General features: G+C 47.2%; 1 protein-coding gene across 1 annotated transcript; it reads left to right on the top strand.

Moving 5' to 3' along the window:
* The first annotated feature begins 66,843 nt into the window (after positions 1 to 66,843).
* LOC115081054 (extracellular calcium-sensing receptor-like) lies at positions 66,844 to 143,366 on the top strand. Its single transcript, XM_029585568.1, has 5 exons — positions 66,844 to 67,101; positions 67,445 to 68,284; positions 98,691 to 98,918; positions 108,461 to 108,584; positions 142,444 to 143,366. Exons 1-5 carry the CDS (start codon positions 66,844 to 66,846, stop codon positions 143,364 to 143,366), a joined length of 2,373 nt encoding a protein of 790 aa, XP_029441428.1.
* The last annotated feature ends 813 nt before the right edge of the window (positions 143,367 to 144,179 follow it).

Here is a 144,179-nt window from a genome sequence, read left to right as displayed (position 1 = left end):
AATGAGGAGGTGCGGCCTCGCGCCTAAAGATGGTGGCGGCCATCTTGGATTTCCTCCGAGGAGGAAATGCTGCAGGACACCACGTGGGAGGCACAGGGATGGCTCCCCACCCAGCAGCCGGAGCGGGGGCCCGTGCCGAAGCGACGGGCATCGGTTCAGGGGTCTCCCCCAGAGTTCCTGTGGCAGGTCGCCATCGCGTGCAAGTTAGGAGGCCGCGCTCGTGGCCTTCCACGAGCACGGAACACAACAGATGGAGTTGTGCAAACCTTACCATTTCTTTTTATACTTACTTTGACAGGGCCACCTCGACTGGTGGCCCCAGAGGGAAAGTGTTCATGTTAGAACATGGGATGCTTTTTTGTGAAATTTGTGGCAACTTGGTTTTTTTTTTTTTTTTTTACAGCTGAGCCCTTTAAGGCAATAGCAGCCCCGTGTTTTGGGGGCCACTATCGCATGTTAAAGGAACATTACATGTTTTTGGACTTTTACCACAAGACAAAACAATGAGGTGAGACAGCCATGACATTTTTGGGGGGAGGGGCACAATATTATGGGTATGCTCACCCCACCCCCCACAGTATTGGGGCCCCTCTCATGATAAAAAATTGCATCTTAGTGAATCTAAGTCAAAGTTTGTACTCGAGGCAATGGGGGGTGTAGTCACCAGGTCTCAAGGAGCAGCAGCAGCGGAATTTGAACCTGGTTTTCCTGTTTATCTTCACTTACTGTCCTTAACAGATATGGTCTTTCCTCATGACTGCCATGGCTATTTTTTGTTTGTTTGTTTGTTTGTTTTACCTTTGTGAGATACGCACCTTCATGTGTTTCTACACAAACCCAATTTCTTTGTTGGGGCCTCTTGATAACTGTACCTAACCCTGGCCTGCATCTCATACCACTTGTTCTCCATATCCAAGTCTCAACTGCATCTAGCCATCCTCACCCCTCAGCACCTCACAGAGAATCTTTGAAAGAGTTTGCATACATCAGGTTGAAAATTCTCCTTATGGGGCAATTCAGGCGTGGAAAAGATGTGAGAGATGAGCAGTGATACGCAAATAGAAAAAGGTTAATGGCTGACATGAGTGGGTGAATGGAGTATGGGGAATTGACAAATATATTTCAAGCTGTCAATTAGTCATACCATTAGTGCAATAATAATAATATTAATAAATAGGATATGTTTTATTGAGTGTAAAAAAGAATACAACTGATTCTTGCCTATAAGACATTCACTCCCTTACACTTACACGTGCCTTTGGCCAGCATGTGTGAGAGAATAGCTGATGAAATTGCATGCAGGAAGATTTGATGGACTAATTTTCAAAGCAGACTTCTGCACTTAAATCCACTCTGAACATTGGCATCTCTTATGTGCATATTTGCCAGTAAATGTATGCAAGGTACTACAAAATTAGCCCCATAATATCTAATACAGATTGAAAATCTGCCAAATTCTTTATGTGCAAAATCTCATGCATCTGAATTCCCTTTTATATATTCAATTCTTGTCTTTGAAAATTGCCTTTCATGTTATTTTCTGCCAAGAGAAGAAAAATTCACCTAGGCTGAGAGCTCCACCAGTTATATTCTTTATATACATATACATCAGGGCACACTCCTTTTTATTATCTCTGGGGTTAGCTATGGTCCGTTGCCTGTCATCCAATTAAAAACCTTGCTTAGACAACATGACAGCAAGGAGACTGGTCGTGTGTGATTCAAGATGGCTTGTTTGCGTGCATCACGATGCCATCAGTTTATTGCTGATGCAGCCATCCATCTCAGTTTTGTGGGTTCGCCTAACTACCTCATATGGCATGCAGTCTGTGGATCCGCATATATGCACATAAGTGCTTGCCTCAAGATCGAATGCCGTAGGAAGACGAGAAGATGTCTAGATGAAGGCATTACTACTTGCAAGCTTCAAACTTGTGCAATCTTGGCTACCTCTCTCTTTGCACTCATCCATCCAACATGCACGATTAATTCATCTATGCCCTTACAGTCCAGTGAATTTGTATATTTACCAATATTATGTTCTTGTCTAAGGAACAAATTAATATATATATAGAGGCTTTGTCCATCACGTTCAGCCTGCTTTCAAACATCCTGGACACCTATGGCCTGATTCATCAAGGTCTTTTCCCCACAGATACAAAATGGGAGACTTTGGTGAATCTGGCTCTGCTGTTCATGTATTCTTGTGGACATTCATAGTACTGATTGCTAAGACTATGCCCGGTTATTTGTATCTATATGGAAGATGCCAGCACTGTATCCAACGTTAGAATATTCCATAGTTGTATAATCCACACAGCAAGAAATATTTCTCTAGCTCTTAAAGCTAATGTGAGAAGGGGTTGAGGGGTGTTTGTAATACTGTGTGCAATTCTGGTCACCGCATCTCAAAAAAAGATATGGATGCACTGGAGAAAGTGCAGAGAAGGGCGACCAAATTGATAAAGGGGATGGAAAGGCTGAAGAGGATAGGGCTGTTCAGCTTGAAGAAGAGGCGACTGAGGGGGGTTATAATAGAGGTCTACAAAATCATGAAAGGACTTGAGCAAGTTAATATAAATCGGTTATTTACTCTCTCAGATAATAGAAGGACCAGGGGGCACTCCATGAAGTTTGCATGTAGATCATTTAAAACAAATCAAAGAAAATTGTTTCACTCAGCATATAGTTAAGCTCTGGACTTCATTGCCAGAGGATATGGTTTCAGCAGTTAATGTAGCTGGGTTTAAAAAAGATTTGGATAAGTTCCTAGAAGAAAAATCCATAAACTGCTATTACGGTAATCAATAAGCAATAGTAGCTTGTGATATATCTAATGTTTGGGTACTTGCCAAGTAGTTGGCCACTGTTGGACACAGGATGCTGGGCTTGATGGACCCTTGGTCTGACCCAGTATGGTAATTTCTTTGTTGCGCTCGGGGGTGGAACCCTTGTCCTGGAACAGTGCAGGGACTGCCCCAGGGGGTGGAGTACAGAGGGAGACAGAGGCAGAGTCGAGCTTCACCACTGGAAGCCTGAGGTCCCCCCAGGAGGAGCCCATAGGGACCCAGGCCGCTTGGACTTAGGTGGGCCTCGCAGGGTCTCCAAGAGAAATGGAAGTCCAATGTGCCCACAGGAACTAGGGGAATGCTGTAGGGTTTGGGACTGAAGACAGGAGGCAGCAGAGAGAACCAGAACAGGGATAGTGAAGACAATGCGAGGAACAGAGTCAGGAACCCTTAACCAGGGTGGAACCAGACTGCTGGCGCTAACCTTTAAAAAGGAGATAGAGCAGCTTTTAAACTAGAACAAAGGGGAAAGCCGACAGTCGCTCAGCAGCGCATGGTTCGGAGAGATGTATCTTTAAAGGATACTAATGATGCATTAGAATTAGGGCATCCCGACAGTGAGGTTCCAATAATTAGAAAAGCAGTCCAAGTGCCTGTAACTAAAACCTCACCTGAGCTAAAAAATTCAAACTTATCCCTATCAATTAAAAAGCAGAATAAAAATACAAACAAAAAACAAACTTTGAAATGTTTGTATGCTAATGCCAGAAGTCTAAGAAGTAAGATGGGAGAATTAGAATGTATAGCAGTACATGATGACATAGACTTAATTGGCATCTCAGAGAAATGGTGGAAAGAGGATAACCAATGGGACAGTGCTATACCGGGGTACAAATTATATCGCAGTGACAGAGAGGAGCACCCGGGAGGAGGTGTGGCACTTTATGTCCGGGATGGCATAGAGTCCAACAGGATAAACATCCTGCATGAGACTAAATACAAAATTGAATCTTTATGGGTAGAAATCCCTTGTGTGTCAGGGAAGACTATAGTGATAGGGGTATACTACCGCCCACCTGGTCAAGATGGTGAGACGGACAGTGAAATGGTAAGAGAAATTAGGGAAGCTAACCAAATTGGTAGTGCAGTAATAATGGGAGACTTCAATTACCCCAATATTGACTGGGTAAATGTATCATCGGGTCACGCTAGAGAGATAACGTTCCTGGATGGAATAAATGATAGCTTTATGGAGCAATTGGTTCAGGAACCGACGAGAGAGGGAGCAATTTTAGATCTAATTCTCAGTGGAGCACAGGACTTGGTGAGAGAGGTAACGGTGGTGGGGCCGCTTGGCAATAGTGATCATAATATGATCAAATTTGATTTAATGACTGGAAGAGGAACAGTGTGCAAATCCACAGCTCTCGTGCTAAACTTTCAAAAGGGAAACTTTGATAAAATGAGAAAAATTGTTAGAAAAAAACTGAAAGGAGCAGCTACAAAAGTAAAAAATGTCCAAGAGGCATGGTCATTGTTAAAAAATACCATCCTAGAAGCACAGTCCAGATGTATTCCACACATTAAGAAAGGTGGAAAAAAGGCAAAACGATTACTGGCATGGTTAAAAGGGGAGGTGAAAGAAGCTATTCTAGCCAAAAGATCTTCATTCAAAAATTGGAAGAAGGATCCAACAGAAGAAAATAGGATAAAGCATAAACATTGGCAAGTTAAATGTAAAACATTGATAAGACAGGCTAAGAGAGAATTTGAAAAGAAGTTGGCAGTAGAGGCAAAAACTCACAGTAAAAACTTTTTAAAATATATCCGAAGCAGAAAGCCTGTGAGGAAGTCAGTTGGACCGTTAGATGATCGAGGGGTTAAAGGGGCACATAGAGAAGATAAGGCCATCGCGGAAAGATTAAATGATTTCTTTGCTTCGGTGTTTACTGAAGAGGATGTTGGGGAGGTACCCGTAATGGAGAAGGTTTTCATGGGTAAAGATTCAGATGGACTGAATCAAATCACGGTGAACCTAGAAGATGTGGTAGGCCTGATTGACAAACTGAAGAGTAGTAAATCACCTGGACCGGATGGTATACACCCCAGAGTACTGAAGGAACTAAAAAATGAAATTTCAGACCTATTAGTACAAATTTGTAACTTATCACTAAAATCATCCATTGTACCTGAAGACTGGAGGATAGCAAATGTAACCCCAATATTTAAAAAGGGCTCCAGGGGTGATCCGGGAAACTACAGACCGGTTAGCCTCACTTCAGTGCCAGGAAAAATAGTGGAAAGTGTTCTAAACATCAAAATCATAGAACATATAGAAAGACATGGTTTAATGGAACAAAGTCAGCATGGCTTTACCCAAGGCAAGTCTTGCCTCACAAATCTGCTTCACTTTTTTATTTATTTTATTTATTTATTTATTTATGGATTTATATACCGGGAGTTCCTGTATACAATACATATCACTCCGGTTCACAGTTAAACGGTAATAACTACTGCCGTGTGGCAGTTTACATGGAACAAATTTTTTCATTGGAAAAAATTTTCATTGGAAAAATTTTTTTGAAGGAGTTAATAAACATGTGGATAAAGGTGAACCGGTAGATATAGTATACTTGGATTTTCAGAAGGCGTTTGACAAAGTTCCTCATGAGAGGCTTCTAGGAAAAGTAAAAAGTCATGGGATAGGTGGCGATGTCCTTTCGTGGATTGCAAACTGGCTAAAAGACAGGAAACAGAGAGTAGGATTAAATGGACAATTTTCTCAGTGGAAGGGAGTGGACAGTGGAGTGCCTCAGGGATCTGTATTGGGACCCTTTCTTTTCAATATATAGGGACCAGGAATCACCGGCCCCCAGTGGGTGGAGCACTGGAGGAGACAGAGGCTAGGATGAGCTTCACCACTAGAAGCCCGAGGTCCCCCGGGAGGAGCCCGTAGGGACCCGGGCCGCTTGGACTTAGGTGGACCTCGCAGGGTCTCCTGGAGAGATGATAGACAGGTGTGCCCACAGACAGGAGAGGCGCGCGATCAGGTTTGAGACTAGAGGTCAGATGGAGCAAGGAGGACCAGAACAGCATAGGCGATGACAAGCTAGGGACAGAGCCAGAATCAGGAAACGTAGTCAATCAGGCAGAGGTCAGAATCCAGGAGTCAGTCCAAAGAGTGGTCAACGAAGCAGAGGTCAGGTTCTGGAAGTCAGACGAGGTCACAGGCAGGCCGAAGTCAGAAGGCAGAGTAATCAAGGAGCAAGCTGAGGTCAGAAGGCAGGCAGCAGGCAGGAGGGTCAAGGAGAAAGCCGAGGTCAGAAGGCAGGCAAGAGGGTCAAGGAGCAAGCCGAGGGCAGTACCAGTAAGACAGTCCGGAGGTACTACCTGGGGAGATGACAGACAAACACAGGAACAAGAGGACATTGGAACGGAAGGATGCAGGAACAAGGCTGGAACAAGGCTGGACAGAAGGATCCTGGAACGAGACTGGAAAAAGACTGGAACAAGGCTCAAATGCAGTGACAATCTAGCACAGTACAAACCCGATTGCCAAGGCAAGAAAGTGCAGGCAGGGACTTCCTTATATCTGGCAATCAATCAAGGCATGCTGCGGAGCTAAGACACGCCCCTGGCCCTAATAGAGGCTGGGCGGTCCACGCGTAGGGGCATGGCCAATGCCATAGAAGGCGCCAAACTCCGACGTGAGGCCTGGTGCGCATTGGAAGGCCCGGCGACTGCCGTCGTGGAACACCGAGGCCTGGAAGAGCTCGCAGCGGCCACTAGGGAGGCTGACCCGGGACTCGCCGTGGAACCAGAGAGGTGAGCAGACCCATGCGTGGGTCGGACGTGGATGGGGTGCGCAACAGTACCCCCCCTTCTAGGCCTCCCCCTACGCAGCCGTGGCTTGTCAGGGTGATTCCCATGAAAGGTTTTCAGGAGTTCCTTATCAAGGATGTTGTGGGAAGGTTCCCACAAATTCTCCTCGGCCCCATAAACCTCCCAGATTAGGAGGTACTCCCATCTCCCTCGATGCCGACTGACGTCGAGGTCCTCGCTTACCTGAAGGGATGAATCAGGTTCCGTAGAGACCCATGGAGGAGAGGGAACTCTACATGAGGGCCAGGAGAGGACCAACGGCTTTAATAAGGACACATGAAATGTGTTATGGATACCCATGGCACGAGATAGCTGGAGATGATATGACACAGCTCCTATACTTCGGATTACAGGAAATGGACCAATGTATTTAGGAGCCAAGCGATGAGAGGGAAGTCTCAGTTGTATGTGTCGAGCGCTTAGCCACACCTTCTGGCCCGGACGGAAGAGTGGAGCAGGATGTCTATGGGCATCCGAAGTCCGCTTGGAGCGTTTAGCAGCCTGAGAAAGGTGCTCTTTTACTTGGTTCAACACTTGTTGCGTCCGTCGGTCTTCGATGGCTTCGCCCCGCCTATCTCTCTCTACTTGCAGTTCCTCCCGCTCATCTTGGACTAATGGCCACCATGGCATCTGTTTGCTGACCTCTCCAGTGTACCTGGACCGGCTTTGGTGCTGCCTCCTGCCATGCTCCTCCAAGGTACCTCTAGGGCACGCGTGTGCATGCCGCCATCATCTTTATTTCCAGGTTGGCGCGAACCTCAGTGGCGTCCCCCTGTTCTGACGTCACAGCTCCAGGGTATATCTGCCTACTTCATTTGCTAGCTCGTCGAGTTAGCAACAGGAACTCCTCCTAGGGGGCCACTCTGCTTCTTTCAGGTGATATCAGGAAACCGGTACTCGCTCCTCGAGGGCCCATGTTCCTTGTGTCGCTGCCTGCAACTTCTACCTTCTACTTGGAAGAACTAACTACAGTCATCATTTGTGAGTTCAAGAAATATCTCTCTCTACAATACCGCTTCGCCGGAATCAGGTACTCGCGCCTCGAGGGCCTGCTCTCTGCTCCGGTGCCTGACCTCTCGTCTAGTGGAATCTTGGCTACTGCAAGTGAGTACAACACTACCGAGTTTCTCTGCTCTAAGGGATCAGGTACTCACTCCTCGAGGGCATGCTCTCCCTGTCATGGAGCTCTCCTATTCTACTTGGGACTCTGAATGCTAATTCTATTTTGTGTTCATATCTCTCAGTCTCTTTCCACTACAGCACTGCTTACAGAGGAACCGTTCCAGCGTTCTGTGAGAGACGCACCCATTCGGGCTCTACAACTACTACTCACTACTGCCACCTCTGGTGGTTCCAAATACTGTTTAATAAAAGATTCAAATCTGTGTTTGTCTGTCCAGAGTTTAGCCTGACACAGTGGTCCCTCATGGGACTGCCCCCCATGGGCGTGGTCAGCTGCCACAGTGTCCAAGGATCCACCCAAACACCAATAACCATAACAGATTGCTAACTCCATGGATCCGGCTCAGCTCAAGTCATTCCAGGCCTGGCCTTGCGCATTGCTGAACAACAAGACGCATTGGAGAAATTAACTACTGTGTTTCATCAGCTGCACGCACAGAAGAATCAAGGTTCTATATCCAGCAATGAAGGTCAGTTTACCCGAAGTAACTATAAAGACTATTGTGCCTCTTGCTGCTCCAGTACATTTTTCTGGAGAGATTCACAGAACAAGATGCTTCTTAAACCAGTGTTGTATGCATTTTGCATTGCAACCTACTCATTTCCCCACAGCCTACGTCAAGACTACTTATATTCTATCCTACCTGGATGGAAGGGCTTTGACTTGGGCTTCTGCGCTGTGGGAATGCAAAGACCCTATTCTTCAGGATATTGACGGATTTATGGACTTATTTAAATCCGTTTTTGATGATCCTGCCCAGTATTCTGTTGTTGGTTTTACATTGGTGGACTTGAAGCAAGGCAACTGACCTCTGGCTGATATAGAATTCAAGGCTCTTGTGACTGAACTACATTGGGACCCTAGATGCCTGAAAACTCTCTTCTTCAAAGGTTTGGATTCCCGCTTGAAGGACGAGCTGGCTGCTCGTGAAACACCTGACTCGCTGGATGAGCTCGTGGCCTTGGCTACTAGAATTGATCACCGGCTTCGTGATAAGGTGCTAGAGCTCAAGCCTTGAAAAGAACCTGTTCAGAAGGAAGTTCATGCTAAGCCTGCACTCAGGATGGTCCCATTGACTCCCGTTGCCAGTAAGGAAGAACCAATGCAACTTGGTCGCGGACACCTGACATCCAAAGAGAGAAGACTTCGGAAGAGGAACGGATTGTGCATGTACTGTGGATAAGCTGGTCATGCAGTCCAAACATGCCCGATATGTCCGGGAAATGAACGGGTTTAAGTCCTGCGGGAGGACTCTTCTTAGGCCTCACTATGCCCTCCCCTCCACTCTCTCTCCCTGTCTCTCTGATCTGTGGACCGTTGGAGTTTCAGACTCTTGCCCTGGTGGACTCAGGGGCAGGAGGTCATTTTATTCTTCAACGTTTAGTGGAACACTTGAGGATTCCCCTCACCACTATGAAGACTCTATTACTCTTATCATCTATACATGAGGAGCCTTTACCAGGTGCTGTTACCCGTTGTACCGAACTGGTATCTCTCCACACCGGTGCTCTCCATACCGAACATATTTCCTTCTTTGTGTTGGAGAAGGCCACACACCCTATCGTTCTGGGGTTACCCTGGTTGCAGCTGCATATGCTGCAATTCAATTAGGCCATGTTGGAACTCTCCCGTTGGGGCCCAGAATGTCATGGCAAATGCCTAAAGGAGGTTACTCCTATTCTCTGTATGCCTACTACCCCAGTGATGCCAGGACTGCCGCCTCAGTATGCATCATTTCATGATGTGTTCTCCAAAGAAGCTACTGACATCCTTCTGCCACATAGATCTTATGACTGTGCCATAAGACTGAAACCTAATACTGAACCTCCTAAAGGACGTGTCTACCCCCTGTCAGTGGTAGAAAATAAAGCCATGTCAGAGTATATTGAAGAGAATTTGCAAAAGGGGTTCATTAGACCATCTAAGTCTCCTGTGGGTGCAGGCTTCTCCTTCGTGGGGAAGAAGGATGGTACCTTGCGTCCTTGTATCGATTATAGAAATCTGAACGAGATCACGATTAAAGACCGATACCCCCTACCTCTGGTCTAGGAGCTGTTTGATCGACTGCAAGGGGCCAAGATATTCTCAAAACTTGACCTGAAGGGAGCCTATAACTTGGTTCACATTCGCAATGGCGATGAGTGGAAAACAGCTTTCAACACTCAAGATGGCCATTTCGAATATTTGGTGATGCCTTTCGGCCTGTGCAATGCACCCGCCATGTTTCAGAACATGATGAACGACTCTTGCGGGACCTTCTGTACAAATGTGTCGTTGTCTACCTAGATGACATCTTGATCTTTTCACAAGATATGCCTACTCATCTAGCAGATGTCAAACAAGTATTACTGAGACTTCAAGAACACCGTCTCTATGCCAAATTGTCGAAATGTAGTTTCACAAGGAATCTGTGCCTTTTCTTGGCTACATCATATCGAACAAGGTTTCCAGATGGATCCCCAAGAATTAGAGAGTATCAAGAATTGGTCTCAACCTACCAGTCTGAAGGCCCTGAGATGATTTTTGGGGTTCATAAATTACTATATAAGCTTTATCAAGAACTGCTCTTCTTTAACAGTGCCCTTAACTGTGATGACACGGAAAGGGGCCAATGCTTCAAAGTGGCCTGTAGAGGCCATTTCCGCGTTCGAGAAATTAAAGACTGCCTTTTCCACCAAGTCATGTCTGTGTCACCCGGACCCCAACAAACCCTTCATCGTGGAGGTTGACACTTCAGATGTTGGAGTAGGGGCTGTGTTGAGCCAAACTGGAGATCTAAAGCCTTACATCCCTGCTCCTTTTTCTCGTGGCGATTTTCTCCTGCAGAGAAGAATTATGGGATCGGAGATAAAGAGCTCCTGGCTATTAAGATGGCATTCGAGGAATGGCAGCCTTGGCTCGAAGGTGCCCAACATCAAATTACCGTATTCTCGGACCATAAGAATCTAGAGTATCTCCATCATGCGCAATGTCTTAACCACAGACAAGCCAGATGGTCCTTGTTTTTTAATCGCTTTCACTTTGTGCTCAAATACAGTCCTGGAGACAAGAATACCAGAGCAGATGCTCCTGAAGAACCACAGCATATCATCGACCCGAAGAAAGACATCTTGGCGGCTACCCACTCTGTGCCTGCCGGTAAAACTATTGTACCAAAGAACCTCAGAAGGAAACTACTTAACTGGGCTCATGATTCCAAGCTGGCTGGCCATCCTGGTCAACGCCGTACCCCGCTGAAATTACAGAAGTATTATTGGTGGCCTACTATCAAGGAGGACATGTACTCCTATGAAGTGTCATTCTCCAACTGTGCCAAACATAAGCCTACTTCTGGTCAGCCTTGGGGATTGCTGCAACCGCTGCCAGTTCCAGAGGAGCCATGGACTCACATAGCTACAGACATTGTAGTTTATCTGCCACCTTCTGGAGGAATGAATACTATCTGGGTGACGGTTGACAGTTTCAGTAAGATGGTTCATTTTGAGGCGCTGCCTGGCTTACCCTCAGTCTTGGAGCTTGCTAAGCTCTTCATAGTCCACATCTTTCGCCTACATGGCCTACCAAAGCACATTGTCTCGGATAGAGGATCACAATTCACGGCAAAATTCTGGAAGGCTTTGTGCAAGCTATTTGACATCTCTCTGGATTATACATCTGCCTATCATCCCCAATCAAATGGCCAAACTGAGAGGATGAATAGGACTCTAAAACAGTTAATTCGTGCCTATGTGAGTTGCCGTCAGAATAACTGGGCCGAACTGTTGTCATGGGCAGAAATCGCCATTAACTCACATCCAGCGTCATCCACTGGATCAACACATTTGAAGTGGTTTATGGACGACTACCTTCACCACCACTTCCACTGACTCTCTCAGTGTCGTCCCCAGCAGCTCAATCTACTGCTGATGATATCCATCAATTATGGATTCAGACTAAAGACATGCTAACTAAAGCGGGTGAACGAGCAAAGAAATCATACGACGCTCATCATTCTAAAGCGCCTGTATTTTTACCTGGTGACAAGGTCTGGCTGTCAACTAAGCACTTGAGATTAAAGTTACCTTCTACTCGATTTGCTCCACGCTACATTGGACCCTTTTCAATTCTCCGACATCTTGGCAAAATTACGTACAGTCTGAAGCTACCGCCTGGATTGAAAATCCACAATGTATTCCACGTTTCACTTTTGAAACCTTTCATTCTCAGTAAGTTCTCACACAAGTCTCCAGAACCAACTTCTATTACCACAGAAGAAGACCTTGAATATAAGGTTGAAGCTATTCTGGATGTAAGAAGACGTGGCAAAACTTGGGAATACCTTCTATCTTGAGAAGGTTACGGCCCCGAAGAAAATTCTTGGGAGCCGATGGCAAATATCCTGGACAAAGAGATGCTCCTCCAATTTCATCGGATACATCCACACAAACCTAAACCTGGTAAAAAGACGGGAGGCCGTCCTTTGAAGGGGGGTACTGTTGCGTCCGTCGGCTTCGACGGCTTCACCCCGCCTACTTCTCTCTACTTGCGGCTCCTCCTGCTCACCTTGGCATCTGTTTGCCGACCTCTCCGGTGTCCCCAGACCGGCTTTGGTGCTGCCTCCCGCCATGCTTCTCCAAAGTACCTCTAGGGTGCATGCGCGCATGCCGCCCTCACCTTTATTTCCAGGTTGGCGCAAACCTCAGGGGCGTCCCCCTGTTCTGACATCACTACTCCAGGGTATATCTGCCTACTAGAGATGAGCTTTGTTTTTTTCTACCGGGTCATTTTTTGAGTCGGACACTTCGGGGTAAAGTTCGTTTTTCCTCGGTTAGTTTTTTGGAAAAACGAACAAAAACTAAACGGGGAAAAACGAAACTGGCCCTAAAAACAATGCGGGAAAACGAAGCTCAAAAAAACCACCCCAAGCATTAAAATTCTCTTTAGTACATAAAATATTTATGTATGTATTTATTTATTTATTTAAATTCTTTTAATATACCGATGCTCAAGACAAAGTCTTATCGTACCGGTTTACAGCATAACCAGGGGAAAACCAATAACCATAAAAAAGAAAGTTACATTGAACAGGGATTACAATACAGGACAATTGAAAGAGGAAGAATTAGTTTAACAAAGCTCTCCTAAGAGTAAAACGATATAGTACACCATTGATTAGCATGGATAATTAACTGAGTGGTTCAAGCATAACATTTCCCCCACCATCCCAATCCCTCCCCAAGACTTACTAACATCCCTGATGGTCCAGCGGGGTCCCGCGAGGGATTTCTCCCTCTGTAACATTGGGCTGTCTGGCCTGCCTCGATCAAAATGGCGCCGATAGCCTTTGACCTACTATGTCACAGGGGCTACCGGTGCCATTGGTCAGCCCCTGTCACATGGCCATCGGTGCCATCTTGTGCTCCTACCATGTGACAGGAGCTGACCAATGGCACCGGTAGCCTCTCTGACATAGTAAGGGCAAAGTCTATCGGCGCCATTTTGATTACTGGCAGCCGACAGTCCGAGTGCAGGAGGTCGCTCCCAGACCCCCGCTGGACCACCAGGGACTTTTGGAAAATCTTGGGGGACCCTCCTGACCCCCACAAGACATGCCAAAAGTCCAGCGGGGGTTCGGGAGCAACCTCCTGCACTCGGACCGTCGGTTGCCAGTAATCAAAATGGCGCCGATAGTCTTTGCCCTTACTATGTCACAGGGACTACCGGTGCCATTGGTCAACTCCTGTCACATGGTAGGAGCACAAGATGGCACCGGCCGTCCATTGCTCCTATCAAACCCGAAAAACTAATTTTCCTCGTAGTTCGGGGAAAATCAGTTTCGGGGTTCAGGGCCCCCGACCCACGACGAATTAGGCAATTTCATTGAAATTGCCTAATTCGTGATAAACGAACCACATCTCTACTGCCTACTTCATTTGCTAGCTCGTTGAGTTAGCAACAGGAACTATGGATGGGATTCGCTCTCTGTTCCTAAGCTACTCTGCCACTCCAGCCTTACTGGAACTCTTACTACCCTTCGGGGTCACTAATGGGGTACCCGCTCCTCGGGGGCCTCTCTGCTTCTTTCAAATGCTATCAGGAAACTGGTACTCTCTCCTCGAGGGCCCATGTTCCCTGTGTCGCTGCCTGCAACTTCTACCTTCTACTTGGAAGAACTAACTACAGTCATCATCTGTGAGTACAAGAAACATCTCTCTCTACAATACCGCTTCGCCGGAATAAGGTACTCGCTCCTCGAGGGCTTGCCCTCTGCTCTGGTGCCTGCCCTCTCGTCTAGTGGAATCTTGGCTACTGCTAGTGAGTACAACGCTACCGAGTCTCTCTGCTCTAAGGAATCAGGTACTCGCTCCTCGAGGGCCTACTCTCCCTGTCTTGGAGCTCTCCTATTCTACTTGGGACTCTGAATGCTAATTCTGTTATGTGCTCATATCTCTCAGTTTCTTTCCACTACAGCACTGCTTACAGAGGAACCGTTCCAGCGTTCTGTGAGAGACGCACCCATTCGGGCTCTACAACTACTACTCACTACTGCCACCTCTGGTGGTTCCAAATACTGTTTAATAAAAGATTCAAATCTCTGTTTGTCTGTCTAGAGTTTAACCTGACACTGTGGTCTCTCACAGGACTGCCCCACGTGGGCGTGGTCATCTGCCACAGTGTCCAAGGATCCACCCAAACACCAATAATCTCCTTGGGGAGTCCATGGAAATGAAAAATATGTTTCAAAAACAACTTGGCTAATTCTGGGGCCGACGGAAGGCCTGGCAAGGGAATAAAGTAACCCATCTTCGAAAAACGGTCGATGATGACCCAAATTACAGTATTGTTCTGGGATGGAGGCAGGTCTGTAATAAAGTCCGTGGAGATACTGGACCATGGCTCGGTAGGTGCTGGAAGTGGTTGGAGTAAGCCCCAAGGTTTCCTGGTAGGTGGTTTCTATTGGGCGCTGACGGGACACGAGTCCACATAATTTTGGGGCAAATGAGTGTTATGTAAAACATTGCTGATAAATCAGGCCTATATATGCATCAATCTGCGAAACAGAAATTTTAGGACACTTTTGGGCTTCTCTATTCTGATGCATTTTGGTGCCTGGAGTGCTAATTTCAGATGAAAGGCTTGGGGGACTACAGATCCTACCATGCACTGGGAATTTAAGATCATGGAAAACAAGAATGGTCATAATGTCTTCCCACTACTTGAGATATGAAATCTATTTTTTAAATCTTTTTATTGGTAGCTCAAGGAAAGTTACATTCAGCTATAGTATGTATTTCCTGACTCCTGGGGGCTTACAATATATCATGCCAAGGAAGTTCAATACCCATAGCCCTTTTCTTGGTGAGAAGATGACCATGAGATATATCTCTAAATCAAAAGCATCAGATGAAATAGTGTTTTAAAATTTTCTGGTATATGTTTTATGTTATTTTTAACTACTGGCTTAAGTTGTCGTGTATTTGTTTTATATTTACTTTAAATTATATAATTTTAAATGTTTGAATATAGATTTGTTTTATCATTTTAGCTTTGTACATCACTTTGATTACTTACAAACAGGTCGATACTGTAAGACCGCGGGAGAGCGGATGAACGCCCGCTCTCCCGGCGCGCGCACCAGCCCTTCGCCGGTGCGGGCGATTCAGTATTTAAATGAGGTGACGCGGGAAAAACGGGGAAAAGGAGGCTCTAGGAACACTAGCGCATCCCTAGCGCCTCCTTTTTGTCAGGAGCAGCGGCTGTCAGCGGGTTTGACAGCCGACGCTCAATTTTGCCGGCGTCGGTTCTTGAGCCCGCTGACAGCCACGGGCTCGGAAACCGGACGCCGGCAAAATTGAGCATCCGGTTTTCGGCCCGACAGCCGCGGGCCGAATTCAAATTTTATTTATTTATTTTTTTTACTTTTTTTTACTTTTGGGGACCTCCGACTTAATATCGCTATGATATTAAGTCGGAGGGTGCACAGAAAAGCAGTTTTTACTGCTTTTCTGTGCACTTTCCTGGCGCCGGAAGAAATTAGCGCCGACCTTTGGGTCGGCGCTAATTTCTTAGAGTAAAATGTGCGGCTTGGCTGCACATTTTACTTACTGGATCCCGCGCGCATACCTAATAGGGCCCTCAACATGCATTTGCATGTTGAGGGCGCTATTAGGTGCCGCGGGTGGGCCGCGTGTTTTCCTCCCCTTACTGAATAAGGGGTAAGGGAAAACACGCGTCCAGAGCAGGCTGACAGTGCGCTCCGACGGAGCACACTTTACTGTATCGACCTGAAAGAAAGGCAATTTATCAAATGCATATTTATACATAAACATTAAACATGTGGAGGTTGATATTCAAAAGCCAGAATTTAGCCGGATAAAAAGAGGGAGTTCCAACAGCGGGCAGGAGGCTGAAAATGGACCTTTAAATATTTCAAGTGGCACATCAGAATACAGTAACATAAATTAATGGTTTGAATATAGGCAGAGACAGTTAAATGTTTTAACAACTTTAGCTAAGCCTAAGAATCAGAGGTGATTAAGTGCTGCTGCAGGCAGTCCTGGGAGATTAATTAAATACAAGCCCAGTCAGGGTTGTAATTTATATAATAAGAATAAGTTTCTTTGAGCTTGGCTTCCGTCCAGCTTGCCAGCTGATCTGCTGGGAGTTCATTAAGATGCTTCTTGAGTCGCTAGGCATTTTGGTTGCTTAGCTGTTAATTAGAAGCAGAGTTCTGAAGCAAATCTAATTAAAAACTTCTTGTTACTTCAAGTAACCAGTGGCAGCATTAATGTTTATGGAATGTGGCCTTTTCTTCAGGCTGTTATCTGCACCATGGAATGCAAAAGTCCTGTTTTATGATAATGCAGCACAGACACAGAATGTGATGGCAGATAAAGACCCTCCAGGCCTATCTGCTTCTTTCTCACGTCCCCAAAGCGTTGCAATGCAGCACACCCTATGTGGTCTCTGGATTTACCCTTCACTTCCCTACAATAAAGCTCCTCTATGCTTGTCCCAGGCTTTCTTCAATTCTGATACCGTTTTCCCCGTCACCTCCTTTCAGTGGCTGTTTCCTGCATCTTCCACCTTTTCTGTGAAGAAATAATTTCCTTAAATAACTTCTGAACCTATCCATCCCCTGCCGAGTCGTACTATGACCCCCCTTGTTCTTTTCTACTGAACAATGATTACCTCTTCTGCAGGTTTTTGAGGTATTTGAATATTTCTATCATATTCCATCTCTATGGGATACTTATTCAGATCCTGACATCTTATCTCATACATTTTACAGTACAGATTCAGGAACCATTTTGGTAGGGCATGGTAAGAACCATAACGGAATAATGGCTACATTAGGGGTAACCTGCATGGAGTAACCATAGTTTAAACTCTTTAGTTTAATTACATTTGGTTTAGTTTAATCAAATTTGATATACTGCTTTTCCATTAAGTCAAAGCAGTTAGCAGCTGCATGATCTTTCCAAGAAAGCTGGGGTACCTGAACTGAGCATGGGGAGGGGGGTGATGGTGGGATATTTTAGGCACCAGACTCACTAGTTTAGTAGCTGGATTATTACAAAGCTTGGTGACTAGACATGGCTGCGGGGCCTATATGTTGGATTAAGTAAGGGAGTATAAAAACCAGTGTAAGATAATACCTGAAATGGCCTATTAGTAGAGGTCAGCACTGTAATGGAATTTAAACATGCTTGGGGCATAGTATAGAGGGCACTGGTAGGTACACAGTTGAGAGGTTGGATAAAAGACATGGTAGAGCTGGTGTTGGTATAAATATGGAAATGTATGTGCTAATTGTTGGACTCCAGGAGTGGATCCTTTGGCCGACCGCCTGGGAGAGGCGGACAGGAGGCAGACAACCATAGCTGAAGGCGGAACTTCACCTGGAAGCCCGAGACTCCTCCAGAGAAGCTGTTGGAGACCGGGCCGCTAGGACTTAGGTGGCTTCGCCCTGGAAGCCCAAGGTCCCCCCGGGAGGAGCCCGTAGGGATCCGGACCGCTGGGACTTAGGTGAGCAACTATCCTCAGAGAAGACCAGGAGCGGACCGGAGTCAGGACAGGCAGCAGGAGACGGATTCGATGAGACGGACCAGGATCAGTGCAGGCAGGCAGGAACTAGTGGGCAGGATCACAGGCAGGCAGGTAGGCAGGCAGGAACGCAGGAGCTGGCAACAGGAACAAGCAGGCAACTAACAGCTCGGAGAGCGACCACGTTGCAAGGCCCAGAGGAGACTCAGATGCCGAGTTAAATCCCCCTCGGCGTCTGACGTCATCCAGAGGGCGGTGCCGGGTTTTCGCGCCGAAGGCCCTTTAAAAGGGCCTCCCCTGCGCGCGCGTGAGCCCTAGGGGCGGGGCCCAGCTTCTCCAGCGGCGTCTCCCTCGTGGGAGCGCCGCGGACTAGGCCGCAGCCGTAGCAGCACCGTTGCGGACCATGCCGCGTCCCGGACCCGGAGTCAGGTAAGGGTTCGGTCGCACTCCTCGCGACCGAAATCGCAACACTAATCTATCCAAATTGATAAAGAAATAGAGAAGAAGAGAATGGGCCTCCATATACTCTCAAAGAGTTTAGCTGCTTTACTTTCAGGCCGATTCAGTAAAGTCCGCGGGAGAGCGGGCGAATGCCCGCTCTCCCAGCACGCGCACAGGCCACTCGCCTGTGCGCGCGATTCTGTATTTAAATGAAGCCTGGTGGTAGAAACAGGCAAAAGGAGGCGCTAGGGACACTAGCGCGTCCCTAGTGCCTCCTTTTGGCCCGGAGCGGCGGCTGTCAGCGGGTTTGACAGCTGACGCTCAATATTGCCGGCATCGGTTCTTGAGCCCGCTGACAGCCACGGGCTCGGAAACCGGACGCTGGCAAAATTGAGCGTCCGGTTTTCGACCCGACAGCCGCGGGCCGACTTCAAATTTTTTTTTATTTTTTTTTTTTTACTTTTTTTTACCCTTCGGGACCTCTGACTTAATATCGCCAGAAAAGCAGTTTTATTGCTTTTCTGTGCACTTTCCCGCTGCCCGAAATTAGCGCCTACCTTTGGGTCGGCGCTAATTTCTGAAAGCAAAATGTGCAGCTTGGCAGAACATTTTGTTTTCTGAATCGCGTGGGAATACCTAATAGGGCCATCAACATGCATTTGCATGTTGAGAGCGCTAGTAGGTTCGGCGGATTGGACGCGCGTTTTCGGCCCCTTACTGAATAAGGGGTAAGGGAAAACGCACGTCCAATGGCGGGTTCTTGAGCCCGCTGACAGCCACGGGCTCGGAAACCGGACGCTGGCAAAATTGAGCGTCCGGTTTTCGACCCGACAGCCGCGGGCCGACTTCAAATTTTTTTTTTTACTTTTTTTTACCCTTCGGGACCTCTGACTTAATATCGCCAGAAAAGCAGTTTTATTGCTTTTCTGTGCACTTTCCCGCTGCCCGAAATTAGCGCCTACCTTTGGGTAGGCGCTAATTTCTGAAAGCAAAATGTGCAGCTTGGCAGAACATTTTGTTTTCTGAATCGCGTGGGAATACCTAATAGGGCCATCAACATGCATTTGCATGTTGAGAGCGCTAGTAGGTTCGGCGGATTGGACGCGCGTTTTCGGCCCCTTACTGAATAAGGGGTAAGGGAAAACGCACGTCCAATGGCGGGTTAACTGTATCGGCCCGTTTGGGAGACAGGTGCCTAAATTGGCACCCTTGAAAATTGATGAGGCCGGAATATTTAAAATTACAGGCTTATTTTCACTAGATAATTTGGTAATTTTCTTTAAAAAAAAAAATAGTACTCAGTCGGGACCAGCATCAGCCTTCACCAGCATTCCAACTGTTTGAGGAAAGGAAGTCATTTCAAAAGGTTGCAAGTCAACGATTTGGTGTGACCTGGCAAAAATATCCACTGACTAGGTACCAAAAGTTTAGATCCTAAAAAGTGGGTGGGGCCAGGGGCAGAGTCAGTTTGGTGGATGTAAATTAATACTACATTGGAGCCCCAGCAGTGATAAGTCTGCTTAGCAATAATGTCTCAGTAAAAGGTTTATTTTACTTATGGACCTGACTTATGCATTGCAGGCATCTACAAGTATAACTTTGCAAACACTTAGGGGCGGATTATAAAACAATATGCGCGCCGGTACTTTTGTTCGCGCCACCGGTGCGAACAAAAGTACACCAGATTTTATAAGATACGCGCTTAGCCGTGCGTATCTTATAAAATCTGGGGTCAGCGCGCGCAAGGGGGTGCACATTTGTGCAACCTGCGCACGCCGAGCCCAGCGCGGCCTGCCTGTTCCCTCCGAGGCCGCTCCGATTTCGGAGCGGCCTCGGAGGGAACTTTTCTTCTCCCTCCCCCCCACCTTCCCCTCCCTTCCCCTACCTAACCCACCCCCCCCCCCGGCCCTATCTAAACCCCCCCTTAACTTTGCACGCGTCGCCGGCAGCCCCGCTCCGTCCTCCAGTCCCGGGGGCGTGGTCCGGAGGCCTCGACCACGCCCCCGGGCCGGCACCACGCCCCCGGGCCCGCCCCCGAAACGCCACGGCATGCCCCCGAAACTCCGCGTCGTTTCGGGAACGCCCCCGGACACACCCCCTCCCTCCCCGTTTCGAAAGCCCCGGGACTTACGCGCGCCGGCGGCCTATGCAAAATAGGCGCGCCGGCGCGCAGGGGTTTTAAAATCCGCCCCTTATTGTGTGGGACAAGGCTTAACCTATTACATAATCTTGTCCAAGTTCAATTACACAGTTAATCTTCCTATTTTCTCCTATTTGTCATAAATGTATTACCTAGTAACTTCATTGTATGTCCCCTGGTCTTTGTACTTTTTGAAAGAGTAAACAAATGATTCGTGTTTACCCATTCCACTCCATTCATTATTTTAAAAGACCTCTATCATATCCCCCCTCAGCCATCTCTTCTCCAAGCCGAAGAGTCCTAACCTCTTTAGCCTTTCTTCATAGGGGAATTGTTCCATCCCCTTTATCATCTTGGTTGCCCTTCTCTGTACATTTTCTAATTCCGTTATATTTTTCTTGAGATCTGGTGACCAGAACTGCACACAATACTCAAGGTGCGGTCACACCATGGAGCGATACAGAGGCATTATGTATTCTCTGTTTTATTTTCCATTCCTTTCCTAATAATCCCGAGCATTCTATTTGCTTTCTTGGCTGCTGCTGCACACTGAACAGAAGATATCAACGAATTATCAATGATGATGCCTAGATCCTTTACCTAGGTAATGACTCCTAATTTGGAACCTTGCATTCTGTAGCTTTAATTTGGGTTGCTCTTCCCTACATGCATCACTTTGCACACAAAATTGCACACAAAATTGATGCTTATTATGTTATGGTGGAGAAACGGTGGACCCTTGGGCCGGCCTGGCAAAGGAAGATTCCTTAGGGCAGGCCGGGAGGCGGAGTCTATAGCGGACTGAGAATGGCTTCACCCGGGACCCGGGATCCCCCCAGGAGGAGCCTGTAGGGATCCGGGCCCTTGGGGCTTATGAGTGGGAGGCAGAGTCTATTGTGGTCTGAGCGTGGCTTCACCCAGGACCCAGGATCCCCCCAGGAGGAGCCCATAGGGATACGGGCCCTTGGGACTTACGAGCGGGAGGCAGACAGCTAGCAAGAGGCGTCAGAAGCAGGTCCGGGGTCGAGGCAGGCAGCTAGCAAGAGGTGTCACAAGCAGGACCGGGGTCGAGGCAGGCGGCTAGCAAGAGGCGTCGGAAGCAGGACCGAGGTCGAGGCAGGCAGCTAGCAAGAGGCATCGGAGGCAGGCCGAGGTCAGGAACCAGGGGTACAACAGCAGAAGGATTGTTGAGCAGGAACTGGAACAGGCACGGAGGACCAGGAACCAGGAACCAGCAGCAAGCAGGAACAGGCCGGCAACTAGAACCCAGGGAACCTCGTTGCAAGGTACTCTCTCCAGGTCTGGACGCTGGTTATATGCAGGGCTGGCGTCTGATGTCAGCCGGAGGGCGGACTAGCATTTCTGGGTGCGGGAACTTCAAAAGCGCTGCCCTCGCGCACGAGGCAGAGACGAGGGGCAGAGCTTCAGGAGGCCTGGATGGCGTTCTCCACGTGGGGATGCCGCGGCCATGCGGCCGACCAGACCGGGACCTCAGCGCTTCTCCCCACGGTCCTGAGCGGAGGTAAGTGGCCCCGACCCCGAACATGGGGAAGGCAGTCGGGTCCGCAACAGTCGGGGCCGCAACAGTACCCCCTCCTTTACGCCCCCTCTTCAAGGGACCAGGTTTCCCAGGATGCTCAAGATGGAACTGTCGGAGGAGGGATTTATCCAAGATGTTGCGAGCAGGTTCCCAAGTGCTATCTTCATCTCCGCAGCCCTCCCAGGCTAAGAGGTACTCCCACTGGCGGTTGAAGAAGCGTACATCCACCACTTCCCTCACTTGGTAGGTGGGGTCCTCGGCCATATGTGTGGGCGTGGATTCAGGTGCCTTGCGGTGGAAGCGGGAGAGGACCACCGGCTTTAGAAGGGAGACGTGGAAGACATTGTGGATTCATAAGGTGGATGGTAATTGCAGTCTGTAAGAGACCATTCCAACTATTTCGGCCACCCGAAAGGGTCCACAGAACTTGGGCACAAATCTCTTGTAAGGCAGTCTTAGATGGATGTTCTTGGTGCTGAGCCAAACACACGTTCACCAGGAAGGAATACCGGCGCGGGGCGACGGTGCCGGTCAGTATATCCCTTAGCTGTCCTGGCGGTGAGCGCAAGTTTGCTCTGGATGTTCTGCCATAGACCCTGTAGTTGTTGTGCAGATAGCTGCGCTGCTGGAGACGAACTAGGTGTAGCAAGGGGCAGTGGAGGCTTGAGCTGCTTCCCGTACACAATCTGTGGCATGGTGGCATGGATTTGGTTGTTATATGCAAACTCGGCCCAGGGGAGGAGTTGCGTCCAATTGTCTTGCCTCTCATTAATGAATGCGCGCAGGAATGTTTTTAAGGAGCGATTCATCCTCTCCGACTGACTGTTGCTTTGGGGGTGGAAGGCTGTAGAGAAGCTAAGTTGGACCTTGAAACACTTACTTAAGGCCTTCCAGTATCGGGCCGTAAACTGCGGACCGCGGTCGGACACTATGTCCTGAGGGAGTCCGTGAATGCGGAAGATGTGTACGTGATAGAGAACTTTGGGCACAAGAAGTGATGGTCTTATCCGACCTGATGGGAAACTTCGTTGATTGATTGAGACAGGTTTTGTGGGAGGAACTTCCGTTGTCAGCAGTTGAAAAGCCATCCATCTGAGAGCTATGTTTCAAAGAACGGCGTGTCCAAGGTGTGACCGCATCTATATTACTTGATGGAGACAGCTAATGGAGTTTTATCGTTTGCCCTGGGAGTGTCACGAAATAAGAATGGTTATTGTTTCCCCTGAAGCAGGACCTTAAAAGTGGGGGTCCGAAACGCGATCGTGTTGGGCTATGCAGATGAGTATCACTGCTGAAATATTTTGAATTGGGATTAAGAAAGTGACATTTAACTTGACTGTATTTTGAAATGTTATCTTGGAACTCTCATTAGGGTAATGGAAAGAAAGTAAGAAAACTAAAAAACTAAAAAATTACAAAAAAACAAAAAATATAAAAAAACATAGTAAACCGGACCCAAACCACATAAAGAGTCTGGTAGAATACCGAGACCCTATGAGTAGTGGTCCTACAAAATTATTTGGTCATTGGATGAGATATTAGCTGGTATAAATTAATTAAATAAAGAAACCAGGTTTGTTGACATTTGATGTATTGGGTGCGAATAACAATGCCAGCTCGGAAGTAGACGGTAGTTTAGGTAGTGGCACGAAATGGGCCATCTTGGAGAAGCGATCTACTGTGACCCATATCACCGTCTTTCCTTGGGACGTGGGTAGATCGACCACGAAGTCCGTGGCTATGTGAGTCCACGGTTTGGTGGGGACCGGAAGCGGTTGCAGTAAGCCCCACGGGAGGCCAACCTTGGGTTTCTGTTTAGCGCAGGTGGAGCAGGAACCTACGTAGGCTCGGACGTCTCGTCAGAGGTTGGGCCACCAGTAGAACCTGTTTATCAGCTCCAGTGTCCGCTCACGCCCTGCATGCCCACCAGTTAGAGAGTTGTGGGCCCAGTGTAGTACCTTTAATCGTGAGCGCTTGGGAACTACAGTTCTCCCTTGGGACAGGATCGCAAGAGCCGATAGGCGAACCTTCACCGGATCAAGGATGTATCGTGGGGGTTCCTCATCCTCCTCGGACATCGAAGTCCGGGATAATGCGTCGGCTCGGACATTCTTCGAGGTTGGGCGATACTGGAGAGTGAAGTTGAACCGACTGAAGAACAGCGACCATCTGGCTTGTCGGGGGTTCAATCGCTGTGCTTGAGATAGGAATTCTAGATTCTTGTGGTCTGTATAGACCGTTACCGGGTGGGCTGCTCCCTCTAGCCATTGTCTCCACTCTTCGAGCACTAATTTGATGGCTAGGAGCTCCTTGTCTCCTATTGAGTAGTTCGCTTCAGCGGGTGAGAATTTTTTCGAATAGTATGAACAGGGTAGTAACCGCCCTGAAGGCGAACGCTAACTGAGAGCGGCCCCCATCGCAAGGTTTGAGGCGTCCACCTCCACCACGAAGGAGCGTGACGGGTCCGGGTGATACAAGCAGGTATCAGTCAAGAAAGTTCGTTTAAGATCCTCAAAGGCTTGCACAGCCGCATCAGGCCATATCCTAGCGTCCACTCCTTTGCAGGTCAGGGCCGTGAGGGGAGCCACCCTGCGCGAGTAGTGGGGAATAAACTGTCTATAGAAGTTGGCAAACCCCAGGAATCGCTGTAAAGCCTTCAACCCCGATGGGCGAGGCCACTTGGTGATAGCTGACACCTTCTCTGGGTCCATCCGGAACCCGGTAGAGGACACAATATAACCTAGGAAGGGCAGTGACTCACACTCGAACATGCATTTCTCTAGTTTAGCGTACAGGTGGTTATCCCTCAAGGCCTGTAAGACTTGCTTGACGTGTCGTCGGTGGGATTCCAGGTCCTTAGAGTAAATTAGCACATTGTCAAGATACACTATGACATGGGAATAGAGCATCTCCCTCAAGACCTCATTCATGAGGTTCTGTAAGACTGCCGGGGCATTGCAGAGCCCAAAGGGCATTACCAGGTATTCGTAGTGCCCATCTCTGGTGTTGAAGGTAGTCTTCCACTCGTCGCCAGGGCGTATGCGAACAAGATTGTAAGCTCCTCTGAGATCAAGTTTTGTAAACAGCTTAGCCCCCTGTAGCCTGTCCAGGAGCTCGGGATCAATGGGAGCGGGTAGCGGTCTCTTTTAGTGATGGCGTTCAGCCCCCGATAATCAATGCAGGGTCGGAGCGAGCCATCCTTTTTCCCCACGAAAAAGAAACCAGCCCCAGCAGGTGAGCGAGAGGGACAAATGAAGCCCTTGGCTAGATTTTCGGTGACATATTCTGACATAGCGGTAGTCTCTGGTAAGGATAATGGATACACATGGCCACGAGGCGGTGTGGTACCGGGCAGTAGGTCTATTGCACAATCGAAAGGCCGGTGTTGCGGAAGAATCTCCGCCATCTCCTTGGAAAACACTTCAGCGAAAGCTTGGTACGGTGCAGGTAGGAGAGTCGAGGCGCCAAGCAAGGCCAGTCGCATAGGTCGCGGAATCTGGAAGCAATGAGAGAAGCAAAAGGGACTCCATTGAGTTAATTGAAGGGTGTCCCAATGGATCACGGGAGAGTGGCGACGTAGCCAGGGTAGTCCCAGCACCAGGGGGTGTACGGCCTTTTCCAGCACCAAGAAGGATATTTCCTTGGAATGGAGTACCCCCTTTTGGAGGGTCAAGGGGGTCGTGGACCTGGAAATGGTCCCGGGGAGCAAGGTGCCCCGGATGGACGTGACGCGTAGCGGAGGGCGTCTTGGAATGGTGGGGAGGCGTAGCTGCTGAACCAAATCCGCTACTATAAAGTTCCCTTCAGCCCCAGAGTCAATGAAGGCCAAGGTCTGGAAACTCCCTCCAGGATACTTAATGGTGACTGGAGCAGAACATTGAGGAGCTGAGCCAGCGTAGCCTAGGAGTAGCTCCCAGGAACCTCCTAGGCTTGGTCGTTTCCCGGACGCTCCTGGCAGTGTGCTAGGAAGTGCCCTTTCCCGCCACAGTAAAGGCATAACCCCTGCGTGCGGCGTCTTCTCCTCTCTTCGGCAGTTAGAGGTGCACGACCTACTTTCATAGGCTCGTCCGGGGGAGAGGTAGAGGGTGGCGTCTTGGATGTCGTAACTCTGGCAGGTGCCGAAGGTGACGTCAGAGGTCTGCACGGCGGGCGCCCCTCCCTTTCCCGTTGCTGTAGTCTCCGGTCAACCCGACCAGCCACGTCTATGAGGTCATTGAGATCATCAGGGAGGTCTCGGCCTGCCAGTTCATCTTTGATACGGCCTGCCAATCCTTGTAAATATATATCTCTCAGACAATCATCATGCCAGCCTACCTCCATGGCAAGGGTGCAAAATTCAATGGTATAGTCTGCCACGGGCCGGGATCCTTACTTTAACTGCAACAGTTCAGACGCCGCTGTGGTCTGGCGGGCCGGGTCATCAAAAGCTTGTCAGAAGTTGAGGACGAATTCCTGGAGATTGTGTAATGGAGGATCCTGTCGCTCCCACATGGGAGAGGCCCAGTCAAGCGCCCTCCCATCGAGTAGAGAGAAGATATAGGCAACTTTTACAGAGTCAGACGGGAACTGAGCGGGCAACAAAGAGAACCGGACGTAGCACTGGTTCAAGAAACCCCGGCACGCCTTGGTATCCCCTGCATAGCGGGTAGGAGCCGGGAGTTGGGTAACCGGTGTTGCACTCAGGGTGGGAGCCGGGGATGGTGCTGGAGGCATCTCCGGGGCTGTCGCTTACAAACGGGAGACCAGCCGCTCCACGGTAGCGGCGAGGGCATCGATGCAGTGTTGCTGCTGTTGCAGGCGCTGTGCCATCCCGGGAATGGCCTGCAGGCTAGGCACCTCCGCCGGGTCCATGGCCTTGCAAACTGTTATGGTGGAGAAACGGTGGACCCTTGGGCCGGCCTGGCAAAGGAAGATTCCTTAGGGCAGGCCAGGAGGTGGAGTCTATAGCGGACTGAGAATGGCTTCACCCGGGACCCGGGATCCCCCCAGGAGGAGCCCATAGGGATCTGGGCCCTTGGGACTTATGAGTGGGAGGCAGAGTCTATTGTGGTCTGAGCGTGGCTTCACCCAGGACCCGGGATCCCCCCAGGAGGAGCCTGTAGGGATCTGGGCCCTTGGGACTTACGAGCGGGAGGCAGACAGCTAGCAAGAGGCATCAGAAGCAGGACCGGGGTCGAGGCAGGCAGCTAGCAAGAGGCGTCAGAAGCAGGTCCGGGGTCAAGGCAGGCAGCTAGCAAGAGGCGTCAGAAGCAGGACCGGGGTCGAGGCAGGCGGCTAGCAAGAGGCGTCGGAAGCAGGACCGGGGTCGAGGCAGGCAGCTAGCAAAAGGCGTCAGAAGCAGGCCGAGGTCAGGAACCAGGGGAACAACAGCAGAAGGATCGTTGAGCAGGAACTGGAACAGGCACGGAGGACCAGGAACCAGGAACCAGCAGCAAGCAGGAACAGGACGGCAACTAGAACCCAGGGAACCTCGTTGCAAGGCACTCTCTCCGGGTCTGGATGCTGGTTATATGCAGGGCTGGCTTCTGACATCAGCCGGAGGGCGGACTAGCATTTCTGGGTGCGGGAACTTCAAAAGCGCTGCCCTCGCGCGTGCTCGAAGCAGAGATGAGGGGCGGAGCTTCAGGAGGCCTGGATGGCGTTCTTCACGTGGGGACGCCACGGCCATGCGGCTGACCGGACCGGGACCTCAGCGCTTCTCCCCGCGGTCCGGAGCGGAGGTAAGTGGCCCCGACCCCGAACGTGGGGAAGGCGGTCGGGGCTGCAACAGTCAGGGCCGCAACATATTAGTTAATGAGATTCAGAACTATGCAAAAAGTCCCTTACCTATATGCATGCAAAATGCTTTGCCAATACATTAACACAAAAAATTACATCTCTAGATGATGTAGTTATGTTTTTGCAATACTGTCCACATGAACCCATGCTCTTTAGTGCCAATAGGCCATTCAGTTTCTGGGCATGTTACTTAGACTTCATTTTCATTTTGTATTTTTTTCCTACTGAGTGCTCCTTGGTGTTCATCTCTGGCCTGAGGAGAATAATGTAACACTTAGGGAGAAAGATTAGGAAGAGTAACCCCACACCAGAGGACAGAATGGCAAAGTTCTCCACTGCAACCATGTACTTTCCTTCTGTGCTAAGTTTTGCAGAAATGAAAGACAGCCAGACACTCACAAAGACCAGCATGCTGAAGGTGATAAACGTGGCTTCATTGAAGCTGTCAGGTAACGTCCTAGCCAGGAAGGCCACAATGATGCTAATGATGGCCAGGAAGCCCATATATCCCAGCATACTGTAGAAGAGTATGGTCAAACCATCATTGCACTCAACCATTATCTTCCCACTTTCTGATCTGGTGTTGTACTCAAGAAAGGAAGGGTGACTAGAAATCCAATATGTGCAGATAATCAGCTGGATGAGGGAGCAGAAAGCAACGATAAAGTTGGGTATCTTGGTCCCAACCCATTTTCGGATGTGATTACTGGTATTGACGGCCTTAAAGGCAATGACCACTGTAATGGTTTTTGCCAATATACAAGAGACACTGACAGTGAAGATGAGTCCAAAAGCAGGCTGGCGGACCATGCAGGTAAGATTCACAGGAAGGCCAACAAACAGCAAGGAGCAGAGGAAGCAGAGCACAAGGCTGAAGAGAAGTAGATAGCTGAGTCCCCTGTTATTGGCTTTCACAGTGGGAGTGTTCTGGAACCGGCAGAGGATGGAGAGGATGACCAAGGAAAATACAATGGCAACAGCAGCCAAGGATGCTCCCAGAGGTTGCTTGTAGGACAGGAATTCAGTGACTTTTGTGTTGCATCCGTCGGTCTCAGACGGCTTCGACCTTTGTGCCTCACCTTTTTCTCTGCTCTCCCCGCTAGCCTTGGGAAGATGGCCACCGCCGCATCTGCATGCCGCTCTCTCCAGCGTCCCTGGAACGGCTATGGCAAAACCTCATACCATGTTTCTCCTAAGGGCCTCTTAAGGTGCATGCGCGTGCGCCACCCACTTCTTTATCCACGTCATGGCGGGAACCTCGGGGGCGGCCCCCTTGAGTGACATCACGCCATCTGGGTATTTAGCCTGCCCTTGTTTGCTAGCTCATCGAGTTAGCAAGGATCGTGAATGGATGGAAAGCCTCCGGTCTGAGCTACTCTGCTGCTTCCTTGCTGCCGCTGGAAGCTCTCTCTGCCCTTCAGGGTATTTCACTAACCTTGGGTACCCGCTCCTCAGGGGCCCTTTGCTCTTTTTCAGGTACCTATCTGGGATCAGGTACTTGCTTTTCGAGGGCCTGCTCTCCCTGTTACAGTGCCTGTATTCAACTACTTCTGCCTGCTGGAATCTTCACCCATACAGCCACCAACTTAGTGAGTAATCTAACTTCTTAGACTGTCTCATCTACAGCCCTGCTGCACTGGGAACCTACACCTGGATTTCCCTTTACCATCTCAGAGAGACGGGTTCCCTGTGCTGAGGGTCCCTGGACTGCTACCTCTGGATCACCTTACTACTGCCACCTCTGGTGGTATATATCAGCTGTACAATAAAAGACATAACTCTGTGTTTGTGCGTCTCGAGTATTGCCTAGTACTGTGGCTCCTCACGGGGCTCCTCCCCGTGGGCGTGGTCATCCCCACAGAACCCAAGAATCCACTCAAACACCTCAAAACCATAACATTTTGGAAGACATTTGTCTCAACTTTCATTGGGCCACTGATCTTCTAGGCACTTCCAGCACTTGGTTATATCTAAAACAGAGAAGAAACAGCAGTCACAAACCCAAGCTAAGTGGACAGTATTGCCATCTGTGCTATAACCTTATAAAGCTCCAAAAGTCTTATATGAACGATAAGATTCATCCCTGGAAGATCTACAAATAAAAAGGAGAAACCCTTAAGGCTAAGACTTCAGTGCCATAAGACTGGAAATATTGCCTCATGATTCTGGGATTCTTTCACTATTCAAATCCAAGCAAGGCCAGCGCATCCCAATAGGCGAACTAGCTGAGAGGCGTAGAGACTCGGCGGGCCATGAGCGGTGCCTCTGTTTGTGTGTCTGTGTGTGTATGTGTGAGCGAGAGGGATTGTGTGTGTACAAGAGAGCAATGGTGTTAGAGAGAGGGAGGGAGGGAGGAAGTCTGTAAGAGGGGGCTAGTCTGAGTGAATGAGGTCAGGGCCTGGACCAGGGGTGGGGAGGAGGGTGCAAGACAAAAGGTTTGCCTAGGGTGCCTAATAGAGATGTGCTTCGTTTTTAGGAATCGGGTCGGGCTTCGGTCGACCGATTCGTTTAAATGTTTAGTTTTTCGCGTGTGGTTTGGTTTTTTTTACGAACGGAGTTAGTGCGCACTAACGGGGTTAGTGCGCCCAAGGTTCCCATTAGTGCGCACTAACTAATGCTAGTGCGCACTACCAAAAATTGCAACTTTTAAGTAAAACGTATCAATTTTTAAGGAGTTCGTTAGCTAAATGTACGGTTCTGGGCTCCCACTGGTTCGCACCACCTAGAAAACAGCCAATGGGAATGTAGAATCAGTATTTTAACTCATCTGTAGTTAGTGCGCACTACCGCTGGATAGCGCGCACTACCGCTGGTTAGTGCGCACAAACGCGGATTAGTGCGCGCTCTCTTGAGCATGCTCTGTGAGGTCCCCAGAGGCCATTTTGCTGCACGCACTAATAATTATTTTCTTACTACGTGCTGTCTGAGTCAGACAGAGCAGCAGCAGTGCCAGTGAGAAGCTGATGAGTGTTTGAGCTGTGCACAGAGTTACAATATCATCAACAACTTTACCAGTGTAAGTGTATAATATAATAAATATATAAGATTTTGTTTTAGTTTTTATACAGTATTACTTTACTATTAGTTACTTAGTTGGTTAAGTTAAATAGTTAATGCACTTTTTTTTCGGTGAAGTAGCATAAAATAATATAAAAATAATATTAAATGAAGTTACTTACATTAGGGGAAATTAAAAGTTTAACACACAAAAGTACTTCATTTAATTTTATGCTAATTTAGTGAAAAAAAAGTTTAACAGAGATTGTCAGTGTCACACAGACAGCTCCCTCCCTGCATGAGAGGCTGGCTGGCTTCACAGACAGGGGGAGGGGAGCTCAGCTGCCTGACCCTCACTCCTCCCCTCCCCCCATGTCCCTGCCACTGAACTGAATAGCGTACTGTCACTGTGAGGGTGAGGGCTGAGACAGCTCCCTCCCTGCCTGCCTTACGTAGTGAGAGGCTGGCTGGCTTCACAGACAGGGGGGGGGGGGAGCTCAGCTGCCTGACCCTCACTCCTCCCCTCCCCCTATGTCCCTGCCACTGAACTGAATAGCGTACTGTCACTGTGAGGGTGAGGGCTGAGACAGCTCCCTCCCTGCCTGCATTACGTAGTGAGAGGCTGGCTGGCTTCACAGACAGGGGGGGGGGGGAGCTCAGCTGCCTGACCCTCACTCCTCCCCTCCCCCCATGTCCCTGCCACTGAACTGAATAGCGTACTGTCTGTCACTGTGAGGGTGAGGGCTGAGACAGCTCCCTCCCTGCCTGCATTACGTAGTGAGAGGCTGGCTGGCTTCACAGACAGGGGGGGGGAGCTCAGCTGCCTGACCCTCACTCCTCCCCTCCCCCCATGACCCTGCCACTGAACTGAATAGCGTACTGTCTGTCACTGTGAGGGTGAGGGCTGAGACAGCTCCCTCCCTGCCTGCATTACGTAGTGAGAGGCTGGCTGGCTTCACAGACAGGGGGGGGTGGAGCTCAGCTGCCTGACCCTCACTCCTCCCCTCCCCCCATGTCCCTACCACTGAACTGAATAGCGTACTGTCTGTCACTGTGAGGGTGAGGGCTGAGACAGCTCCCTCCCTGCCTGCATTACGTAGTGAGAGGCTGGCTGGCTTCACAGACAGGGGGGGGGGAGCTCAGCTGCCTGACCCTCACTCCTCCCCTCCCCCCATGTCCCTGCCACTGAACTGAATAGCGTACTGTCTGTCACTGTGAGGGTGAGGGCTGACACAGCTCCCTCCCTGCCTGCATTACGTAGTGAGAGGCTGGCTGGCTTCACAGACAGGGGGGGGGGGGGAGCTCAGCTGCCTGACCCTCACTCCTCCCCTCCCCCCATGTCCCTGCCACTGAACTGAATAGCGTACTGTCTGTCACTGTGAGGGTGAGGGCTGAGACAGCTCCCTCCCTGCCTGCATTACGTAGTGAGAGGCTGGCTGGCTTCACAGACAGGGGGGGGGGGGGAGCTCAGCTGCCTGACCCTCACTCCTCCCCTCCCCCCATGTCCCTGCCACTGAACTGAATAGCGTACTGTCTGTCACTGTGAGGGTGAGGGCTGAGACAGCTCCCTCCCTGCCTGCATTACGTAGTGAGAGGCTGGCTGGCTTCACAGACAGGGGGGGGGGGGGGAGCTCAGCTGCCTGACCCTCACTCCTCCCCTCCCCCCATGTCCCTGCCACTGAACTGAATAGCGTACTGTCTGTCACTGTGAGGGTGAGGGCTGAGACAGCTCCCTCCCTGCCTGCATTACGTAGTGAGAGGCTGGCTGGCTTCACAGACAGGGGGGGGGGGAGCTCAGCTGCCTGACCCTCACTCCTCCCCTCCCCCCATGTCCCTGCCACTGAACTGAATAGCGTACTGTCTGTCACTGTGAGGGTGAGGGCTGAGACAGCTCCCTCCCTGCCTGCATTACGTAGTGAGAGGCTGGCTGGCTTCACAGACAGGGGGGGGGGGAGCTCAGCTGCCTGACCCTCACTCCTCCCCTCCCCCCATGTCCCTGCCACTGAACTGAATAGCGTACTGTCTGTCACTGTGAGGGTGAGGGCTGAGACAGCTCCCTCCCTGCCTGCATTACGTAGTGAGAGGCTGGCTGGCTTCACAGACAGGGGGGGGAACTCAGCTGCCTGACCCTCACTCCTCCCCTCCCCCCATGTCCCTGCCACTGAACTGAATAGCGTACTGTCTGTCACTGTGAGGGTGAGGGCTGAGACAGCTCCCTCCCTGCCTGCATTATGTAGTGAGAGGCTGGCTGTCTTCACAGACAGGGGGGGGGGGGGAGCTCAGCTGCCTGACCCTCACTCCTCCCCTCCCCCCATGTCCCTGCCACTGAACTGAATAGTGTACTGTCACTGTGAGGGTGAGGGCTGAGGGCTGGCTTCACAGACAGGGGGGAGCTGCCTAGCCCCTCCCTGCATTAGTGTGTGAGCTTCTGAACAAACAGCTGTCCTATAGCACATACTTTTTTTCATCTTCTTTTTTATTTTCTCATGGTAGGATGGAACGTGAAAGGGAGTCAGATGACAGGGGGAGGGAGTCAGACTCCTCCCCACCGTCCTCCTCCAAGGTGGCAGCAAGGTCCAGGAAGCCCCGCTTTACCCAGGCCGACGTGGACCTCCTGGCCCGGCTCATGCTCCTGGATGAGAGGAACCTGTACACCCCCCCAGGCAGCAGGCCTAACCTGCAAAGGGAGACTGCTGCCTGGGCCTCTCTCCAGGAGGAGTTTTGCCGGCGGGCCTCCTACCCTCGTGAGGTGGAAGACCTCAAAAAGAAAGGTGAGAAATAATAATGTTGATCATATTATTCAATTATAAATTATGTATATTATTTTGTCATTGAAAATTAAATAGAGTATGATAGTAATACTAGCTACAGTAGCTACTAGTAGCATACAGTGAGTTATATAATTATAATGTAATAATTAACTACTATAAGTAATAAAAGTTATAATGTTAAGTAAATATATTTTAAAAAAACAGAAATACTAGTAGCTAGCTACTAGCTAGCTAGCTACTAGTGTACCACCCTTACCCTATACTATACTAGTATTAATACTTAATAACTAGACTACAAAGGAAATAAAATTATCTGTGGTATATTATTGATATTTATATTTATCTTTTTGAAATGGTGGTATTTGGGATTTTTTTGAAAGCCACATTGAAATATAAATAAAATAGTATTTATGTATAACTAACTTTTGTATGTTGCATAAAAAATAATCTAGTAGGTCAAGGCAAAACATGGGCATGTTGTAAAAATTAATCAATGTTATTCTTTTTCCTGTATATTCCTCTAATTTTCAGGTCGCCATCTGCGATTGCACGAGGGTAGGTGGCTCGAGATGTCCGCCAAACCTTGCCCCGTTCCGTGCCTGGTAAGTTGTTTTCAGAATACTACACAAGAACAACACACATTACACAACTATTCAATTAATTGTAATGGAATTTGTGTTTAAAAATGTTTCTTTACTATAACAGTGAATGAATCATTGTGTCTGATCTCATTCTTGTTTTTAAAATTCTAACTGTTGTTCTCTGAATTTTGATTTGTCTTGTACAGAACCACACCCAGGCAGGGACGAGGCGGGGCTTCCTGGGCCTAGTGGGAGGCAGAGCTGTCACCAGAGGAGGACGGAGGCAGCAACAACAAGTAGTGGTCTAGGTAGGAAATAATATATCTTGGCACGGCCAGTACAGTAGTATATATTATCTGAGGCTGAAAAACAAAATCTTTTTTTTTTATATCAGTCAGTTATAGTGGCTGGGGATTGGGAATGGGGGGATGTGTGTATTTATTTATTTGTATATATTAAATGACACTGAGTGGCTATGATAGTAAACTAAAGAATTGAAGGTGAAAAAAAAGAAGAGGTTTGTAGTGTATCTCCTACCATCATATTCTGTGTAACCTGAGATTGACTATTATTTCTCCTTCCAATCCTTCAAATTATGTATTCTCTCTAATCTATGTTGATAGATTTGATATCCCTCCACTCTCCCCCTCACTCCTTCTCCCCTGCAATGGACTCCTCATTTTTCTATAATCCTCAAGGTCAATAAACTAAATAAGGGGTAGATTATTTTATAAACTTGCTCACACGCATCCAGTAGTATTTGCTTTTTTATTTGTCATATCTGACTATGTAATGTATGTATAATGTATAGTTCTGTGTCTCATGTTGAATTATTTTTTTTTTTTAATTTCTTTACAGGCCAAGAAAAAGCTGCCAGGACACAGCGGCCCACCACTGCCACCAGCACCACCACCAGCACCACCACCAGCGCCAGCACCACCACCAGCGCCAGTGCCAGCACCAGCACCAGCACTGCCGTACTTCCTCCAGGATCTCCTCCAACCTGTAAGTGCTGCTGTGCACAATATTCAAAGTTGGAGGAGATCCTGCAGGAAGTACGGCAGTTCAAGGCGAAATATGATGCCGACTACATGATGTTGCAGCAGAGGGTCGGAGAGGTACAGGCCAGTGTGTGCAATGTGGAGAGGAGGTTGTTAGCCCTGGAGGAGGCCCCTCAGGAGCAGAGGGAAATGGCTTCTCCTCCTCATGAGATGCCTCATGAGGAGGAGGTGCCAGTTCCCTCTGCTTCAGAGCAGGTTTCTCCAGTGGCGGCACCCTCCTCTCCACATGAGCCTGACCCTGCTGCAACATCATGAAGTCAAGGCATCATATTTCGCCTTGACCTGGGCTGCTGGCCTGGTTTTTTTTTTGTTTTTTTTTGTTTTTTTTTAAATGTGTCTACTGTGGTGGTGGAATATAAATATGTGAAATATAAATATGTGAAATATAAATATGTTAAAATAAATTTGTTTACATTGTAAATGTTTGCTTGTTCTTTTTTATATATTATTTTATTAGTCATTTAACTAATAATAATTATTCCAAAATAATATAGTATGGTACTACTAAATTACAAAGAGCAGACATGTACGGATGTATGTCTATTATAATCCAACACATTTCATTGTTTTAGTAGTAGTAACTAAGTTAGTCATACACTTCCATACAACATTCAGTCTGGCTGAATTAGCACAAGTTGTATACTTGTGAGCAGTAGCACCAACGTCAAGGCTTCAACCGTGGCTACTGACCATTCACACATCTTTCAACCTGGCCAATACAATATTGTGCACTGTGTGCAGTGTGTGCAGCACTCAAGCTACTGCAATGACTCACACGTCAATGCCAAAAATTGCTCCATGACCAAGACAGCCATTTGAAGCAAAAAATGTAATGCTTGTGATACTAAAGTAGGAGTAAGGACTAGGAGAAAGCAGACTCATGAACAAAAAATCCTTCAGAAATGTACAACTTCTGGGTGCTCAGTTTTCTCTTTTTATTACACTCAAGGGTGTCTGTATATATTTGGTTAATCAATATATTGTTACAGTAGTGGATATAACAGTAACAGTTTATATCCAACTAGTAGCTAGTAGTAGTAGCTACTAGTTGGATATAAACTGGATATCCAAGTAGTAGCTAGTACTTGGATATCCAGTAGCTAGTAGTAGCTAGCTAGTAGCTAGCTAGTAGCTAGCTACTACTAGTACAGCCACTAGCTACTTAGTTAGAGTATCAACCTCTCTGTGCACTGTAAGTGCAATTTAATATTGTATTGGCCTGAAATTCTTTCATACTTCATTCACACAATCATGCTGTCGGAGATGGACGCTGAGGCAGAAGAACCCAGCGAGGACTTGCCTGCCTCAGAGGTGGACACTGGGGGAAAGGAGCCTGGGAGTGAGAAGCCTGTGTTGGAGACGCAGCAGGACAGAGTGTTCATGTCTTGTGACTCCCAGACTGGCTTCTCCTGTGGGCCACAAGAGGCAGCAGCGGCAATGTTGTGGCCGCTGCTGCCTCTTGTGGCCGGGCGCCCCAGCAAGCGATGCGGGGAGCACAGCTGCATAGAGCCAAGCCTCTCTTCCACCCCTTGACCTTGGATCTCGGCCCTCGACAAGAGGCTCACTCCTCCCAGTCACAGGGAAAGTTCGGATACCCAAGCTGTGGAAAGTTTGTTTTGATAAAAACCAATTGCTCGACTAAGTCTGGAGACAAACGTGCACGATGTGGACTCACTATGTTCCCTGTCATTGAAAATACTCTTTCACTTTGCACACTTGTTGGCGGGCAGGAAAGAAAGTGCTGTGCTAGTATTGCAAGATCAGGCCACATTGAAGCTTTCTGTGCCCAATATCTCAAGGGATCTGAGTCCATGCTCTGAATTGGCTCAGACAGAAAACTCTTAACATGCAGTTCTGAAACATTCTCCTGCAGGTAGGACTCAGTAGTAGTAACTCTTCTGCCAACAGCTGATGCGATTGCTTGTGACATGGCAGGCCGTTCATTAAATGTGGAATGACTCATATTTTGATGTGTTATGGAAGGGGTAGGGGAGCAGCTGATCATACTAGTACTTGAGCAGGATGGAGTTGGAGACTGAGAGGATGATACTAATTCTTTTTCATCGTTAGCAGTGGAACAGACCCTGTTAGACATTATGTTTTCAACCATTTTAATCAACTTTTTTCTCCAATGTGTAAGAGCATTGTTCTTGAGAGCAATACTGCCTTTCACACGTGGGTCACACATCGTGGCTAACATATAGCAATCCCTTTGCATGAGAGGTTTCAATCTTTTTTCAACTTGCTCTTTTAAGCATTTAACAAGCATTAACACTTCCTTAGAGAAATCTGGATGATGCAGAAATTCCTCTAATACCTCCTCCAGATAGTTTATTACAGGGATGACACCACCCAAAGTGGCATTAGCTGAACTCAATGCATCAGTATATACTTTGAAAGGCTTGAGGACATGCACCATGTGTGCAATGTTTGTCCAGTCCTGACATCCAAGAGGATTTTCCAATCCAATTTCAGTTGCCATTGCCAAATCATGAAGAGGTGTCTGCTGTTCAGACAACCTCTCCAACATAAGATAGGTGGAATTCCACCTGGTAGGCACATCCTGAAGAAGGTTGTGCAAAGGTGCGCCAACTGCTATTTGCCTCTTTCTGAGTTGCTTCCCACTTTTTACACTACGATTGAAATGCCCAGCTATTTTGCGACACTTTTCAATCAACCGCTTCAGGAGTTGACTACTACAACTAGTAGTACCACCTTCCTTGCCACTAAGCCCCAAAGCATCCCTCACTATCAGATGCAGGGTATGTGCAAAGCATCGGATGCCGTTGAATCTACCATCAGCCAGAGCCTTAATAATATTGGAACCATTGTCAGTAATGAAAAATCCATTTAAGCATTCCATATCACTGCTTCTAAGGAGCCCATTCCATTTTTCCATCTTCCCCTGAATTGCGTGTAAGATATTTTCTGAAGTATGTCTCTTGTCTAGCACTTGAGCATGCAGTAAAGCCCAATGGTATCCTGGCGAAACCTTTTTGGAGCTGCTGGTGCTACTGCTGCCACTGCCAATGCTGCTTACAGGTATTAATGCCTCATCCAGCTGCCACCAATGTGCTGTTAGAGACAAATATGCATGCATTGCATTCATACTAGTCCAAACATCAGTGGTGAGATGGATGCTCCTCCCCTTTGCCCTTGCCATCACAATCTGCATTTCAGCACGACATTTTCTGTATAGGGAAGGAAGCACCTGACGGCTAAATGTACTTCTTGAAGGAAGTTTGTAGTAAGGGGCGAAATAATGGAGCATCCGCTTAAATCCCTCATTTTCTACAATCTGCAGTGGCTGATCATCCAAAGCAATCATTAGAGCAATATGTCGTGTACCCACTTTAGACATTGCCTGCTTCCTGCTCTGTGACATTGCAGAAGAACACCACCCCATCTGCTCCATGGTAGCTTGCCGCTGCTGCTGGGGATGAGGAAGAGGAGACTGCTGCTTCTGCAGATGCACACAATCTGTATCTTCTTTAGTACTACTACTTTCCTTCTGTGGCTGCTTCCCTGTTGCTTTACTTGAAGCCTGGGCAAGCACGGTGGGACCAGCTTCTTCTGCAAGCAACAGTGCTCTATGTTCTCTTTCAAGGTGATATTTCATGTTGCTGTTAGTAAGATGTCCAATAATTCTTCCACGGCTCACCATCTTTTTACAATGGATACATTGTCCAAATCTCTGGTCAGCCACAACATGATAATGATTCCAAATCTTTGATGTCCTTGTACTGTTCCTTACTCTAGGCTGGATACTTTTCATTTTCATACTAGTAGTAGTAGAAATAGTAGTAGTAGTAGTAGTAGTAGTAGTAGTCACACGTGGATGTTCAAATGGTGTAGGGGACAGGGTACCAGCAATACTGCTGGCACTGGCAGTAGTTCTTTGTTTTGCAATCTGACTAACATTGTCATTGCTTCTGTTCTCCTCCTCCTCCTTCTCCTCAGAATGTTTACTAGCCAAAAACTCCTGATCATCATCCTCCTCCTCCTCCTCAATATCTGATTCATCATCATCATCCAATACTTTCTGTAGCACCTGTTATGTTATGAGTAAAGTCAATAGTGGACCCTTGGGCCGGCTGAGGTGGACAGCGTCCACAGGAGTTAATAAGCCGGGAGGCGGCACTCAGCTGGAGCGGACTGATGGCGTCTTCACCCTGGAAACCCAAGACCCCCCCAGGAGGAGCCCGTAGGGGTCCGAGTCGCTGGGACTTAGGAGAATCGTGAATGAGTCCAAGGTCTGTGGCTGGCTGAAGACAAAGGAGAATCGTGAAGAAGACCAAGGTTCGAGGCTGGCAGAAGACAAAGGAGAATCGTGAAGAAGACCAAGGTTCGTGGCTGGCTGAAGACAAAGGAGAATCGTGAAGAAGACCAAGGTTCGTGGCTGGCTGAAGACAAAGGAGAATCGTGAAGAAGACCAAGGTTCGTGGCTGGCTGAAGACAAGGAGAATCAGGAACCGGAGCTGGAGTCAGGATATGTAGACAGCAAGTAGAGCCCAGAGCTGGAGCCAAGGCACAGCAGGACCAAACAGAACCTGACCTGGAACCAAGGCACGGCTGGGACAAGCTGGAACCGGAGCTGGAAGCAAGGCACGGCTGGAACAAGCAGGAACCAGGGCTGGAAGCAAGGCACGGCTGGAACAAGCTGGAACCAAGGCTGAAAGCAACGCTGGGAAGCAACTAAGCACACAGTAGAGTGACCTCGTTGCAAAGGCAAAGCAAGGAAGTCAGACGCTGGTTTAAATAGCCGGCCAGCGTCTGACGTCAGGAACGGGGCGGTTCAGCACTTCCGGGTGCTGGACCTTTAAGAGCCCCCTGCTCGCGCGCGCGCGTTGCCTGGCAGTGGGAGGAGTCTGAGTCGTCCCTCGGCAGCGTCTCCACGTGGAGAGAGACGCTGCCATGCGGCCCTGCAGGCCCCAGGAGCAACGGAACGCGGCGAGACCGGGAGAGGCAGCAGAAAGGTAAGGACCCGGTCGCTAGCCAAGCGACCGGGACCGCAACAGTACCCCCCCTTTTACGCCCCCTCTTCAGAGGACTAGGCCTGTCAGGATGGTCCAGATGATATTGCTGTAGGAGAGTCTTGTCCAAGATGTTGCGGGCAGGCTCCCACGTATTGTCTTCGTCTCCACAACCTTCCCAGGCCAGCAAATACTCCCAACGTCTGTTGGCGAAACGAGCATCCAGGACCTCTCGTACCTGAAACGTAGGATCCCCATCCGTGGTGGTAGAAGCGTCGTCCAGAGGCCTGGGGTGGAATCTGGAAAGAATTACTGGTTTTAAGAGAGAGACGTGAAAGACATCATGAATGCGTAAAGTGGTTGGGAGTCGTAGACGGTAAGAGACCAACCCTACTCTTTCTGCTACGCGGAAGGGACCACAGAACTTGGGAGAGAGTTTCTTGGAAGGTTGCCTCAAATGAATGTTCTTTGTACTAAGCCACACTCGATCGCCTGGGAGGAAGGTGAATGCAGGTTTTCGGTGTCGATCATAGTAGCGTTTAGCAGTGCGTGCGACCTTCTGAAGACGGTGTTGAGTTGAGGACCACAATTTACTCAATTGGTCCGCGGACAATTGAGCAGCGGGTGAGGAGGTTGGTACAGGTAGAGGTAACGGTGGTTTGAGCTGTTTACCGTACACAATTTGAAAAGGGGATTTCCCCGTCGCCGTATGTATCTGATTATTATAGGCGAATTCAGCCCAAGGCAAAAGCTCCACCCAATTATCTTGTTTGTGGTTAATGAACGCTCGTAGGAACAACTTTAAAGAACGATTCATGCGTTCAGTTTGCCCATTACTTTGCGGGTGAAAAGCGGAAGAGAAACTCAACTGGATCTTAAATTTTTTGCATAAGGCTTTCCAATACCTGGCTGTGAATTGAGGACCTCTGTCTGAAACAATGTCCTGAGGCAGACCATGAATACGGAATACATGGTGTGTGAACAGAGAAGCCAGTTCAGTGGCGGAAGGTAATTTGGGTAAAGGCACAAAGTGAGCCATTTTAGAGAAGCGGTCCACCGTGACCCATACCACAGTCTTGCCTTGCGAAGGCGGGAGTTCCACCATAAAGTCAGTGGCAATATGTGTCCAGGGTTCCGTGGGTATAGGTAACGGTTGTAGTAACCCTCTCGGGGGGCCATTAAGCGGTTTCTGCAGAGCGCAAGTGGGGCAAGAACTCACGTAAAGGGAAACATCACGTCGAAGACCTGGCCACCAATAGAAACGATTTATAAGATCCAAAGTTCTTAGTCTACCAGCGTGCCCCCCGGTCAAGGAGTCGTGGCCCCAAGACAGGACTTCCCTCCGAAGCCTTTTAGGAACCGTAGTCTTACTTGAGGAACAAATGGAAGTAGTAGTTAGTTGAACACAGGCAGGATCCAGGATGGTTCGTGGAGAGTCGTCCTCTTCCTCCGGCTGACAGGTACGAGATAGAGCATCGGCTCGAACGTTCTTCTCCGCTGGTCGAAACTTGAGGATGAAATTGAAACGACTGAAGAAGAGTGACCATCTTGCTTGCCGCGAGTTTAGTCGTTGAGCTCGGGCCAAGTACAATAAATTTTTGTGGTCAGTGTACACTGTCACCGGATGATTAGCCCCCTCCAGCCATTGCCTCCACTCCTCGAAGGCTAACTTAATGGCTAGGAGTTCCTTGTCTCCGATGCCATAGTTACATTCAGCAGGCGAAAACTTTTTAGAGAAGTAAGAACATGGCATCAATTTGCCCGAAGTATCGTGTTGACTGAGCACCGCTCCAACAGCCAGATTCGAGGCATCGACCTCCAAGATGAAGGGTCGTTGTGGATCTGGGTGTCGTAGGCAGGAAGCGGCTAGGAATGCTTGTTTTAAGTCTTCAAAGGCAGCCGAGGCGGTAGTGGACCAATCGTGAGCGTTAACCCCTTTGCGAGTAAGCGCCGTGAGAGGAGCTACCTTCTGGGAGTAATGTGGTATAAAATGCCTGTAAAAATTGGCGAATCCAAGGAATCGCTGTAGCGCCTTCAGGCCAGACGGGCGAGGCCAATTGACAATGGCCGCCACCTTCTCTGGGTCCATCTGGAAACCGGACGAGGAAACAATATATCCCAAGAACGGAAGCGACTCGCGCTCAAACTGACATTTTTCAAATTTAGCGTATAGATGATTGTCCCTTAGAGCCTGTAAGACTTGTTTGACGTGTTGGCGATGGGAAGAAAGATCTTGGGAATAGATCAGGACGTCATCAAGGTACACTATGACGAAGGAATGAAGCATCTCCCGGAGTACCTCATTCATCAGATTCTGGAAGACAGCAGGGGCATTACATAAGCCGAAAGGCATTACTAAGTATTCGTAATGTCCATCTCGCGTGTTGAACGCTGTCTTCCACTCGTCACCGGGACGAATACGAACCAAATTGTATGCTCCACGTAAATCCAATTTTGTAAAGATCTTGGCCCCCTGAAGTCTATCGAGCAGTTCTGGGATCAGAGGCAAGGGATAGCGATCTTTCTTAGTGATGGAGTTCAGACCTCGATAGTCTATGCACGGCCGGAGGGAGCCATCTTTTTTGGACACAAAAAAGAATCCTGCTCCTGCAGGGGAGTGCGAAGGACGAATGAACCCTTTGGCAAGATTCTCCGTAATGTAGTCTGACATTGCATGGGTTTCTGGCAGAGAAAGAGGGTATACCCTACCCCGCGGAGGAGTGGAACCAGGTAGTAAATCAATGGCACAGTCGAAGGGCCGATGGCATGGAAGCAGTTCAGCCTTTTGTTTGGAGAACACGTCAGCGTAATTCTGGTACGGCAAAGGAAGGTCCAGGGCAGAGTGAGAGAGTAATATCTCCGGTCTAGGAACGGGATCCAGGCAATTCTGGAAACAGGAAGGACTCCATTGCGCAATTTGGAGAGAGTCCCAATGGATCACCGGAGCATGTTGTTGCAACCAAGGGAGTCCCAGGACCACAGGGTGCACCGATTTATCAAGTAGCAAAAAGGAGATTGTCTCAGTGTGAAGCACTCCCGTCCGTAAAGTGAGAGGCATCGTAGTTTCAGAAATGGATCCAGGTAGAGGGGTTCCCTGGATAGAGGTAACCCGTAATGGAGGTATCCGGCGCTTAGTAGGTAGTCCTAATTGGTGTACCAGTTCTCTCCAGATAAAGTTCTCTCCGGCTCCGGAATCAATGAAAGCTAGAGTCTGAAAGGAGCCACCTGGATACTCCAACGTTATAGGAACTGTACATTGAGGAGTAGCATTAACATAGCCTAGGGGAACCTCCTCATCTCTCCCTAGACTTGAGCTTTTCCCGGTCTCGCAGGACACTGACCCAGGAAATGACCCTTAGTGCCGCAGTATAAGCACAGGCCTTGAGTGCGGCGACGTGTCTTCTCCTCCTCGGTTAGGGGCGCCCGACCAAGCTGCATAGGTTCCTCAGAGGGGCTGTGGGAGGCTGATGATGTCTTGTGAGATAAAGTCAGAGACCTGGAGAAGGAGGGTGCCAAAGAGACAGGCCGACGAGGAACTCGACCCTCCTTAGCTCGTTGCTGCAATCGCCGGTCAATCCTCCCGGCCAAGTCTATCACCCCGTTCAGAGTGAAGGGCAGGTCGCGAGCCATCAGCTCGTCCTTGATACGGCCTGCAAGGCCTTCCAAGAAAATACCCCGCAAACAGTCATCCTGCCAGCCGAGTTCCATCGCCAGAGTACGAAATTCAATAGCGTACTCCGCCAGAGAACGGGATCCTTGTCGTAGCTGTAGAATTTCAGTGGTAGCGGTGGTAGCACGAGCTGGCTCGTCAAAAGTCTGTTTGAAGTGAGTCACGAAATCCTGTAAATTGTGCAGCATGGCGTCCTGTTTCTCCCACATGGGAGAGGCCCATAGCATAGCTCTCCCATCGAGCAGAGTCAAAATATATGCTACCTTGACGGCATCAGACGGGAACTGCCCTGGTAGCAAAGTGAAGCGGATGAAACACTGATTCAAAAACGCCCTGCACGATCTGGCATCCCCGGAGTATCGAGTAGGCGCTGGAAGCTGAGTCTGCGCGGGAGCTAGAACCGCCGGTGGAGGCGGGGGTTGTGCCACCGGAGGAGGATTGGCGTCCAAGCGACTGGCTAGGCGATCCACCGTAGCAGCCAAGACTTCCAGACATTGCTGTTGCTGCTGGATTCTTTGGGCCATGCCAGGGATGGCCTGCATAGGAGCGGAGTCCGCCGAGTCCATGGCCTTTGCAAACTGTTATGTTATGAGTAAAGTCAATAGTGGACCCTTGGGCCGGCTGAGGTGGACAGCGTCCACAGGAGTTAATAAGCCGGGAGGCGGCACTCAGCTGGAGCGGACTGATGGCGTCTTCACCCTGGAAACCCAAGACCCCCCCAGGAGGAGCCCGTAGGGGTCCGAGTCGCTGGGACTTAGGAGAATCGTGAATGAGTCCAAGGTCTGTGGCTGGCTGAAGACAAAGGAGAATCGTGAAGAAGACCAAGGTTCGAGGCTGGCAGAAGACAAAGGAGAATCGTGAAGAAGACCAAGGTTCAGTGGCTGGCTGAAGACAAAGGAGAATCGTGAAGAAGACCAAGGTTCGTGGCTGGCTGAAGACAAAGGAGAATCGTGAAGAAGACCAAGGTTCGTGGCTGGCTGAAGACAAGGAGAATCAGGAACCGGAGCTGGAGTCAGGATATGTAGACAGCAAGTAGAGCCCAGAGCTGGAGCCAAGGCACAGCAGGACCAAACAGAACCTGACCTGGAACCAAGGCACGGCTGGGACAAGCTGGAACCGGAGCTGGAAGCAAGGCACGGCTGGAACAAGCAGGAACCAGGGCTGGAAGCAAGGCACGGCTGGAACAAGCTGGAACCGGAGCTGGAAGCAAGGCACGGCTGGAACAAGCAGGAACCAGGGCTGGAAGCAAGGCACGGCTGGAACAAGCAGGAACCAAGGCTGAAAGCAACGCTGGGAAGCAACTAAGCACACAGTAGAGTGACCTCGTTGCAAAGGCAAAGCAAGGAAGTCAGACGCTGGTTTAAATAGCCGGCCAGCGTCTGACGTCAGGAACGGGGCGGTTCAGCACTTCCGGGTGCTGGACCTTTAAGAGCCCCCTGCTCGCGCGCGCGCGTTGCCTGGCAGTGGGAGGAGTCTGAGTCGTCCCTCGGCAGCGTCTCCACGTGGAGAGAGACGCTGCCATGCGGCCCTGCAGGCCCCAGGAGCAACGGAACGCGGCGAGACCGGGAGAGGCAGCAGAAAGGTAAGGACCCGGTCGCTAGCCTAGCGACCGGGACCGCAACAGCACCAGTCTTTCATCTAATCTTTTCACCTTTGCCTCAAATTTTGCTCGTTCCTTCCCTTGCAACAAGTTTCTTTGCACTTCTACATCCTCTTTCTTCTCAAAAAATTGCAGTTTTTTCCTAGGGACTGGCAGACAGCTCTTTCCAGTAGCACTATCACTAGCAACACGTTTTTTTCCAGAGGGTACTGGTAGGGGCATTATGATTCTGTGGTCAAAGAAATATATAATAAATATAGTACATTAAACAAGTTAATAAATTAGTTTGGTATTCATTTTTAAAACTTTATTGAGCTAATAGCATTAGCTAGCTAGCTATTGCTAAGGCTACCCCCAGACCACAGGACAAAGAAGGATATAGTGATTATTTATTAGTCAGTGAGTGACACTGACAATTGATAATTTGATATAGTATACTTACTAATATATTATATTGCAATTTATACCATGCATTGGCCAGAGCATCAAACTGCAGCAGACTGAGACTGAAACTAGGCTGCAATACTTCAGTTCACTCATTACATTAGCCTCCTGGCAGGACTGGCTAGGCTTTTCTGCATTGAGGTTAGAGAAGTCCTATTCCTATTTTTTCATATCCTTTTCAGGCCTATTCTGTTCTTTGAACTAAAATAACTTCTCCCTCCCACTTCAAGTCTTACCCACAAATCTCACACACAGGAGCAGAAGCCTCAAGCCAAGCACAAGATACATAATATAGGATATTGGACAGACTATTGGCCAATTATAGGTTTAGTAGTAGAATTGATTTGATAGTAGTGACTCACTGGCTTTAATAGCTAGCCATAGCCAGTGACACTAGGCTAATAGCCAAGCTAGCTATTAGCCTAGTGTCACTGGCTATGGCTAGCTAGCTATAAACACTATTAGTGATAAATCTGGTAGATTACACATACATCTATATAATATTGATAAATATAATATTATATAATTTTATATATTTATAAATCTATTAAAACTCTACTGCTGCAATGTTCAGAAAGCAATCAACGCACCTACCTTAGTACCTTCACCTTGTCCTTTATAAGCAAGCCCTGCTGCTGGACTGGAGTGCTGGTGCCTGCCTATGCCTAGGCTAGGAATGCTGCGAACGAAGAGCTCACTCAAGAAACAGAAAAAAAGAGTAGAGCTCAGCTCAGCTCACTGGTTGTGGCTATTGGCTATTTTGGCTAGTGGTACTTGGCTGCTAGCAGTAGCTATATGCTACTGTGGCTAGTGGCAATGGCTACTGGCTGGCTGCTAGTATCATAGGCTGATACTAGTATCAGCTAGCTAAGCCAGCTAGCAGCTAGTACCCCTTAATAACAATAAAGGCTGTATAATATTAACTATCAAATCAACAGCTGCAGCTAGCTATAAACTGATTGACTGATGTTTTCTCCTCAAACCCACAAAACAAAAGCAACACATAAGCAGAGCACCCCTTATTATATAGCTATTATAGCTACCTATTGACTAAAAGTAGGAGGGAAAATAAACCTATTAATTTAAGTGGCCAATTCAAAAATGATGCAAATGAATATTATGCATAATATATCAAACAAATTCTAGTCACATGATTGATGACATAATCACAATATCCACAGACACACTACTACAGTAGGATTAGAACTTCAAGCTAATAGCTCTATCCCCCATTTCCATTCCCCATCCCCTATATAAAACAATCTGTAAAAAACAGCACCTTGGCTGTTGGTAACCTTGGTAATGAATAAAAAACAAGAAGACACCACCCAATAGGAATACATATTCAACCTTCAATTTAAAAAAAAGTGTCAATTTAGTATCAATTTACGTTAGTGCGCACTAACATATATCACTGCGCACTGCCATGTACCTAGCGCGCACTAATAATCCGTTAGTGCGCAGTACGGTGAGGCGCCATGTACTGCGCACTACGTCCAGCGACTGCACGCTAACGGATAGTCCATGCGCACTAACATCCGTTAGTGCGCAGTAATAAAAAACCGACTTTAACCCGAAAATTCGTGGAATTTTGATTCTTTTTCCCAACTTCCCCAACAATGACAAATTAGACAATGTCGTTGGCATTGACTAAATCGTGAAAAACTAATGCACATCTCTAATGTCTATCAGCCACCCTCTGTACCTGTGCTGACTGCTCTTCCTTCTCCTCCTCATCATCAGTTTCATCTCTCCCCTGCTGCACTGAAGTGGAGGCTAAGACAGGACTAAATGATCCTACTAAAATTTTGTCATCTATTACTTCTTCCGTTTCTGATAAGAATCCCACACAAGATGATTCTTCATCTGAATCAGAAGCAAACAGTGCCTGCACTACATTGTCAATGCTAAGTTGAGACTGCTGTCCCACTGCTGCTTTGGGGTGTCAACTTTTTGGCTTGCATGACTCAGCCTCCCCTTCCCTCACCTCCAAAACTACAGGGTCAGAAACAGGTGGTGGTGATGCATCATGTTTAGATTTCATTTTTTTTTCCAGATGGAACTGCCTGCCCCTCCAAAGAATTTAGATTGCAACAGGTCCCTTTTTACCTTTAATGGGGGACAGGCACTAGTGCCTTTTGAAGTGCCTCTGCCAGTGCCTCTGCCAGTCCCAATCACTCGACCACATCAAGCTTTCCCTGACATTATGGATTTAATGTCACTGCGTAGGGCCTACTGGCTGCCCACTGGCACAGTGCCTTGATGTGCACTAATGTAATGTGTGTGTACACACAGAGCTTGTAAATACAAAAGAGGCACATTGGGGATTTCGCTGCACAGACTGTCCCAGTAATATACTTGAGTCTGCTAAACTGCCGGCCCACTGGTACAGTGCCTTGATATGCACTAATGTAATGTGTGTGCACACACAGAGCTTGTAAATACAAAAGAGGCACACTGGGGATTTCACTGCATAGACTGTCCCAATAATATACTTGAGTCTGCTAAACTACCCAGTACCCACCACTGGCACTAATGCCCAGTGCACAGAGAGACGGAGTGAGTTCAACTAAACAAATGCAGTTAAAAAATCTGGAATTGTTGGCACAGCAGGAAAATCGATGAAATATATTTTTCAATGCAAATTCTAGCAAACTAGCTAAAAATTGAATATATCTCTCTCACCCACAACACCCAAATGGTGCTTGGAACCTAGCCCAGAGGGTGAATTAAACAAAATGCCACTGCTAGCAGCTTCTCTCCCTGGCACAGAGAGACCGTCTCAGATCAACTAAAAAAAGTGCTTAAAAAAAAACCAGGGCTAGCTAGCACTGCAGGAAAATAAAGAACAAATATATTTTTCTCTTTAAGTAACTAGCCTAGCTAGCAATTGAATACAGATTTGAGAACTCAGACTAGCTCTGAGTGCAGCCACGTTCCACGGAGACAGACCACCTCCCGGCCTCCCCAGATCACCCCTGCAAAGAAGGTGCCTGGCACGCTGCGTGCTTAAGTATATTTAGTGCTGGGTGATCAGGAAAAGCGTCACCGAACACTGAGTGACAGCGCGATTGGCTGCATTGCAAAACTTCTTATCGCTGATACGTTGCATTCTGGTCTCCTTGCCAACCTGTCCGACCCACTCTGACAGGGCTGTGAGGTCACTGATGATGCACGGGAAAGGACTGGGTTTTGCCTATGGATACACCCAAATGGTGGTCTCAGACTGCAAATGGCAGCTAAGAAAAGCATGCGCGCCGCGGTCTGTCAAATGTATTGAACGGATAATATATTCGTGGGGAGTCGCGATACGTTTCGTGACTCCACAAATACAAAGAATAAGGACATATACGTTGTGGATTGCCAATACGTCAAAAACGCATGCACACCCCTAGTGTCTGCACTTTGATTATCGAGAGCATCTCTGAAGGACATTTCCATAAACTTTTATCCAGACAGGCTTTGCTGGGGAGAGCAACATGAAACTGACTTTTCAAGTTTGGATTAGCCAGGAACTTCCAGGTGATCTGGACTGGCCAGTGCTGGGAAACAGGATGCAGGGCTTGATGGACCCTGGTTCTGACCCAACATGGCATTTCTTATCTCCTAATTCCTTAACCTGAGAAGAAGGTGCAGGTCTCCTTTGCACCCCACTCATGCTGATTCCAGACTATGGACACTGGCAGGTCTCCTTTTATCACTGCACACTCATGAAGCAGTAATGTCCCTTCTATCTACTTTTCAAAGTTTTGTTCCTTTGTTTATCAATCACATCTTCTCCCACTAGGGCCTGCAATAATCATAAAGCAAGTAACAATTATCCCATCATGGAAATTGTTCATTGTGATGGGGAATAAATGAAAGTTATAAGAGGGTAGTCAGCAGCAGCTGCATCAGACCCTGAGTGTGAGAGCTCCGGCTTTGCTCTAAAGGACATCAAATGGCAGTGAGTAAGATTTTAAAATATTTCTTTAAGATAACGTATGAGAATCTGTCACTAAGCTGAAAGATAGCACAGAACAGAAAACTGCAGCATGGGATTTAAGTATCGGGATTGCAAACAAAAGGAGCCAGCGAAAAACCTGGGGCAAAAGAAAACCACTGCAGGCAGAAGCACACCAAGTTTTCTATAAATTTCATTTTGTAGATTTGTTTTCCTTACAGACCCTGCAGTCTAGAGTAGAGCAAATGAAACTGACATTTTCCTGGCTGTTTTTTTGCCTGGCACTAAAATTTGCTCCATAGGGGGAGCATCTCTCCCCTCACTGTTCCTATATCTCTGATGATTATCCCTGCTCTTCCGCTCCCTACTCCTATATCTCTGGTTATTGCCCCTGCTTTTCCCCTCCTGCCACTCTCTCTCTTCCCTCCCTCTCTCAGCCAGGAAAATGTCAGTTTCATTTGCTCTGCACTAGACTGCAGGGTCTGTAAGGAAAACAAATCTGCTTTTCCCCCTCCTGCCCCTGTATTGCCTCATTTTGCCCCTGATTTTATCCTTCCTGGCCCTTTATCACTGAGTTTGACCCCTGCTTTTATCCTTCCCCCCTCCCCTCAATAGTTCCTGTATCTCTGCTTATTACCCCTGCTTTTCCCCCTCCTGCCCCTGTATCTCTGGTTATTGCCCCTGCTATTTCTCTCCCTGCCTTTCTCTCTCTCACCACAGCAATTCCTGTATCTCTGGTTATTGCCCCTGCTTTTATCCTTCCTGCCCCTCTCTCCCCTCAGTGGTTCCTGTATCTCTGGTTATTGCCCCTGCTTTTCCTCTCCCTGCCTCTCTCTCTCCCCTCAGTAGTTCCTGTATCTCTGGTTATTGCCCCTGCTTTTCCTCTCCCTGCCCCTCTCTCTCCCCCCTCAGTAGTTCCTGTATCTCTGGTTATTGCCCCTGCTTTTCCTCTCCCTGCCTCTCTCTCCCCTCAGTAGTTCCTGTATTTCTGGTTATTGCCCCTGCTTTTACTCCCCCTGCCCCTCTCTCTCTCCCCTCATTAGTTCCTGTATCTCTGGTTATTGCCCCTGCTTTTCTTCTCCCTGCCTCTCTCTCTCCCCTCAGTAGTTCCTGTATCTCTGGATATTGCCCCTGCTTTTCCTCTCCCTGCCTCTCTCTCTCCCCTCAGTAGTTCCTGTATCTCTGGTTATTGCCCCTGCTTTTCCTCTCCCTGCCCCTCTCTCTCCCCCCTCAGTAGTTCCTGTATCTCTGGTTATTGCCCTTGCTTTCCCTCTCCCTGCCCCTCTCTCTCCCCTCAGTAGTTCCTGTATCTCTGGTTATTGCCCCTGCTTTTCCTCTCCCTGCCTCTCTCTCCCCTCAGTAGTTCCTGTATCTCTGGTTATTGCCCCTGCTTTTCCTCTCCCTGCCCCTCTCTCTCCCCTCAGTAGTTCCTGTATCTCTGGTTATTGCCCCTGCTTTTCCTCTCCCTGCCTCTCTCTCCCCTCAGTAGTTCCTGTATCTCTGGTTATTGCCCCTGCTTTTCCTCTCCCTGCCCCTCTCTCTCCCCTCAGTAGTTCCTGTATCTCTGGTTATTGCCCCTGCTTTTCCTCTCCCTGCCTCTCTCTCCCCTCAGTAGTTCCTGTATCTCTGGTTATTGCCCCTGCTTTTCCTCTCCCTGCCCCTCTCTCTCCCCTCAGTAGTTCCTGTATCTCTGGTTATTGCCCCTGTCTTTCCCTCACCCTGCCTCTCTCTCCCCTCAGTAGTTCCTGTATCTCTGGTTATTGCCCCTGCTTTCCCTCTCCCTGCCCCTCTCTCTCTCCCCTCAGTAGTTCCTGTATCTCTGGTTATTGCCCCTGCTTTTCCTCTCCCTGCCCCTCTCTCTCCCCTCAGTAGTTCCTGTATCTCTGGTTATTGCCCCTGCTTTCCCATCTCCCTGCCCCTCTCTCTCCCCTCAGTAGTTCCTGTATCTCTGGTTATTGCCCCTGCTTTTCCTCTCCCTGCCCCTCTCTCTCCCCCCTCAGTAGTTCCTGTATCTCTGGTTATTGCCCCTGCTTTCCCTCTCCCTGCCCCTCTCTCTCTCCCCTCAGTAGTTCCTGTATCTCTGGTTATTGCCCCTGCTTTTCCTCTCCCTGCCCCTCTCTCTCCCCTCAGTAGTTCCTGTATCTCTGGTTATTGCCCCTGTCTTTTCTCTCCCTGCCCCTCTCTCCCCTCAGTAGTTCCTGTATCTCTGGTTATTGCCCCTGCTTTCCCTCTCCCTGCCCCTCTCTCTCCCCTCAGTAGTTCCTGTATCTCTGGTTATTGCCCCTTCTTTCCCTCTCCCTGCCCCTCTCTCTCTCCCCTCAGTAGTTCCTGTATCTCTGGTTATTGCCCCTGCTTTTCCTCTCCCTGCCCCTCTCTCTCCCCTCAGTAGTTCCTGTATCTCTGGTTATTGCCCCTGCTTTTCCTCTCCCTGCCTCTCTCTCCCCCCTCAGTAGTTCCTGTATCTCTGGTTATTGCCCCTGTCTTTCCTTTCCCTGCCCCTCTCTCCTTTGTTACCGGGCACTTCCCTTTGAAACCTCCTCTCTTGGTAAGGGGCAGATGTAAAACTCTCCACCTTTGGACAAAGTCCTTGCATTCTGTTCACCCATGGACTTTACCCCGGCTCTCAAAGAGGAAGGATGTGTGAGGGCTTTCATGCTGGACCTTGCCCTGGGTCACTGCTCCTGGGGACGTTTGCACTGGCTTTTTGTGATTTATTTTCTAATCCTGCCTGAGACAAACCCCAGGATCTCCTCCTGTAAATGCCAGCAGATGGAACAAGTTTACTTTCAGCTGGGCTGAGGGAGGGCAGTTTCCTGAGGGCCAGTTTACCTCGAAAAATCTCTAATTACCCATATAAATTGCTTTGAACCCTGACCTTCCCATGTTTATAGTTTTGGATGGATGGTTTTTGAAAAGCAGCTGTGGGAATGGAGTTTGTTCATTTATTAGATGTTGCATGCAGCTTTTAAGAAATTTCACTCCTGATTTTTAATTGGAGAAAAGCTTTATAAATCAGGCCCTTCAGTAAAAGAATTCTTCACAGTAACATGACAAACCCTAATCCTAATCCTAGCCCTGTCCCAAACCCTGACTCTATCCCTTTCACTGTTCCATATCTTAATCCTAATCCTGACTTTAACCTTCACTCTAACCCTGAATCTAATCCTAAACCTTACGCTTATTCTGACCCTTATCTTAATCCTAACCTGGATCCTAACAGTAACTCTAACCCTAAACTTCTCCCTAGCCCTATCCTAAAATCTAACTTTAACCCTAACCCGGATTATGATCCTAACCTATCCCTAGTCTAATGCTAACTTTAACCTCTATCCATAGCCCTTTACATTCACATGTGATAATCTGGTTTATTTTTCACTCCACCCAAGGTAAAAGCTGAAGGAAAGACAGGTTGAGACCAGCACAGCTCGATGCAGGAACTTATGCTGATGTTACTAACTTATTTCCTGATACTGTCAGTCCCTATTAATAAATCTGCTAAAGTCAACTGTGGATTGAGCAGTGTGAATGTGACAGGATACATAAAGCAGGGGGACATCATTATAGGGGGGATCATCCCTGTTCACAGTGCTAAAACCTACCCCCCGATTCCTTACATTGAGGCCCCCAATATCCAACATTGCGACACGTAAGTGACAGATTATTTCCCCTGTGCTTTTTATGTCTCATTTCCATGCTGTTCCATATAATTTCATTATAGCATCATTGCAAAGTTACCTCTCTATATTTCTACTCCCTTGTTCATAAGAATATAAGACACGCCATGCAGAGGCAGACCAATGGTCCATCAAGCCCAGCATCCTGCCTTCCCAGAAGAGTAAAGTGGAGACCCCCAAGTCTATCTGGTTAATATTTTTTTTAAGGATCTGTCCTCTAGAAATTTGGTAAGAAATTCCCAGCCTAATTGTTCATCCAAAGAAAAAAGAAATGCCTATTAAAATGTAATTTAAATCTACTACTTGCTGATTTTGAGGAATGTCCCTCTAGAACATAAGAACAGCTGTGCTAGTTCAGACCAAAGGTGCATCGAGCCCAGAATGGCTGTTCCCTAACTGCTGTAACCACATCCTCTGGCAATGAATTCCAGAGCTTAACTATGCGCTGAGTGAAAAATAATTTTCTTTGATTTGTTTTAAATGAGCTGCTTCCTTACTTCATGGAGTGCCCCCTGGTCCTTCTGTTATCTGAGAGAGTAAATAACTGATTTACATTAACTTGTTCAAGTCCTTTCGTGATTTTATAGACTTCTATCATTTCCTCCCTCAGTTGTTTCTTCTCCAAACTCAACAGCCCTAACTTCTTTAGCCTTTCCTCACAGGGCAGCCTTTCCCGGCCTCTTATCATTTTGGTCGCACTTCTCTGCACTTTCTCCAGTGCAGCCATATCCTTTTTGAGATGTGGTGACCAGAATTGCACACAGTATTCAAGGTGTGGTCTCACCAGGAGCGATACAGAGGCATTATGACATCCTCCATTTTATTTTCCATTCCCTTCTAAATAATTCCTAACATTCTGTTTGCTTTTTGATCGCTATATCACACTGGGCTGACTATTTCAATGAATTATCCACTATGACGCCTAGATCTCTTTCCTGGGTGATAAGATAGAATCTAACATTGTGCAACTACAGCAAGGGTTATTTTTCCCTAGAGACATTCTTTGCACTTGTCCAATGTTAAATTTCATCAGTGATTTGAAGCTCAATCTTCTAGTCTCACAAGGTCCTCCGGCAATTATCACATAACATAGACATGGTTTAATGGAAGACAGACAGCATGGATTTTCCCAAAATAAGTCTTGCCTTACAAATCTGCTACATTTTGTTGAAGGAATTAATAAACATGTGGTTAAGGTGAGCCAGTAGATATAGTGTATTTGGATTTTCAGAAGGCATTTGACAAAGTCTCCCTTGAGAGGCTTCCAAGGAGGCAATGTACTTTTATGGATTGCAAACTGTTAGAGACAGAAAACCAAGAGTAGGATAAAATAGTCAGTGGATCTGTACTGAGAATGGTGCATTTTATTATATTTATAAATGATCTGGAAAGGGGAATGATGAGTGAGATGATCAAATTTGCAGATGACACAAAATTATTCAGAGTAATAAAATCTCAAGCAGATAGTATAATACGTTGCTGGAGGACCTTGAGAGACTGGAAGATTGGGCATCCAAATGACAGATCAAATTTAATGTGGGCAAATTTAAGGTGATGCATGCTGTAGTCACACGATGTTGTATTTCAAGTTAGGTGTTACCACCCAGGAAAGAGATCTAGGCATCCTAGCAGACAATACAAAAATTGTTGGCTCACTGTTTTGTGAAAGTCAAAAAAGCAAACAGAATGTTAGAAATTATTAGGTAATGTTGAATAAAACTGAGAATGTCATAATGCCTGTGTATCACTCCATTTTGAGATTGCAGCTTTTGTGTTTTGTTCAGTTCTGGTCATCACATTTCCAAAAAGCTATAGATGCACTGGAAAAAGAACAAAGAAAGGTGACCATAATGGTAAAGGGGATGGAGCAGCTCCCCTTTGAGTGACGTCTAATGAGCTTAGGGCTGTTCAGCTTGAAGAGGAGAAGGCTGAGGGGGATATGATGGAGGTCTACAAAATCATGAGTGGACTAGAATGAGTAAATGTGAATCAGTTATTTACTTTTTCTGATAATAGAAGGACTAGGGGGCATTCCATAAAGTTAGCAAGTTGTACATTTAAAATAAATCAGAGTAAATTATTTTCCTCAATTAAGCTCTGGAATTCACTACCTGGGAATGTGGTTAAGGCAGTTAACTTAGTAGGGTTTAAAAAAGGCTTGGACAAGTTTATGGAGGAGATGGAGAAGTCCATAATCTGATTTTAGGGAAAGGCCATTACTTATTACTGCCATTTGTATCATGGGATCTATTTAATGTTTGGGTACTTGCCAGGTACTTGCATCCTGGATTGGTCACTGCTGGAAACAGGATGCTGGGATTGACGGACTCTCATTCTGACTCAGTATGGCAACTTATTAACCATTATTAATGTGGAGTTGCAGAAATCCACTGCTTGTCTCGGGGACAAGCAGAATGGAATCTATCTACCTCGTAGGATCCAGCCAATGAATTGGCCACTTAATGATAATATATTTTTTTTATTTTTATAGTGTTTGATTTACATTTATTTAATTTGCAATGTATTCTGTTTTCATTTACCTTTATTTTATTGCCATATTTTTTATGCATTATGGTAAAACACTTTCATTTACATAGTAATAAATAGTGATTAACAAGTTTATTTAATTATTTATTTGTATGTTTTTATATACTGAAGTTTAGCACTGGCCTTTACTCCGGTTTACAGGTATGATAAACGTTTACATGAAAAATCAAACAGTTTACATTAATAACTGGGAGGCGGCCAGGTCTTCACTCCAAGATACAAGTAAAAACAGTGGTTTACATGAACAGTCAAATGAATTACAATAACTGTGGGAGGGGAATAACAGGAGTTTATATGAAGTCAATAAATTGCTACCTTAACAGTTAATAAATTAAAGTAATATTGGGCTTAGTGGACCTTAGCTCTGAGTCAGTATGGCAAGTCTTATGTTCTTATGTAAATTAAATACAAATCTAACAAATCTAACAACTTGTAGTTTAGTCACAATAATACACAATGACTATTATTCTTTTTAACCACTGTAGTGCCTTCATCTGTCTGCAATAAAAAATAATTTGACTCACATGATAGATGAGTTGTTAATGCCTAAAAATAACTCCTAAACTGTCAGTCTCAGAGAGGATTCAGAAATCCAGGAATAACAAATTTAAAACTCTATTCCTTGCACCATTGACTCATCCACACTTTAAGAGTTTGTAGCTCGGCCTGCCTCTGGGGTCCTTGTGGGTAATTTGAACATCTCTGAATATTTCCTTGGAGGTTCTGGATTTTAATACCATACCTTAAAGTATTAATTTAGCTTTCAGATCTTCTTATCTGCACCTTCCTATGTCTTTGATATCCACACATTATATGATAGCTGGCTCCTACCTATTACTCCTTAAAATCCTTTCTTGATGACACATGAGTTCTCCTACCTTAACACCAAGCAGGTAAGTTACCAATTGATCTTCATGTCTACACGCCACCCATCTATCTACTTTCCTAATGATCAATTCTGCAATAATAATAGCAGTCCCAATCCTTCCTATGTGTGCAATCACCCATAAAGGCACATCCTCAATGTCAGAGAATATCTCATCACAAAGAGAGCAGATCCTAGCTAAAGGATAAATTCCTGCCACAACAAGGTGATGATATTCTTTCTAGTGACCATGCTCTGTCTGAGAATCAAAGGCGCTGCCATCCAGCTGCTGGATTGCTATCTGCCTCATTTTCCCTTAAATTTGTTACACAAATTTAAATTCCTTAGATGTTTTTGATTCATTTTTGTTTGCTTTGCCAATGACCCATTAATGATACTCGGGTTCTTAAATTTCAGTCAGGATTAATTTCTCATTCTGTGTGAGGACACCATTTGCATAGAATTGCCTTCCAGTTAAGATGCTTGAGGTAAAAACATTTCATGAAATCCTGGGATAAGCCCAAAGTATCCCTCACTGTAAATAAACAAGGGGAAACCAGAGATCAACTGGGGCATTGCATCAAGAAGTAAGACTGGATGGACCTTATGATACTTATCATTCATCATACTTTTTTCTACGTACAACATGGAGAATGTTTTCAAAGACATTGGCTTCTTTTACATGGTTAAACATGGAGGTATCCCACATAAATCACCAATAACCTCCAGAGAATATGCACTTAGTGTTGGGAGTGTTTAGTGGACTCTTAGGCCGGCCTGGCGGAGACTGGGAAAGGTGGACCACTGTCTCCATGGAGAGAGGTGCAGGCCGGGAGGCGGACACTGGGCCAGGTGAAGGAGTAGGCCTTCATCCTGGAAACCCGTACTCCCCAGGAGGAGCCTGTGGGAGTCGGGCTGCTGGGACTTAGGAGAACAAGGAGGAGGTCTTCACCCTGGAAGCCGAGACTCCCCCGGGAGGAGCCCATAGGAGCCCGGCCGCTGGGACTTAGGCGAGTGGGAATGCAGAGATGATGATCCGAGATCAAGGCAGACACCAGGCTGGAATGGAAGCAGGATACGGAGGCAGGAACCTGGCTGGACCTGAAGCAAGGCACAGAAGCAGGAACCAGGCCGGAACTGAAGCAGGATACTGAGGCTGGAACCTGGCTGGAACTGAAGCAGGACACTGAGGCTGGAACCTGGCTGGAACTGAAGCAAGGCACAGAAGCAGGAACCTGGCTGGAACTGAAGCAAGGCACAGAAGCAGGATACTAACAGACGTTAGTGAACTCCGAGGCACACAGCAACTAGGAACCCCAAGGTAACCTCATTGCAAGGTGTCTAACCAAGGCAGGCGCCGACCTTACATACCCGCCGGCGTCTGACGTCACTGAGGCGGGCGGAGCATCGAATGGCGGGAAAGGGCCTACAAGTTCGGGCTCTCTGCACACGCGCGTGCCTAGGAGGAGGGTGGCTGGCTCCGGCGTCCCGGCGGTGTCGCCCGGTGGACCCCTGCAGCGAACCCGAGTCCAAAACCTGGACGAACGAGGTAAGGTCCCGTCGCAATTGCCACGACCGGAGCTGCAACAGTACCTCCCCTCTTACGCCCCCTCTTAGCAGGCCCAGGTTTACCTGGATGTTGATGTTGAAATTGCCGCAGAAGCTCTTTATCCAAGATGTTACGGGCTGGTTCCCATGTGTTGTCCTTGGGACCGCAGCCCTCCCAGGCAAGTAGATACTCCCAGTGTCGGTGATGGAACCGGACGTCTAGAACCTCCTGAACTTGTTAGGTTGGCTCATCAGGTACAGCAGGATCTGTGGAATCAGGAACTCGACGGTGATACCTGGAGAGACTAAGGGGCTTCAACAAGGAGACATGGAACACATTATGTATGTGCATGGAAGAAGGTAGGCGTAAACGATAAGATACTGATCCCACACGCTCAGCAATACAGAAGAGCCCACAGTATTTTGGGGCGAACCTTCGGGACGGGATTCGAAGCTGGAGCTTCCTTGTGCTGAGCCAAACTCGGTCTCCAGGAAGAAAGATAGGCACTGGCTGCCGATGCCGATCTGCCCATCTCTTGGTGGTCTTGGCCGCTTGGCAAGTTTTCTCTGAATGGAAGTCCACAGAGATTGTAGTTGCCGGGTGGAAAGTTGCACCGCGGGTAGCGCGCTCAGAAGAGGCAGGGGTAGTGGCGGTCGCAACTGTTTCCCATAGACTGTAAGAAAGGGTGAGCTTCTTGTGGCAGAATGTGTATGGTTGTTATGTGAGAATTCTGCCCATGGCAGTAGCTTGGTCCAATTATCTTGTCACTGATTGACGAAGGAGCGAAGGATCATTTTAAGGTCCAGTTGGTGCGTTCTGTCTGTCCATTGCTCTGAGGGTGGAATGCAGTCGATAAGCTGAGTTGCACATTGAATCTTTTACATAGGGCTCTCCAATACCGGGCGGTGAACTGAGGGCCTCGATCGGACACTATGTCTTGGGGTAGACCGTGAATCTTGAAGATGTGTGAATAATTGAGCCAGTTCCGGGGCCGATGGTAACTTAGGAAAAGGGACGAAGTGAGCCATCTTGGAGAACCGGTCCACGGTTACCCAGATGATAGTGTTCCCTTCGGAAGCTGGGAGGTCCACCACGAAATCAGTGGAGATGTGGGTCCAAGGTTCTACCGGAATGGGTAATGGTTGCAGCAGGCCCCACGGCTTCCCCGTGCGTGGCTTCTGCAAGGCACAGGTGGGGCAGGAATCCACAAAGGCACGGATATCTTGTTTCATCGTCGGCCACCAGTAAAACCGATTTGCCAGATCGAAGTTGAAACGGTTGAAGAACAGGGACTAGCGAGCCTGCCTTGGGTTCAAGCGCTGGGCATGACACAAGAACTCTAAGTTTTTGTGGTCGGTGTATACCATGATGGGGTAGTTGGCTCCCTCCAACCACTGCCTCCATTCTTCGAAGGCGAGCTAAATGGCCAACAACTCCTTGTCCCCAATGCTGTAGTTATTTTCGGCAACTGAGAATCTCCTGGAAAAGTACGAGCAGGGGAGGAGTTGTCCGGAGTCAGAGCACTGGCTAAGCACAGCCCCTAACGCGACATTAGAGGCGTCCACCTCCATCACGAATGATCGGAGGGGGTCTGGGTGACGAAGGCAGGTGTCCTGCAGAAAGGCCTCCTTGAGGGTTTCAAAGGCTTGGCAGGCGGGAATGGGCCAGTCCACTGGTTTGGCTCCCTTCCGAGTAAGGGTGGTGAGTGGGGCCACAATACGTGAATAGTTAGGGATGAAATGTCTATAATAGTTGGCAAAGCCGAGGAAGCGTTGCAACGCCTTTAGCCCTCTCGGCCGAGGCCAGTCTCTGATGGCGACCACCTTTTCAGGGTCCATCTGAAAACCGGAGGCGGAAACTATATAGCCCAGGAACGGCAGGGAAGTTCTTTCAAAGCAACACTTCTCCAATTTTGCATATAGAACTTGCTGGTGATGCGAAGCCAGATCGTGGGAGTAAATTAACACGTCATCTAGGTAGACGATGACTGAGGTATTCAGAAGGTCTCGAAGTATCTTGTTCATTAGATGTTGGAACACCGCCGGGGCGTTGCATAGTCCAAAGGGCATAACGAGGTACTCATAGTGCCCATCCTGGGTGTTAAAGGCGGTCTTCCATTTGTCCCCAGGACAGATCCGCACTAAGGGGCGGATTTTCAGAGCCCTGCTCGCCGGTGCGCCTATGTTCAATAGGCCTACCGGCGCACGCAGACCCCGGGACTTGCGTAAGTCCCGGGGTTTTCCGAGGGGGGCGTGTCGAGGGGGCGGGCCCGATCCGCGCGGCGTTTTCGGGGTGGGACATAGCGTTTTGGGGGCGGGCCCGGGGGCGTGGTTATGGCCCGAGGCGGTCCGGGGGCGTGGCCGCGCCCTCCGGACCCGCCCCCAGGTCGCGTCCTGGCACGCTAGCGGCCTGCTGGCGCGCGGGGATTTACGTCTCCCTCCGGGAGGCGTAAATCCCCCGACAAAGGTAAGGGGGGGTTTAGACAGGGCCGGGCGGGTGGGTTAGGTAGGGGAAGGGAGGGGAAGGTGAGGGGAGGGCAAAAGAAAGTTCCCTCCGAGGCCGCTCCGATTTCGGAGCGGCCTCGGAGGGAACGGAGGTAGGCTGCGCGGCTTGGCACGCGCCGGCTATACGGAATCGATAGCCTTGCGCGCGCCGATCCCGGATTTTAGCGGATACGTGCAGCTACGCGCGTATCTACTAAAATCCCGCGTACTTTTGTTTGCGCCTGGAGCGCCAACAAAAGTACACGAACGCGCCGTTTTTGTAAATCTACCCCAAAGTTATAGGCACCTCGTAAATCTAGTTTTGTGAACACTTTTTTAAAAATATTTATTGAATATTTATAAATACATCAAGTAGAATTACACTTTGATATAGTATACAGAAATGAATGACTAACTTCATCAATTACTTACTACACAATTTTTGAATACACATACAGAAATTCCATGAAATATTCCTTCATTCATTTCTGTCTATCAAGCCCTCATATGTGATCCTTTACACTTCTCTAAGCAATCTTATACGTTGTATAATCAAACAGAAAATAGACTATAGGATATCATTTACTATTGGGATATCTAAACTCATTTATAAGCACTTTATGTTGTCGCTGGGGATGAACTCATCAATGGCTTCCCTTTCTCAACTAAGAAGTTTGTTAGCTGATTTGGTTGAAGAAATATATATGTCTTTCCTTCAGATTTTATTAGACATTTACGCGGATATTTTAAAATAAAGAACATACTTAATTGTACTGCCTGTGACCTTAATAAAAGAAATTGTTTTCTACGTTTCTGAGTCTGACGAGAAAGATCCGGAAATATTTGGACTTTACAGCCTAGAAAAACTTTTGTCCTATTCTGGAAATACTTTCTAAAAATCCATTCCTTGTCAGACTCTAACATAAAAGTTACAAGAAGTGTAGCAGGGCTCACTAGTTCAGATTCTGATTTTTCCAGAATCTCAGAAATATCTACATTTACTTCCTCATGAGCCAGCTTTAATTCTTGCATAGGCATATTTCCTCCCAGTGCAGTTTCGGGGGTTTTCTTCAAAGGAGGAAGAAAATATATTTTAGATAAAATTGGTAGTGTGGCTTCTGGTATACCCAATACCTCCATTAAATATCTCCTCCAAAGCTGCATTGGGATATAAATTGTTGATTTTGGAAAGTTTATACAACGGATGTTCTTACATTTAGAAACATTTTCCAAATTTTCAATTTTATACAGTATATGTTTATTTTCCTTTATCACCATACACTGTATATCATTGACTTTCCTAATTTCATTCTTAACTGAATTAATTTCACCATTAAGCAGTAAATTATTTTTCTCTGTTTTAACTACCCGTTTTTCTACCTCTTTTATTTTTCTAAATAAAGTTGACATTTGTAACCCAATATTTTTATTTAGTGCATTAATAGCTTCCCATATTAATTCCATAGTAAAGTCCTGAGGTCTTACCAGTTCTTGAAATTGTATCAGGGATAGCCCAATTGGTTCACCCCCAGATACTTCATTAGTTGCTCCGTCTGAGTTTTTCACCACCTCCACGTTGGTAACCTGTTCATTCAGATCCTCCAGTTGAGTAACTTGCCTCACAGGGGGCTCAATCCAATTTTCCACTTCGGGTAATCCAGTTGAACCCCTCTCAACTTGGAGTCTGTCGGCTGGATTTGGTGGTATGGTTCTCCCTTCCGAGGAGAGGGTTGATAACAAAAGCTCAGGAATGGTGGAAGGCTCTTCTTCTCCCCTCCTACCATTCAGCGAGCTCTCTACCTCCATTCTTATCCTACGTAGGATGTGTGAATCCATAGGTCCCAGTATAGGTTTGGCCACTGCAGCGTCTGAGGCTTGGCGCTCCTTGGCCTTCCTCTTCCGGGAAGAATGAGGCATAAGTAAGATTTTAAACCAAGTGGATTATCACAACCTCGTCGTCTAGTTTAAAAAAGGATCTCATATAGGTGGAGAACAGAGAGACAGTTATTTTTCAATCAGACTTAAAACTAAGAGGAAAACATTATACCAGCTCAGTCCCTGCGAAGACCCGGCGAAACCTGGCTAAGCCCAGCTTAGTTGCGCACACCCCTTGAGCGCGCGCGGCTTAAGCAGCGCGCCGCTACTACCCCTGTTTAATATTTAATTACCGGGTCCGCCTCTGTCCCCACCTCTCAGAGCGGCGTCTGTTCTCAGCTGAATGCAGGAAGATGATTTTCAGGGTAAGGTGTTTCTCCTCTCCCGGGTAGGCACAAAATTCAAAGAAATGTAGCTGGCTCCCGCTTCTCTCCACCTCGGGAGAGCTTCCAACAACCAGTTAAATTTATACCCGGACTTCCGGGTCCACCTCTGTCCCCACCTCTCAGAGCGGCGTCTGTTCTCAGCTGAATGCAGGAAGATGATTTTCAGGGTAAGGCGTTTCTCCTCTCCCGGGTAGGCACAAAATTCAAAAAAATGTAGCTGGCTCCCGCTTCTCTCCACCTCGGGAGAGCTTCCAACAACCAGTTAAATTTATACCCGGACTTCCGGGTCCGCCTCTGTCCCCGCCTCTCAGAGCGGCGTCTGTTCTCAGCTGAATACAGGAAGATGATTTTCAGGGTAAGGTGTTTCTCCTCTCCCGGGTAGGCACAAAATTCAAAGAAATGTAGCTGGCTCCCGCTTCTCTCCACCTCGCATTTGTGAACACTTTTGCTCCCTGCAACCTATCCAGGAGCTCGGGAATTAATGGGTCCCGCTTCGTGATTGCATTGAGACCTCGATAATCAATGCTGGCCTCAATGAGCCGTCCTTTTTGCTGACGAAAAAGAAACCCGCCCCAGCGGGTGATTTGGACTGACGGATAAAGCCCTTTGCCAGAATTTCAGAGATGTACTCTGACATGGACCGGGTCTCAGGTAAGGACAAGGGGTACACTCTACCCCGAGGAGGTGTTGTCCCAGGTAGTAGCTCAATGGCACAATCGAAAGGGCGACGCTGGGGTAGAATCTCCGCCTTAGATTTGGAGAACACATCGGTAAAGTCTTCGTAGGGTGCGGGAAGACCGATGGCAGAGTGCAGAAGAGGAAGTCCTGGGGCCTTTGGAACCTTCAGACAGTGGGAAAAGCAGTACGGGCTCCACTTGGTAATCTGCAAGGTATCCCATTGAATGGTGGGAGAGTGTTTCTGTAGCCACGGCAAGCCTAGCACCATGGGGTGGACGGCCTTCTCCAATACCAGGAAGGCTATCTCCTCCGAATGGATCGCCCTGGTGCGTACGGTTATGGGTGTCGTGGAGGCTGTGATGCGGCCTGGAAGAAGTGTTCCCTGGATGGAAGTAATCCACAGAGGCATCTCCCGAGACTGCAAGGGGATTTGTAACTGGTGTACTACATCCTTCAGGATGAAGTTACCCCTGCTCTGGAGTCCAGGAAGGCGAGAGTTTCCAGGGACCCACCCGGATACTCCAGGGTAATGGGTACAGTACATTGAGGAGCAGCTGCACAACCTAGGAGGAGCTCCTCACGACCTCCTAGGTTCTGGCGTTTTCTGAACGTTCTTGGCAGTGCGCCAGGAAATGGCTTTTCTGGCCGCAATAGAGGCAGAGGCCCAAGGCACGGCGATGTTGTCTCTCCTCAACGGAGAGAGGGAGAACGCCCCACTTGCATGGGTTCACTGGTCGTGACCTCCGGACAAATTGTCTTGGAAGAGGATAATGGTTTGGAGAACGCAGGAGCCAACGAGGGTGTCCATCTGACAGGTCGTTGCTCTCTGGCCCTCTGCTGGATGTGATGGTCAATTCGCCCCGCCATTTCTATAAGACTGTTGAGGTCCTCTGGGAGGTCGCGAGCGGCTATCTCATCCTTGATACGTCCGGCCAGGCCCTCCAGGAAGATTGCTCGGAGGCTGTCGTCCTGCCATCCCACCTGTTGGGCAAGCGTGCGAAAATCCATGGCATAGTCTGCCAAGGAGCGTCCTCCCTGGCGCAACTGTAACAGTTCAGACGTGGCGGTGACTAGCCGAGCCGGCTCGTCGAAGGCTTGTTTGAAGTTGGAAATGAATCGTGACAGGTCCTCAAGTGAGGGATCATTATGTTCCCAGAGCGGCGAGGCCCATACTAGCGCCTTCCCATCCAGCAAGGATAGAATATAAGCAACCTTGACCGCATCCGTAGGAAACTGCTGGGGAAGCAGGGAGATCCGTATGAAGCATTGATTCAAGAACCCTCGAAAGGTCTTAGCCTCCCCAGCATAGCGTGAAGGTGCGGGTAACTGGGTAGCAGAACTAGTGTTCACCATAGAGGCAGGTGGTGCAGCAGGCAGGGGGGTCCATAGGCATCGTGTCCAAGCAAGCAGCCAGTTGCTCCACTGTAGCTGCAAGCACATCAAGGCAATGCTGTTGTTGCTGAATTCGTTGGGCCATTCCAGGAATGTCCTGAAGGCCCGGCATGTCCGCCGAGTCCATGGCCTTGCAATCTGTTGAGAGTGTTTAGTGGACTCTTGAGCTGGCCTGGCGGAGACTGGGAAAGGTGGACCACTGTCTCCGTGGAGAGAGGTGCAGGCCAGGAGGCGGACACTGAGCCAGGTGAAGGAGTAGGCCTTCACCCTGGAAACCCGTACTCCCGAAGAGGAGCCTGTGGGAGTCGGGCTGCTGGGAATTAGGAAAACAAGGAAGAGGTCTTCACCCTGGAAGCCGAGACTCCCCCGGGAGGAGCCCGTAGGAGCCTGGCCGCTGGGACTGAGGCAAGTGGGAATGCAGAGATGATGATCCGGGATCAAGGCAGACACCAGGCTGGAACGGAAGCAGGATACGGAGCCAGGAACCTGGCTGGACCTGAAGCAAGGCACAGAAGCAGGAACCAGGCCGGAACTGAAGCAGGATACTGAGGCTGGAACCTGGCTGGAACTGAAGCAAGGCACAGAAACAGGAACCAGGCTGGAACTGAAGCAGGACACTGAGGCTGGAACCTGGCTGGAACTGAAGCAAGGCACAGAAGCAGGAACCAGGCTGGAACTGAAGCAAGGCAAAGAAGCAGGATACTAACAGACGTTAGCGAACTCTGAGGCACACAGCAACTAGGAACCCCAAGGTAACCTCGTTGCAAGGCGTCTAACCAAGGCAGGCGCCGGCCTTACATACCCACCAGCGTCTGACGTCCCTGAGGCGGGCGGAGCATCGAGTGGCGGGAAAGGGCCTACAAGTTCGGGCTCTCTGCGCACACACGCGCCTAGGAGGAGGGCAGCTGGCTCCGGCATCCCGGCGGCGTCGCCCCACGGAAACGACGCCGAAGAACAGGCCTGGGACCCGGCGGACCCCTGCAGGGAACCCGAGTCCAAAACCCGGACAAGCGAGGTAAGGTCCCGGTCGCGAGTGCTGCGACCGGGGCAGCAACACTTAGTTGCATAATGTATGTACATTTATAGAAAAGAGACACTCAGGGTGTGTTTTAGTGGCATGTTCCAAAGCTATATGCATGCACTGAATTTTCTAATCATTTAAATGAACGTGCATAGTTTTATACACAGAATAAGCTGATATTTAAATTCAGTGCATGTGAATATCTTGTGTTTGTAAATCAGCTGGGTTTGTACATTGCCATTGGAATGACATATTGAAAATGTAACCTATGAAGATCATTTTCAAAAGGATTTACGCACATAAAAAACTGTTGCAAACTGCTACTTTTATGCTCGTAACTCCTTTGAAAATTCACTCCATAGCATTGAATTTTCAAAAGGTTTCACTCTCTAAATTGCTTTTATATTTGCTACTTTTACCCATTTAACTCCTTTAAAAAATTCACTCCTTGCTGTACATTTGCTTACCTTACATGGATATTTTCTGATATTTTACATGGATATTTTCTGATATTTTTTAGACTACAGTTAGCTTTTTACCATCATGTGAATGCCATGGCCTTTGCCTTGAATGAAATTAACAAAAGCAGCTACCTACTGCCCAACATCACCTTGGGGCTCTGGATATACGACTCCTGCAATGCCCAGTCCAGGTCCCTGCAAGGTACAATGTGGCAACTCACCGGAAACAAAGACCCCATTCCGAATTATGCCTGCAGGGGGACCTCTCCATTAGCAGCAGTGATTGGAGATAGCCAATCTCAGATGTCCATACCCATAGCTCAGCTACTGGGAGTCTATAAACAGACACAGGTAAGGATCAGTTATAACAAATTATGGAATATCCTGCTGCTCTGGCAAGTTGTAATGAGAATTTCAATGCATTGCTTGCTACCGTTAAAAAGCCAGACTAAAAATGTGGTTGTATGGGAAGTCATTATAGTTGCTATTACTTATTGTTAAGAATGAGAATGGATGGATGTACTTGAAGAGATTGATCACCTGTGTTCTTAAGGATATGGTTAAGGCAAGAAAATATTTAGTGCGTCCTGAGATACCCTGTAAGAAAAGGAAAAAATAATTTATGTTATCAATCTTATAAATGCTGATCAAGCGGAACAAAAACTAATTAATGCTGTTGGTGAAATTCTTCTAGATCAGCTATGCCTCAACTGTAGCTACTCTTAGTGATAAAAGTCAATTTCCCTCTTTCCTCCGCACTGTTCCAAGTGATGATTTGCAGTCTCTGGGCATCGCCCGGTTGATAAACTTCTTTGGTTGGACATGGGTTGGAATCCTCGCTGAGAATAATGATTATGGACTGATTGGGAGTCAGATGCTAAAAGAAGAGATGGTCAAGGCTGGGGTCTGTGTTGCCTTCTACAAAATCATCCCCCTGTTTTACTCTCAAGAGAAGATTCAGCGCATTGTGGAGGTGGTGAAGAAGATGACAGCCAGGGTCATTGTGGTCTTTTCCTCTGCCGAGAATCTCTATCCGGTGATGCTGAAAATTTCAAAGAGTGACATATCTGGGAAAGTCTGGATTGCTTCAGATGGTTGGGGTCCTTTTCCAATATTTAATGAAAAGGATTTCTTTAAATTTCTGAAAGGAACAATTGGAATCACTATTCCTACAGGCAACATTCCAATGTTCAAAGAATATCTCTATAATCTTCATCCTCTCAGAACTACAGAAGACATCTTTGTTGGGCAATTTTGGGAAGAAGCCTTTGGCTGCAGGTGGGCTGACCCCAACATGGACCAGGCCACTCTTCAAGAACTAAGCAGAGAAGGGAAACTCTGCACAGGGAAGGAAGACTTGAGGACTATTGATGATCATTTCTTTGATAAGACAATCCTAAGGTCCACTTATAACAACTATAATGCTGTGTACATGGTGGCCCATGCCCTCCATGCCATGTATTCCTGTGAACCTGGAAAAGGACCTTTCTTCAATGGGACGTGTGGGGACATCAAACACTTTGAGCCTTGGCAGGTATGGGCCAATTTTTTCAGTATGTGCACAAGTGCCAGGCCTCTTCAAAGGGGTGGGCTGGGGGTGGGGTCTGGGTGGGGAAGGGCGGGTCAGGGGCCAGGCCAGCAGAGCGCCATTCTACGCTGTCCCAGAGAAGCACGCGCCGGCAGCCGGCCTGCGTGTACTGAATGCTTCTGTACCAGAGGAGCAGTAAGTAATGAAACAAAAAAAGTAAGTAGCTAGGAAGGGATTAGGGGTCGGGGAGGAGAGAGGAAGAGGGAGGAAGGTTAGGTAGGGAGGTAGGGAAGTTCCCTCCCAATCTGATTCTTAATTAATCAAAAATTCTTCCCCCATTTCGTGCTGCCTGCGTATGCACGTGCGGATTTTAAGATCTGCCACGCATGTGCGTGCAAATATCGTATTTTATAACACGTGTGTGCTGATGCGCACGTGTTATAAAATAGTCCCTCCCATGTGCAAGCTCCAGAAACTGCACGCACATGGATGCACGACCGTTACTTATACTTATATACTGCCACGTCAAATTGGTGCTCTGTGCAATTTGCTGCATATATAAAATTCTATAAGAAATATATTTAAACTCCCCTATTCCCCCCGACTGCTGCAGCCTCTGGAAAAATGCATGAATTCGTGCTGTGGGGAGCAGGATTACCTTGGGGGCCCAAGAAATTTATAAATGAGGTCCACACAACTTCGTATTCCACAGAAAAAAAAACTTATTGCAAAAGGACAAAATCTTGAATATGTAAGCAATGCAGAGTTCGCAGTTCATGAGATAGTCCAAAAGCACAAAACAGTTACTCAGTTTCTCACGACACTTGAGTACAGTACAAATGAAGAGTATTCCCTCTCAGGTCCTCATTAAGGCTTTATCCATCCGTTAGGCCCCACTGAAGAACAGGAAACGTCTCCTCCTTCACCACACAACTCACTGAGATGGATGATGAGGGATGATGTATTAGGTGTTCCACTCCATCCGATTGGTGTTAACTCTTTAGCTCATACCAGGGACAGACACTTGTATTCTAATATCTCCACACATTATCTCTGATCTCTTTAGAAACAGATTCAGATTCTAAAACTTCAGAAATCCTCTTAATAACTCCCCCTATGGTACAATATTATACAGCACTTCTAAAACCTATCATCTCTGGTGAAAGAACTCACCTTTCACTCACAATCTCCTTCACACCTCCCATGAACCTCCCATAATAGGAAGGTTCCTAATGATGAAACATAGCACCATATCTTGTGATACATAGGCAGCGCATACATTAGAATATATATATATATATATATATAGTCAGACATAACATTAGTCACAATTGTTTGAAACAGAGTAGGTACAGTAAGTCAATCAGGTGTATATCAAGCATCAAATAAATATGGTGCCTCCATAAATAGGTGGGCAATAAGCAGTAAATATCAACACAAGAATAGTTAAGAGCTAAGTGCACAGGGCAGGTGTTCTGTCCATTCCTGGGAACTCTCTGGATTTGGCCAGGAGACTCCAGGCCCCAGAATTGAAAGTTACCTGGTCCATGCAGGAAGAGAAGAGGAGGAGTGTGGGACTCAGGACATATGGTTGAAAAAGGAATAACATCATCCCTCAAGCAGAAGAAGGAGAAAGCTGATCAGCCAGGTCCCTAAGCAGGAGGTGGAAAGTGTAAAAGAACAATCGACCCCTGCACAGAGGAAGAAGAAACAGCACCAGCCTGGGCTCGATGTGGGGGAAGGAAATTCAAAGAGGATTGTTGGCACCTGTTGGGGGGGAAAAGCAGAAGAAGCAGGAGGAGATCTGTGAGCCTGGAGGAGGAAGCTTTTTCTCTGGTGGGTTCAGGATGAGTTGAGAGAGATGACTGAGCATGTGTGTGAATGAGAGAGAGGGAATGTTTGTGTATGGAAAAGAGAGTGAAATGAGTGAGTGAGCATGTGTGACAAGCTGTGAGTGTGTGAAAATGAGGAGTGAGTGTGTGTGAGAATGATCACTTGTGTGTGTGAAAGAGGGAATGAGAGAGAATATATGTGCGTGTTAGTGTGTGTATCTATGAAAGAAAATGTGTGCACAAACTACTGCAGCACCCGCATGCACCCCCCCCCCCCCTTTCTAATTCACAGTGATCTCAGGATTAATAGAAATCAGAAGCCCCAGGTATGGTTCTGCCATGTGTGTAATGTGGAAGGGAGAGGTCACTCAGTTATTAAATAATGGGAAAGCTAATCAGAAAAGCCAATCCTTGCAGTTTTTTCTTTATCCTAGGAAGTCTTCTCTGGCTCTCATGCCCTTTGTGATAGTTTAGCATAGTTTAGGGACCAGGCAATAGAAGTCCCTGTTATTAGGTTTGGTTAGCGTGGCCTGATTTCTATAAAGTGAGCACATTGGCAGCTTGTGTGCTGTGCCTGTACATTTTTTTTAAATAAAAAATATACATGTAGAATTCCCAAGCACACTTCCAAAATGCTTTGTGGAATAGCTCTTTACTATGCAGCTAAAAAGATAAATGTGGTGAAAAATTTGTGCGTGCTTTCGGGTAAATAAAAATCCACTTATGCAGACTCAGCAAATCCATCACAAGTTCTGTGCAGAGATCTGACCAGCTCTTTGAAAATGCCCCCAATTATGTTTTCCAAAACATTTCCATCTTTTTATTGAAATAATGCACTGATTTTTAGGAACATTCTAGGCTTCTCTCTTTCTTTGCATATTTGGATAAATTTTATTGCATAAATATAAAGTTTATCCAAATAAACTATACACCAGCTTTAGAGGTACAAGATCCTTTTCCAGTCAATCTGACAAAAGGCATCACAACCTGCATTGAACACAGTTTGTCCAGGACATATGAGATGACTGAGACTCTATGCAAAGATGTCTCCAAAGAAGCCATAGGAGACGCGTGAGGCGGCGGACCTAGATAGGATGTCAGACAGTGCTGGGGAGGAGCCGGCAGTCGTGGTACATGTGGGCACCAATGACATGGGAAAATGTGGGAGGGAGGTTCTGGAAGCCAAATTTAGGCTCTTAGGTAGAAAGCTTAAATCCAGAACCTCCAGGGTAGCATTCTCTGAAATGCTCCCTGTTCCACGCGCAGGTCCCCAGAGGCAGGCAGAGCTCCGGAGTCTCAATGCGTGGATGAGACGATGGTGCAAGGAAGAGGGATTCAGTTTTGTTAGGAACTGGAGAACCTTTTTGGGAAGGGGGAGTCTCTTCCGAAGGGATGGGCTCCACCTTAACCAGGGTGGAACCAGCTTGCTGGCGCTAACCTTTTAAAAGGAGATAGAGCAGCTTTTAAACTAGAACAAAGGGGAAAGCCGACAGTCGCTCAGTAGCGCATAGTTCGGAGAGAGGTATCTTCAAAGGATACTAAAGATACATTAGAATTAGGGCATCCCGAGAGTGAGGTTCCAGTAATAAGAAAAGTAGCCCAAGTGCCTGTAACTGAAAACTCACCTGAGCTAAAAAATTCTAACTTATCCCTATCATAAGAACATAAGAACATAAGAAAATGCCATACTGGGTCAGACCAAGGGTCCATCAAGCCCAGCATCCTGTTTCCAACAGTGGCCAATCCAGGCCATAAGAACCTGGCAAGTACCCAAAAACTAAGTCTATTCCATGTATCCATTGCTAATGGCAGTGGCTATTCTCTAAGTGAACTTAATAGCAGGTAATGGACTTCTCCTCCAATAACTTATCCAATCCTTTTTTAAACACAGCTATACTAACTGCACGAACCACATTCTCTGGCAACAAATTCCAGAGTTTAATTGTGTGTTGAGTAAAAAAGAACTTTCTCCGATTAGTTTTAAATGTGCCCCATGCTAACTTCATGGAGTGTCCCCTAGTCCTTCTACTATCCGAAAGAGTAAATAACCGATTCACATCTACCCGTTCTAGACCTCTCATGATTTTAAACACCTCTATCATATCCCCCCTCAGTCGTCTCTTCTCCAAGCTGAAAAGTCCTAACCTCTTTAGTCTTTCCTCATAGGGGAGTTGTTCCATTCCCCTTATTATTTTGGTAGCCCTTCTCTGTACCTTCTCCATCGCAATTATATCTTTTTTGAGATGCGGCGACCAGAATTGTACACAGTATTCAAGGTGCGGTCTCACCATGGAGCGATACAGAGGCATTATGACATTTTCCGTTTTATTCATCATTCCTTTTCTAATAATTCCCAACATTCTGTTTGCTTTTTTGACTGCCGCAGCACACTGAACCGACGATTTCAATGTGTTATCCATTATGACACCTAGATCTCTTTCTTGGGTTGTAGCACCTAATATGGAACCCAAAATCGTGTAATTATAGCATGGGTTATTTTTCCCTATATGCATCACCTTGCACTTATCCACATTAAATTTCATCTGCCATTTGGATGCCCAATTTTCCAGTCTCACAAGGTCTTCCTGCAATTTATCACAATCTGCTTGTGATTTAACTCTCTGCACAATTTTGTGTCATCTGCAAATTTGATTATCTCACTCGTCGTATTTCTTTCCAGATCATTTATAAATATATTGAACAGTAAGGGTCCCAATAGAGATCCCTGAGGCACTCCACTGTCCACTCCCTTCCACTGAGAAAATTGCCCATTTAATCCTACTCTCTGTTTCCTGTCTTTTAGCCAGTTTGCAATCCACGAAAGGACATCACCACCTATCCCATGACTTTTTACTTTTCCTAGAAGCCTCTCATGAGGAACTTTGTCAAACGCCTTCTGAAAATCCAAGTATACTATATCTACTGGTTCACCTTTATCCACATGTTTATTAACTCCTTCAAAAAAGTGAAGCAGATTTGTGAGGCAAGACTTGCCCTCGGTAAAGCCATGCTGACTTTGTTCCATTAAACCATGTCTTTCTATATGTTCTGTGATTTTGATGTTTAGAACACTTTCCACTATTTTTCCTGGCACTGAAGTCAGGCTAACCGGTCTGTAGTTTCCTGGATCGCCCCTGGAGCCCTTTTTAAATATTGGGGTTACATTTGCTATCCTCCAGTCTTCAGGTACAATGGATGATTTTAATGATAAGTTACAAATTTTTACTAATAGGTCTGAAATTTCATTTTTTAGTTCCTTCAGAACTCTGGGGTGTATACCATCCGGTCCAGGTGATTTACTACTCTTCAGTTTGTCAATCAGGCCTACCACATCTTCTAGGTTCACCGTGATTTGATTCAGTCCATCTGAATCATTACCCATGAAAACCTTCTCCATTACGGGTACCTCCCCAACATCCTCTTCAGTAAACACCGATTAACATCAATTAAAAAGCAGAATGAAAATACAAACAAAAAACAAACTTTGAAATGTTTGTATGCTAATGCCAGAAGTCTTGCCAGGATTGCCAAGGAGGTAAAGAGAGGTGACAAAACATTTTTCAGATACATCAGTGAAAAGAGAAAAGTTCAAAGTAGTATAGTGAAATTGAAAAGTGGAAAGGATCAATGTGTGGAGAGAGACAAAGAAATGGCAGAAATATTAAACGAATACTTATTTATTTATTTATTTATTTATTTTATTTAAAAACTTTTTTATACCGGCATTCGTAGGACACATCATGTCGGTTTACAAATAACTGAGAAAGGAAAGGAAGTTACAATGAACAGGGGAGGGGTTAACTGGGTGATATACAAAGAAGAGGAGAAGAGAGTCAAACAGGCAGCGTTACAAAAAGAACCAATATACAAGGTTAATTGGCATGTGCACTTGAGATCTTTAGTATATGAAACTTATTTACAGTAGGACAGGGGCCGGTGCACCTAAGAATGATTAAGGGGGGGGGGGGGGGTAGGGAGGGAGAGGGGGTGGGGGGAGGTGGGGGTGGTGGGAACCGGGTACAAACGGTGATAGTTTTCAGGGCGAGGTTGATGGAGGTGTGGGGGAGAGGAGAGTCAAACAGGCAGCGTTACAAAAAGAACCAATATACAGGTTAATTGGCATGTGCACTTGAGATATTTGGTATATGAAACTTATTCACAGTAGGACAGGGGCAGGTGCACGTAAGAATGATTGAGGGGGGGGGTAGGGAGGGAGGGGAGGTGGGGGGAGGTGGGGATGGTGGGAACCGGGTACAAACGGTGATAGTTTTAAGGGAGAAGTTGATGGTGGTGTGGGGGAATAGGCAAAAGGATAAAGGAGAGGTGGAGTGAGGTAGGAGAAAGGGGAATGGGAGAGAGGTAGTGGGTTAGGTTGGGATTGAGGTGGTTCAGGAGGACATTGATTAGGATTGGGTGGAGTTGGGGTATGCTTGTTTAAAGAGCCATGTCTTGATTCCTTTTTTGAAATGGCTCAGGGACGGTTCTAAGCGGAGTTTGACAGGTAGGGAGTTCCAGAGGGTAGGGCCCGCAATGGAGAAGGCTCTATCCCTGGTAGCGGTAAGGTGCCCAACTTTAAGTGAGGGGGTTTGGAGAGTGCCAGCAAGGGAGTTTCTGGTGGGGCGATTGGCTTGACGGAATTGTGGCATGTCTTCAAGCCAGGGTGAATTGTTGTTGTATAATATGTTATGGAGGATGGTAAGTGTTTTATATTGGGAGCGGAAGATGATGGGGAGCCAATGGAGATCTTGGAGTATGGGAGTGATGTGGTCAGTTTTTCTGGTGTTTGTTAAGATTCTTGCCATGGCATTTTGTAGGATTTGAAGGGGTTTAGTGGTAGAGGAAGGGAGGCCTAAGAGAAGGGAGTTGCAGTAGTCGAGTTTGGTGAGTATGGTGGTTTGCATAACCGTGCGGAAGTCACAGGCGTGGAGAAGGGGCTTCAATTTTTTGAGGATTTGTAATTTGTAGAAGCCCCCTTTTAGAAGTGATTTAATGTGGGTTTTGAAACTGAGTTGATTGTCTAGGGTGACTCCTAAATCTCTGACACTGGGCGGTAGTGTATGAGCCTGTGAGGCGTTGAGAGTCATTTGGTGGGATGAGTTGAGTGATTGGTTTGTGAGGATGAGGATTTCAGTTTTCGAGGTGTTAAGTGCTAGGTGGAGATTGGAGAGGAGAGAATTGATGGATGTCAGGCATGTTTCCCAGTATTGAAGGGTTTCATTGATGGATTTTTGAATTGGAATAAGTATTTGTACGTCATCTGCGTACAAGAAGAATTTTAGTCCTAGTTTAGAGAGGAGGTGGCAGAGAGGGAGTAAGTATATATTGAAGAGGGTGGAGGATAGAGAAGAGCCTTGTGGTACCCCTTGTGTGAGGGGAATGTGTGCGGATTCAAATGTATCAAGCTTGACTAGGTATTTACGGTGGTCAAGGTATGAGGAGAACCAGGATAGGGCTGTGTTTGAGATGCCTATCTCCGCTAAACGTGATATTAGGATTTGATGATTCACGGTATCAAAGGCGGCTGAGATATCAAGAAGGGCAAGTATATATGATTGGCCGTGGTCCATGCCTTTAAGGATGGTGTCCGTTATTGCAAGTAGGAGTTATTGCAAGTAGGAGTTATTGCAAGTAGGAGTTTTTCGGTGCTACGGTCTTTACGAAAACCGTATTGAGTGGGGTGTAGAATATTGTTATCTTCTAGGAAATCGGTGAGTTGGGAGTTTACCACTTTTTCCATGATTTTGGATATGAAGGGCAGATTGGAAATGGGTCTGTAATTTGCAGGGTCATTGTGATCCAGGGTGGGTTTCTTTAGTAGTGGTTTCACGATGGCGAGTTTAAGTGGGTCGGGGACTTTCCCGGAGGTGATGGAGCAGTTTATGATTTCTGCTATTGGTTTTGCAATGGCAGAGGGAATGGGGAGGAGAATTTTTGATGGTATGGTGTCTGAGATGTGGGTGGATGGTCGCATCTTTTTTAATATGGATTCAACTTCCTTCACAGAGGTAGTGTCGAGGGAGTCGAGGTTAGAGTTGTTGTCGATCGGTAGTGGGTCTGTGGGTGTGGGGTTGGGGGGTAGACGTGTAAGAATTTTGGAGATTTTACTTTGAAAGTAGTCGGCTAGTTCCTCGCATTTCTCTATGCTGTTTATTTCTTGGGGGGAGGGAATGGGGGTTTTGTGAGTTCTGCAGCGAGGCTAAATAGGGCGTTTGGATTGAATTTAAAGCTGTGGATTTTAGATGCGTAGAAGTCGCGTTTGGCGTGGATGGTTGCTTGTCGGTATGTATGCAATGTGTGTTTGTAGTCCATTTTGTGTGTGGGTGTTGGTTGTTTGCGCCAGGTACGTTCCTTGGTTCTAAGGTCTTGCTTTAGTTTTCTTAGTTCAGCGGTGTACCATGGCTTTCTCTCGGTGCGTGTGGGGGTTATTGTTTTGTGGATGGTGGGGCAGAGATCATTGGCTATGTTGGATAAGGACTTATTCCAGGATATAAGGGCAGTGTCTGGGTTAGATAAGTCAAGATTTTCACTTACTTTGCTAAGGGCTAAGGAGAGTTCCTCCGAGGAACATTGTTTACGGAAAGAAATTGTTTTTTTATGTGAGCTTGTGGTCGGTGTATCGGTATTGATGGTGAGGTGGGCGTTGATGAGAAAATGGTGTTCACTAAGGAGGACCCTGGAGAAGGACAGTCCCTAGTTAACAAGAAACTGGAGGGGAGTGGAGTAGATGTAACTCCATTTACAGTAGAAAATGTATGGGAAGAGCTGGAGAAACAGAAAGTGGACAAAGAGGCAGCATGGATTCACCAGGGGAAGATCCTGTCAGACAAATCTGATTGACTTTTTTGACTGGGTAACCAAGGAATTGGATCAAGGAAGAGCACTCGATGTCATCTAGTTGGATTTCAGCAAAGCTTTTGATACGGTCCCGCACAAGAGACTGGTGAATAAAATGAGAAGCTTAGGAGTGAGTGCCGAGGTGGTGGCCTGGATTGCAAACTGGTTGACGGACAGAAGACAATGCGTGATGGTAAATGGAAATTACTCTGATGAGAGAGCGGTTTTAAGCAGTGTACCACAAGGATCGGTGTTGGGACCGGTCCTGTTCAATATCTTTGTGAGCGACATTGCAGATGGGATAGAAGGTAAGGTTTGTCTTTTTGCGGATGACACTAATATCTGCAACAGACTGGACATGCTGGAAGGAGTGGAAAGAATGAGACGGGATTTAAGGAAGCTGGAAGAGTGGTCGAAGATATGGCAGCAGAGATTCAATGCCAAGAAGTGCAGAGTCATGCATATGGGGAGTGGAAATCCGAATGAACTGTATTTGAGGGGGGGAGAAGGGCTGATGTGCACGGAGCAGGAGAGAGACCTTGGGGTGACAGTGTCTAATGATCTGAAGTCGGCGAAACAATGTGACAAGGCGATAGCTAAAGCCAGAAGAATGCTGGGCTGCATAGAGACAGGAATATCGAGTAAGAAAAGGGAAGTGATTATCCCCTTGTACAGGTCCTTGGTGAGGCCTCACCTGGAATACTGTGTTCAGTTCTGGAGACCGTAACTCCAAAGAGACAGAGACAAGATGTAGGTGGTCCAGAGAAGGGCGACCAAAAAGGTGGAAGGTATTCATCGAATGACTTATAAGGAGAGATTGAAGAATCTAAATATGTACACCCTGGAGGAAAGGAGGAACAGAGGTGATATGATACAGACTTTCAGATACTTGAAAGGTTTTAATGATCCAAAGACAACGACAAACCTTTTCCGTCGGAAACAAATCAGCAGAACCAGGGGTCACGATTTGAAGCTCCAGGGAGGAAGACTAAGAACCAATGCCAGGAAGTATTTCTTCACGGAGAGGGTGGTGGATGCCTGGAATGCCCTTCCGGAGGAAGTGGTGAAGACCAGAAGTGAGAAAGACTTCAAAGGGGCGTGGGATAAACACTGTGGATCCATAATTCTGGTCGCCTTATCTCAAAAAAGATATAATTGCGATGGAGAAGGTACAGAGAAGGGCTAACAAAATGATAAGGGGAATGGAACAACTTCCCTACGAGGAAAGACTAAAGAGGTTAAGACTTTTCAGCTTGGAGAAGAGACGACTGAGGGGGGATATGATAGAGGTGTTTACAATCATGAGAGGTCTAGAATGGGTAGATGTGAATCGGTTATTTACTCTTTCAGATAGTAGAAAGACAAGGGGCCCTCCATGAAGTTAGCATGGGGCACATTTAAAACTAAGCGGAGAAAGTTCTTTTTTACTCAACACACAATTAAACTCTGGAATTTGTTACCAGAGGATGTGGTCAGTGCAGTTAGTATAGCTGTGTTTAAAAAAGGATTGGATAAGTTCTTGGAGGAGAAGTCCATTACCTGCTATTAAGTTCACTTAGAGAATAGCCACTGTGATTAGCAATGGTAACATGGAATAGACTTAGTTTTTGGGTACTTGCCAGGTTCCTATGGCCTGGATTGGCCACTGTTGGAAACAGGATGCTGGGCTTGATGGACCCTTGGTCTGACCCAGTATGGCATTTTCTTATGTTCTTATTTTCTTATAAAGTCTACAGGACGTAAATGAATGTGGGAAAAAAATAAAGATTTGCATTCACAAAAAAGCAGGGAGTAGCTTGCTTTTTATGGCAGTTACTACCCCAAACCAAATAAGCCTGATACTTCACTTTCAATGGATATCCAGCATAGCTCTCTGCTTCAACGGCAGGGGAGAATGTCTGATACTTCAAGCATATCCAGCATAGCTCTCTGCTTCAACGGCAGGGGAGAATGTCTGACACTTCACGCATATCCAGCATAGCTCTCTGCTTCAACGGCAGAGGGAATGAAGAAAAGTGGATCTATATACAGACAACCAACAAGGATTGAATTACACACTCTGGGTAAACAAATAAGCATGGGTGTAGCTTGCTTATTGCGGCGGTTACTACCCCTAACTAATTAAGCTAGATATTTCACTTAGATGCAGCTCCAACACTGCTCTCTACATTAATGCTGGGGGTGGAAGGGAAATAGAACCTAAAGGTTACTAAGAGCAAAGAGAAACAGATAAGTATGAAAAAAAAAGTGCGAAACTTGCTGGGCAGACTGGATGGGCCGTTTGGTCTTCTTCTGCCGTCATTTCTATGTTTCTAAGAAGTAAGATGGGAGAATTAGAATGTATAGCAGTGAATGATGTGCAAACAGTGAAAAACCCTTCAATTGACACTCAATTTATAATCGAGATGGGGATCAGTCCTCTCTAGTAATATTATTTGAAATCCCCGCCACTCTAATAAACTCCCATTGGCATGGACACAGTATGGCAATGTGAAGATGGGTCACATTGCTATAGACCATCGGATGTGAAGAACTTTGGGCTACAACATTTACAAAAAACAGGATTTATAAGCTAAGTGATTCTAACAATCTAACATTCATTGTAGAAAATGTGGAAAAAGATATACGTTTGATGAAACGGTTTTAAATACATGGAGCACTTTATATTTCAAGCACAAAAAAAACATATGAAAAAACAAGGACTGACCAATGATTAAAAATAAGGCAGAGTGATAAATGGTACGTGTTGCCGCACAATGATGCCTATTATGAAGGTCATGTAAGGTGTGTGTCGCCAATGGGAGTTTATTAGAGTGGCGGGGATTTCAAATAATATTACTAGCAGTGAATGATGACATAGACTTAATTGGCATCTCAGAGACATGGTGGAAAGAGGATAACCAATGGGACAGTGCTATTCCAGGGTACAAATTATATCGCAATGACAGAGAGGAGCACCTGGGAGGAGGTGTGGTGCTTTATGTCCGGGATGGCATAGAGTCCAACAGGATAAACATCCTGCATGAGACTAAATAGAAAATTGAATCTTTATGGGTAGAAATCCCTTGTGTGTTAGAGAAGACTATAGTGATAGGAGTATATTACCATCCACCTGGTCAAGATGGTGAGACTGACAGTGAAATGCTAAGAGAAATTAGGGAAGCTAACCAAATTGGTAGTGTGGTAATAATGGGAGACTTCAATTACCCCAATATTGACTGGGTAAATGTATCATCGGGACAAGCTAGAGAGATAACATTTCTGAATGGAATAAATGATAGCTTTATGGAGCAATTGGTTCAGGAACCGACGAGAGAGGGAACAATTTTAGATCTAATTCTCAGTGGAGCACAGGACTTGGTGAGCGGCCCCAACAGTGGTGGGGCCGCTTGGCAATAGTGATCATAATATGATCAAATTTGGAAGAGGAACAGTGTGCAAATCCACGGCTCTCGTGCTAAACTTTCAAAAGGGAAACTTTGATAAAATGAGAAAAATTGTTAGAAAAAAACTGAAAGGAGCAGCTACAAAAGTAAAAAATGTCCAAGAGGCTTGGTCATTGTTAAAAAATACCATTCTAGAAGCACAGTCCAGCTGTATTCCACACATTAAGAAAGGTGGAAAGAAGGCAAAACGATTACCGGCATGGTTAAAAGGGGAGGTGAAAGAAGCTATTTTAGCCAAAAGATCTTCATTCAAAAATTGGAAGAAGGATCCAACAGAAGAAAATAGGATAAAGCATAAAGGTTGGCAAGTTAAATGTAAGACATTGATAAGACAGGCTAAGAGAGAATTTGAAAAGAATTTGGCCGCAGAGGCAAAAACTCACTGCAAAAACTTTTTAAAATATATTTATTTATTGTTTATTTTATATACTGACATTCATTCTGAGATATCACACTGGTTTACATTCAGCCAAAAGGCTTACAATCTAAGGCCTGGATCTATCAAAATGCGATAAGTACCGCATGTGATAGCAAAAGGGGTGTGTTTATGCTAATATAGTATTTATCACAATTTGTGATAATTACCTGTGTGAAGAGCTAAGTTAGTGCACATTGCAATACCATTTCAGATTATGCAATAAGTGCCAAACCTGACATATTTCCTGCAGTCAACCACTGGGGGACCACTTTTTCAATATGTGAGAGAGAGAGAGAGAGAGAGAGAGAGAGAGAGAGAGAGAGAGAGAGAGAGAGAGAGAGAGAGAAAGCCTTGCTATAGTGTCTCTTCCCTAGACAGCTATTTGTATCCCTATGAGAGGCTCACCTAGTAACTCGAGGTGGGGATTAGGTATGAGTGTAGGGGGTTGGGGGCCACGTTCACATTCAACGTGAGACGTACGAACAGAACAGTGGTCTCTTGTGAAGATTTGATGGCCTTCGGAGTGAGGAAACTCACTCCAAGATGAGATTTGGACAATGTTCTCTCAAACTAGCTTGATGGACACTCTACCTGGGCAACAACAAGCTAGTTTGAGAGAACATTGCCCAAATCTCATCTTGGAGTGAGTTTTCTCACTCCGAAGGCCATCAAATCTTCACAAGAGACCACTGTTCTGTTCGTACGTCTCATGTTGAATGTGAAAGTGGCCCCAACCCCCTGCACTCATACCTAATCCCCACCTCGAGTTACTAGGTGAGCCTCTCATAGGGATACAAATAGCTGTCTAGGGAAGAGACACTATAGCAAGGCTTGCTCTCTTTCTCCCCCCCCCCCCCCAGGGGAGCCTTCAAATCATCTAAAATAAGCCTTATGGGACACATCACAAATGGTGATAAAACCTTACCGCATGGTCACAGCCTAACACATTTCAAAGAGGTGTAGTTAACATCTGCATTATGGCTGTGTGATAGCTCTTTGCAGAGAGGCTAACCCAGCCCACTCTCCTCCCATTTTTGGAATTTGCATCGCACCATATGATATGGTGCGATCGCATGTGGTAAACACGTTTTCACATGCGTTAAAGGCCTATCGCATGTGAAAATGCCTTACCGCATTTTGAAAAATGACCCCCTAAGTTTTTTTGTACCTGAGGCAATGGAGAGTAAAGTGACTTGCCCAAGGTCACAAGGAGCAACAGCAGGACTTGAACGTTGGTCTCTTGGTTTATAGCCCACTGCTCTAACCACTAGGCTATTCCTCCTCCCTATCTGCAGCAGAAAGCCTATGAGGGAGTCAGTTGAACAGTTAGATGATCGAGGGTTTAAAGGAGCACTTAGAGAAGATAAGGCCATCGCGGAAAGATTAAATGGTTTCTTTGCTTCGGTGTTTACTGAAGAGGATGTTGGGGAGGTACCCGTACTGGAGATGGTTTTCATGGGTAATTATTCAGATGGACTGAATCAAATCACAGGGAACCTAGAAGATGTGGCAGACCTGATTGACAAACTGAAGAGTAGTAAATCACCTGGACCGGATGGTATACACCCCAGAGTTCTGAAGGAACTAAAAAATGACATTTCAGACCTATTAGTAAAAATTTGTAACCTATCATTAAAATCATCCATTGTACCTGAAGACTGGAGGATAGCATATGTAACCCCAATATTTAAAAAGAGCTCCAGGGGCAATCCTGGAAACTACAGACTGGTTAGCCTGACTTCAGTGCCAGGAAAAATAATGGAAAGTGTTCTAAACATCAAAATCACAGAACATATAGAAAGACATTGTTTAATGGAACAAAGTCAGCATGGCTTTACCCAAGGCAAGTCTTGCCTCACAAATCTGCTTCACTTTTTTGAAGGAGTTAATAAACATGTGGATAAAGGTGAACCGGTAGATGTAGTATACTTGGATTTTCAGAAGGTGTTTGACAAAGTTCCTCATGAGAGGCTTCTAGGAAAAGTAAAAGGTCATGGGATAGGTGGCGATGTCCTTTCATGGATTGCAAACTGGCTAAAAGACAGGAAACAGAAAGTAGGACAGTTTTCTCAGTGGAAGGGAGTGGGCAGTGGAGTGCCTCAGGGATCTGTATTGGGACCCTTACTTTTCAATATGATCTGGAAAGAAATACGACGAGTGAGATAATCAAATTTGTAGATGACACAAAATTGTTCAGAGTAGTTAAATCACAAGCAGATTGTTGCGATCCTGCCAGCGAGGAGCGTGGGCAGGCTCTTACCTTCACAGCCAGTCGGGCTGCTGACGCTGCTGCTTCTCTTTCCCTGAATCAGCTGGGGCCATCCCCGCAGCTGTTGCCATGCGGCCGACTCCTCTGCTGCTGTTTCAGCCTTTCCCCGACGTGCTGTGCGATCCCTGGACTTTCAGCCAGCAGGGCGGCCGTCCCTGCCGGTGCCTGCTTCAGCCTGGGTCCTTGCCTGGCAGGGAAGCCGTCCCTGCCAGTGCCTGCAGCCTGCTTCAGCTCTCTGTTCTCCCTGCCGGTGCCTGCAGCCAGCCTTACCTCTCTCTACTTCTTCCTGCTTCAGTCCTTGCAGCTGGGAGCTGCTCCACTGACCTGCCTTCACCCAGCTCCAGCCCAGGGCTGCTCCACTGCTTCCCTGGGCCTTCCACGTGGCTGAGGACGCCACCAGCTTACAGCTCTCTTCTCTCCAACCTCCTAGGGCGCGGGCGCGCGCCTCTCTGCTCCTCTTCAAGGGCCAGCCAGGTGTGGCCCCCTGCTGACCCCTCCCTGGGCGTTGTCCACCTCAGCTCTACTAAAGGGCTCAGCGTTCAGTCTGTCTTTGCCTTCGCAAGGAGTTGGTCACTCCTGAGATCCTTCGCTCCAGGAAGTTGTCCATGTTCCAGCACTTCTGCAAGGTCCTGTGTTCTTTGTTGGAGCTCCTCGTCCAGTCCTGATGTCTACCCGCTGTTCCAGTCCTGATGTCTGCTTGCTGTACCAGCTCTGATGTTTGCCTGTTCATGTTCCTGCCTATGTCTGTCTTCCAATCCGCTATCCATGTTCCAGCCCAGATGATGCAAGCCTTGTACCTTGTTCCTGAATTCGCCTGAAAGCTAAGTACCTTGTTCTGGAACCTCCTGAAAGCTAGCACCTTGTTCCTGTGTTGCATAATGTCCTGGTACCTCGCGGCAAGCCATGTCGTGGTTCGTGACCAGCCCCACGGGTGGGCTGAGTAGGGCGCTTCGTGATGCAAGCCATGTACCTCATTTCTGAGTCTCTGAGAAGTATTTACCTTGTTCCTGAATCTCCTGAAAGCTAGCACTTCATTCTTGTATCTTCAAAATGTCCTGGTGCCTCGCAGCAAGCCATATCGTGGTCTGTGACCAGCCCCACAGGGGGGCTGAGTAGGGCGCTTCGTGTTGCTAGCCATGCACCTCGTTTCTGAGTCCTTGAGAAAGCCTTACCTTGTTCCTGAACCTTCTGAAAGCCTGGTATCCTGCGGCAACCCCTGTCATGGTCCATGACCAGTCCCACGGGCGGGCTGTGTAGGGCGCTTCTTGTTGCCAGTATTGTACCTCACCCTTGAGTCTCCTGTATGCATCATACCTCGTTTCTGACTCCACGTCTCTTCCTTCAGTACCTCGTCCCTGAGTCTACGTCAGCACTTCCACTACCTCGTCCCTGAGTCCACGTCTCTGCCTGAGTCTACCTCGTTTGAGTCCTGTCTGCATCCATGTTCCAGTCTTCGCTACCCTGGCCTCCATCCGGCCTGCTGCTTCGTGCCGTACCCTGCGGCAGGTCCGAAAGGGCTGGGAATGGTCAGAGGACTGTTCACAAGACCAACATTGTGTTGTTGGGTCTTCCGAAGCGTGCAGGCCCGGAGGAGGGCCTGTCTTCCAGTCTTCACTCCAGCTTGCTTCCGTCCAGCCCATGCTCGGGCATGCCACGCCTCCCGCGGCAACTCTCCAGACCTCTCTGGCGTCGAGCCGCGGCCCAAGGGCACACACATCTCCCAGGAGTGGGATCGCTCTCCTAGCGCTCCACAACTCAGATTGTGATAAATTGCAGGAAGACCTTGTGAGACTGGAAAATTGGGCATCCAAATGGCAGATGAAATTTAATGTGGATAAGTGCAAGGTGATGCATATAGGGAAAAATAACCCATGCTATAATTACACAATGTTGGGTTCCATATTAGGTGCTACAACCCAAGAAAGAGATCTAGGCGTCATAGTAGATAACACATTGAAATTGTAGGTTCAGTGTGCTGCGGCAGTCAAAAAAGCAAACAGAATGTTGGGAATTATTAGAAAGGGAATGGTGAATAAAACGTAAAATGTCATAATGCCTCTGTATCGCTCCATGGTGAGACTGCACCTTGAATACTGTGTACAATTCTGGTCGCCGCATCTCAAAAAAGATATAATTGCGATGGAGAAGGTACAGAGAAGGGCTACCAAAATGATAAGGGGAAAGGAACAGCTCCCCTATGAGGAAAGACTAAAGAGGTTAGGACTTTTCAGCTTGGAGAAGAGACGGCTGAGGGGGGATATGATAGAGATGTTTAAAATCATGAGAGGTCTAGAACGGGTAGATGTAAATCGGTTATTTACTCTTTCGGATAATAGAAAGACTAGGGGGCACTTCATGAAGTTAGCATGGGACACATTTAAAACTAATCGGAGAAAGTTCTTTTTTACTCAATGCACAATTACTCTGGAATTTGTTGCCAGAGGATGTGGTTAGTGCAGTTAGTATAGCTGTGTTTAAAAAAGGATTGGATAAGTTCTTGGAAGAGAAGTCCATTACCTGCTATTAAGTTCAATTAGAGAATAGCCATTGCCAATAGCAATGGTAACATGGAATAGACTTAGTTTTTGGGTACTTGCCAGGTTCTTATTGCTTGGATTGGCCACTGTTGGAAACAGGATGCTGGGCTTGATGGACCCTTGGTTTGACCCAGTATGGCATGTTCTTATGTTCTAATTCTACTCTAGATCTGTTTACATATTTCTACTGAAAATTGTTGCATTTGCTGCTCTCGGTCAGGTCTGCAAGTGGCTTATTCACCCCAATGGTGCCACCTTCTGCTCCTGTTTCCCAGTGCAACCTTGGAATGCCATTATCTCCATTGTTGCCTTATCCCCCGGGTCACCCCTGCTGTCTCCATGTGGCCCTGGGGCACCGCCGTCTCAGCCCAGCTTCTTGCTGCCCGAGCTGCCACTGGTTCTCAAAGGAGGTGGGTGACAAAATAAAGGCTAAAAGAACAGCGTTCAAGAAATACAAAAGATCCCAAAGAGAGGAGCACAAAGAAGAATATCTGGTAGAACTGAGGGAGACGAAGAAATTAATCTTCTGCTTGAGAAGAAATTCTCTCTTCTGCTTGAGCAAAAAGTCAAGCAGAAGAGAGGATTGCCAAGGAAGTAAAGAGAGGTGACAAAACATATTTCAGATATATCAGCGAAAAGAGAAAAGTTCAAAGTAGTATAGTGAAATTGAAAGGTGGAAAGGATCAATGTGTGGAGAGAGACGAAGAAATGGCAGAAATATTAAACGAATACTTCTGTTCTGTGTTCACTAAGAGGACCCTGGAGAAGGACCGTCCCTTGATAACAAGATACTGGAGGGGAGTGGAGTAGATGTAACTCCATTTACGGTAGAAAATGTATGGGAAGAGCTGGGGAAACTGAAAGTAGACAAAGCCACGGGGCCTGATGAGGTTCATCCCAGGATACTGAGGGAGCTCAGAGATGTGCTGGCGGGTCCGCTGTGTGACCTGTTCAATAGATCCCTAGAAACAGGAATGGTGCCGAGTGGTGGGAGAAGAGCTGTGGTGGTCCCGCTTCACAAGAGTGGGAACAGAGAGGAGGCTCATAACTACAGACCGGTTAGCCTCACTTCGGTGGTGGTAAAAGTAATGGAGTCACTGTTGAAAGAGAGAATAGTGAACTATCTACAGTCTGGAGAATTGCTGGACCAGAGGCAGCATGGATTCACCAGGGGAAGATCCTGTCAGACAAATCTGATTGACTTTTTTGACTGGGTAACCAAGGAATTGGATCAAGGAAGAGCACTCGATGTCATCTACTTGGATTTCAGCAAAGCTTTTGATACGGTCCCGCACAGGAGACTGGTGAATAAAATGAGAAGCTTAGGAGTGAGTGCCGAGGTGGTGGCCTGGATTGCAAACTGGTTGACGGACAGAAGACAATGTGTGATGGTAAATGGAGCTCTCTCTGAAGAGAGGGAGGTTTTAAGTGGTGTACCACAAGGATCGGTGTTGGGACCGGTCCTGTTCAATATATTTGTAAGCGACATTGCAGAAGGGATAGAAGGTAAGGTTTGTCTTTTTGCGGATGACACTAAGATCTGCAACAGAGTGGACACCCCGATAGGAGTGGAGAGAATGAGACGGGATTTAAGGAAGCTGGAAGAGTGGTCGAAGATATGGCAGCAGAGATTCAATGCCAAGAAGTGCAGAGTCATGCATATGGGGAGTGGAAATCCGAATGAACTGTATTCAAGGGGGGGGAGAAGGGCTGATGTGCACGGAGCAGGAGAGAGACCTTGGGGTGATAGTGTCTAATGATCTGAAGTCGGCGAAACAATGTGACAAGGCGATAGCTAAAGCCAGAAGAATGCTGGGCTGCATAGAGAGAGGAATATCGAGTAAGAAAAGGGATGTGATTATCCCCTTGTACAGGTCCTTGGTGAGGCCTCACCTGGAATACTGTGTTCAGTTCTGGAGACCGTATCTCCGAAGAGACAGAGACAAGATGGAGGCGGTCCAGAGAAGGGCGACCAAAAAGGTGGAAGGTCTTCATCGAATGACTTATGAGGAGAGATTGAAGAATCTAAATATGTACACCCTGGAGGAAAGGAGGAGCAGAGGTGATATGATACAGACTTTCAGATACTTGAAAGGTTTTAATGATCCAAAGACAACGACAAACCTTTTCCGTCGGAAACAAATCAGCAGAACCAGGGGTCACGATTTGAAGCTCCAGGGAGGAAGACTCAGAACCAATGTCAGAAAGTATTTCTTCACGGAGAGGTGGTGGTTGCGTGGAATGCCCTTCCGGAGGAAGTGGTGAAGACCAGAAGTGTGAAAGACTTCAAAGGGGCGTGGGATAAACACTATGGATCCATAAAGTCTAGAGGTCGTAAATGAATGTAGGGAAAAAAAAAAAAAGATTTGCATTCACAAAAAAGCAGGGAGTAGCTTGCTTTTTATGGCAGTTACTTCCCCAAATCAAATAAGCCTGATACTTCACTTTCAATGCATATCCAGCATAGCTCTCTGCTTCAACGGCAGGGGAGAAAGTCTGATACTTCAAGCATATCCAGCATAGCTCTCTTCTTCAACGGCAGGGGAGAAAGTCTGATACTTCAAGCATATCCAGCATAGCTCTCTGCTTCAACGGCAGGGGAGAAAGACTGATACTTCAAGCATATCCAGCATAGCTCTCTGCTTCAACGGCAGGGGAGATAGACTTCAAGCATATCCAGCATAGCTCTCTGCTTCAACGGCAGGGGAGAAAGACTTCAAGCATATCCAGCATAGCTCTCTGCTTCAATGACAGGGGAGAAAGACTTCAAGCATATCCAGCATAGTTCTCTGCTTCAACGGCAGGGGAGAAAGACTGAAACTTCACTTTCAATGCATATCCAGCATAACTCTCTGCTTCATCGACAGGGGGAATAAAGAAAAGTGGATCTATATACAGACAACCAACAAGGATTGAATTACATAGTTTGGGTAAACAAATAAGCATGGGTGTAGCTTGCTTATTGCTGCGGTTACTACCCCTAACTAATTAAGCTAGATATTTCATTTAGATGCAGCTCCAACACTGCTCTCTACATTAATGGTGGGGGTGGAAGGGTAATAGAACCAAAAGGTTACTAAGAGCCAAGAGAAACAGATAAGTATGAAAAAAAAAAGTGTGAAACTTGCTGGGCAGACTGGATGGGCCGTTTGGTCTTCTTCTGCTGTCATTTCTATGTTTCTATGTTTCTATGCTCTAATGCATTCGAGCATGGATTGAGCTCCCTTGATGATGCTGACTCCATTTCCTGCCAGGGTTCTGTTAGGCATGTGCATGCTCGGCCATCTTGAACATTTAAACGGCTTGTGGTGGGAAACGTTATGTGGAACCTCCCTAATGACATCTTTACCTCCTCATCTAGCCAGCCCTTTAAAAGGTCTCTTCAATCTGCTGTTCCTCACCCTGAGAAGGAGTTGCTTCATCCTGGAGTACCTGTCCCACCTCCTCGCTCCAGGAGTCTTCAGAGTTTTCAGAGTTCAAGTTCTTATATCCTTCAGGTTTTCGTGTTCCTTGTTCTTTGTGGGAGCTCCATGTTCTTTGTTCCAAGTTCCTGGTCTATTGATGGTCCCTGTATCTTCTGCTTCTCCTTGATGTCAAGTCCCTGATGTTCCAGTCCTTGATGCCGAGTCCTGCCTTCCAGGTCTTCTCTCATGTCCACTTTTTCAGGCATGCCAGTGTCATGGTATGCAACCTTACCATGAGTTGTGTAGAGTGCCTAATGGCACCAAGGCCTGTCTTCTTCACTGATCAAATCAATGGAAGTCCCTTGTTTTTAAATGCCATGGCCCTGTCCCTGCTTCTGAACTTATGAGACCTGAGTTCATGAATTCCATTCCTGGTCATTGAAGCCCCCTTGCCCAGCTTCCATCCATGCCCAAGTAAGTCTAGAGTTTACTTCACTTCAGGCATGGTCCATGACCAGCCCAAAGGTTGTGTAGGGTGCACAGAGGTGCATATTTCTTCCAGAGTCTTCATCATGTTTCCTGTGCCAAGTAATCATGTTTTGTGCCCGACTTGCGGAGGTCCGCAGGCCGGTCCCCCACCTACCTTGGGGCATGCAGCGGCAGCATGGCTGAGGCCTGGTCGGGCCTGCGGCCTCCGGCGCGGCGTTCCCTCGGCAGGGGAGACGCCGCCGACGTCACTGCTGGTCCTGCCCCCTAGGCGCACGCACGCGCAAGACCCGAACATTTAAAGGGCCCAGTGTGGGAGAAGACAGCTCCACCTCCTAGGATGATGTCATACGCTGCAAGTATATAACCCTGCTTGGCTCCCTTCTCCTTGCCTTGCAACAAGGTTCACTCTCTTGTGAGAGATACTAGTTGCTGTTTCATCCACTGGCTTCCGACCCCGGCTTCTGACTTCTGGCTTCAGACCACTTGCATCCGATTACTGGCATCTGACTTCTGGCTTCCGACCACTGGCTCAGACCCCGGATTTCGGCTACTGGCTTTCGTCTCCAACTTCCTTCCAGGAGGCCTCTCCTAAGTCCAAGTGGCCCGGGTCCTCACGAGCTCCTCTCGGGGGGACCGCGGGCTTCCAGTGGTGAAGTTCTGTTGGTCTCCTAGCTTCACTCCACTCGTCTGGATCCTCAGGAACTCCTCTTCTGTCACCGAGCCACAGGAGACCACACGTAAGTCCAAGCGCCTCGGGTCCTCACAGGCTCCTCCCAGGTGGGACCTCAGGCTTCCAGTGGTGAAGATCCCTCCAGTCTCCTGTCCAGTGCTGCCTCCCAGCTTCGACATGCACCATGGGCCTTCCCACAGTGAGTCTTCATCTGTCCTTGCCAGCTCAAGGGTCCATGAATCCAACAGTTTGCAAGGCCATGAACCCGGCGGACATGGCGGGCTTAAACTCCATTCCCGGAATTGCCCAGCGATTGCAACAGCAGCAAATCTGCATTGATTCCTTGATGGAGACCGTACAGAGACTGGCCAATCGGTTAGATGGAGTTCCTGCCATCGTACCTCTGGTACCACCTGCACCAAGCCTCTGATTCTCCGTACAGGTCTCCTGCACGTAGAAGAAATTTCATTCTTTATCTTGGAGAAGTCTATGCATCCTGTCATCTTGGGCTTGCCCTGGTTACAGAAACATTCCCCAGTCATACAATGGGATACCCTTCAGCTCGCAGCTTGGGGCTCGTCTTGTTTTGACTCCTGCCTGACGAATGTTCATTGTCCTAGTGTGACTCTCTTGACCACGCCCATGGCTCTCTCACCACAGTACCAAGATTTTGAACATGTCTTCTCTAAGGAGAAGGATGAACGTCTCCCGGAACACTGGCCCTTTTACTGTGCCATTAATTTGGTTCCTGGCACGATGCCTCCCAGGGGACGGGTTTATCCCCTGTCGCTTCTGGAAATTCAGGCCATGTCTTTATATTTCAAGAGAATTTGGACAGAGTGTTCATTCGGCCCTCTAACTCTCATGCTGGGGCCGGATTCTTCTTTGTGGCCAAGAAGGATGGGTCCCTGCATCCTTGCATCGATTATCGCGGCCTCAACGCCATCACGTGATGGGACAGGTACCCATTGCCTTTGATTCCAGAGTTACTAGACCGGCTGCAAGGAGCAAAGGTCTTTACCAAGTTGGACCTCAGGGGTGCCTACAATTTGGTATGAATACGACCCGGCGATGAATGGAAGACCGCCTTCAATATGAGAGATGGGCATTACGAATACTTAGCCATGCCCTTTGGTTTGTGCAATGCCCCTGCAGTCTTTCAGAACCTCATGATTGAGGTTTTGAGGGATATGTTGCATACTTCGGTTATAGTGTATTTCAACGACGTGCTGATATACTCTAAGAATTTGCCCACGCACCGAGTTCAAGTGCAGCAAGTACTACAGAAACTTCGGGACAATCGTCTCTTTGCCAAACCAGAGAAGTGCCAGTTTGAGCAGGAGTCCATGCCAATTCTCGGATACATAGTTTCATCCACGGGTTTCCATATGGACCCTGATAAAGTGGCGGCCATTCAGGATTAGCCCCAGCTGGTAGGGGTCAAAGCCCTACAATGCTTCCTGGGCTTAGCCAATTTCTATCGCCAGTTCATACCCCAGTATTCCTGGATGTTAGCACCACTTACGACCCTTACCAAGAAGGGTGCCGATTTGAAGAAGTGGCCCCAGATGGAAATAGATGCTTTCCAGAAGTTGAAGGAAGCCTTCCTCCTCGATGTCTGTCTCCACCATCCAAATCCGCAGCATCAGCTCATCGTGGAGGTGGATGCCTCTGATGTGGCGGTAGAGGCCATTCTGAGCCAGTTATCCACGAAAGGCAAATCCCTACCATGTTCCTATTATTCCCAAAAATTCTCTCCGGCGGAGAGAAGTTTTAATATCCGCAATAAGGTGCTCCTGGCCATTAAACTCACACTGAAGGAATGGCGACAATGGCTGGAGGAGGCCCAGTACCCCGTGATCGTCTATATGGATCACAAGAATCTCGAATCCTTGTGCCGAGCCCAACGCTTTAATTCTCGGCAAGCCCGATGGTCACTCTTCTTTAGCTGGTTCAATTTCCTCCTCAGGTACAGGCCAGCCTCCAAGAACATTATTTATTTATTTATGTATTTATTTATTTAACAGCTTTTCTATACCGACATTAAAGTACACATCATATCGGTTATATCGGTTATATGGGTCACGATTGACAGGCTCTCAAAGATGGCCCACTTTGTCCCCCTCACTAAGTTACCGCCGGTGCCTGAGCTCGCTAGCCTTTTTGTCCAGCACAACATTAGGGCGGATGCCCTCTCACGCCTGGATGAAACGGAAGACAACCCCGATCTGCCGCGCTATATCCTCGATTCAGCCAAAGTCCTTCTTGCAGCTTCAGAGGTGGTTCCTATGGGTAAGACGGTCGGACCCGTTCGCCTGCGTAAAAAGTTATTGTCTTGGCCTCATGATTCCTTGACCACAGGGCATTCGGGAGTTGCCCGGACTTTGGATCTACTGACCAAATATTACTGGTAGCCTCAGGTAAAGAGGGATGTTCATCTCTACATCAGCTCCTGCCTGACCTGTGCTCAGCAAAAGATACCCACTGGTCGCCCATGGGGGCTCCTTCAATCGTTACCTATCCCTACCGAGCCATGGAACCATTTGTCCACCGACTTCATCGTGGACTTGCCATGTTCAGAAGAGAAAACGGTTATATGGGTCACGATTGACAGGCTCTCGAAGATGGCCCACTTTGTCCCCCTCACTAAGTTACCGCCGGTGCCTGAGCTCGCTAGCCTTTTTGTCCAGCACATCTTTCGCCTACACGGACGTCCTCTCCATATTGCCTCCGATCGGGGCTCACAGTTCATGGCTAAATATTAGGGGTGTGCATTCGGATTGACCGCATTAGTGAAACGCAACTCATTTTTTTTTTTTACTTAAAAAATTGATTCGACATAAACGATCGGATTTCCCACATATCGAACATAGATATGTTCGATATGTGGGAAATTGCGATTGTTGAGCCAAAATAAAAATATAAACCCCCTCACCCTCCTTAATCCCCCCCCCCCCGACTTACCACAACTCCCTGGTGATGGAGCGGAGTGAGGACGCCATTTCTGCAATCCTTGGCGAGAAGCATGTGACGTCGGCGGCACGTCGAGTGACGCGGCGTCACGTGATTCCCGGCGAGTTCGCGCCGGACGGCTCGTTCGGCCCAAAAAGAACTTTTGGCCAGCTTGGGGGGGTCAGGAGGCCCCCCCAAGCTGGCCAAAAGTTCTTTTTGGGCCGAACGAGCCGTCCGGCGCGAACTCGCCGGGAATCACGTGACGCCGGCGTCACTCGACGTGCCGCCGACGTCACATGCTTCTCGCCAAGGATTGCAGAAATGACGTCCTCACTCCTCGCTCGATCACCAGGGAGTTGTGGTAAGTCTGGGGGGGGGATTAAGGAGGGTGAGGGGGTTTAAATTTTTTTTTTGCACATATGTACATATACCCAACTCATTGGATTTTTTTTATGTCCATATTGGCCGCAAGTGGGACCCCCTTTCGGACATAAAAAATATGAACATAAAATTTTGCTCTGCACATCCCTACTAAATATAGGAGAGTACTGTGCAAGAAATTTGAGGTCCAGTTGGACTTCATGACTGCCTTTTATCCCCAAGGCAATGGCCAAGCAGAGCGCACAAACTGGACCTTGAAAGCTTTCCTTCAAGCCTTCATGGGAGATCTACAGAACAATTGGGTGACTTTACTTCCATGGGCAGAATTCTCCTACAACCACCATAGACACTCGGCCACCGGCAGGTCTCCCTTCCATATTGTCTATGGGAGACGTCTTTTACCCCCCCCCCCCCCCCCCGCCTTTGCCATTGATGGTACCGTCCCCAGCCGTACAACTCACAGCCCAGCAGCTACACCATCTCTGGGGCTCTACCCAGGAGAAACTTCAACGCACGGCTGTCACGGCGAAGTATGCCGACCACCTTCAACATCCAGCTCCATCATTTCTCCCTGGGGACAAGGTATGGCTGAGTACCAAACACTTTTGCCTGCGGCTTCCTTCGATGTGGCTGGCTCCACAGTACATTGGGCCATTCACAATCTTGGACCGGGTGGGCGCGGTCACATACCGCCTCTGTCTTCCACCAACGCTTAGGGTGCAGAACGTATTCCACATGTCTTTGCTCAAGCCACTGGTCTTGTCTATCTTCCATAAAAAGATCCCTGCACCGACCACGCCTGAGGGTCAGGAGGACACCGTCTACCAAGTGAAAGAGGTACTAGATGTACGATTCCACCTCAGATGATGGGAGTACCTCCTCTCCTGGGAGGGTTATGGCCCCGAGGAAAACTCCTGGCAGCCAGCCTCCAAAATTTTGGATAAAGCCCTTCTTCAACAGTTCCATCTACGTCACCCTGCTAAACCGAAGCCCCCAGGAAGGGGGCATAGAAGGAGGGGTACTGTTGTGTACCCGACCTGTGAAGGTCCGCAGGCCGGTCCCCCACCTACCTTGGGGCATACAGCGGCAGGTGGCTGAGGTCTGGTCGGGCCTGAGGCCTCCAGCACGGCGTTCCCTCGGCAGGGGAGATGCCGCCGACGTCACTGCTGTTCCTGCTCCCTAGGCGCGCGCGCGCATGCAAGGCCCAGACATTTAAAGGGCCCAGCGCGGGAGAAAACACCTCCACCTCCTAGGCTGATGTCAGACGCTGCAAGTATATAACCCTGCTTGGCTTCCTTCTCCCTTGCCTTGCAACAAGGTTCATTCTCTTGTGAGAGCTACTAGTTGCTGTTTTGTCCACTGGCTTCCGACCCCGGCTTCTGACTTCTGGCTTCCGACCACTGGCTCCAACCCCGGCTTTTGGCTACTGGCTTTCCTGGTGTGTTTCAAGGAAACAAAATCAATTATTAAAGAGAGCAGTCAATGAGAAACACCATTGCAAATCTCCTTCTGTGCCATCTCCCGTTGCTTATAACCACAGTATTGCTGGAGTCCCTCCAGTCATAGGATCCATCGTCTTGACTTCTATAGGCTTAAATTCCAACCATGCCCTTGCCCCCTTCCCCCAAGATGAGCCTACTTTGTCTTGTGAACCACAGATTTGGCCAAGAAGGTAAGTCACAGCTCCCTTGGAATGATATCAGCTGCCCCATTCAAGGAGTACTTTACCTTGGATGGTTGAAGTCATTGCTTCTAAAGATAGGCTTCATGGTCGGTCCCATATCTGCTGATCAAGTTCTGGTTTTACCACATTACATGTGAAGACCTATTCTTATTTCTCTTAGAAAAACCCAGATACCATTAAAATCAGGACTGGACCATCTTAACTGGCAATAAGAGAAAAAATTGAAAACCTTATTTGCAGTGCACAAGATATTATTATGGCAAACAAAAAAAAAAATATATATATATATACAGAGAGAGAGAGAGAGAGATACTTCATTATAGGTTCCTGCTGGTGAGAATGCTCAGCGGGAGGAAGGCTTAGCCACAGGAAATACATTTTCAAATGTGATCCTTACTGAGAGGCATCCTGAAGAGGTGGTCTGCCCGTGTTTTCAGACACAGTGGATTTTTATTGAGATGTACATTTCTCCTTGCTTGACATTCACATTCCTTCAATGTGTTGAGTTTTGAGTTAAGTCTGCTTCTGTTGCACACTAAATGGCCTCCTGATGTTGAGTGACCTTTCTACTCTCATTATGCTTGAAACTCCTACACCAGTCTAGTAAGTAATTAACAAATCAATTGGCATTTTAGCCCATATACTCTTGGTTTCTCTCCTGTTAGATGAGAAGCCTAACAAAGATCTGTTAGTATTTGTAGGTATGTGGGCTCTGGGCCGAGGTGAGAGATGGCACTGCCCACAGGGAGGAGCCCTGTGAGCCTCACCGTCGGGAGGCAAGGTCCCAGCTGTGGAATAGAGTCTTTATTATAGAGATAGAGAGACACTGCCCGGGAAGCGGGGAATGCAGGAGAAAGTCTGTGTGGTGGGGTATACCCAGGGGGAATACCACAGTAGTGAAGATTTATTTTATTTATTTATTTAAACAATTTTATATACTGACAGTTGTTGTGAACATCCCATCGGTTTATATGTAACATAACGTAGCAAGAGGCTTTACAATGAAACATTAATTTGGGGAAAAAGTGGGTAAGCACCATCAAGGTGAAACTGGGAGCCATATATGGGGGCGGGGGGAGGGGGCAGGAATTATTCAAACAACACATGGTAACTTGAAACATTATTTACAATCATAAAGGTCAAAATAACCTAAAAATGATTTACAATCATAGAGGCCAATATGCATTTACAATCATGGAAGAAAGTATGATCTGAGAAAGCTAGATATAGAACTGGTGCGAATGGATGTACTTAAGGTGAAAGCAGGGTGTTCAGTGACTATACATTATGGAGAGAACAAATTTACTGTCCGGGGAGGGGGAGGAGGAATAGTAATCAAAGGCATGAACTGGAGTGGTCCGCAGTGGTCCGGCAGTGGTCCGCAGAGCGGGGTACACCGATGAGGCTCCTCTGTAGAGATGATTTGGTAGTAGCCTGCAGCGCGGCTGATGAAAGGTAATGGTCCCCAGTACGGGGTAATGGTCCCCAGTACGGGGTACACCGGTGAGGGTTTCCCACTAGAGATGGTACTGTAGAGGTCCGCAGCTCGAGGAACACCGAAGAGGTATCCTTCTAGAGATGGTACAGTAATGGCCCACAGCGCGGGGTACACCGAAGGGAATTCAACACTAGCGAAGGTACGGTAGAGGCCCACAGAGCGGGATACACCGGAGTGGATTCCACATTAGAGCTGGTGCGGTAGTGGTCCGTAGAGCAAGATACTCTTTATATCACAGTGTCGAAGGTCCCAGCCGAGGCCCTGGGAAGCGGGGATAGCCAGTAGTCCAAGGCAAGAAGGCCCTCCGAGGAGCGGATAGCCAGAGAAGAGGAAGGGCCCCCAAGGAGCGGGTACCCAGAGCGTCTCACGCCAATTGTGCAGTAACTGGAACGGGAAGTCCGTAGTGAGTGAAGCGGATTCAGCAATGAGGGAACGCGTTGCCAGGTCGTCCATAGGCAGGGCCAGCCAGCTTAAGTATCGTGGAGTGATGACATCATCCAGAAGGGACGCCCCTAAGGTTCTCGCCATGACGTGTTTAAGGCTGGCCCGTGCGTACGCGCGCCTAGGTGATCCCGAAGGCAAGATGTCGGTCGGCAGCGCCCACGCCATCCCGGAGACGCCAGGCAGGTCAGTGGTAGCTGGCAGAGGCCGCCACTTTCCTCAACGATGTCAATGCAGCAAAGAAAGAGGTGAGCATCAGTGATCGCAGCCGTCTGTGTCTCATGACAAGATCATTGGGTGTTCTTTATGCTAGGGATTCCCCCTGAAGCAGCCGCTTTTGGTGTTATAAGGGCCTTGTCGGGGCAATTTACACCATACCCAGGAGGAACCCCTTACCTATTTGTTTTCTGATTTCTTGCAAGCACTTTTTGGATAATATACTGGCTACTCATTTTTTATACTTTCCAGCATTGTCATTGTATTTATCAAGCTAAAGCAAATCTCGTGCTTAAATGGTTTTTGTGTTAATTATGTGGCAGATTTTCAGAGGATTTACAAGCGTAGGGGGGTTATGCGCACCGAGCGCTGAATGTAAGTCCCAGGGCTTAAATAATGGGAGGTCTGGGGGCAGGGCAGCGGCGTGGCCAGAGGCCTCTGCAAGGCCACTGGGTCAGTGCGCGCAAGTTACGCCTGATTCTGGCTGGCATAACTTGTGCGACAAAGGTAAAGGGGGGTTTCGGGCTGGGGGGCAAGACAGGTAGGGGAAGGTGTGTGTGTGTGGGGGGGGGGGACGGGGGAAGGCAGCTGGTCTCCCTGAGGGCTCGGCGCGTGCATGTTGCACTAGTGTGCACCCTGTTACTCGCGCTGATCCCTGATTTTATAACATGCGCGCGGCTGAGCGTGCATGTTGTTAAATCGGGCGTACGTTTGTGCACGCTGGGTTGTGCGCAGAAATGTATGCCGTGCGCCTACATTTTAAAATCTGCCCCTAATGTTGTAACATACTTAGGTCTGCTTGAAAGTAATTGTGCCATGATGGCCAAGCATTGACAAGAAATGTATTAGCACTCACGCCATAGGAGTGCACAGTCTGCAATTGAGCAGTATTTAACTTATATACACTTATTTGCATAAGGGTCACTTGATTGTTTGTTCCTGACACTTTTGTTAACATTAAGGTGTTCGTTTATTTTAATTTTATTTTTCTGTGAACGATTAATAAACACTAGTGCTCTTTTATCTTGGGTAGATTTCAACTATGCATTTAGCCTATCAAGAAGACCAGCAGCCTAAGTCAACAGCCTGGTTAGCTCAGAATGAAGTGGATTAATGTAGTTAGTGCTACTGAAGAGATATTATAAACCACATTCTAGGTGTGTGGACTTCATTCAGTGATTATCAGGATACTCTATATTTGAGTAGTATGTCTGTTTCTCAGCTAGAAATGCATTACAAATTCTGGATATAGCTGTCAAGGCTGAAAACAGCTGTACACCCATGAAATCAGGCCATCACTGTATAAAATCAATGCAAGCATGTCTCCTTTTCTCCGCACAGCTCCTGCATTATGTCTGGAAGGTGCGATTCCAGAACACTATGGGCCGGGAGATTTTCTTTGACAAAAATGGAAACCCTCCGGCTGCTTATGACTTTTATAACTGTTACCTGACTTCAAGTGGCTCCGTTGCCTGTGTAAACATTGGCCACTATGACTCAGGAGCCGCCCGTGGCCAGGACATCAAAATAAACACCAGTGCCATCACGTGGAATGAAGACTATGCACAGGTTAGATGACCCCCTGTCTTCATAAGAAAACTGATTAACAAGGTGCTCAGAAGTAGTGATGGGAGGAATCTTCTTTGATCTGATTAAAGACCAATTTCAGAAACATTAATATTTGTCTTGGATCTTTTCAATCAATCAAATTCAGCTTTAGGTTGCCTTGTATCTGACTCTGATTTATTCTTCATTAATTAGAAGCAGACTGGGACCTTTAGCTCAATAGCAGAGTCACCACCCCAGAATCCAGGGTTCACCAGTCTGTACCTTGGGAAGGCTTCTATGGGAGAAACATTGCAATAATCTGAACTAATTTTTATTTATTTATTTTCCTCCTTGCATTATACTTCAGAGTGGATTACTTTTAGGTATTGTAGATATTTCTTTAGCCCCAGAGGACTTACAATTTAAGGAAGTCATTTACTAAGCAACTTCCTGCTGCTTTGTAAATCCTGCAGTATTTTCCCTGGCAGTAAAAACCTGTTGGGAAAAATACTTTTGTATTACTGGCCCCAAAATGTCTCACAAAGGTGTCCCCAAGAATTTGGGAGCTGACATATCTGAAAGGGGCAGATCAGCTCATACTAACACCCTCCCAGATGTGTAAAAATCACTGGGATCTCTATATACACCTCCTGTTGCCCATGAAGGCAGCTGATAAGTAATTAAAAACATAAAGGTTTAAAACTCTAGGGACAGGCCCTGCCAAACCCTACCACTTTTACTCTCCTCCCCCTTGGATGCCGGCTCTCCATCCAATCCCATCATCTGGATCTTTCCTGGACTATGATAGAAAGTACCGATGGTGTATTAGGTGTCCAGAGTGCCTCCTAAGCTCTGGGCCCGGCAGTAGACGTTTTTCAAAATAGTCCGGGCTGCCCCTATCAAGTGATTTTCATAATACCCTGATGAATACTGAACAGGGTTGCCAACCGGCTCCATATCTTCAGGACAGGTTCATCCAGTCCTGGTTTTATTCCCCTGCACACAGGTACTTATAGTCTTGATTTTCTGAGGGAGTGTAATAGGAAAATCAGAATAAGTCCCAGCATCAATAAGTAAAGCCAGCACTGGGTCAACGTGTCCTGAAAATCTGGAGCTGGTTGGCAACCCTAACACTGAAACATGGCCACGTCAGGATTTTTCCTGAATTTCTACTTTCCTGTCTTTGTGTCTATCAGCTGATCTATTAAGATTTGGAATAGCAGACTGTGCAGTAGTCACTCTGTTATAAATTTATGGTTTATATATTTACCTTAGATACATTTTATTGTACATAATTATGTCATAAATATATATATATATATATTTATGATTTTATTGGTTCATCGTCCACAATTTTTTAGACATATATATTTATCATAAGAACATAAGAACATGCCATACAGGGTCAGACCAAAGGTCCATCAAGCCCAGCATCCTGTTTCCAACAGTGGCCAATCCAGGCCATAAGAACCTGGCAATTACCCAAAAACTAAGTCTATTCCATGTTACCGTTGCTAATGGCAGTGGCTCTTCTCTAAGGGGGTCATTTTCCAAGGAGTTACCGCAGGAGATAATTCTGCAAATCGCACTAACAGCCGTTAACGCGATTTGTGAATGCAAATTTTGTATTCAGGGGGTGGAGTATATGTAAAGTAGGAAAGAGTTATCATGTGCAGCAAAACAGCTGCAGTGTTAGCGCAGCCAATAGCTACAACCCTTTCATGCGCGGTATGTTGTGCACTAGAGGCCAGTAAAGGTTTATCACGGTTCACAACATTTCCAGTATAAGAGAGAGAGAGAGAGAGAGAGAGAGAGAGAGAGAGAGAGAGAGAGAGAGAGAGAGAGAGAGAGAGAGACTTGCTATAATGTCTCTTCCCTAGACAGGTTTTTGTATCCCTATGAGAGGCCCACCTAGTAACTCAAGGTGGGGATTAGGTATGAGTGTAGGGGGTTGGGGGCCACTTTCACATTCAACATGAGACGTACGAACAGAACAGTGGTCTCTTGTGAAGATTTGCTGGCCTTCGGAGTGAGGAAACTCACTCCAAGATGAGATTTGGGCAATGTTCTCTCCACCTAGCTTATTGTTGCCTAGGTAGAGTGTCCATCAAGCTAGGTGGAGAGAACATTGTCCAAATCTCATCTTGGAGTGAGTTTCCTCACTCTTTGGGGGGGGAGGGTTAAATTTTTATTTAGGGAACCGGGAAACGTATTGACGGATCGGCAACTTATGGAATTTTCCATACTTCCGCATGAAACGGAATCGGCCATCCACGAATACGTATCCCGAATGCGACGAAAACTTTTGGCCTGCACATCTCTATGGCACAGTCAAAGGGCCGATGTTCTGGGAGGAGTTCAGCTTTCTCCTTAGAGAAGACATCTTCAAAATCTTGATACTGCAGTGGGAGTGCCAAGGACGTAGTCAGAAGAGGCACACTGGGATGAGGAATACCTGTCAGGCAGGAGCCAAAACAAGATGGGCCCCAGGATGCGATCTGCAGAGTATCCCAGTGTATAACTGGGGAATGTTCCTGCAGCCAGGGCAAGTCCAAGATGATAGGGTGAATTGACCTCTCCAGTATAAGGAAAGAGATTTCTTCTACATGTAGGAGTCTCGTGTGAAGAGTCAAGGGCTTGGTGCAGGTAGAAATACTCCCTGGGGAGGAGAGTACCATGAATAGAAGATACCCGGATAGGAGGAGTTTGGGGTTGGACCCCAATCTGCAACTGCCGGACAAGGTCTGCGAGGATGAAATTCCCTCCCGCTCCGGAGTTCACCAAAGCCAGTGTATGAAAAGTATCCTCGGGTAGGCGAGGGTAACCGGTACCATGCATGAGGAGGCGGGACTTGTATTACCTAGGGTCAGCTCCTCATTGATCCCTAGGTTCTGGCGTTTCCCAGCCGCTCACCACATCGAGCTAGGAAGTGTCCCTTTTGGCCGCAGTATAGGCACATGCCTTGAGTGCGGCGCCGTCTTCTCTCTTCCTGCGAGATCGGACCTCGATCCAATTGCATAGGCTCAATGCATTGGTCTCCGGGAGAGGCAGAGGATGGGGGTACTGGTCGGGGAAATGTAGACCCCGAGATACTGGGTTTACGACCGGACTTCCTTTCACGAAAGCGGCGTTGGATTCGGTGGTCAACCCACCCAGCCAGATCAATCAGGCTATTCAGGTCCTCCGGAATGTCCCTCGCAGCTAGCTCATCTTGGAGTCGTGAAGAGATATTTTCCAAGAATATACTGTGGAGGCTGTCATCCCTCCAGTCTAGCTTAGCTGCCAAGGTACGGAATTCCACCGCATACTCGGCAAGAGACCGATTGCCTTGGCGTAGTTGGAGTAATTCAGTGGCAGCAGTGGGTCTATGAGAAGGCTCATCGAAGATATGTCTAAAGGCTGAGACAAACTGTTCCAGATTTCCAAGAATGGGATCTTTACATTCCCATAGCGGAGAGGCCCAGGCGAGGGGCTTCCCATCTAGCAAGGAGATAATATAGCTGGTTTTAATCATATCTGTAGAAAACTGGGACGGCAGCAGATGTAATCGGATGTAGCACTGATTGAGGAATCCGCGGCAGTGCTTCACTTCCCCCGAGTACCGTGAAGGTGCCGGCAACTGTGTAGGAGTTGCCAGTCCGGAATCGGCTGCGGCAACCAGCGCAGGAGGTACGAGTGCAGGTGCTCCATCAATACGATTGGCCAGTCTCTCTACTGTCACCATCAGAGCATCAAGGCAGATCTGCTGTTGCTGTAGACGCTGGGAAATTCCGGGGATGGCCTTTAAGCCCACCATGTTCGCCAAGTCCATGGCCTTGTAAACTGTTGAGTTCGAGGACCCTTGAGCCAACTAGGACAGATGATGACACACTGTGAAAGGCACACAGTGGGTGTCAAAGCCGGGAGGCGGCACAGGCAAGAGACTAGGAGAAACTTCAAAACTGGAGACCCGAGGTCCCCCCAGGAGGGGCCTGTGAGGACCCTGGCCGCTTGGACTTACGAGCGATTTCCTGCGGGTCGGTTTCCAGAGGAAAAGAAGTAGAGCTGGAGCCAGGAGGCCAACTGGAACTTCACCACTGGAAGCCCGCAGTCCCCCCGAGAGGAGCTTGTGAGGACTCAAGCCGCTTGGACTTAGGCGAGACCTCCTGGATGAAATCCGAAGTTAGAAGCCAGTGGATGAAAGCCGGAGTCAGAAGCCAGTGATCAAAAGCCGGGGTCAGGAACAGCAACTAGCAACTCCAAACAAGAAGGAACCTTGTTGCAAGGCAAGGAGAGGTAAGTCAAGCCAGTTTAAGTACTGGCAGCGTCTGATGTCACATCGCAAGGTGGAGCAGGGTTTTCGCATGCTGGTCCCTTTAAATGAAAGAGCCCCTGCGTGCGCGTGCCTAGTGGGCGGGGCCAGTCCCGACGTCGGCAGCGTCTCCCTTGCCGAGGGAACACTGCGGAGAGGCTTGCCGGCCTGACTAGGCCTCAGGGGTGCCGCCGCTGCCACGAGACATCCCGGGGTAGGTGGAGGACCGGCCCGCAGACCTCCATGGGTCGGGCACGCAACACTGGTCCCCAGGACAGGTTTGGGAATCCCTGCAGTAAATCTGCCTGCCATTGTGTGTCTACGTCTGAGATTAATTTTTTGTTTCATTTAATATTCATTCTGGGTGAATTGTGTAAAGTGTAAGTGTCATGTGCCCTGAGCCATTCTGTGAATTGTTTTCTATTCACGTCTTTATAGCATTTCCTAATGGCCTGATAAAGTCCTGTCACAACCCCCAAGCTGCCTACAGCCCCAGGATTATAATAAAGATCTTTTAACAACTTCTTGTACATCGTTACTTTTCTAAAACCTTGGCTAAAATATGCAGTAATGTCATGTTCATGTTTAAAAAATAAAACAAAATAAAAAATAAGTAAAAAGGAAGGAGGGGTGTTGTGTGTTTGGGGGTCTCTGTATGGTTAAAATCGGGAGGGGGGGCTGTGTGGTGGATTTTCTTGGTAAATACCCAAGATGCATCTCTTTTTCCCCAAGATTCCTCACATATTCCATGATGGTTGCCTGTGTAGGTCCCAGTACATGGTCTCTTTTTTCCTTTTTCTTTTTCCACAGCTAATAAAACATTTCACTTACTTTGAAAATCAGTGCTGCTTTAAAAAATTATCTTCTCTCTATGACCTTGTGCAGTGTGTTGTTCTCCAACCATCAAAACAATACTCTGTCACTGAATAAAAGCAATGGTGCTCTAGTGGAAGAAGGAAGGGGAAGGTTGAAAAGAGGATGGGGTTCTGGAATGTCAAAGGAAAACACTAAATACATTTACAACTTGCTGATAAAAACAGCCTCTTTTCTTTTTACAAATAATACAGGCTCTTTTCTGGCTTGCTTCTCACAAAAAAACTAATGTAGTCTGGTTTCTACTTATTTCTATAATTATAGATTTTGAAAATTAAAAAAAAAAAAGGGAGAGTGATGAAATGCATTTCCCTTTCTCACTGTTCTGTGTTAACTGCATATAGTACAGGGGAAGGCTGGGTGAAGGGGGTGGCTGGGAGTAGTCACTTTTCTCTCTGCTACAGAAAGTCTCTGCTAAGATAAAATTATAAGCTTACATGAGACGTTTTATTAAAAAAAAAAGGTTTCTTCTCTTTTCTCAATCAGCCTGAGTTCAGAGGAAGGAGTGGAAATTAGTAAAAACAAAAAGAAAACACTGGCACAAAAATGTATGGCTTGTGGCAAAAAGAAAACAAAAGGATTTTCTTTTTTCTAATTTTAATGACAGAAAACAGAAGGAATTTAATGATTGATATCGACTACCCTTTCAAACCCCATGGATGCTTACTGAGCATGCCCATTTCTTCCAACATGGCTGCCTTCTGTGCTCTCATCTAGTAAACAAATAGGTCTGAACATGTGCAGAATGATATCATGGCCTGTGATGTCATTCCAAGATGGCTACCTGCAGCATAGTTCACAGCATCATGAATGAAATGCACCTCATTTTGGTTTTACTGTGCATGCACAGCCATGATGTAATTTATAGCCCCAACACAACAGCTGTCATCTTGAAGGCACATCATTTTCTGTCTATAGGCACCCACTGCCAAATTGAAAAATGTATAACTGGTTGCAATCTGTGCAATCCACAAGGACCAGACATGGGATATATTTGGAAATGATGTAATAAAAAAGAGACCAAAAGCAGCAGAGTGTGGCCAGGGCTAAGATGGATGTCAACAAAGGACTGGGGCTAGGGAGAGGAAAGGGGGCGAGCTTAACCCAGAAATAAACACTGATTGGCTGAGAGGGGAGTCACAGGGCATGGCTTAAACCAGAAGTGGGAGGGGACACATGTTGTACCCCTAAACTACTAATATAGATAATGCACCTATAATATAGGAAGTATATGTAATTTAGGGTTTATTAAGTGATCTTTAATTGATAGAAAAATATTGGATTTAACAATATTTTATTTATATGTGTTTTTTTCTTGCAAAGTAGACATAGAGAAATTGAGTTCTTTAATAATTATTGTGTTAATATTGTTTTCTTCTTGAAATTTCCAGGCTCAATTTCTTTTCTTTTCCTGAACATGGTTTTTCTACAATTTGGTTTAAAAGCCCATAAATATTAAATGGGAAAAAAGAAATTTTCTTTCATAACTGGCCCAGAGATTTGAGAAAAGAGCTTGTACTTTCCTTCCAAAAGCATTGATTAGAAGTTTTGATTTCTAACCATGGGTTCTAAGAAAAGAAAGAAAAAACATTTGATCTTGGAGACTAAAACCCTCACTGCTCTGAAACATATGAGTTAAGTAAGAAAATATCCCTTTAGATAGAAAATGAAAAAAACTGAAAGGAAACAGGTGAACTCAAGTAACACAATTTAGTTAGGGAAAACATAATTATCCTTTGTTTTTCTGTATTTAATATAAAAGTCAACAAGTCATCAAGGACACAACACCCTGTGAGAGATAAGTGTAACATAAAGAAACACCCCAGCAATGAACTCAAAGAATACATGATAAATCCAAAAAGGAAAAATAAAGTTACAGCTACAAAAAGACAGGCCTGATTATTAGAGACAAGAGAGAACACATCAAAAATGAAAGAACAGAAAATGAAAATTTCTAAATATTTACCCAGGAAGGCTTCTTGTTGTGGAAGGGGACCCTTAGACTGAGGTGGGTTTGGCACAACCTGCAGGGAGAACACTTGGAAGTCCCCACTGTCAGTAGGTGTCACTGGTCGGAACAGAGGCCCAACTGGAGCGTCACCAATACCAGCCCTCATTTCCCTTAGGTTGAGCCCTTGGTAGCTGAGGCAGGCTGGACTTAGGCATGGGCATCTGTGGAGATGAAGATCCAAAGCTTGGTAGATAAGGCAGGCCAGCATAGCAGACCTTGTAGTTGGGCCAGACCACAATCAGACTTGACAAGGCAGAGATCAGGGGCAGGCAGAGTTCAATCGAATATAAGGTACAGGCTGTGGTCAGTGGCAGGTAGAGGTCAAGTACTGTTGGGATCCAGTCCAAAGTCAAAGCCAGAAGATCAAACTGAGGGAGTAGATGAAGAGGAGGAAGGCAAGGGGCCACAGGAACAGGAGGAGATGCTGAAGGCAGACAGGAGGAAGAATGTCCACAGAAGAGTTCAAGAGACAAACCAGACTGCAGGAACAAGGATGGAGTCAAGGGCATAGGAACAACAGCAGAGACAGGAGCAGGAACAGGTCAGGATTCAGGAACACTGGCAAAACAATTCTCCAGGAGGAGTCGACCTATTGCCGAGACACTGAAGGAGTATCTGGAGCAGCCTTATTTGGGGACCAGCCTGTGATGCCATCAGAGTGCGCCTTCTGCCCATTCCCACCACTGGCCATTTAAATAGGTGGGAATCAGCTATGTGCACGCCTAGGGAGGCAGAAGAGGAGAATTCTCTAAAGGCGGTCTAGGGTCCAATGTTCCAGTGGTGTTGTGCTGCACCAAATAGAATGCAACAATTCTGAAGGAGGAATATATATATTCTTACCGTGATCTAGGGAAACAAAAAATGAAAAAAAAAAACCCAAAGCATCATCTTATGGTTTCATTTATGAAACAGACATAAACAAATCAATAGTTACAATTGCATAGACAGATACTTATCTGTGATACTTAGTAGAATACTGGAACTCTGGATTTCTTTGTTTTTTTGCTCTATGTTCTTGGAATAGTAGGATCTTAGAAAACAAGGAACAAGTTATAGAATATATTGTTATGTATGAATTGAATTTGAATAGAAAAATGTATTGTTTGCTGAAAAAAGAAAAATGAGAAGTACTTGTTTAAAACACATGATTTATATGAAAAATTGATTAATTGACTAACACATAAAATTTTAAATGTTATTCAGACAAGGCCAAACTTTAATAGCCTGGCAAGCACAAATAATGGGAAGTACGCGCATGGCCTGGCCCCCTGCCACAGCCTGATATGTGCAGAAGTGCCAGGCTTTGTAAAAGGGTCGGGTCAGGGCGGGATGGAGTGGAGATTGACTGGTAAAGGAGCCATTAGCCCTGTCCCGGGGAAGCCTGCGCTGGCAGCCGGCTGATGCTCAAAACTTACTGCTGCACGAAGGAGCAGAGAAGTTTGAAATAAAAAGGTTAGTTAGGGTAGGTTTAGGGGATGGGGAGGAGGGGAAAAGAGAGGAAGGTAAGGTAGGGGAAAAGGAAAGATCCCTCCCAGTCTGCTCCTTAATTGGAAGGACTGGGAGGCAACCGGTGTAGGCCTGATCGTGTTGCCACTCGTTTTTAACTAAAATCCCCCCCCCCCCCACCTTGCACACATGAGTTGTGACCCCCCTGCACATGAGTGCGCCGATATAAAAATCTGGTGCGCATGTGTGCACGGGAATCCTATTTTATAATATGTGCACAGAGATGCATGCACGTGCCGGGAACCGCACGCAGATGGACACACGCGCGTCTTTGAAAATCTACCCTACAATACTTGTGTTATCATCTGATTACTTCTTATTAAACCTCTGCCTTCCCCCTCTACCCCTGAGGGATGTTAGGGTGGGTTTTCATACTTTAGTCCTGGTTAGGTGCCCCCAACTGGAAGGAGAGTTTTCCTCTTTACTGCCCATCCTTGTGTGAAACATTCAGTGGTCCTCAAGCTGAAACATCCGAAAAGATTTAATTGTCATACTCAGCCATGGAAAGCGGGAGGGTTGCCACACACAAAGGAGGGAGATTAATCTTGAAGCTTTTTTCTATGCAACATTTCACCATCCTGTACTATTGAAACCTGACAAATATTTGATGTTTCTAGCATAAGCCCTCTTTCCTCCAGCTTATCCATTTTACGTGTCTTAAGCCCCTCTTTGTACAGTTTCTGTTTTGGGCCTTTTATCATTTTAGTAGTCCTTTTCTCAGCTGCTTCCATCCCCTCAGATCTCTTTTCCAGTTTTCATTTGTTTTAACCTTTCCCAGTGTTCCTTACCTTATGCACCATTCTTGCCTGACATAGAGAGACTCTTGGTACATTATTAATAGATAAATTTGCTCTGTTCCCCTCCACATTTCTCTCCGTTAAGGCTCCTGTCTCTGTCTGCAGTGAGAGCTGTGGTCCTGGGTTCCAGAAGGCCATTCTGGAAGGGCAACCTGCCTGCTGCTTTGACTGCATCCCCTGCTCCAAAGACGAGTTTAGTAACCAAACTGGTGAGTGAGCATATTTTGTACATTGGGGGATTGGTATTAGAGGGTACAATGATTCCATCTAGATCAGCTTAATGGACAAAAGCATTACATCCCCCCCTCAGCCATCTCAGCTTAGAGAAGAGACGGCTGAGGGGGGATATGACTGAGCTGTTTAAAATCATGAGAGGTCTAGAACGGGTAGATGTGAATCGGTTATTTACTCTTTCGGATAATAGAAAGACTAGGGGGTCCTCCATGAAGTTAGCATGTGGCACATTTAAAACTAATCGGAGAAAGTTCTTTTTTACTCAACGCACAATTAAACTCTGGAATTTGTTGCCAGAGGATGTGGTTAGTGCAGTTAGTGTAGCTGTGTTTAAAAAAGGATTGGATAAGTTCTTGGAGGAGAAGTCCATTACCTGCTATTAATTAAGTTGACAGAAAATAGCCACTGCTTTTACTAGCAACAGTAACATGGAACAGACTTAGTTTTTGGGTACTTGCCAGGTTCTTATGGCCTGGATTGGCCACTGTTGGAAACAGGATGCTGAGCTTGATGGACCCTTGGTCTGACCCAGTATGGCATGTACTTATGTTCTTATGTTCTTATGGTATGCAGCTACAGTTCTGAGCAAATGTTCACAGACAATCAAATACCAGCATATATATTAAAATCTTAAAAAGTAGATTTCCTAGTAAAGAATTGTCTTGTGTTTTATTTATTCTTTGCACGGTTCAAGAAACATACATAATTAAAACGAAATATATCTTCCAATTGATATCAATAACTGAAAAGACAAACTTAATTTAAACAGTAGCTGATGGTCGGTGGACCCTTGGTGCTGAGACGAGGTTGGCGCTACCTGCAGGTGGTAATCCCCAGCAGGTCCTCGTCATCAGGAGGTGGAAACTTGTTGGGTCTCTGTGGAGACCCACCAAGGAACCAGTAATTTGGAAACAGAATCCAGGAGACAGGAAACAGCCAGCACCCTAAGAGTGGGACCTGTTGCTGAGGCAAGGAAGGAGCGGCACAGTTGGGCTTAAATAGTCCCCCAACCAGACATCATCAGTTGGGGAGCGAGGCACGTGCACAGGAGTACCAGCAAGGGAGAGAGAAGCCAGCGATGGAGGTTTGCAGCCGGCGACCTCTATGCCCCCTTTTCTATTCAAGTGTCTGAGCAGGTGTTTGTCTAGGCAGGCTCCTAGGAGTTCTCTTTTGGCCCAAAGCCCTCAGAGGAAATCAGGTATTCCCATCTCTTATGGCATCGCCTCACATCCAGGACTTTTATGTCCAGATTACATTCAGGTACGGTAGGTTAAGTTTATACCTGAGGCAATGGAGGCAATAGAGTGACAGTGGGACTTGAACCCTGCTCTCCTGAGCCAGACCCTGTCTCCTGGGTTGAATTGGGTTGCCACTCGCCGGTGTTGTCTTCTTTGCTTTCAGGGCTGCTTCTTGGATCATATTTTTGGTTCAAATCCAAAGTTCCTGAAGTGTCAAATGAGCCACTGGGGAAGGTTCTGAGAGCAGTATAGGAAGTGGTGGTGCGGGATTTTTCCCGTACATTAAAAGAAATAGAGAGGACCCAGTGTGCGGAATTCTTTTTTTTTTTTAATTTTATTTTTATTATGCTTTTTTAAATTTTACATATCAAGATAATATTCTTGACATTAAAACATTGAAGCTCGGTAGAAAAAAACACATTTTTTTACACCATTAAAGTCAAACTTTTAACATTTATCCTACTTCATATTTCAAAAAGAAGATCCATCACAGAGAATATACTAATTAAACTATGGCATATTGCACTAGGGTCCTCAAGCCCTGCCATAGATAGAGTATGTCGAAACCTGCAGTGGTTTGGTGTCCAGGCTCATCCAATACCTGTTTGAAGGTCTGCATGAAGCATTGCAGATCCTGCAACAATGGGTCTCCTCGCTCCCACAGAGGAGAGGGCAAGGCCTTCCCATCCAGCAGAGGGAAGATAAGACATTGCCATGCTGGGTCAGACCAAGGGTCCATCAAGCCCAGCATCCTGTTTCCAACAGAGGCCAAACCAGGCCACAAGAACCTGGCAAGTACCCAAACACTAAGAAGATCCCATGCTACTGATGCAATTAATAGCAGTGGCTATTCCCTAAGTAAACTTGATTAATAGCCGTTACTGGACTTCTCCTCCAAGAACTTATCCAAACCTTTTTTGAACCCAGCTACACTAACTGCACTAACCACATCCTCTGGCAACAAATTCCAGAGTTTTATTGTGCGTTGAGTGAAAAAGAATTTTCTCCAATTAGTCTTAAATGTGCTACTTGCTAACTTCATGGCATGCCCCCTAGTCCTTCTACTATTTGAAAGTGTAAATAACCGATTCACATCTACTCATTCAAGACCTCTCATGATCTTAAAGACCTCTATCATATCCGTGACCGTGTCTCTGGGGAATTGGGCCGGCTGGAGGGAGAAATGCATAAAGCATAGAAAACATAGAAACATAGAAATGTCGGCAGAAGAAGACCAAACGGCCCATCCAGTCTGCCCAGCAAGCTTTCACTTATTTTTTTCATACTTATCTGTTACTCTTGGCCCTTATAAGTAACTTTTTGGTTCTATTTCCCTTCCACCCCTGCCATCGATGTAGATAGTAGTGCTGGAGCTGCATCTAAGTGAAGTATCTAGCTAATTGGTTAGGGGTAGTAACCACCGTAATAAGCAATCTATTCCCACGCTTGTTTACCCAGCCTGTGCAATTCAGTCCTTGTTGATTTCCTGAATATAAATCATCTTTTCTCCATTCCCCCTGCCGTTGAAGCAGTGAGCTGCACTGGGATCGTATTCCAAGTGAAGTATCAGGCTTAATTGATTCGGGGTAGTAACCACCGTAACAGGCAATCTACACCCATGCTTATTTGTTTACCCAGACTATGTAATTCAGTCTTTGTTTGTTGTTGGCTGAATATAAATTATCTTTTCTTCATTCCCCCTGCCGCTGAAGCAGAGAGATATACTGGATATGCATTGAAAGTGAAGTATCAGGCTTATTTGGTTTGGGGTAGTAACCGCTGTTACAAGCAAGCTACTCCCCTTCTTTTTTGTGGATGCAAATCCTTTTTTCCACATTCCTTCTTGCAGTTGGGGCATAGAGCAATGTTGGAGTCGCATTAACCGTGTGTATGTTTATTGAATAAGGATATTAATCTCCAGGTAGTAGCCATCATTCACGCAAGCCACCCCCATGCCTTAGGGGCGTGCATTCGTTTTTGACGTATTGGCAATCCGCAACGTATATGTCCCTATTCGTTATATTTGTGAGGAAGCAAAACACATCGCGACTCCCCATGAATATAACGTATCATCCATTTCATCTGGCAGCGCGTGCTTTTCTTCGCCGCCATTTGCAATTGGAGGACACCATTTGGGTGTATCCAGAGGCAAAAACCAGCCCTTTCCTGTGAGTCATTAGTGACCTCACAGCCCTGTCAGAGTGGGTCAGACAGGTTGGCATGGATACCGGAATGCAGCATATCAATGATAACATTTTGTGAAATGCACTGAATGCAGCCAATCGCGCTGTCATTCAGTGCTCGGTGATACTACATATACTTAAGCATGCGGCGTTCCACGCACTTTCTTTGCAGGGGTGGTGTGGGGAGGTGGTCTCTGTGGAAGGAGGCTGCACTCAGAGCTAGTCTGAGTTCAGAAATCTGTATTGAATTGTTAGCTAGGCTAGTTAGTAGAGAAAAAAAGATATTTATTCTTTATTTGGCTGCAGTGCCTGAGCCAGCTAGTACTGTTTGTTTTATAAGCAGTTTATTTAGGTGATCTGAGACGGTCTCTCTGTGCCAGGGAGAGAAGCTGCTAGCAGTGCAATTTTGTTTAATTCACCCATTTGGGTTTAATTCACCCATTTGGGTGTTGTGGCTGGGAGAGATATATTCAATTTTTAGCTAGTTTGATAGAATTTCCATTAGAAAATATATTTCATCGATTTTCCTGCTGTGCCAACAATTCCAGCTTTCTAAACTGAGTTTGTTTAATTCAACTCACTCAGTCTCTCTGTGCATTGGGCTTCAGTGGGCTGGCAGTTTAGCAGACTAAACTTTATTATTGGGACAGTCTGTGCAGTGAAATCCCCAGTCTGCCTCTTTTGTGCTTACAAGCAAGATGTGTGTGTGTGCACACCACACACATTATATTAGTGCATAGCAAGGCACTGTGACAGTGGGCAGCCAGTAGGCACTAAGCAGTGACAGGAAAATCGATGAAATATATTTTCCAATGGAAATTCTATCAAACTAGCTAAAAATTGAATATATCTCTCCCAGCCACAACACCCAAATGGGTGAATTAAACAAAATTGCACTGCTAGCAGCTTCTCTCCCTGGCACAGAGAGACCGTCTCAGATCACCTAAATAAACTGCTTATAACACAAACAGTACTAGCTGGCACAGGCACTGCAGCCAAATAAAGAATAAATATCTTTTTTTCTCTACTAACTAGCCTAGCTAACAATTCAATACAGATTTCTGAACTCAGACTAGCTCTGAGTGCAGCCTCCTTCCACAGAGACCACCTCCCCACACCACCCCTGCAAAGAAAGTGCGTGGAACGCCGCATGCTTAAGTATATGTAGTATCACCGAGCACTGAATGACAGCGCGATTGGCTGCATTCAGTGCATTTCACAAAATGTTATCATTGATATGCTGCATTCCGGTATCCATGCCAACCTGTCCGACCCACTCTGACAGGGCTGTGAGGTCACTAATGACTCACAGGAAAGGGCTGGGTTTTGCCTCTGGATACACCCAAATGGTGTCCTCCAATTGCAAATGGCGGCGAAGAAAAGCACGCGCTGCCAGATGAAATGGATGATACGTTATATTCATGGGAAGTCGCGATATGTTTTGCTTCCTCACGAATATAACGAATAGGGACATATACGTTGCGGATTGCCAATACGTCAAAAATGAATGCACGCCCCTAAGGCATGGGGGTGGCTTGCATGAATGACGGCTACTACCTGGAGATTAATATCCTTATTCAATAAACATACACACGGTTAATGCGACTCCAACATTGCTCTATGCCCCGACGGCAAGAAGGAATGTGGAAAAAAGTATTTGCATCCACAAAATGAAGGGGAGTAGCACCCATAGCACCACCTTAATATACAGGAAAACCTGCCCTAACGACGAAATAGCGGATGCCCTATCATCTTCCCTACCAAGGCTAACATGTGCAGACCCCGACACAGCTATAGCATCTTGGAACAGCATCACCAAAGACATTGCCAACAAGCTCTGCCATCTCTCCAAACGTGTCATAGATGCTTCCTCGAAACCCGCAAAGCCCTGGTACTCTTCAGAGCTAAAAACCCTAAAAAACAACCTTAGACAAAAAGAAAGAAAATGGCGCAAGGACCCAACCCCTCAACACACCTCCAGCTTCAAAACAGCCCTACACAGCTACAGACTCTCCACTAGGGATGTGAATCGTTTTTTAACGATTAAAATTATCGTCCGATAATGTTAATATCGTCTTAAATTGTTATAGAACACAATACAATAGAAATTCTAACGATTTATCGTTAAAAATCGTTAAATCGTGTTAGTGCGCACTAACTCCCAGTTAGTGCGCACTAACTCGAGTTAGTGCGCACTAACTGAAAATGATACAAATTGACACTTTCCAGGTCAGTAAAGGTCAGTTAGGAATGAATATGTGTTCCTATTGGCTGGCTGCCCTCTTATCTATTGATGTTAACCAGGTTCCCACTGAGGTGATGGTTGGGGGGATGGGAAATGGAAATGGAAACTCAGGAACACTAACAGAAAATGATACAAATTATTGACACTTTCCAGGTCAGTAAAGGTCAGTTAGGAATGAATATGTATTCCTATTGGCTGGCTGCCCTCTTATCTATTGATGTTACCAAGGTTCCAACTGAGGTGATGGTTGGGGGGATGGGAAATGGAAACTGTTGGTACTTGACAAAAAAAGTAATGTGATCAGTCAATATGACTAGAACCTGTGCCCTATTCCTGATACCAGGGGTGTTGTGATCTTCCAGCACTCAGTGCCCTATCCCTGATACCAGTCTGAGACTGCTCCCTCCCTGCATTACTAGTGAGAGGCTGGCTTCACAGACAGGGGGGAGCTGCCTGACCCTCACTCCTGACTTCCCCCATGTCCCAGCCAGTGAATGGTGTGTGGGTGAGGGGGGGGGGAGGATGGTGAAGTCTGAGACAGCTCCCTCCCTGCATTACTAGTGAGAGGCTGGCTTCACAGACAGGGGGGAGCTGCCTGACCCTCACTCCTGACTTCCCCCATGTCCCAGCTAGTGAATGGTGTGTGGGTGAGGGGGGGGGGGGAAGGATGGTGAAGTCTGAGACAGCTCCCTCCCTGCATTACTAGTGAGAGGCTGGCTTCACAGACAGGGGGGAGCTGCCTGACCCTCACTCCTGACTTCCCCCATGTCCAAGCTAGTGAATGGTGTGTGGGTGAGGGGGGGGGGGGGAGGATGGTGAAGTCTGAGACAGCTCCCTCCCTGCATTACTAGTGAGAGGCTGGCTTCACAGACAGGGGGGAGCTGCCTGACCCTCACTCCTCCGGGGTATTGTGATCTTCCTGCACACAGTGCCCTATCCCTGATACCAGGGGTGTTGTGATCTTCCTGCATGCAGTGCCCTATCCCTATTAATACCAGGAGTGTTGTGATCTTCCTGCACGCAGTGCCCTATCCCTAATACCAGGGGTGTTGTGATCTTCCTGCATGCAGTGCCCTATCCCTGATACCGGGATGTGTGCAAGAAGATCACAACACCCCTAAACTGACCTTAACTGACCTGAAAAGTGCGCACTAATCGTAAAAAACGATTTTTAACGATTTTTTAACTAAAAAATCGTGCCTAACACGATTTTCTTGCCCTGCCACATGATTTCTATCGTTAAGACGATATGGAACACGATTCACATCCCTACTCTCCACCCTCAAACATAAGCGAGACTTCTACGCAACAAGAATCCATGACCACAGATTCAACCCCAAAGTGCTCTTCTCATACGTTACAAGTCTCACCACCTCTCCACCCCCCACCATTCCTGACAATGAAGCAGCAGCCAAATGTGAGGAACTGGCCAACTACTTCCAAAGCAAAATCTCTAACATCCTTGCTAGATTTCCCCCCTCCAATAAATGCGCCCCCCCTCCCCCCAATACACCTCTCCTCTCCACATCCTCCCAACCTGTAATGGCCACACTCGACTGCACCTCCTCTTTTTTTTTTTTTTTCAATTATCTCTTTATTAAATTTTCAATATAAATTCACAACATAAATCTCATTCTCCAATTCAAAGGCAATCTTAAAGAGAAATTATACATAACAAATCACTTATAATTACTATACATAAGGAATTTCTTCTCGAATTTTCTATTTAAGAACAAAATAATGTCGGGGGCTTAATTTAATCAAATACAAAAATAAAAATAATATCATCTTAAGAAGGGATATTAATTTCATCTTCCTGTGGCGCTATATCTGATGTTCCATTCTGGTCTTCTATTTGACTCAATTTATCCTTTAGAAAACAATCCAAATGATGTGGCTCAGTAAATATAAATTTTTTACTTTGGTAATTTATATAACACTTCGAAGGATATTTTAAATAAAAAGTAGCACCAATTTCCAAAGTTTTACTCTTAAGCTCCAGAAACTTTCTCCTACGAACCTGAGTGGTTCTAGAGACGTCTGGAAAAATAAAGATTTTTTGGCCACAAAATTTTAGATCTTTATTTCTAAAGAATTTTTCCAATAATACATCTTTCTCTCTCTCCAAAGCAAGTGACACAAAAAGTGTTGATCTTTTATTAATAATGTCAGTACTTTCTTCTAGAAAGGTAGAAATTCCCGGAGAATTTTCTTCAACTATATTTACATCTTTATTAGATCTTGGAGTAAAATAATATATCTTGGATATAGATGGTATATCCTTTTCTTCATATAGCAAAATCTCTTTCAAGTATTTTACTAACATTTCTTTAGGTGACAACAACCTAGTAATTGGGAAATTAACCAGTCTCAAATTTTTGATTCTAATTAAATTTTCCACATTTTCTAGTTCAGAATTTTACAATTTAGTATCTCCAATGATCATATTTTCTAGATTCTGAGTCTTATTAACTTTCACAGACAAATCTTTCAGTACTGACTCTACTTCATTCACCCTTTTACCTTGATTTACAATAGATAATCTGTTCACATTTACTAAGGCTGAGAGGGATGAATTAACCTGTATTAAGTTAGAGTCCAATTTTACCAGCACTTTCCACAAGTCCCCAAGATTCACATTGGCTGGATCTACAGAACTTATCTGAGAATCACCAATGTTCACAATGATATTCTCCTCCCCTACTTCAGCGTAGGTGGCTGATTCAGGCTCAGCCAAAACATGTTGCGATTCAAAATCACTCACGTTTGACGAATCCGTCTCAGCTAGAGGTACCTAGACTGCACCTCCTCTAAAGAGATCATCAATATCCTCAGAAAGCTCAAGCCTGCCTCACATCCCAATGATACTATCCCAACTAAAGCCCTTATAGCCATACCCAACACCATAGCCAGAGCCCTAGCTGATGTTATCAACTGCTCCTTAGCACATGGGACGGTCCCTGACTCACTCAAACATGCAGTAGTCAAACCCCTCCTGAAAAAAACCCTCCTTAGACCCTAAAGACCCCTCCAACTTCTGCCCTATATCCAACCTCCCTCTCATCTCCAAGCTGATGGAGAAGGTTGTTAACTCCCAACTTATGGACCATCTAGAAAATCATGCCATCCTCCATGTTTCCCAATTTGGTTTCCGGAAACACTTTAACACCGAATCCCTACTCCTATCCCTATCAGATCATCTCCTCAGAGGCCTTGGCCAAGCCCGCAGCTACCTCCTTGTCCTCCTCGATATCTTGGCCACTTTTGACACCATCAGCCATCATCACCTCCTAACTCGTCTTGAAAACATTGGCATCTCTGGTCTAGCCCTTGCCTGGTTCAAATCATATCTCTCTATCAGAAAGTTCTCTGTTAAAATAGGAAACAACCTCTCCACCTCATTCCCTCTACAACAAGGAGTGCCACAAGGCTCTTCTCTATCCTCAACCCTATTCAATATTTACCTTACCCCTCAATGCCATCTACTCTCTGATCTCAAGCTCAAGTTCTACCTTTACGCGGATGATGTTCAGATCATCATCCCCATCCACACCTCCATTTCTGATGCACTAGAACACTGGCAAAACTGTCTTACAGCCATTAACTCACTGCTCACTAACCTACACCTTGCCCTCAATACCAACAAAACCGAACTCCTCCTCATCTCCCCACACTCCTCTCCCACCCCCCTTCAGCCCAACAACCCCAAACTCAACCTCATCACAGCACAACCCTTTGTCAGGGACCTCGGTGTCTTCCTAGACCAGCAACTTAGAATGAAACCGTACATCAACTCCATTCTCAAAACAGGATTTTTCAAGCTCAATGTACTCAAGAAACTCAGACCCCTACTGTACACCCAGGATTTCCGCACAGTAATACAAGCCACCATAACCTCCAAACTAGATTACTGCAACACACTCCTCCTAGGGCTCCCCCTCTCTACCATAAAACCTTTACAAATGTTGCAAAATGCGTCAGCAAGACTCATCACAAACACACGTAAATTCGAAAACATTACCCCCATCCTCAAAGATCTTCACTGGCTCCCCGTTCTCTCTCGCATTCACTACAAAACCTTGACCATAATACACAAATCCATACACGCCCACAACTCCAATTGGCTCGACATCCCCTTCAATTCCCCACAGTCCACCCGTCCCACCAGATCCACCAACATGGGCACACTACATGTTCCCTCTCTGAAAACAGCCCACCTCTCTTCCACTCGCGATCGTGCCCTCTCTATTGCAGGCCCCTCTCTTTGGAACTCCCTCCCTGTACACATGCGCCTCGAACCATGTTTATTCAAATTTAAAAAGAAACTAAAAACGCTACTATTCAAACAAGCCTATCCAGAATAGATCCCCCTCTACCCCATCCCTGCACCGCCTTATGGTGATCACAACCTCCTTATATTAAGGAACTAATTATTCTGTTAACTTATGCTTGTTCCTGTTATGTTAATCTTTCTTTCCACGCTGCTCCTTGTTATCCCCCTCCCAGTTCGCCTCCCCTGTTAACATGTATTTTCAAGCCTTTTTGTTCAAATGTAAGCCGGTATGATGTCCCCACTAATACCGGTATATAAAAAGTTTCTAAATAAAGCTAGATTTATTTATTTTATTTTTTATTTTATTTAAGGTTTTTTATATACCGGCATTAGTATGCAAACATCATGCCGGTTTACATTGGAACTAAAAAGGAGGAAAGGAAATACAATGAACAGGGGTATTGGGAGGGGGCATAGCATAGGCTGCAGAGGAGATAAAGGCAAGGAAGCGGACAGTAAACTGTGATGAACTATGTACAGTATGGAGTATAACTATAAATACATTATAAATACATTATATACAGGGCTGTGGATCAATTGTGTTAGTCAAGAGGACAGAGGGGGCAGGGTGGAGCGGGAAAGAGGGGTCTATTCGAGGTAGGCTATTCGGAAGAGCCAGGTCTTTAGTTTCTTTCTAAATTTTGCGTAGCATGATTCGAGTCTAAGGGGGGTCGGAAGGGAGTTCCAGTGCCTGGGGCCTGCGATGGAGATTGCTCTATCCCTTGTAGAAGAGAGGTGGGCTTTTTTAAGGGAAGGTATGGTAAGGGTACCTTTATTGACAGTTCTGGTGGGCCGGTCAGAGTGTGTAAAGATGAGCGGGTCATCAAGCCAGTCAGAGTTATGGGAGTAAAGGGATTTGTGGATAATGGACAGGGTTTTGAAGAGGGTACGGGATGTGATGGGGAGCCAATGAAGGTCTTTGAGTATGGGGGTGATATGTTCAAATTTCTTGGTGTTAGTGATGACTCTAGCAATGGAATTCTGGAGCATTTGTAGGGGTTTGATGGAGGAGGAGGGGAGTCCAAGGAGGAGGGCATTGCAGTAGTCAAGTTTTGAAGAGAGGGTGGCCTGAATGACAGTCCGGAAGTCTTGGTTGTGGAGGAGGGGTTTCAGCTTTTTTAGAATATTTAGCTTGAAAAATCCCTCTTTGAGGATGGAGTTAATATGTTTTTTTAGGTTTAGTTGCTGGTCCAGGGTAACCCCAAGGTCTCTTACGTGTGTTTGCGATGACGTGACTTTAAAGGCAGGGTCGTTGGAGATTAGGGGTTTGGGGGGTTGGTGTGGGGATATGAGGAGTAGTTCAGTTTTAGAGGTGTTGAGGGCGAGGTGGATATGTGTGAGGAAGTCATTTATGGAGGAGAGGCAAGATTTCCAGTGTGCTAGGGTGTTGGATAGGGAATTCTGAATAGGGATGATGATTTGCACATCATCGGCGTAGAGGTAGAATTTGAGGCCGAGGTCAGTGAGTAGGTGACATAGGGGGGTGAGGTTGATGTTGAATAAGGTGGAGGAGAGGGAGGAACCTTGCGGGACGCCTTGGGACAGGGGGTAGGGTGCTGATTCAGCGCATCCAATTTTGACGGAGAATTTCCTGTTGGATAGGTAGGATTTGAACCATAGGAGGGCGGTGCCTGAGATGCCAATTTCGGACAGTCGGGTGAGAAGTTTGTTGTGATCAATGGTGTCGAAGGCCGCGGAGATGTCTAGTAGGGCAAGGAGGTAGCTTCTACCTTGGTCCATGCCTCTGAGGATGTGATCTGAGAGGGTGAGGAGGAGGGTTTCCGTGTTGAAATGTTTGCGGAAACCAAATTGGGTGGGGTGCAGTATTTTGTGGTTTTCTAGGTGCTCTGTGAGTTGTGCGTTGACAATTTTTTCCATGACTTTGGAGATGAGAGGAAGGTTAGAGATTGGACGGAAGTTAGAAGGATTTTTGGGGTCTAGAGAGGGTTTCTTGAGTAGGGGTTTGACAATTGCTTGTTTGAGTGAGTCGGGGACGCATCCTGATGAGATGGATGAATTAATGATGTCGGCAATTGGTTTGGCGATGGAGTTTGGGATGGAAAGGAGGCTTTTTGTGGGTATGGTATCAGATGGGTGACAGGCTGGGCGGAGCTTTTTTAGAACTGCTTCGACTTCCTTAGGTGAGGTGGGCTCCAGACTTTCAAGTGTGGAGGTGATTAGGTTGGCGTGGGGGGAGGAGATAGGGAGGGTTGTGGTTGTGGGGTATTGGAATCTGAGAAGGATGTTGGAGATTTTATTGAGAAAGAATTGGGCAATTTCTTCACATTTGGCGAAGGCGTCGCTGTCGAGGGATGCAGCTTGGGGTGACTTTGTAAGGTTGGAGACATAGGTGAACAGCGCCTTTGGGTTATACATGTATTCATGGATTTTGGAGGCATAGAAGTTGCGTTTGGTGTTAAGGGTGGAGGTTCTGTATAGATGAAGGGCGGATTTGTAGGTGGAGGCGTTATGGGGGGATGGGGCCTTGCGCCAGATTCTTTCCAAGTGCCTAAGCTTGTGTTTTAGGGTTTTCAGCTCAGGTGTGTACCAAGGCTGGCGGTTTGTGGTCGATTGTTTCAGTTCGCGTCTGGATATTGGACATAGTTTATCAGCAATATCAAGAGTGATTTTGTTCCAGGATGAGAGGGCGACTTCAGGGTTGGAGCAGTCAAGGTTTGATAATTCATTAGAGATGGCTTGGGACAGTTCCTCGCTAGAGCAGGGTTTTCTGGAGACAAAGGTTGTGTTATGTGCTGGCTTGGGTGAGGGAGGTATGTTGAGAGTAAGTGATGCTTCGATTAGGAAATGGTCTGACCAGGGGACTGGGGAGCAGGAGGGGGGGTGTGGGGGGAGAAACCTCTGGTTTATGAAGATAAGGTCAAGGGAGTGTCCTGCTCGATGGGTTGGTGAAGAGATGATCTGTTTAAGTCCTATGGCGTGGAGGGAGGTGAGGAAGGTTTCGCAAGCAGTAGTGAGGGGGATGGAGTCTATATGAAGGTTGAAATCCCCTAGAATAATGGATGGAATTTCAGTGTTGATATTAGAGGCAATGAATTCAATTAAGGGGGAGGGATCACGCTCAATGGAGCCGGGGGGAGCGTAGATAAGGCAGATCTGTAGCGTAGAGGATTTGAAAAGGCCAATTTCTAATTTAGGGGGTGAGGTGATGTGCACTGGTTTGAGGTTGAGGTGTTTTTTGAAGGCAAGGAGAATGCCTCCTCCTTTTTTTTTTGGTCGGGGGATAGAGAGAATTTCATAGGACTGGGTAGGTAATTGGTTAAGGAGGACTATGTCGGTTTCTCTAAGCCAGGTTTCAGTCACAGCGCAGATGTCTGGTTGGCAGTCGGAGAGGAGGTCATCCAGGATGGGGGTTTTTTTGGAGAGGGACTGGGCGTTGAAAAGAATGATGGAGAGGGTTGTGAGTCCAAGAAATTGGGTAAGTGGGGTAGTGAGGATGGGAAGGAGGGATTTGTGGGAGGGAGGTATAGGGTGGGGGGATGAGCGTGGATGTCTGTTGAGAGGGAAGTGAATGCGGGGGATGGGATAACGATCCATGGTGGTGGGGTAATGGTGGGGAGAGAGGAGTATGTGGGTAGTTTGCAGGAGATGGGGTGGGGCAGATAAGGAGAAGTGATACTTGGATTCTGGGTGAGAAACGATAGTGTAGATGGATAGGAGGCTAGTTGCATTGATAATACAGGCTAGTTACAGTGGTTATACAGGCAATGTCAGCAGACAGTAGTTATTCAGGCAATGTCAGCAATAAGTGGTTATACAGACAATGTCAGTAGATATAGACAGTACAGACTGGGTCAGTAGTATCAGGCAATTATAGGTACAATTGTAAAGGGCCGTGGAGCATATCGGATGACGAGGCAGTGTGAGTGGCAAGTGGGGGAGAAAAAGGTAAACAGTGGGGGTGAGTAAATAAGTCTTACAGTTGAGGAGGTTCTGCACAGGTCTCTAGGCTTGTAGTTGGTTTTGAGATGCAGGGTTGATGAAAGGGAGCAGGGGCAGCCTCTGCGTGTGGAAGAGACAGGCGAAGTGGGACTGAAGCTTTGTGGTCAAGTGATTGGGACTGAAGCTTTGTGGTCAAGTGATTGGGACTGGCAGAAGAGGCACTTCAAAAGGCACTAGTACCAGTCCCCCATTAAAGTTAAAAAGGAACCTGTTGCAATCTAAATTCTTTGGAGGGGCAGGCAGTTCCATCCAGAAAAAAATGAAATCTGACCATGATGCATCACCATCGCCAGCACCTGTTTCTGACCCTGTAGTTTTGGAGGTGAGGGAAGGGGAGGCTGAGTCATGCCATACAAAATGTTGACACCCAAAAGCAGCAGGGGGACAGAAGTCTCGAATAAGACTTAGCTTCGACAATGTAGTGCAGTCACTATTTGCTTCTGATTCAGATGAAGAATCATCTTGTCTGGGATTCTCATCAGAAAGAGAAGAAGTAATAGCTGACGAAGCTTTAGGAGTATCAGTTAGTCCTGTCTTAGCCTCCACCAGTGCAGCAGGGGAGAGATGAAACTGATGAGGAGGAGGAAGAGCAGTCAGCGCAGACACAGAGGGTGACTGAGGCCCCTGGCATTGCTTCTCAGGGTGCACCCACTACTTCAGCTCCAGTGCCAGCGTCCACCCCCAAGGCTTTAGAGAAGGGAGGATCACGAAAGACATCTGCAATCTGGAGCCACTTTAAAGTGACGGATGACCCGCGTTTTGCTCACTGTAATTACTGTGGCAGGGCTATTAGCAGAGGCAAGCAAATGGGACATCTATCTAATTTTAGCATGACGCATCATATGAAGAGGCAACACCCAACAAGAGTACTGCCATCTGGGGATGGTGGCAGTACCAGTAAGGGGACCCCTTCCAAGCAGCATGAAGTGGTTCAAAAGCAGCAGAGTCAGCCCACGCCCTCATCAATTTCTAGCAGTCAGGTGGCAGGCCAGCAACCCCCTGACATGTGGCAGAAGCGACAACCCACCATGGAGGAAATGGGGTGGAGCGGTAACGCTATCCCGGGGTAGGAGGCAGGCAGTCTCAAAAGTTGTAACCAGGAGCATTGGGGAAATGATTGCCCTTGATGACCAGCTCTTGCAGTTAGTGGAGATTGTGGGTTTCATGCGTTTTCTGATGGTCGTAGTTCCAAATTACAAAGTCCGCTCCAGAACCACATTTAGCAGAAAGGTCATCCCCAGCCTGTACAAGCAGTGTCACAGTCGCATGCAAGCGCTGCTAGCTAAGGCAGAGGGGAGAGTGCATTTCACCTGCGATATCTGAACCACCATAAATGCTGCACACTCTTACCTCTCCCTGACAGCACACCGGTGGGACCTGGCTGAGGTAGGGGCAGGCAGCAGCTCTATTATTGAACAAGTATCAGGGTGGAGGTGGGCTTTACTGCACACCCACCTGACGGACCAGGCCCATACCTCAGCCAATATTCTAGCATGCATCATACAGATGCTGGAGGGCTGGCAACTACACCAGCGAGACAGGAATCCTCAGGCAGGGTTCTTTGTCACAGACAATGGTGCAAACATGGTTAAGGCAATAAACAACGGGCACTTTAAGAACATCCGATGTTTTGCACACACTCTGCACCTGGTATTGAAGTCAGCTCTGGGGTTGGATTCCAATGACAAAGAGAATGAATACCTGCATAGGTTAATACAGAAGTGCAGGAACATAGCAGTGCACTTCCACAGAAGTGTGAAGGTGGGGCAGGTTCTCCGACAAAAGCAGACTGATTTGTGGATACCTCACAAGCGTCTCATTCAAGACATTGCCAACAGTGGAATTCCACCTTTATGATGCTCAAGAGGTTAGTGGAGCTGCAGACAACCCTTCATGAACTTTCTGGTACAATGGACATAGGTATGCAGAATCCCCTAGGGCATCATGATTGGTTAGTCATGCATCAGCTGGTAAAAATCCTGCAGCCCTTCAAGGATGTCACGGAAGAGATGAGTTCCAGAAGTGCCACTTTGGCTAACATCATCCCTATAGTTAATTTCCTGGATGAACATTTGGAGGCCTTTAAACAGGAAAAGGGAATGACAGTTGAGGTGCTGCATTGTCTGAATGTTTTCCAGCAGCAGGTGGAAGAGAGATTAAGGCCTTTAACAGAACAGAACACATACATGCTCGTCACAGTCTGTGATCCCCATGTGAAAGGAAAATGCCCTACAGTACGATTGTCTCTTATTGGTGAAGGACCTGCTATTTGCAGAAGTCCGTGAAGAGGAGCACCATAGGCAGAGACAGATTAAGTGTGAAGCAGAGGTGGAAACAGTGGGCACGCAAGAGAGTTGTGCTGCTAACCTAAGCAGGAGCAGCACTCTGTCAGCGACAGATAGTACTTCCTCCTCCTCCTCCACTTCAGAACGCCAAAGGCATGTTGGCCATAAAGATTCATCTGTTGTGCGGCGGGCGAGAGAGAAAGCAGCTGGCATGAGTGCCTCTCAGCCCACCCAAGCAAAGGAGACACCAGCACAGTTGTCAGTGACATGGTATCTCTCAGAGCCGACAGAGAACATGCAGACAGATCCGCTGGCATATTGGGCACACAGGTCCACTGTCTTGCCACACCTAGCTAAAGTGGCTCAGCGATATCTGTTATGTCCACCAACCAGTGTGCCCAGTTAACGTGTCTTTTCAATGACAGGGGATACCATGAGTCCTCACCGCTCAAGGCTGGCACCAGAGTTTATGGAAATGCTAGTGCTTTTGAAAGTAAAACTGCCTTTGCTTGGGTTTCCAAATTTTCCTTGTGAATGGCAAGATGAATAAAAGCGATTGAAAGCCTTGCAGTAGCTCCAACTGGCTCCTATGCTCCAGATAATATAAGCAATGCAACACATGTACCTGACCTGAAACACTGTGCCTGTCCGTCCACTGTCCAGGCCGTATGTCTGTACAAGGGCCTTACCGCAAAAGCTGTGCCTGACTGTCCACTGTCCAGGCCGTATATTCCTACAAGGCCCTGATCTCTAACGATGTGCCTGTCCATCCACATTTGGAATATAAGCACATAAAAAGCTGACTTAAGATGTTTGGACCTTGCATATTTCATAAGCTCAATATTTTTCATGACCTTACCAACAGTAATGTTTCAAGTACTATTGAAAACGGGTGGTAGTTGCACACTAGTTCATCCTCTGTGTTCCCATTGTTTACAGAGGCACTGTGTAAACCACAAAGTCAACATAGGTTGATATTGTAGATTTTGAATTGAGCAGCGATTTACTTATTTCTGAGAAATCTTCATGTTCCTTTCTCATCAGTTGAAGTGTACAAGTACAGTTAATAGCTTCTGGGTATTAAAAAATAATCTCCAGCTCAGTTCTTGCTCCACAAATGGCAGCCTCTATTGCTCTACAAACATCCTCTGTTGAATTATCTTCCAGAAATGAAAAAGATGCCATTTTCTTCTGGCAGTGAACCAGTTCAGGAAGAAGAGACAGGTCAAACCACAACATACCTGCTCAAAGGGAATCCTCTATTGCTGTGCCTGTCCATCCAGGCCTTATGTCCCTAGGTGGGATTGACCTATGCCCTAGAACAGCACTTCTCAACCGGTGTGTCGCGACACACTAGTGTGTCGCCAAACACCGCCAGGTGTGTCACGTCTCCCTGTGTCCCACTACCCCGTTCTACTTTCATTTTGCCTTTTTCCAGCTCACGCAGGCCAATTGGAAGCCTCCTTTCTTCCTAAACCCATTACACAATGGGAAGCCTCTCGTGCTAAACTTTCAAAAGGGAAACTTTGATAAAATGAGAAAAATTGTTAGAAAAAAACTGAAAGGAGCAGCTATAAAAGTAAAAAATGTCCAAGAGGCGTGGTCATTGTTAAAAAATACCATTCTAGAAGCACAGTCCAGATGTATTCCACACATTAAGAAAGGTGGAAAGAAGGCAAAACGATTACCGGCATGGTTAAAAGGGGAGGTGAAAGAAGCTATTTTAGCCAAAAGATCTTCATTCAAAAATTGGAAGAAGGATCCAACAGAAGAAAATAGGATAAAGCATAAACATTGGCAAGTTAAATGTAAGACATTGATAAGACAGGCTAAGAGAGAATTTGAAAAGAAGTTGGCTATAGAGGCAAAAACTCACAGTAAAAACTTTTAAAAATATATCCGAAGCAGAAAGCCTGTGAGGGAGTCAGTTGGACCGTTAGATGATCGAGGGGTTAAAGGGGCACTTAGAGAAGATAAGGCCATTGCAGAAAGATTAAATGATTTCTTTGCTTCGGTGTTTACTGAAGAGGATGTTGGGGAGACACCCGTAATGGAGAAGGTTTTCATGGGTAATGATTCAGATGGACTGAATCAAATCACGGTGAACCTAGAAGATGTGATAGGCCTGATTGACAAACTGAAGAGTAGTAAATCACCTGGACCGGATGGTATACACCCCAGAGTTCTGAAGGAACTAAAAAATGAAATTTCAGACCTATTAGTAAAAATTTGTAACTTATCATTAAAATCATCCATTGTACCTGAAGACTGGAGGATAGCAAATGTAACCCCAATATTTAAAAAGGGCTCCAGGGGCGATCCGGGAAACTACAGACCGGTTAGCCTGACTTCAGTGCCAGGAAAAATAGTGGAAAGTGTTCTAAACATCAAAATCACAGAACATATAGAAAGACATGGTTTAATGGAACAAAGTCAGCATGGCTTTACCCAGGGCAAGTCTTGCCTCACAAATCTGCTTCACTTTTTTGAAGGAGTTAATAAACATGTGGATAAAGGTGAACCGGTAGATATAGTATACTTGGATTTTCAGAAGGCGTTTGACAAAGTTCCTCATGAGAGGTTTCTAGGAAAAGTAAAAAGTCATGGGATAGGTGGCGATGTCCTTTCATGGATTGCAAACTGGCTAAAAGACAGGAAACAGAGAGTAGGATTAAATGGGCAATTTTCTCAGTGGAAGGGAGTGGACAGTGGAGTGCCTCAGGGATCTGTATTGGGACCCTTACTGTTCAATATATTTATAAATGATCTGGAAAGAAATACGACGAGTGAGATAATCAAATTTGCAGATGACACAAAATTGTTCAGAGTAGTTAAATCACAAGCAGATTGTGATAAATTGCAGGAAGACCTTGTGAGACTGGAAAATTGGGCATCCAAATGGCAGATGAAATTTAATGTGGATAAGTGCAAGGTGATGCATATAGGGAAAAATAACCCATGCTATAATTACACGATGTTGGGTTCCATATTAGGTGCTACATCCCAAGAAAGAGATCTAGGTGTCATAGTGGATAACACATTGAAATCGTCGGTTCAGTGTGCTGCGGCAGTCAAAAAAGCAAACAGAATGTTGGGAATTATTAGAAAAAGAATGATGAATAAAACGGAAAATGTCATAATGCCTCTGTATCGCTCCATGGTGAGACCGCACCTTGAATACTGTGTACAATTCTGGTCGCCGCATCTCAAAAAAGATATAATTGCGATGGAGAAGGTACAGAGAAGGGCTACCAAAATGATAAGGGGAATGGAACAACTCCCCTATGAGGAAAGACTAAAGAGGTTAGGACTTTTCAGCTTGGAGAAGAGACGACTGAGGGGGGATATGATAGAGGTGTTTAAAATCATGAGAGGTCTAGAACGGGTAGATGTGAATCGGTTATTTACTCTTTCGGATAGTAGAAAGACTAGGGGACACTCCATGAAGTTAGCATGGGGCACATTTAAAACTAATCGGAGAAAGTTCTTTTTTACTCAACGCACAATTAAACGCTGGAATTTGTTGCCAGAGAATGTGGTTCGTGCAGTTAGTATAGCTGTGTTTAAAAAAGGATTGGATAAGTTCTTGGAGAAGTCCATTATCTGCTATTGAGTTCACTTAGAGAATAGCCACTGCCATTAGCAATGGTTACATGGAATAGACTTAGTTTTTGGGTACTTGCCAGGTTCTTATGGCCTGGATTGGCCACTGTTGGAAACAGGATGCTGGGCTTGATGGACCCTTGGTCTGACCCAGTATGGCATTTTCTTATGTTCTTATGTTCTCCTTCATTCTGCCTGCCCCCACGCAGGCCAATCGGAAGCCTCCTCCCTACCAGTGGGAGTAGGAAGAAGGGAGGAAGCCTTTGATTGGCCGGTGAGGCAGGCATCAGAATCCCCGGGGGTGCGGTGGGAGGAATAGAAGTTTTTTAACTCTGACGAAGCAAGATCGCGCAGTGAAGAGGAAACCCGACCCCCGACGAAGCAAAGCCGCCATGGGAGCCCATTCCCATGGTGGCGAAGAGGAGACCTGACCCCGACAAAGCAAGGCCGCCACAGCCTGTGGCGGCGAAGAGGAAACCCGACCGAGGCCACCACGGGAGCCCATTCCCGCAGTGGCGAAAAAAGAAGGCCCGCCGGAGTAAAGCCGCGGCGGAACTGGAGCCCATCCCTGCAGCGAAGGAAGAAGATTTTGGTGAGAGCTGGTGCGTCTGTGTGTGAATGAGTGCCTGGGTGAGAGCTGGTGCGTCTGTGTGTGAATGAGTGCCTGGCTGAGAGCTGGTGCGTCTGTGTGTGAATGAGTGCCTGGCTGAGAGCTGGTGCGTCTGTGTGTGGATGAGTGCCTGGGTGAGAGCCGGTGCATCTGTGTGTGGATGAGTGCCTAGGTGAGAGCCGGTGCGTCTGTGTGTGTGAATGAGTGCCTGGGTTAGAGCCGGTGCGTCTGTGTGTGTGAATGAGTGCCTGGGTGAGAGCCGGTGCGTCTGTGTGTGTGAATGAGTGCCTGGGTGAGAGCCGGTGCGTCTGTGTGTGTGAATGAGTGCCTGGGTGAGAGCCAGTGTGTCTGTGTGTGAATGAGTGCCTGGATGAAAGCTGGTGTGAATGGATGTATGGTTGAGAGTTTGTGTGGGTGGGTGTGAATGGATGCCTGGGTGAGAGCTTGTGCATTTGGGTGTGAATGGATGTATGGGTGAGAGTTTATGTGGGTGGGTGTGAATGGATGCCTGGGTGAGAGCTTGTGTGGGTGGGTGTGAATGGATGCCTGGGTGAGAGCTTGTGTGTGTGGGTATGAATGGGTGCTTGGGTGAGAGCTTATGTGTCTGGGTGTGAATGGAAGCTTGGGTGAGAGCTTGTGTCTGTGGGTGTGAATGGGTGTGAGGGGGAGAGCTGGAGTGAATGGGTGCTTGGGTGAAAACTTGTGGGTGTGAATGGTTGCCTGGGTGAGAGCTGGTGTGTGTGGGTGTGAATGGGTGCTTGAGTGAGAGCTGGTGTGGGTGGGTGTGAATGGGTGCTTGGGTGAGAGCTGGTGTGGGTGGGTGTGAATGGATGCCTGGTTGAGAGCTTGTGTGGGTGGATGTGAAAGGATGCCTCGGTGAGAGCTTGTGGGTGTGAATGGGTGCTTGGGTGAGAGCTTGTGCATTTGGGTGTGAATGGATGCCTGGTTGAGAGCTTGTGTGGGTGGATGTGAAAGGATGCCTCGGTGAGAGCTTGTGGGTGTGAATGGGTGTTTGGGTGAGAGCTTGTGCATTTGGGTGTGAATGGATGCCTGGGTGAGAGCTTGTGCATTTGGGTGTGAATGGATGCCTGGGTGAAAGCTTGTGTGGGTGGGTGTGAATGGATGCCTGGGTGAGAGCTTGTGGGTGTGAATGGGTGCCTTGGTGAGAGCTTGTGGGTGTGGGTGTGAATAGAAGCCTGGGTGAGAGCTTGTGTGTGTGGGTGTGAATGGGTGCTTGGGTGAGAGCTTGTGGGGGTGTGAATGGAAGCCTGGGTGAGAGCTTGTGTCTGTGGGTGTGAATGGGTGCCAGGATGAGAGCTGGTGTGAATGGGTGCTTGGGTGAGAGCTTATGTGTGTGGGTGTGAATGGAAGCCTGCGTGAGAGCTTGTGTCTGTGGGTGTGAATGGATGCATGGGTGAGAGCTGGTGTGAATGGGTGCTTGGGTGAGAGCTTGTGGGTGTGAATGGAAGCCTAGGTGAGAGCTTGTGTGTATGGGTGTGAATAGATGCCTGGGTGAGAGCTTGTGTGTGTGGGTGTGAATGAATGCATGGGTGAGAGCATGTGTCTGTGGGTGTGAATGAATGCATGGGTGAGAGCTTGTGTCTGTGGGTGTGAATGGATGCCTGGGTGAGAGCTTGTGTCTGTGGGTGTGAATGAATGCATGGGTGAGAGCTTGTGTCTGTGGGTGTTAATGGAAGCCTGGGTAAGAGCTTGTGTGTCTGAGGGTATGAATTGGTGCCTGGGTGAGAGCTGGTGTGAATGGGTGTGAGAGCAGTTGTATGTGATTGAGAGCTTGTATATAAGAGACCATGAGTGTGATTGAGAGAGAAACTGGTCAGGGTGGTGATGTGTTTCTGTGTGAGAGAGAGAGAGACTGGTCAGGAAGATGACTGGTGTGAGAGAGAGACTGAGACTGGTCGTGGGGTCTAATTGGGAGGGGGGGGGGGTGACTGGTTGTGGGTGCTAAGGAAGAGGACTGAGAGGACAGAGCTTCAGCAGCCCTTGCTGCTTCTGGTGAGTGCTATTGGCCTGGAAGGAAAAGGAGTAGGAGAGTTGCTGGAGAGGGTAAGTAAAGGGGGCTTTTTAAATTTATTTTTCTTGATTGACTGCCATTTTAATTATTGGATATTATGCGATGACTGCTTTTTGGAAATATTTTATTGATATTTGGACATGTTTTAATAATTTTTATGAGTGTTTAATTGAATATTATTCTGTTCAGCAGCTGTTTTGTAACATATTTAGTATAGCTTTACAGTTATTTCTGTGTGGGGCTCTATAGCAGCTTGGCTTATTCTGTTTTCCCAATAGGAAATGTATTAGTGTTTAGGGCCTGGTTTAATAGTTGTGTTTCTTAGATAGGGTTGTTACTATTTTAGTGTGTTCCATAATACAGGTGTAACTTTGTACGGGTTAGTTTGTGTGCATTATTGCAAATCCTGAGAGTCTGTTAGGTGCTATATTTCTCTTTCCATTTCTCCAGGTTCGCACTGCATGCAGAGTGGCTTTTTTTGTTTTCTATTCCAGTTTCTGTCTCCATATTTATAATTTGTGGTTTTTCTGTACTTGGTGAAGGTCAGTTCTGGGTGTGTGACCGAGGTGAGGTATTTTACTAGCATGTAGGCATTTGTATCAATCTTATTTGTTGTGTTTTCTCAATAGGATATACATTAGTGGTAAATTACTGTCTTTTCATAAGGAAGGCTATTTTGGCTGGTAGTAAAAGGAGTTTGTTTTGCTTTTACTGAGATGTCATCAGAACCAGAATATCTTTTTTGTACGGCGAGTTGTACAGGGTAATGCCCTAGATCTGCTCTGTATTCATTGCTGGGGGTTGAGGGGATTCCTGTGGATGCAGAGTGCATGTTTACATTTAGCCCCGTGATGGTCACATGTTCAGTGTGTCACGCATGTGAGAACCATCTGTCAGGTGTGTCCTGGCCAAAAAAAGGTTGAGAACCACTGCCCTAGAATGCTGTGCCTGTCCGTCCAGGCCTTATATTCCTACAAGTGTTTGACCTCGAATGCTGTGCCTGTTCATCCAGGCCTTATGTCCCTAGGTGGGATTGACCTGTGTCCTGTATTGCTGTGCCTGTTCGTCCAGGCCTTATGTCCCTACAAGGGTTTGGCCTTGATAGCTGTGCCTCTTTGTCCAGAATATATGTCCCTACCGGGGTTTGACCTCGATTGCAGTGACTGTCCATCCAGGCCTTATGTCCCTGGGTGGGAGTGACCTCTGTCCTGTACTGCTGTGCCTGTTCGTCCAGGCCTTATGTCCCTACAAGAGTTTGACCTCGAATGCTGTGCTTGTTCGTCCAGGCCTTATGTCATTACGTGGGATTGACCTTTGACCTCGACTGCTGTGCCTGTTTGTTCAGGCCTTATGTCCCTAGAAGGGATTGACCTCTGTCCTAGAATACTGTGCCTGTCCGTCCAGGCCTTATGTCCCCAGGTGTGCTTGACCTCTGTCCTGTATTGCTGTGCCTGTTCGACCAGGCCTTTTGTCCCTAGGTGGGATTGACTCTGTCCTCGACTGATCTGCCTGTTCGTCCAGGCCTTATGTCCCTACAAGGGTTTGACCTCTCTCCTCGATTGATGTGCCAGCCTATCCAAGCCATATGTTCCTACAAGTGTTTGACCTCGAATGCTGTGCCAGTTCGTCCAGGCCTTATGTCCCTACATGGGATTGACCTTTGTCCTTGACTGCTGTGCCTGTTTGTCCAGGCCCTATGTTCCTACAAGTGTTTGACCTTGATTGCTGTGCCAGTCTGTCCAGATCTTATGTCTCTAGGTGGGCTTGACCTCTGTCCTCAACTGCTGTGTATCTCCATCCATGGCTTATGTCCCTACCAGGGTATGACCTCGATTGCTGTGCCTGTCTGTCCAGGCCTTATGTTCCTACAAGTGTTTGAACTCGAATGCTGAGTCTGTTCATCCAGGTCTTATGTCCCTAGGTAGGATTGACCTCTGTCCTGTACTGCTGTGCCTGTTCGTCCAGGCCTTATGTCCCTACAAGGGATTGACTTTGATTGCTGTGCCTGTTTGTCCAGGCCTTATGTCCCTATCAGGGTTTGACCTCGATTGCTGTGCCTGTCCATCCAGGCCCTATGTCCCTAGGTGGGACTGACCTCTGTCCTAGAATGCTGTGCCTCTCCGTCCAGGACTTATGTCCCTACAAGGGTTTGACCTATGTCCTCGATTGCTGTGCCTGTCTCTCCAGGCCTTATGTTCCTACAACTGTTTGACCTCATTTGCTGTGCCTGTCCGTCCTGTATTTATGTCCGTAGGTGGGATTGACTCTGTCCTCGACTGCTTTGACTGTCCGTCCAGGCCTTCTGTCCCTAGGTGGGATTGACCTCTGTCCTAGAATGCTGTGCCTGTTCGTCCAGGCCTTATGTTCCTACAAATGCTTGACCTCGAATGCTGTGCCTGTCCATCCTGGCCTTATGTCCCTAGGTGGGCTTGACCTCTGTCATCGACTGCTTTGCCTGTCCATCCAGGCCATATGTCCCTACATGGGCTTGACCCCGGTCCTCAATTGCTGTGCCTGACAGCCCAGGCCTTATGTCCCTACGTGGGATTGATCTGTGTCCTCAAATACTATGCCTGTTCATCCAGGACTTATGTCCCTAGGTGGGATTGACTCTGTCCTCGACTGCTTTGCATGTCCATCAAGGCCTTATGTCCCTACGTGGTATTGACCTCTGTCCTCGATTGCTTTACCTGTCTGTCCAGGCCTTATGTCCCTAGGTGGGCTTGACCTTTGTCCTGTATTGCTGTGCCTCTCTGTCCGGGCCTTGTGTTCCTACAAGTGTTTGACCTCGATTGCCTTTCTGTCCAGGTCTATGTCCCTAGGTGGGCTTGACCTCTGTCCTCGACTGCTTTGCCTGTCCATCCAGGCCTTCTGTCCCTACCAGGGTGTGACCTCAATTGCTGTGCCTGACTATCCAGGCCTTATGTTCCTACAAGTGTTTGACCTTGATTGCTGTGCCTCTCCATCCAGGCCTTATGTCCCTAGGTGGGCTTGACCTCTGTCCTTGACTGCTTTGCCTGTCCATCCAGGCCTTCTGTCCCTAGGTGGGATTGATCTCTTTCCTAGAATGCTGTGCCTGTCCGTCCAGGCCTTATGTTCCTACAAGTGCTTGAACTCATATGCTGTGCCTGTTCGTCCAGGTCTTGTGTCCCTAGGTGGGATTGGCCACTGTCCTGTATTGCTGTGCCTGTCCATCCATGCCTTATGTGCCTAGGTGGGATTGACCTCTGTCCTAGAATGCTGTACCTGTATGTCCAGGCCTTATGTTCCTACAAGTTTTTGACCTTGAATGCTGTGCCTTTTCATCCAGGCCTTATGTCACTGGGTTGGATTGACCTCTGTCTTGTATTGCTGTGCCTGTTCGTCCAGACCTTATGTCCCTACAAGGGTTTGACTTTGATTGCTCTGCATGTCCCTCCAGACCTTATGTCCCTAGGTGGGCTTGACCTTTGTCCTCGACTGCTTTGCCTGTCCATCCAGGCCTTATGTCCCTACGTTGGATTGACCTGTGTCCTCAATTGCTGTGCCTGTTCGTCCAGGCCTTATGCCCTACAATAGTTTGACCTCTCTCCTCGATTGCTGTGCCTGTCTGTCCAGGCCTTATGTTCCTACAAGTGTTTGACCTCGATTTCTGTGCCTGTCCGTCCAGGTCTTATGTCCACAAGTGGGCTTGACCTCTGCCCTCGACTGTGTGCCTCTCCATCCAGGCCTTATGTCCCTACAAGAGTTTGACCTCAATTGCTGTGCCTGTCCGTCCCGGCCTTATGTTCCTATAAGTGTTTGACCTCAGTTGCTGTGCCTGTCCATCCTGGCCTTATGTCCCTAGGTGGGATTGACCTCTGTCCTTGACTGCTTTGCCTGTTCGTCTGTGCCTTATGTCTCTAGGTGGGCTTGACTTCTGTCCTGTATTGCTGTGCCTGTCCATCCAGGCCTTATGTCCTTAGGTGGCTTTGACCTCTGTCCTAGAATGCTGTGCCTGTCCATCCAGGCCTTATATTCCTACCAGGGTTTGACCTCGATTGCTGTGCCTATCTGTCCAGGCCTTTTGTTCCTACAAGTGTTTGACCTTGAGTGCTGTACCTGTCCATCCAGGCCTTATGTCCCTAGGTTGGCTTGACCTCTGTCCTCTACTGCTTTGCCTGTCCGTCCAGGCCTTATGTTCCTAGGTGGGCTTGGCTTCTGTCTTGTATTGCTGTGCCTGTTCGTCAAGGCCTTATGTCCCTAGGTGGATTGACTCTGTCCTCGACTGCTTTGCCTGTCCGTTCAGGCCTTATGTCCCTACGTGGGATTGACCTCTGTCCTCAACTGCTTTGCCTGTCCATCCAAGCCTTCTGTCCCTAGGTGGGATTGACCTATGTCCTCGACTGCTTTGCCTGCCCGTTCAGGCCTTATGCCCTACAATGATTTGACCTTTCTCCTCAATTGCTGTGCCAGTCTGTCCAAGCCTTATGTTCCTACAAGTTTTTGACCTCGATTGCTGTGCCTGTCCGTCCAGGTCTTATGTCCCCAGGTGGGCTTGACCTCTGCCCTCGACTGTGTGCCTCTCCATCCAGGCCTTATGTCCCTATAAGAGTTTGACCTCAATTGCTGTGCCTGTCCGTCCCGGCCTTATGTTCCTATAAGTGTTTGACCTCAGTTGCTGTGCCTGTCCATCCAGGCCTTATGTCCCTAGGTGGGATTGACCTCTGTCCTTGACTGCTTTGCCTGTTCGTCTGTGCCTTATGTCTCTAGGTGGGCTTGACTTCTGTCCTGTATTGCTGTGCCTGTCCATCCAGGCCTTATGTCCTTAGGTGGCTTTGACCTCTGTCCTAGAATGCTGTGCCTGTCCATCCAGGCCTTTTGTGCCTACAAGTGTTTGACCTTGAGTGCTGTACCTGTCCGTCCAGGCCTTATGTCCCTAGGTGGGCTTGACTTCTGTCTTGTATTGCTGTGCCTGTTTGTCAAGGCCTTATGTCCCTAGGTTGGATTGACTCTGTCCTTGACTGCTTTGCCTGTCCGTTCAGGCCTTATGTCCCTACGTGGGATTGACCTCTGTCCTAGAATGCTCTTCCTGTCCATCCAGACCTTTTGTCCCTACAAGTGTTTGACCTTGAATGCTGTGCCTGTCTGTCCAGGCCTTATTTCCCTAGATGGGCTTGACCTCTGTCCTCGACTGCTTTGCCTGTCCGACCAGGCCTTATGTCTCTACATGGGCTTGACCTCTATCCTCAGTTGCTGTGCCTGTCCGTCCAGGCCTTATGTCCCTACGTGGGATTGACCTGTGTCCTTGACTGCTGTGCCTGTTTGTCCAGGCCTTATGTCCCTACAAGTGTTTGACCTCTGTCCTCGATTGCTGTGCCTGTTCGTCCAGGCCTTATGTCCAGTCCTAATGGCTGAACCCTTGTTGCAAAGGGAAACCTCAGTCTCTGGCAATTAAAACTAATAATCCTTCATAGCATGGATCCTTAAATAAAACAGTTTTCTTTAGTTTCAGGGCAGAGAAGAGAACTTCCTCCGTCTTGCTTATGATACATCAGGTGGAATAAAATTGGAAGACACAGGGGAACCATTTGATTGGGAAACCTAGTAAATTAATTCAAATTTCAAATGATGGTCCATTTGTATGTCAAAAACCATTATACCGAAATTTACAAATGTATACAAATTGTGAACAATCTGGGCTAGTCCATCAGCAAGTGATTTATCAACAACTCATTTTTCAAATCTTATTGTTGCGTTTAGAGTGCTGAGTAGGGCAGGTAGTGGACCCTTGGGCTGGTTTGTAGGAAAGTCTCTTATGGCAAACCAGGAGGCAGAGTCAAGTGCCGGATAGGACTTCACCCGGAGCCCGGGATCCCCCCCGGGAGGAGCCCGTAGGGATCCGGGCCCTTGGGACTTAGGCACAGCTGGGGAGGTCCAGGGGCGTGGCCAAGAACAGCAATGTCCAGGAAGGGAGCCAAGATCTGTATGGGGTCAGAATGCAAAGTTCAGAGACCCGAGGGGTCAGGGCGAGTGGCCGGCTGACAGGCAAGGCCATGAAGCAAGCTGTGTTGAGGCCGATGGCAGGCCGGCAGGCAGGTCCGTGAAGCAGGCTGGAATCAGGGCAGACGGCAGGCTGGCAGGCAGGACCGGAGTCTAGATGGGCGGCAGGCAGGCAGGCTGGTCCGTGAAGCAAACCAGAGTCAAGGCGGGCGGCAGGCTGGCAGGCAAGTCCGTGAAGCAAACCGGAGTCAAGGCGGGCGGCAGGCAAGTCCGTGAAGTAAACCGGAGTCAAGGCGGGCGGCAGGCAGGCAGGCAAGTCCGTGAAGCAAACCGGGGTCAGGAACCAGGAAGACAATGAGAGTAAATGCAGCAGATACAGAAACGGGTAGCAACTAGTCTCCAGGGAACCTCCTTGCAAGGCGTCTAGTGGAAGTCTGGATGCCATTTAAGAGCAGTGCGAGGCGTGACATCAGGAAAGGGGGCCGTCCCGTGCTTCCGGGTGTGTGCGCTCAAGAGGGTCCTCCTTGCGCGCGCGCGAAGCCTGAAAGGAACGGGCTTCTGGCGGCGGTCTCCACGTGGCAATGCTGCGAGCCGGGGGGCTGCTGAACCGGGACCCCAGTGGAACCTGTCGGGAACTGGGGCGATGGTAGGTGGGCCTGACCCGGAACATGAGGGCAGCGGTCGGGACCGCAACACTTATAGTATGCGGGTAAGCAGTGATAAAACATGTTTATTGAGTGCTAAATAATAGGGGTGTGCATTCGGATTGACCGCATTAGTAAAACGCAACTCATATTTTTTTTTTACTTAAAAAATTGATTCGACATAAACGATCGGATTTCCCACATATCGAACATAGATATGTTCGATATGTGGGAAATCGCGATTGTTGAGCCAAAATAAAAATATAAACCCCCTCACCCTCCTTAATCCCCCCCCCGACTTACCACAACTCCCTGGTGATGGAGCGAGGAGTGAGGACGCCATTTCTGCAATCCTTGGCGAGAAGCATGTGACGTCGGCGGCACGTCGAGTGACGCCGGCGTCACGTGATTCCCGGCTCGTTCGCGCCGGACGGCTCGTTCGGCCCAAAAAGAACTTTTGGCCAGCTTGGGGGGGGCCTCCTGACCCCCCCAAGCTGGCCAAAAGTTCTTTTTGGGCCGAACGAGCCGTCCGGCGCGAACGAGCCGTCCGGCGCGAACGAGCCGGGAATCACGTGGCGCCGCGTCACTCAGACGCGACGTCACGTGATTCCCGGCAAGTTCGCGCCGGACGGCTCGTTCGGCCCAAAAAGAACTTTTGGCCAGCTTGAGGGGGTCAGGAGGCCCCCCCCAAGCTGGCCAAAAGTTCTTTTTGGGCCGAACGAGCCGTCCGGCGCGAACTTGCCGGGAATCACGTGACGTCGGCGTCACGTGATTCCCGGCTCGTTCGCGCCGGACGGCTCGTTCGGCCCAAAAAGAACTTTTGGCCAGCTTGGGGGGGGCCTCCTGACCCCCTCAAGCTGGCCAAAAGTTCTTTTTGGGCCGAACGAGCCGTCCGGCGCGAACGAGCCGGGAATCACGTGACGCCGCGTCACTCGACGTGCCACCGACGTCACATGCTTCTCGCCAAGGATTGCAGAAATGACGTCCTCACTCCTCGCTCGATCACCAGGGAGTTGTGGTAAGTCTGGGGGGGGGATTAAGGAGGGTGAGGGGGTTTAAATTTTTTTTTTGCACATATGTACATATACCCAACTCATTGGATTTTTTTTATGTCCATATTGGCCGCAAGTGGGACCCCCTTTCGGACATAAAAAATATGAACATAAAATTTTGCTCTGCACATCCCTACTAAATAATGGACTTTTAAACATTTTTCAGTGAAATTTCACACGATTCACCACAAAGACTTTTTAATAACCAAAACAAAGATTCTTGTTTGATTAAATTACTGTAAAAATAAAATAGAGGTAGGAGGAAGGTTGGTTTATGATTACAATTGACAAATTCTCTGCATACAAGGCTGGTGACAGGAGGTTGCAGTTTACATATGAAACCTTCCTTTCCCTACTTTCAACATTTTTTCGAATGAGAATATATAAATAAAAAAATAAAAAATATAAAACAATATAAAATATTGAATGTTTGAAGAGTGGGGAATAGATATTTGTGGTAACTTATACAGTTGTCCCTACTCATTGCGGGTAGTGATTTGTGATAGCCCGTACAATGGAGCATATTGTACGGGCTGGCATCTCCAGGCACTGTTGCTGCTGCTGTATCTTTTGGGCTAGGCCCGGGATGGCCTGCAATCAGGAAAGATCCGCTGGTCCATGGCCTCAGAAAACTGTTGGTCGATGAACCCCTGTGCCGAGATAAGGTTGATGCTACCTGCAGGCAGGAACCCCCCTGCAGGTCCTCATAATTGGGAGGTGGAAACTATTGGTGCGGAGACGCAACAGTACTTTCACCAATACCAGCCCTCATTCCCTGCAGGTTGAGCCCTTGTGCACCAGGGCTGGCTGGACTTAGGCGTGGGTCTCCGGTCAGTGAAGAGTCCATCAGAGTCAGAAGGCAAGGTGTGGTCAGACGTACCAGAGGTCAAGGCCGGTTGGAAGCCACAGGTCAGGGCAGGCATCAAGACGACGAGATCCAATGAACAGGCAGATGGTCAAGGCAGGAATCAGACAACACAGGATCTGGAAAACGTACCAATCTCAGAGCCAGAAAAGCAATCTGAGGAATCTGATGCATAGCAGCGGGAACACGGGACTAGGAGCTGGAGCACTGGAACAGGAACCTGGAACATGGAAGCAGGATCCAGGAATCAGGAGCATGGAATCAGGATCCTGGAATAAGGAGCACAAAGTCAGGAAGCAACCAGCTACTCTCTAAGAGTGAGACCTGTTGCTGAGGCAAGGAATGAGTGGCACAACTGGGCTTAAATAGTCCCCCAGCCAGACGTCATCAGTTGGGGCCATGGGGAGCTTTCCCACTGCTGGCCCTTTAAATTGGGGAAAGAGGCACGCGTGCGTGCATAGTAGAGATGTGCTTCGTTTTTTTCTACCGGGTCGTTTTTTGACTCGGATACTTCGTGGTAAAATTTGTTTTTTATCGTTTAGTTTTTTTGAAAAACGAAACGAGGAAAACCGAAACCGGGCCAAAAAACGAAGCGGGAAACTAAGCTGAAAAAAACCCACCCCAAACTTTAAAATCATTTTCGTACATACATACAAACTCCCCCCACCATCCCGATCCCTCCCCAAGACTTACCAACATCCCTGGTGGTCCAGCGGGGTCCCGGGTGCCATTTGTTCCTCCGTGCCCATGTGCGCCATTGCCAGCCTTGCTCAAAATGGTGCCGAATAGCCTCTGAACTACCATGTCACGAAATCGCTCCCGGACCCCCGCTGGACCCCCAGGGATTATTGGCAAGCCTTGGGGGGGTCAGAAGGGGGGCTGTGTTGAGGCCGACGGCAGGCCGGCAGGCAGGTCCGTGAAGCAGGCTTGCCAATAATCCCTGGGGGTCCAGCGGGGGTCCGGGAGCGATTTCGTTGTCGGCTGCCAGTAATCAAAATGGCACCGATAGCCTTTGCCCATACTATGTCACAGGGGCTTTCGGCGCCATTGATCGGTTCTCCTACCATGTGACAGGGGCTGACCAATGGCGCCGGTAGCCCCTGTGACATAGTAGTTCAGAGGCTATTCAGCACCATTTTGAGCAAGGCTGGCAATGGCGCACATGGGCACAGAGGAACAAATGGCACCCGGGACCCCGCTGGACCACCAGGGATGTTCGTAAGTCTTGGGGAGGGTTCGGGATGGGGGGGGGGGGAGTTGTATTATAGTTAATCTAAATGTTTGGGGTGGTTTTTAATTTAAAAAAAAAAATGTGCCCCTCTTCCCATGCAAACCCGAAAAACGAAATTTCCCCGAAGTTCGGGGAAAATCCTTTTCGGGTTTTGGGGCCCCCGAATCACGACGAATTAGGCAATTTCGTTGTAATTGCCTAATTCGTGATAAACGATTGCACATCTCTAGTGCATAGTTAGGCCAGCGAGGGAGACAGCAGTGGCAGCATCAGAGGAGGAGGTGGCTGCTCCCTGCCATGTGACTGGAGCGTGGAGCTGTTGGCGGGATGGAGCATGCCTGGCCAGCATGGGAGCAAGTGTCTTGCTGCAAAGGGTGAGGAAAGCCGGCTGCGGAGGTTTGCGGCTGGTGACCGCAACACTAATTTAGGAGAAGCACTGACAACATTATCAAAAGAATCCATGCCTAAAAACCCTAATGGTAAAAGGAAGACTGAAGGAAGGTGTTATTCCTTTATTACTAACCGGAAATTATCCCTCTTCATCGCCTAAAGCTTGCCTGAAAAATAAAGTTTATACCTTCTTTCTGTGAGTTTGAAAGCATTAAATCATACTTATATCCCTGATGATGTTTTCCTGAGTTGAAGTCCCTCAGTGGTTCGTAGATCTTAAGTAATTTATGATGTGAAATTTTCAAGAAGAGTCCTATGATGACCTGGAAGCTAACAATCTATATCTAACATATGCATGGGGTTATCTTTCTGTTGGTAGGGAGTGTTGACTGGTGTGCATGGATATACAAGTAGCCACCAGGGAGCAATGTCCATCATCTGACACACAACTATGCAAGACAGCACATCCCTAGGAAACACAGTGGCAATGACTATAGAGTAAAGGGGCATTGAAGGGTACATGAGAGAGTACGTCAGCAGACTTGCAAATATGTGGCGAGACAGAATGAGTCTGAGGCTCAGAGCCTGCTCAGGGTCAGATGGGGGGATGGGCAAGAGTGCTGGGTTCAATCATAATTATTGCTTGTTGAATTTTCAAAGGGTGTCAGCAGGTAACTATAACAGTTTCTTTAGATGGTTGAATAGAACATAACACAATTTTGAAAGTATTATGCCTTTCTTGAGACTGGTGAGGGAAGAAATATTGCAAGCCATATTTATGTGAAACGCTATGGTAAAAAGTCTCATGATCAAGAGATAATGTGTCCATTTAGCCTTTATTTTATGGATTTTATCAGGCTGGACAATAAGCCTTTATTAACTTGCCAAAGCTTTATTTAATTTATTGATTTAAAAACTCTTTTTCAATTTGTAAATGACTACTGAAGGCAGGATTGAAAACAGCAAAGCCTCCACAAGCAAGTTACATTGAAAACATTACAATACAACATCAGTACAATCATAAGAAATTATACAGAAACCATTAATGCCTCCACAATCAGGGTACATAGACATGTCTTGTATTTCAACAAGATGCTAGATACAAAGAGAATGGGAGAAGATAAAGAATCTCTCAAGGTGAATGATAATCCCTTTCTGATTTCCCTCATCAAAGCCACATCTGGCATTTCTTCTTCCTGCAGATGCCACAGAGTGCATGAAGTGCCCCGATGACCAATGGCCCACTAAGAGACAAGATGGATGCCAGAAGAAGTCCATCGAATTTCTGTCCTATCAAGAACCCTTGGGTATGGTTCTGGCTGTTACCTCTGGGCTTGGTGCCCTGATGCCATCTGCTATCCTTGTTGTTTTCATCCAAAACCGCCACACCCCAGTTGTGAAAGCAAACAACCGTGAACTCAGCTACCTCCTTTTATTAGCCCTTATTCTGTCCTTTGGGTGCTCATTAGTGTTCATTGGCCGCCCCACAACACTGACCTGCATAGTTCGACACATGACATTTGGCATTGCATTCGCCATCTGCATCTCTTGCCTGCTGGCGAAGACCATCATGGTGGTCATAGCCTTCAATGCCACCAAGCCAACCAGCAACCTAAAGTTATGGGTGGGACCACGACTACCCAACATCCTAGTATTAACCTGCAGTCTGGTCCAGGTCCTCATCTGTGTTTCTTGGAAGGTCATAGCTCCCCCATTTTACCAAATGAACATGAAATCCCAGATGGGAAAGATAATCCTTGAATGCAATGAAGGGTCATTGGTTGCATTCTGCCTCATGCTGGGATACATGGGCTTGTTGTCTACTCTCAGCTTCATTGTGGCCTTTTTAGCTAGAAAGTTGCCCGACAGCTTTAATGAGGCTAAGTTCATCACCTTCAGCATGCTTATATTCATTGCTGTCTGGCTCTCTTTCATTCCTGCTTATCTAAGCACAACAGGGAAATACACAGTGGCTGTAGAAATATTTGCAATTTTGTCCTCCAGTGCTGGGTTGCTGGGTTGTATATTCTTCCCCAAATGTTATATCATCCTATTCAGACCAGACATGAACACCAAGGAATTCCTAATGGGGAAAGCCACAGGGAGCCTCAAGAAAACAAAGTAATTGCCTTGTAACATATTGGTTAATAAATATCACTACTCACCATCCCGAACATCATAGCGAAGCCCTTAGCAGAGATCATCAATCGCTCGCTAACCCAAGGTCTAGTACCAGACATACTTAAACTAGCCACCCTCAAACCTCTCCTCAAAAAACCCAACTTGAACCCTACAGACCCGGCTAATTTTCGCCCCATCGCTAACCTACCATTTGTAGCCAAACTTATGGAGAGGATAGTCAACAAACAGTTATCTGAATACCTAGAAGATCACAAAATCCTCACAACAGCCCAATTCGGATTCCGCAAATCCCTTAGTACAGAATCCCTCCTAACCTCTCTAACTGACAGAGTCCTCGCAGGTCTGGAGAAAAAGACCCCATACCTCCTGATTCTTCTCGACCTATCAGCTGCGTTTGATACCGTAAAACACTCTATCTTGATCGACCGGCTCTCAGACATAGGCATCTCAGGATCAGCCCTGGAATGGTTCAGATCTTTCCTTCACAATAGAACTTTCAAGGTCAGAATCAGCAACAAGGATTCCCTCCCGGTCAAGTCCACTTTCGGAGTTCCTCAAGGATCCTCCCTCTCCCCTACCCTTTTTAACATCTATCTTCTCCCCTTATGTCATCTACTCTCAAGTCTTAAGGTCACACACTTCATATACGCAGACGATGTCCAGATTCTGCTGCCAATCACTGACTCCATCTCCAGCACCATCAACTTCTGGAACAATTGTCTACAGTCCATAAACTCACTCCTATCTAGCCTTAACCTAGTACTTAATACGTCAAAAACAGAACTTTTCCTAATCA

The sequence above is a fragment of the Rhinatrema bivittatum genome, chromosome 19, assembly GCF_901001135.1.
Source record: "Rhinatrema bivittatum chromosome 19, aRhiBiv1.1, whole genome shotgun sequence".
Classification (NCBI taxonomy): Eukaryota; Metazoa; Chordata; class Amphibia; order Gymnophiona; family Rhinatrematidae; genus Rhinatrema; species Rhinatrema bivittatum.
The sequence above is the reverse complement of the archived record's forward strand: the minus strand, read 5'-3'. Positions and strand labels throughout refer to the sequence as shown.

Excerpts from the sequence above, each read along its gene's own strand:
- LOC115081054 (XM_029585568.1), top strand. The coding sequence starts at position 66,844 with ATGGCCTTTGCCTTGAATGAAATTAACAAAAGCAGCTACCTACTGCCC. Across the intron at positions 67,102-67,444 it reads GAGTCTATAAACAGACACAG|ATCAGCTATGCCTCAACTGT; the intron begins GTAAGGATCAGT and ends AAATTCTTCTAG. Across the intron at positions 108,585-142,443 it reads CGAGTTTAGTAACCAAACTG|ATGCCACAGAGTGCATGAAG; the intron begins GTGAGTGAGCAT and ends TTCTTCCTGCAG.